Raw genomic sequence first — 124,500 nt, 5'->3', positions numbered from 1 at the left:
CGGCTGAGCACAGAAAACATTGGTCTCAGTGGCTGCAGCCTCCTAGCCGGAGGGCAGGCGCCAATCCGGAAAGCTGCAGCTGCGGTGGCACTTTGCCCTCACAGCAGCCTCCACCCTGCGGGGCCAGGACAGGTGGCCCATTTTCCATCCCCACAGATGCCAAAGGCATCCCCTGGCCAGAGCCTTTAAGTTGTCCCTGCAGATGTTGGCAGCCTCCTGGCCTGCGCTCAGCCACTCGGATGTCAGAGCAGCAGGAGGTTGTGCTCCGGAAGGGCAGAGCTGTCCTGGCTGTGCCACAGGGCCAGGAGGGGAAGCCATTTTCCAGCTGAACGAGGCTGGAGGAGGCCAGTGGGGGAACAGGCCCACACGTGGAACACATCTACCCAAAGGCCCTGGCATCCTGCACTAACATCAACATGATCCAGAGGTCAAACCACACCCGAGACCATCTGCCGTGAGCCACTGAGCAAGCCACTTCGCTTCTTGGACCGAGTTTCCTCATCTGTAAAATGGGAATGTGAGTGGGGCACAGTGGCTCCTGCCTATGACCCCAGGACTTTGAGAGGCTGAAGCAGAGGGATCACTTGAGCTCAGGAGTTTGAGACCAGCCTGAGCAACACAGTGAGATCTCATCTCTACAAAACATTTTAGAAAATTAGCCTGGCTTGGTGTGTGCCTGTGCTAACAGTGACTTGAGAGGCTGAGGGTGAGGTGGGAGGACTGTTTGCTTGAGTCCAGGAGGTTGAGGCTGCAGTGAGCCATGTTCATGTGACTGCACTCCAGGCTGGGTGACAGAACAAGACCCTGTCTCTTAAATAAATAAATAAAACAAAATTAAATAAAATGGGAATGCACCTGACACTATCTACCCTAAAGGGGGTTTAGAGGATCAAAGGAGATTTTGTGCAACATTGCTATAATCAAGCATACATTAAATTATTATTCCCTAATAAGTAACTTTGTAAAGTGCACAGACCAGAAAGGAGGATCGGGAGCAGAGAAGGTGGGAAGGAATGCAGCTACCTCTGCAGCTCCGCCTGGGATCCCAGCTGCATGGGATGTTGTTCAGGCTGCCCTGGGGTCCTCCAGTTGTGCTAGTGGAAGCCCTGGGGGTTTAGGGGGTCAACAGTGCAGGGAGCAAAGCACCCAATGGCTGAACGGCACCATTTTCCTGAAGCACTCCTGTCTCCCCTAAAAAGGAAGTGGTGCCTGACTGCCAAATTCCTATAAACGATTCAAGGTAAAGGAATAAACAAAAATACATCTGAAGTGCTCCTATCCGGCAGCCAGGAGTTGGACAAAAAGTCAGACTCAAGTGTTTATCAATATATTAAGTCACCTACCCTCCCAAGCTGAAAGGAGAATGTGTTTCAGTGGATGGTCCAAACTTCCTCAATTGTGACAGAAGACATCAAAGGACCATGGCTCCCCTGTTGGTGTGTGTTGGCATGCCCACTGCAGAGAACGTTTTGGGAACCCAGGAACCTGCATTCTTATTTCCTGGTGGTTTCAGGTCCCTGGGAGAGGCTGTGTTCCTGAGAGTGACTGCCATTAGCAAATGCATGTCTCTGTGATTCTGTGTGGCTCTCTTGTGCCCCCGACAAGATTATCCAGCATGCAGGGGAGGCCTCTGGGGTCTTGCCTCTTGCTGTAACCAACAGTGACCACTGGCACTCCTGTTGTCAAGGTTTCAAACATTTCACCACCATCGGTTCCCTTGACCTGACTATAATTTAAAAAACAGGCCAGGTGTAGTGACTCCCGGCTACAATCCCAGAGCTTTGGGAGGCCAAGGTGGGAGGATTGCTTGAAGCCAGGAGTTTCAGACCAGCTTGGGCAACATAGCAAGACCCCATCTCTACAAAAAAAGAAATTTAAAAACTAGCCAGGCATGGTGGCGCACACCTGTAGTCTCAGCTACTCAGGAAGCTGAGGCAGGAGGATTGCTTGAGCCCGGAAGATTGAGGCTGCATTGAGCTATGATTGCTCCACTGCACTCCAGCCTGGGCGACAGAGCAAGACCATGTCTCTTGAAGAAAAAGGGTAGGGAGAGGCGCAGTGGCTCACTCCTGTAATCCCAGCACTTTGAGAGAGTGAGGCAGGAGAATTGCTTGAGCTCAGGAGTTTGAGGCCCGCCTGGGCAACATAGGGAGATCCCATCTCTACAAAAAAAAAAAAAAAAAAAAAAGTCTCAGCCAGTTTAATGTCATCATCACTTCCTAAGAAGCTGATTTGATCATTTGTCAAAATCTGACATTTATAAAATCTGACTGTATAACACTTCCTTGGACAGAACTTCTGCCAGGTTTCCCTGCTGTTCTCCTGTCCCCAGAGTCTTCTCTCTGGTTCTGGGACGTCCTGGAAGCTGTCCTCAGGAGCACTGTGCCAGGAGGGGAATCTGTCCTGACTGAGCTTTTCCTGATCCAGAGAGGCTGCTTCACATGACAGTTTCACTCTAGTCTACTTATTAGGACCCAGGAAGCCTCGCTTCCATCAAACAGAACCTATGCCTCTAATTCAAGGCACAGGAGGGGCCTTCACTCCCCTAGGAATGAGAAGGACAAAGATGAAAACACGCATATGATTATGTGCTCAGCCTTCTCCTCCTCAGCTCTGGGTTCTGCTAGGCCAGGTAGTGTGCTGCAGAAGCTAGTGACATTTGTTCTCGGCCCTCAGAACAAATGTCTCAGAAGTCTAGGGAAAGGAGACAAGGAAGTACTAGAGCTGGCAGGTGGAAACACTTTCCTGGGAAGGGCCGGGTGGTGAATAGTGTAAGCTTTACAGGCCGCATGGTCTCTGTCGTAACTACACAATTGTGCCCTTGCAGTGTGAAAACAGCCAGGGACCCTATGCAATGAGTGTGGCTGTGTTCTATAAAACACATTTCATTTTATAAAAAATAAAATGTTATTTCTAGGCCAGACACAGTGGCTCATGCCTGTAATCCCAGCATTTTGGGAGGCTGAGGCAGGTGGATCACTTGAGGTCAGAAGTTGGAGACCAGCCTGGCCAACATGGTGAAACCCCATCTCTACTAAAAATGCAAAAATTAGCCAGGAGTGCTGTCGTGCGCCTGTAATCCCAGCTATGCAGGAGGCTGAGGGAGGAGAATCACTTAAACCCGGGAGGCAGAGGTTACAGTTAGCTGAGATCGTGCCACTGCACTCCAGCCTGGGTGACAGAGTGAGAGGTTATTTACAAAATCGGGTGGTGATTTGGATTTGGTCCGTAGGCTGTTGTTTGCCACCTTACACTAGAGAGGAGACACACAGGACAGAAGCAGCTCAAAGGAGAGACTGGTTGCTTTTACTGAGCAGGGGGTTAGAATGGGACAGGCTTCGTAGGACAAGCATTGCTGTGCAGACCTGAATAAGGGAAGTAGGCATTTGCCAAGCAGGCTGGGGTGAGGGGCACTGCTGGAAAGGGGGGCATAGGTGGGAGCCCAAGCCCTGCAGCATGGCATTGTGGCGGCCATGGCAGTCTCAGCCCATCAGTGTGGCTGGAGTCGGGGGAGGTGAAAGCCAGAGATTAGGCTAGACAGGGAGGTGGGGCCAGCTCTGAGAGGCACTGTGAGCCATGCTAAGGGCTTTGGTCTTATCCTCAGGGCAGGGAGAATAGGAACTAACGGAGCCTCTGGGTTTCATCGCTGTTGCAGATAGTTTACATAAACGATTAATGATCTCATTCATTCTCACGAAATTCGATGAGGTGGGTGTTACACATCCCATTTTGCAACAGCAACACTAGCTCAACGTTCACTGCTTCCCCTAAGTGGCAGAGTCCGGTCCAACCCGGATCCTCCAGGAGCTGGACCCCTGCTCTCTCCACAGTGCAGCCTCCAACGGAGCCTGAGACCCAGGACGCTTTTCCTCCCTCATCCTATTGCCAGGAACCACCCCCCTCCTCACCGCACCAGCAGGAAGGGTTCAGAGAATGCCACGATTTCCCAGAGTTGGACCCTGGAACCTGGGGTGGTACAGGGTGGGGACCTCAAGGCGTTGGCCACTCACCCTGGGAAGCTGCCTGGGGATGCAAAAGCCTGGCTCCCTTGGGGAGAAGGGAGTGGAGTGTTTGTCTGCTCTGCTCCCTTCATCCTGGCTGAGACCCACCCGGAGCCCACCCAAGGGGTTATGGCTCCGCAGCTCTGTGACTGAGGTCACCAGGCGAGAGGAATTCCAGAGATTCCTGCTGAGGCGTCAGCCCCAGCTCATCTCCTCTCTGCACCCAGTTTACTCGGTTGCTTAGTTGCAGAACATTTTGGTTCTTTTCATTCCACTCTCTGAAAGTTGGAGCCATTTGCAAGAACAGGTCCCTTTTCCTCTGTCATATGCACCAGGCATTTGGGGAATCCTCACCGAATATCTGTTGAGTTAAACCATTAATACTGAAGTGCATCATTTGTACAAATGCCTTTTATTTACTCCTTCACATTTACTCCACACCAAGCAAGACCTTCTGCCACCATTTTACAGAGATTTGTCCTTAAAGAAGTCTGGTTCAGCCAAGTGCGGTGGCTCATACCTGTAATCCAGGCATTTTGGGAGGCCGAAGTGGGTGGATCACCTGAGGTCAGGAGTGTGAGACCAGCCTGGCCAATATAGCGAAACCCTGTCTTTACTAAAAATACAAAATTAGCCAGGCATGGTGGCAGGTGCCTGTAATCCCAGCTACTCGGGAGGCTGAGGCAGGAGAATAGCTTGAGCCCAGAAGGTGGATGTTGCAGTGAGCTGAGATAGCACCACTGCACTCCAGCCTGGGTGATAGACTGAGACTCTCTCTCTCTCTCTCTCTCTCTCTCTCTCTATGTATATATATATATATATATACACACACACACACACACACACGCACACACGTATATAAAATAAAAAAAAAAAAGCAAAGAAATCTGGTTCCTTGCAACTCAAAGTGTGGACTCGGGACCAGCAGCAACTGGGAGCTTGTGAGAAATGCAGATTCCCGGGCTTCACCCCAGAACTGTTGAACTAGAAGCTTTATTACAAAAAGATCCTCCAGTGTTTCACGTGCACGTTAAGATCTGAGAAACAATGGAGACGTGACTTTGCACTTGTACCCGAAACAATCACTAACCCCAATTCCATTCCTTTGATAACTTCTAAAGTGATATTCTTTATATATTCAGAATCAAGTTACGTTCCGAGTTCAGAAAACATCATGAGCCCCTACAAATTTGTTCTTCCAAATTCTTCCCCTTGAGTGTACCTGCCCATCTCTGCTTTTGGCAACAATAATGGTTTTAAGTAGGTAAGAAGGAAGTGAGAGTAGAAAAATGTTGAAATGACACATTTGAGGGTGACAGCCGAACACCTCATCTCTGAAATTGCCACTCTGCGTAGGGTGTGCACATCCTGTGCCCTGTTAATTCATTCCTTTGCCAAGTCTTTAGCTATCTAAAGAGAAGATAAGGTGGTTTTTCCAAGGTCACACACATACCAGCAGGGATGGGGAGGGGAGAGGGACACGTAAGCCCAGAGGATGCCCTGGTTGTGCCAATGTCCCTGGAAAGACAGGAGAAACTCATGTGCCAGGCCAGTGCTCTCCCTTGCTGTGGCAGGCAGGGTTTCTACATTTCTGGCTGCAGCAGCTTCTTCTTCATGGCCACTGCCTGTGGTGGAAGGAAGAATGCCAGCTTCCATATCAGACACCTGTTTTAAATCTTAGTTCCACAATTTACCAGTAGTGTGGCCTTCAGCGAGATACATGCTCTCTGAGCCTGTTCTGACAGGGACAATATTCACTTTGCAGAATAGCTCTGATGACTAAAGAAAGCATGTCAGCTGGGCCTGCAGTGTTTAGCTTGTATTAGATGTTATTTCTCAGAGAGGTGCCCCTAGTTATCTCCCAACCACATGTTGTACACATTGCCACCTCGTTCCACAAACTTCACTGACACTCTGCTACCTGTGGGAAAATGTGCAGACTCTAGAACTCAAGGCCTCCCCGATCTGGTCCCCATCTCACCCTTCTAGCCTACTTCTATCCTACTTCTCCATTAAATGAAGGTGTGCTAACAAATCTGATTTTCTTATTTTTAATTTACATAATATTATTTCTTCTAGAAATATATAGACAAGTCCAATGGCGCAGGAATCCCCAACCTCCGGGCCATGGACTGGTACCGGTCCATGGCCTGTTAGGAACCGGGCCACATAGCAGGAGGTGAGTGGCAGGCCAGCTAGCATTGCCACCTGAGCTCTGCTTCCTGTTGGATCAGCAGCAGCATTAGATTCCCACAGGAGTGTGAGCCCTATTGTGAACTGTGCCTGCGAGGGATCTAGGTTGTGTGTGTGCTCCTTATCAGAATCTAATGCCTGATGATCTGTCACTGTCTCCCATCACCCCCAGACGGGACTGTCTAGTTGCAGGAAAACAAGTGCAGGGCTCCCACTGATTCTACACATTATGCTGAGTCGTACCATTATTTCATTATATATTACAATGTAATAATAATAGAAATAAAGTGCATAATAAATGTAATCTTCTTATATCTTCCTGAAACCATGCCCCACAACCCTGGTTCATAGAAAAATTGTCTTCTACAAAACCAGTCCCTGGTGCCAAAAAGGTTGGGGAATTCTTCAACGGACTGTTAAGAGTGCTGGTTGAGACTGGGCTCAGTAGCTCACACCTGTAATCCTTTGGGAGGCTGAGGTGGGCGGATCGCTTGAAGTCAGGAGTTCAAGACCAGCCTGGTCAAGATGGTGGAACCCCATCTCTACTAAAAATACAAAAATTAGCCGGGCATGGTGGCACATGCCTGTAGTCCCAGCTACTGGGGAGGCTGAGGCAGGAGGATCGCATGAACTTGAGAGGTAGAAGTTGCAGTGAGCAGAGATCATGTCACTGCACTTCAGCCTGGGCAACAGAGTGAAACTCCGTCTCAAAAAAAAAAAAAAAAAAAGTGCTGGTTGATTATAGGACTTAAGCCACTTAATTGATGACTTCTCTTATGCCTGCTAGGGAATTTTGGTGTTTTTCTTCATGGACAAATAATATTCCTTATTTCCAAATAGCTGTACCTCCTTTTTCTATTAAAATAATCCTAAGGTTATTATTGGTAAAAGTGTATTTAAAGTTTAACCCAAGTTCCATTTAAACAACTATGTCAAAGTGAAGTTGGCCTCTCCCACTATTAATAAATCTGCTCACTATTTTGCGACATGGATGACTTCATTCTGTTAACTGTTAATGAGTTGTTCATTTAGTTATGGGATTTTAAACTGATAAGAGTTGGGTGTATAGTTCCAGTTAATTATTTATGCTGACGATGTAACTTTTTGTCTTTGCTCACTTTTATTATTACTTTGTTATTTTCTTTTGTTGTTGTTGTTTTTTGTTTTGTTTTGTTTTGTTTTTGTTTTCTTGAGATGGAGTCTCATCCTGTCACCCAGGCCGGAGTACAGTGGCGCAATCTCAGCTCACTGCAACCTCCGCCTCCCAGGTTCAAGCAATTCTACTGCCTCAGCCTCGCGAGTAGCTGGGATTACAGGCTCATGCCACCATGCCCGGCTAACTTTTGTATTTTTAGTAGAGATGGGGTTTCACCATATTGGTCAGGCTGGTCCCGAACTCCTGACCTCAGGTGATCCCCCCACCTCGGCCTCCTAAAGTGTTGAGATTACAGGTGTGAGTCACCGCACCCGGCCTACTTTGTTATTTTCATACAGCACTGTTTCTTTTTTTCCTTTTTAAAAATTTACATCACACAGGTAGTGTGCCTACATCTTGATAAGTTTTGAGGGAAGCACATCCACCCATGAGCGTGAAAACTCAACCATCTGCTTATGAGCTACGAAAGGATTATGTAGCACTTCTTCTAGATTCCCAGTGTTGTTCATGTCAATGACTGAATACGAATATTTTGGGAAATGTTAAACACAATTTAATTAGACTTGGGAAAGGACTAGGGTGAATTCAGAGTAATCAGATGTCCCCAAAACTACCCCTAGTAAATTAGTTTCTTGGACTGAGCTATAATTTGATCATCGAAACCTTTTAGCATTCTTACCGTGTCCTGACTCATGTCCTTTAGAAGTTCCAATAAAATGCATCATATTATGAATTACAGATTTTTCACTGAGGAGAGAGAGGGGTGGTGTATGAGCACTTTATGGACCGTTTTATTAATTGTCAAATTCTCCTTTGGACTATTTAACCATGGCGACCTTCATTAACATTATAGTCTAAGCAAGTGAATGTAACCTGCTGATTTAAATTTAAAGTCTGCGCTTTTCCTAACAGTTTTTTATTTTTTTCTTTTGTGAGATGGAGTCTCACTCTGTCACTCAGGCTGGAGTGCAGTGGTGCGATCTGTGCTCGCTGCAAATTCCGCCTCCCGGGTTCAAGCAATTAACCTGCGTCAGCCTTCCAAGTAGCTGGGATTACAGGTACATGCCACCATGCCAGGCTAACTTTTGTATTTTTACTAGAGACGGGGTTTCACCATGCTGGTCAGGCTGGTCTCGAACTCCTAACCTCATGATCCGCCCGCCTTGGCCTCTCAAAGTGCTGAGATTACAGGTGTGAGCCACTGCACCTGGCCTTCCTAACAGTTTTATAACTACACTTGTACTGACTCTTCTATTCAACCAAGGCTTTGCTGATATGGTGGGTAAATAAGCTGAGGTTATAGGAGAATATCATTTCTAGAAGAGGTTCTCAGAGAGATATTAGCACCACACATTTAATGTTAAGCCATTACTTGTAGTTCTCTGGTAAAAAAATTCTTTGTCTGTATTTAGGACAAAGCATGGTGGGATACCTACTTCTCGTCAGGGTCTCGACTTATGTATTCTCTAATATTAAAATCATTTTTGTAATATCACCTACTTACAAACCTAAATGTAATAATTTATTTAGTCAAGAATTATCAACACATACTAAAACCATCAGGTGAAAGGTTATGGTAAACAGAATATTTTCATGGCACTAAATAATTATGCACAGATTCATTGTGAGTTGCAAAGAGAAAATGTAGTTTTATGATGGAGAGATCTGGCAGTCACCACTTTAATAAGGCAATCAAAATTAGCCTCACAGATAGTGGAACAACCTCACCCAATGTGCCTCCTTACGTGATGCAAAAAGTACACCCTATCATTCATGAACTCTTTCTTGTCCACAATGTTTAATATGAGTCTATTCAAGGTGATAAACGTAACTTCCAGGTCCCTGGAAGCAGAGGGGATAGAGAAAAACTTTAAAAAGCCATCAAGAGATCAATTACAAGTTGGATTAGAGACTTAAATGTTAGACCTAATACCATAAAAACCCTAGAAGAAAATCTAGGTAGTACCATTCAGGACATAGTCATGGGCAAGGACTTCATGTCTAAAACACCAAAAGCAACGGCAGCAAAAGCCAAAATTGACAAATGGGATCTCATTAAACTAAAGAGCTTCTGCACAGCAAAAGAAACTACCATCAGAGTGAACAGGCAACCTACAGAATGGGAGAAAATTTTTGCAATCTACTCATCTGACAAAGGGCTAATATCCAGAATCTACAAAGAACTCAAACAAATATACAAGAAAAAAAACAAACAACCCCATCAAAAAGTGGGCAAAGGATATGAACAGACATTTCTCAAAAGAAGACATTCATACAGCCAACAGACACATGAAAAAATGCTCATCATCACTCGCCATCAGAGAAATGCAAATCAAAACCACAATGAGATACCATCTCACACCAGTTAGAATGGCAATCATTAAAAAATCAGGAAACAACAGTTGTTGGAGAGGATGTGGAGAAATAGGAACACTTTTACACTGTTGGTGGGATTGTAAACTAGTTCAACCATTATGGAAAACAGTATGGCAATTCCTCAAGGATCTAGAACTAAATGTACCATATGACCCAGCCATCCCACTACTGGGTATATACCCAAAGGATTATAAATTATTCTACTACAAAGACACATGCACACGTATGTTTATTGCAGCACTATTCACAATAGCAAAGACTTGGAATCAACCCAAATGTCCATCTGTGACAGACTGGATTAAGAAAATGTGGCACATATACACCATGGAATACTATGCAGCCATAAAAAAGGATGAGTTTGCGTCCTTTGTAGGGACATGGATGCAGCTGGAAACCATCATTCTTAGCAAACTGTCACAAGAAGAGAAAACCAAACACCGCATGTTCTCACTCATAGGTGGGAACTGAACAATGAGATCACTTGGACTCGGGAAGGGGAACATCACACATCAGGGCCTATCATGGGGAGGGGGGAGGGGGGAGGGATTGCATTGGGAGTTATACCTGATATAAATGACGAATTGATGGGTGCTGACGAGTTGATGGGTGCAGCACACCAACATGGCACAAGTATACATATGTAACAAACCTGCACGTTATGCACATGTACCCTAGAACTTAAAGTATAATAAAAATTAAATAAAATAAAATAAAATAAAATAGAAAAAAAAAGAGATCAATTACACAAATCTAGGCAACTTCAACCTGTGTAACATTCCACAAGACAACTGTCCCAGACTTACCGCAAATTCAAGGTCAACCAGATGCAGTGGCACACACCTGTAACCCTAGCACTTTGGGAGGCCAAGGCAGGAGGGCCACTTGAAGCCGGGAGTTCAAAACCAGCCTGGGCAAAATAGTGAGACCCCGTCTCTACAAAAAAATGTTTAAAAATTAAATGGATAGGGCACGGTGGCATGTGCCTGTGGTCCCAGCTACTCAGGAGGCTGAAGTGCTCCGGAGGATTGCTTGAGCCTGGGAATTCAAAGTGCAGTGAGCTGTGATTGCACCACTGTACTCTAGCCTGGGTGGCACAGCAAGAACCTGTCTCTAAAAAAGAAGAAAAAAAAGTTAAAGTTATGGAGGGGAAAAAAAAGGGCTGGGTGTTTCAGGGCTAAGCTGAAAGAGATGATGGAAGAACACACAACTAGCGCTTGCAAACAATGAAAACTACGAAAGACATTCCTGGGATCATTTCAGAAATTGGAATATGGTTTGCATGTAGATGATCTTATGGAAATATGATTTGTTCTCATAGGTCTGATAATAGTACTGTACTTACATAGGAGATTATTCTTAGAAGATTAACACTGGAGGCTGGGAGCTGTGGCCAACACCTGTAATCCCAGCACTTTAAGAAGCCAAGGTGGGCAGATCACCCAAGGTCAAGAGTTTGAGAGCAGCCTGGCCAACATGGTAAAACCCCATCTCTACTAACAATACAAAAATTAGCCGGGGGTGGTGGCTGGTGCCTGTAATCCCAGCTACTTGGGAGGCTGAGACAGAAGAATCGCTTGAACTTAGGAGGTGGAGGTTGCAGTGAGCCGAGACTGCGCCACTGCAGTCTAGCCTGGGTGATGAGAACGAAACTCTGTCTCAAAAAAAAAAAAAGCCGGGTGAGGTGGTGGTGCCTGTAGTGCCAGGTTTTTGGGAAGCTGAGGCAGGAGCATCGCTTGAACCCAAGAAGGGGAGGTTGCAGTGAGTCAAGATCATACCACTACACTCTAGCCTGGGTCACAGAGTGAGACTCCATCTCGAAAAAAAAAAGAATATTCACACTGCAATATTTAGGGATGACCTGTCATTCATAGTAATGTCTACAGCTTATTTTCAAATGGCATAGCAAAATCTAAACATACATTTTCTATTTATCTATCTATCTATCTCTCATCTGTCTACCTAAGAGACAGGTTGAGAGAGAAAGAATGCACAAATATGATAATATGTCAGCAATTGTTTAATCTGGGTGGAAGGTGTATAGATTTTCATTGTACCATTCTTTCAACTTTTCTGTGTTGGAACCCCTCCCCTTCAAAAATAGAAAAATAATTTTAGCTTCATTTTTACTGCAGCTGGAGTTATCCATGATTTAGTTGAAACTTAACTTCACTTTGTAAATCTTAAACATACTATACATTGGTGAGTACTGGTTTAAGTGAATAGTATGAATTCAGTTACTATGCTAGAATGAAATTTACCATTCTGAGGATAGCTTAATTAAACCCTCAGGTATCACTTGATTTTTAAAAATCACTGCTGATTTCCAGGTGACACAGTCGAACAAGATATGGTGAACTGCCTTATGGTGTGCTTGCTGCCAGGGCCCTTTAGCTTTTGTTGAACGAGGGGCCCTTATGATCAGTGTGCTCATGCTCCCGTGCATAGTTCTGCTCTATGCTTCTGGGCCTATAAAAGCCCATCTGTGGGTTTCCATTGCCTGGCTCTCATATAAGCTAAGTTAACTCGGGAAGCTTTTGTGTCCTGTGTCTGTATTATTATTACTTTTTGAGGCAGAGTCTCACTCTGTTGCCCAAGCTGGAGTGCAGTGGTGTGATCTTGGCTCACTGCAACCTACGTCTCCGGGGTTCAAGTGTTTCTCTGCCTCAGCCTCCCGAGTAGCTGGGATTACAGGCACCCGCCACCACGCCTGGCTAATTTTTGTATTTTTAGTGGAGACAGGGTTTCATCATGTTAGCCAGGCTGGTCTCAAACTCTTGACCTCAAGTGATCTGCACACCTCGGCCTCCCAAAGTGCTGGGATTACAGGTCTGAGCCTCCATGCCCAGCCTGTGTTGTTATTAAAGCATAAAATCAAGTAGTTTACATAAATGTAAATCCAATTTACAAGTATTATAGGACACATTAGTAATTTAAACATTGTTTATACTTAACAATTAGCCTTCTCATATAGTGTAATAGCTATTGCTGTTGTGGATACTAACCTTCCTTTAGAGGCTTAACAAGATAATAAAAGTAATAGGGTTAGTAATTCAGGGAGGTGGGAGGATTTGTGGTAAATTAATTAGATTAATTAAATTTTATATTTATTTCTACTTTCTACTTTTTTTTTTTTTTGAGATGGAGTCTTACTCTGTCACCTAGGCTGGAGTGCAGTGGCCTCAGCCTCCCGAAATGCTGGAATTATAGGCGTGAGCCACCGCGCCTGACTACTCACAAACATTAAGTAAACAGATTGCACTTGGCAAGTTGTGATCCTATTTTTCGGTCTCCACGGCCATATCAGGATTGCAGCATCCTTCATATTTAATAAGATACCATGTGACCTGGGTGATGGCAAACTGTATCCATATGATTCGTGCACTTTTCTGTTTTTCTGCTAAGGTTTACATTAAAATAAAACAAAACAAAAGATATCCAACAGATGAAACCAGTTATGCATGACTATAGACCTATTAGTCATGAATTCATTGTCATAATGTTTTATTTAAGAGAATGAAGGTTAATTTTGGGTTGCATGATCTTGAAGAAAGACTCAGATGCTAGCTGTCTATATTTCAGCCTAGAAATTGCTTTGAACAGTGGCCCAGTGCCAAGAAGAAGGATCCCCGGCCAAGTACCTTGGGGCACATCTGTGGTCCCAGTACTTTGGGAGGCTGAGGCAGGAAGACTATTTGAGCTCAAGAGTTGTAGACCAGCCTGGGCAACATAGTGAGACTTCACCTCTACTACAAATTTTTAAAAAATTAGCTGGGTTTAGTGACACATGCCTGTAGTCCCAGCTACTCAGAAGGCTGAGGCAGGAGGATCGCTTGAGCCTAGGTGAATTGAGGTTGCAGTGAGCTATGATTGTGCCACTGCACTCCAGCCTGGGTGACAGAGTAAGACACTGTCTTAATTAATTAATTGATATATAAATTTCCTACATTCTATTATAGTGATTCCATACAATTAGAGAGCTATAAATAGTTAATTTAGACCTACCAGTAAAACAGTAATGTTTACGTAGAGGAGGAAAGATCATTTTCTATTATTCACAGTTCTTAATTGGAACTGAGAAAATAACTTCTATGTGATGAAAGTGAGCCTTTTAAATTAGCATCCCCAGGCTGTAATCCCAGCACTTTGGGAGGCCTAGGCGGGCAAATCACTTGAGCCCAGAAGTTCAAGAACCAGCGTGGCCAACATGGCAAAACTCTACCTCTAACAAATATACCAAAAATTACCTGAGCGTGGTAGCGGATGCCTGTAATCCCAGCTACTCTGGAGGCTGAGGCATGAGAATTGCTTGAACCCCACTGCATTCCAGCCTGGGCAACAGAGTGAGACTTTGTTTCAGGAAAAAAAAGAAAAGAAATTATTCAACCCCAGAGAGGCATAAAAATGAGCCAGCAATCATGTCCTGCTCCCCACTGAGCTATGTGTTCATCTATTGAAACTACTTGCTAGTGCCACAAGTAGCTATGAATTAACCTAAGAATGGTGCACTGCACACTATGACACATACCCTATACCTTATAACAATATACGGCCAATCACAAATCAGTGCTATTTCTGTAAACAATGAGAATTCTAGACAAGAAACTTTGTATCCCCCTTTTATTGCCTTTAAAAACCCACTTGTAGCCAAGACCAGATGGAGCTCCTATTCGAGGTTGCTTGAGTCTGAGTCCTCCAGGCAGCTGTCCTCACGTTGGCTCAAGTAGACTCTTTAAATTATATTTTGTGTCTCAATCGCTTCCTTTTAGGTGGACAAGATAGACCCCGTAACAAAAAACAGATTAACAAGAGAAAAAGAAGCAGATGTTTAATTACATGTGTGCCTCATGTATACATGGGTAGTACCTAAAAAATGAGTAAATCCCAGGCGTGAATCACTGCATTCAGCCACTTTTTAAATTTTAAACATACTGCACACTGGGGAGTACTTGTTTAAGTCAATGATACCATTGACTTAAATTCAGTTGCTAGGATGAAATTTACCATTCTGAGGATAGCTTAGTCAAACCCTCATGTATCATTTGATTTTTAAAAATCACTGCTGATTCCGGGGTGACATGGTCAAACAAGATGTGGTATGCCTTACGGTGTGCTTGCTGCTAAGGCCCTTTAGCTTTTGGTGAATGAGGGGATCTTATAATCAGTGTGCTGACAGCAATTACATTCTACACATTCTACTCCCCCTCTGTTGAGCTATGTATTCATCTCTTGAACCTGTTGCTATTACCACAGGTAGCTATAAATTAACACAACAATGCTATAACAGACACTATAACCCACACTCTCAGTTTAACGATGTATAGCCAATCAATAACTCATGTTGTTTTAATGTAAATTATTGGTAAACAACTCAGAAACTGCCTCTTCTCTCCCATAAAAATCCACTTGTAATTGCTGCTAAGCAGAGTACATATTCAGGGCAACTTGAATCTGTGTTCCTGGGTTGCAATCCTCAAGCGTGAGTCAAATAAACATTTTACTTGTACTAATTTTGCCACAGCTTTTTCTTTTAGGTTGACACTATAAGGCCAGGAGCCCTTTTGAGCCAGGTACCAAGTCAATTCTTCCAAAAGGCTTTATTGGTTCCTTAAAGTCCTCTTTAGTTCCCAAAAACAGTCAGGTCATATCTGATTCTGTGCATGTTCTTCCCATGTACGGCTCAGGTGAAATAATTGGTAATATCACCAGTGTTTCCAGTTGTGTTCTATTATACAGAGAACAGATTCTTATTGAACCTATGCAAAAAACTACATTGCCATGAAAATAAGACTGCTTCGTAAGAGTTCTGAATTCCAGATGGAATAGGTAGAGAGAAAAAAATAAATGTTTCAATTCTGTTTACAAACGTATAATTTACCAGATTGCTGTAAATTATAGTTAGCTTAAGAAAAAGAAAAAAAACATTTCCTTAAATCAGGAAAAACAGAACATTTAAAAAAGCAATGTTTCAAACAAAGAGTCATAAAAATTATAATCAGCCTCCTCAGTTTATTTAGTCCCAGGTAATTAATTCTTGTTTTGCTTTATCCTGGTTAGCAGTTTTAAGAACCCACCAGTTTCATTATCAGAATTCTGGACTGAGGGGCATAAGGCAGAAGAAGAGTCCAAGGCAAGTTTCAGAGCAGGAGTGAAAGTTTATTAAAAAGCTTTAAAGCAGTAATGAAAAGAAAGCACACTTGGAAGAGAGCCATGTGGACATCTTGGAGGTCAAGTGTGGGGTTTGACCTTTTCATTTTTTTATTTTTTTTATATGATGGAGTTTCGCTCTTGACCAGGGTGGAGTGCAATGGCTTGATCTCAGCTCACTGAAGCCTCCACGTCCTGAGTTCAAGAAATTCTCCTGCCTCAGCCTCCCAAGTGAGTAGCTGGGATTATGGGTGTACACCACCATACACGGCTAATTTTGTATTTTTAGTAGAGACAAGGTTTCACCATGTTGGCCAGGCTGGTCTCAAGCTTCTGACCTCAAGTGATCTGCCTGCCTTGGCCTCCCAAAGTGCTAGAATTACAGGTGTGAGCCACCGTGCCCAGCCAGGTTTGACCTTTTGATTTGGGGCTTTATATGTTGGCATACTTCCGGCATCTTGCATTCCTTTTCCGGTGGAATACCCCAAGAAGGTCATATACCAGTTAAACTCTGCCATTTTGCCTCTTAATGTGCATGCTTGAACTCACTTGCCCAACTCCTGAGATCTTATCAGGAAGATGCTGATCACCAGTTTCAGGGTTTTTTTAATCTATAGGGAGACTGCCTTTCCCTGGCAGTGGCTGGGACCAATTATTATTTTAGAGAGGCAGTGTGACAACTGCCTGATTGTAACCACCCAAGGGGTGCACCTTGTTCACCTCCTAGAGAGAGCCAATTCATCAACACAGGGGAATTGCAATAGAGAAAGACTAATTCACACAGAGCTGGCTGTGCAGGAGACTAGAGTTTTATTATTACTCAAATCAGTCTCTCCCAGTGAGAGGTGACAACATGCTAGCAGCCCTCTCTCGCTCTCTGTGCCTCCTCAGCCTCGGCGTCCATTCTGGCTGTGCTTGAGGAGCACTTCAGCCCACCACTGCACTGTGGGAGCCCCTCTCTGGGCTGGCCGAGGCCGGAGCCAGCTTCTTCTGCTTGCAAGGAGGTGTGGAGGGAGAGGCGTGGGCGAGAACTGGGGCTGTGTGCAGCACTCACGGGCCAGCCTGAGTTCTGGGTGGGCATGGGTTCGGTGGGCCCCGCACTTGGATTGGTCGGCCGGCCAGCACCACTGGCCCCTAGCAGTGAGGGGCTTAGCAGCTGGGTCAGCAACTGTGGAGGGTGCGCCAGGTCCCCCAGCACTGGTGGCCCACCCACTGGAGTTCTCGCAGGGCCTCAGCCGCCTCCCCGCAGGACAGGGCTGGGGACCTGCAGCCCACCATGCCCAAGCCTCCCCACCAGTGGGCTCCCACGCTGCCCGAACCTCCCCACCGGGCACCACCTGCTGCTCCATGTGGTGCCTGGTCCCACTGACCACCCAAGGGCTGAGGAGTGCAGGCATGTGGCACGGGACTGGCGGGCAACTCCACCCGCAACCCTGGCATGAGATCCACTAGGTGAAGCCAGCTGGGCTCCTGAGTCTAGTGGGGACTTGGAGAACATTTATGTCTAGCTCAGAGATTGTAAACGCACCAATCAGTACCCTGCGTCTAGCTCAAGGTTTGTAAATACACCAATCAGGATTCTGTATCCAGCTAATCTAGTGGGGACTTGGAAAACTTTTCTGTCTAGCACTCTGTGTCTAGCTAAAGGATTGTAAATGCACCCATCAGCATTCTGTCAAAACGGACCAATCAGCTCTCTGTAAAATGGACCAATCAGTAGGATGTGGGTGGGGCCAGATAAGGGAATAAAAGCAGGCTGCCCAAGACAGCAGCGGCAATCTGGTTGCCTCTCCTTCCATGGTGTGGAAGCTTTATTCTTTTGCTCTTTGGGTCCGCACTGCCTTTATGAGCTGTAACACTCATGGGGAAGGTCTGTAGCTTCACTCCTGAGGCCAGCAGGACTATGAACCCACCGGGAGAAATTAGCAACTCCAGACGTGCTGCCTTAAGAACTGTAACATTCACTGTGAAGGTCTGCAACTTCACTCCTGAGGCTCAGCGAGACCACGAACCCACCAGAAGGAAGAAACTCCAAACACGTCCGAACATCAGAAGGAACAACCTCCGGACACACAATCTTTAAGAACTGTAACACTCACCATGAGGGTCTGCGGCTTCATTCTTGAAGTCAATGAGACCAGGAACCCACCAATTCTGGACACACCAGAAGACGGGGAGCAGAGTTTTTAAGGACAACTTGGTGGGTGGGAGGAAGCCAGTGAGCCAGGAGAGCTGATTGGTCAGGGATGAAATCATAGGGAGTTGAAGCTGTCTTTCACTGAGTCAGTTCCTAGGTGCGGGCTGCAAGATCAGATGAGTCAGTTTATTGAACTGGGTGGTGCCAGCTGATCCATCAAGTACAGGGTCTGCAAAATATCAAGCACTGATCTTAGGAACGGTTTAGGGAGGGTCAGAATCTTGTAGCCTCCAGCTGCATGACTCCTAAACCATAATTTCTACTCTTGTGGCTAGTGTCAGTCCTACAAAGGTAATCTAGTTCCCAGGCAAGAAGCAGATCTGCTTTGGGAAAGGGCTGCTATCATCTTTGTTTTAAACTATAAGCTATAAACTGAGTTTCTTCCAAAGTTAGTTCAACCTATGCCCAGGAATGAATAAGGACAGCTTGGAGGTTAGAAGCAAGATGGAGTCGGTTAAGTTAGACCTCTTTCACTGTCTCAGTCATTTTGCAAAGGCAATTTCATGACCATCACATGATGGTCGCCTGGTGAGGTGTGAGGCCCGCTCCTGCCCTGTTCCTGCCCGACTAGCTTCCCACTGTAACAAAAATAAAACAATTAACTGTGGATGATGAAATTCTTAAAATGGTCATGATTAAGATTTTATGAGAGTTCATTATAATGTAATTGATAAGAAAATGTGATTATTTCCATGATACACATTTTAAGGCAATAATGAAATCACCTTTGCAAAATTAAGACAGGAAGATAAATCTGATGTGTCTGACTGCATTTGTCTGTAGCTGCACAGATTGGCTGTCTGTTCATTCTTGGGCATGGGCCAAGCTAACTTTGGGAGAAATTTATTTTATACTTTATTTTATTTTATTTTATTTTTTGAGACGGAGCCTCACTCCATCACCCAGGCTGGAGTGCAGTGGTGCAATCTTGGCTCACTGCAACCTCCACCTCTCAAGTTCAAGCAATTCTCATGCCTCAGCCTCCTAAGTAGCTGAGATTACGGGCGTTCACCACCTTACCCGATTAATTTTTGTACTTTCAATAGAGATGGGGTTTCACCATGTTGGCAAGGCTGGTCTCGAACTCCTGACCTCAGGTGATCTGCTTACCTTGGCCTCCCAAAGTGCTGAGATTACAGGCATGAGCAATTGTGCTGGCCTATTTTATAGTTTAAATGATGATGGTCCTTCCCCAAAACTAAACTGTTATAAAACTAGTGAAAGGCCACCAAGTTAAGAGAAAGAGAAAGGCTCGAATTTCAAATAAAATCACCTGCCGTTATTCCGGAGGTCATAAGATTTGCAACTTCTCCAATTACTCGTGGACGACAACATCACTACTCTAGAGCCTAACATTGGCTTTTTGATGTCAAAATGTTTTTCTTTTTCTTTTTGATTTTTTTTTTTTTTTTTTTTTTTTTTGAGACGGAGTCTCACTCTGTCGCCCTGGGCTGGAGTGCAGTGGCCAGATCTCAGCTCACTGCAAGCTCCGCCTCCCGGGTTCACGCCATTCTCCTGCCTCAGCCTCCTGAGTAGCTGGGACTACAGGCGCCGCCACCTCGCCCGGCTAGTTTTTTGTATTTTTAGTAGAGACGGGGTTTCACCGTGTTAGCCAGGATGGTCTCGATCTCCTGACCTCGTGATCCGCCCGTCTCGGCCTCCCAAAGTGCTGGGATTACAGGCTTGAGCCACCGCGCCCGGCCTGATTTTTTTCTTTTTACTTTAGTTACTGTGGATTCTTTTTCCTTCCTTCCTTCCTTCCTTCCTTCCTTCCTTCCTTCCTTCCTTCCTTCCTTCCTTCCTTCCTTCCTTCCTTCCTTCCTTTCTTCTTCTCTTTCTTTCCTTTCCCCTTCCTTCCCTTCCTTCCCTTCCTTCCCTTCCTTCCCTTCCTTCCCTTCCTTCCCTTCCTTCCCTTCCTTCCCTTCCTTCCCTTCCTTCCCTTCCTTCCTTCCTTCCTTCCTTCCTTCCTTCCTTCCTTCCTTCCTTCCTTCCTTCCTTCCTTCCTTCCTTCCTTTCTTTCCTTTCTTTCCTTTCTTTTCTATCTTTCCTTCTTTCTTTCTCTTTCTTTCTCTCTTTTTTGACAGAGTCTTCCTCTGTCGCCCAGGCTGGAGTGCAGTGACACAATCTCAGCTCACTGCAACCTCTGCTTTCCAGGTTCAAGCGATTCTCGTGCCTCAGTCTCCCAAGTAGCTGGGATTACAGGTGTATACCACCACACCCAGCTAATTTTTTGTATTTTTACTACAGTCAGGGTTTCTCTATGTTGACCGGGGTGGTCTCAAACTCCTGGCCTCAAGTGATCCGCCCACCTTGGTGCCCCATATTGCTGAGATTACAGGCATGAGCCACCGCACATGGCCTGATTGACCTTTTGAGATGACTTTTCAAGTTTTTGCATTTCTGACAACCAGATGGCCCCACCAACCAGTCTTGTGGCCCCCACCTAGGAACTGACTCAGCATAAGAGGACAGCTTCACTTTCCTGTGATTTCATCTCCAACCCAAACAATCAGCATTCCCCCTACTTTACCGGCCTGCCCACCAAACTATCTTTGAAAACCCGCTAACCTCCAAGCCTCTGGGGAGATTGATTTGAGTAATAACTTCATCTCCCATGTGGCATGGCCAGCCTCATGTCAATTAAACTGTCTTTACTGCAATGCCATGGTCTGAGTGACTTGATTTCGTTTGTGCGGTGGGCAGTAAGAACCCATTGGCTCAGCCTGGCCAACATGGTGAAACCCCATCTCCACTAAAAATACAAAAATTAGCTAGCCATGGTGGCGGGCGCCTGTTGAGGCAGGAGAATTGCTTGAACCAGGTAGGGGTTGGGGGGCGGAGGTTGCAGTGAGCTGAGATCACATGACTGCACTCCAGCCTGGTGACAGAGTGAGACTCCATCTCAAGAAACAACAACAAAAAAAACCCCAAAAAACTAGAATTATGACTGATAGCATTATACCGGGACATAGCATGGAACATTCATATTAATAACATATATCCATACAAAGGAAACTTTTAAAAGATTAAGCATCACTTCTCTCTCTTTCTTTTTCTTTCTTTCTTTCTTTCTTTCTTTCTTTCTTTCTTTCTTTCTTTCTTTCTTTCTTTCTTTCTTTCTTTTCTTTCTTTCTTTCTTTCTTTCTTTCTTTCTTCTTTCTCTCTTTCTCTCTTTCTCTCTCTCTTTCTTTCTTTTTATTTTTTTTAATATTTAGAGATGGGGTCTTGCCATGTTGCAAAGGCTGGTCTTGAACTCCTGGCCTCAAGCAATCCCCCCACCTTGACCTCCCAAAATGCTGGGATTCCAGGTGTGAGCCACCGTGCCTGGCTACTTCATTTTCAGTCATGCTTCCTATGTAATTTAACATATCAAATAAGCCTAATTAGTTTAATACCTCTCTGTAAAATCTCAAAGTGAGTTCTAGGTCAAAAAGACTTCATTTAGATTTTAATTTGGGAAAGTTGTCAAAACTGTCAAAACGTTTAAAATTCTTGATTAAAATAAATCACAGGGGCTGGGTGCAGTGGCTCACACCTGTAATCCCAGCACTTTGGAAGGCCGAGGCAGGTGGATCACCTGAGGCTGGGAGTTCGAGACCAGCCTGACCAACATGGAGAAACCTCGTCTCTACTAAAAATTAGCCGGGCGTGGTGACACATGCCTGTAATCCCAACTACTTCGGAGGCTGAGAAGAGAATTGCTTGAACCCAGGAGGTGGAGGTTGCGGTGAGCTGAGATTGTGCCATTGCACTCCAGCCTGGGCAAAAAGAGTGAAACTCCGTCTCTCTCTCTCACACACCCACACACAAAGAAATCACAGGTAACTGTGAAGCAATACTTAGTTATCCATATAACCAAACTGAAAAAAAATTTCAAGAGCAAATACAAAAACTAACATAGCTTTTTAAAAATATTTCAAAATTTTAATTTAAAATATTTTTAAAATTGGAGACAAGGTCTCACCATGTTGCCCAGGCTGGTCTTGAGCTCTTGAGCTCAAGCAATCCTTCCACCTCGGCCTCCCGAAGTGCTGAGATTACAGGCATTAACGACCACACCCAGCCAATGTAGTTGTTTTTTAAAAAAACACCCCAAATCTTACCTCTTTTATGAGAGAAGGCTCAGGATTTTGTTTGTTTGTTTTTTGAGATGGAGACTCACTGTTGCCCAGGATGGAGTGGAGTGGTGCAATCTCGGCTTACTGCAACCTCCGCCTCCCGGGTTCATGCAATCCTCCTGCCTTAGCCTCCCGAGTGGCTGGGATTACAGGTGCTCACCACCATGCCCAGCTAATTTTTGTATTTTTAGTAGAGATAGGGTTTCATCATGTTAGCCAGGCTGGTCTCGAACTCCTGAGCTTAGGTGATCCTGCTGCCTTGGCCTCCCAAAGTGCTGGGATTACAGGCATGAGCCACCGTGCCCGGTCTAGTCTTATGATCTCTATTTTAACATTAATACTCATCAGTTGTTGCACCTAAACTCTGAAAGGGAGGGATATAATGGGACATATCTGACCTCCCTTCCCGTAGTGCCTGGGAATTCAGTTTTTAAGGTTTTTCTAGGGTTCCCTTGGTCAAGAGGGGGCCCATTCAGTTGATGTGGGCCTTAGGATCTTATTTTTAGTTTATACCTTGCCAAACATCGAAGAAAAAATTCTGGACGGACACCCACCCCTACCAGTAAAGGCCAAGTGGGGGACTCTCTCTCTTCTCAGGTTATGATGAGGGGGATCTGCTCCTCTCTTCTGGGGGTTACAGAAGAGCCTGGTGAAGAATAAGGACTGGCCAGGTGCAATAGCTCACACCTGTAATCCTAGCATTTTGGGAGGCCAAGGCAGGAGGATTGCTTGAATGTGGAAGTTCAACACATCATCTTGGGCAACAGAGTAAGACCCCTTTTCTACTTAAATTAGCTAGGTGTGGTAGTGCATGCCTATAGTCCCAGCTACTCCAGAGGCTGAGGTGGGAGGACCACTCGAGCCCAGGAGGTCAAGGTTGCAGTTAGCTGAGATGGTACCACTGCACTTCAGTTTGGGCAACAGAGCAAGGCCCTGTCTCAAAAAAAAAAAAAAAAAAAAGAATAAGGACTTTCACCAAGACCCAGAGGTAACAAGGGGTAACAGCTCAGTATCAGTAGAGACCAAGTGGGGAGCAGTAACTAGGAATTCCAATCTCTGCCAGCCAGAGAAGTGTTTGTGGAAACCATTGTCCCTGCCTAGCAGTAAAGAGTCCCCACCCTTGAGAACCAACATTGGCTGGCTGAGTGGGGAGCATGTGAAATCATCTTTGCAGAAATTATGAGAGTGAGAGAAATCTAGCCTGGCTGGGTCCATCTTGCTTCTAGTCTTACAGGCTGGCTGTCCTCACTCATTCCTGAGTGCAAGCCAAGCTAGCCATGGGAGGAATTTAGTTTACAGTTTAACTTCAAAGCAAGGATGATAATAGCCCCTCCATAGAACTGACGCCCTCCTTGTTCAGGGACTGAAACAGCCTTTGTAAGACTAATGAAAGTCCACAAGATGAAGATGATGGGAGGGGCCTGAATTTTGCTAAGATGCAGGTGTAGTTAAATGATAACCAACCATGGTTCCTTAGGTGGCTTTCCTATAATCCTTTACTAGTTGGGAGTCATGGCGCCAGAGGTCACAAGATGTGTGACTTCCCCAATCACTTCTATAGATAACATCCCTGTTGTAGAACCTAAGATTGGTCTTTTGTGATATTTTTCAGGCTTTTTTTTTTTTTTTTTTTTTTTTTTTTTTTTTGAGATAGAGTCTCGCTCTGTCGCCCAGGCTGGAGTGTAGTGGCCAGATCTCAGCTCACTGCAAGCTCTGCCTCCCGGGTTCACGCCATTCTCCTGCCTCAGCCTCCCAAGTAGCTGGGACTACAGGCACCCGCCACCTCGCCCAGCTAGTTTTTTGTATTTTTTAGTAGAGACAGGGTTTCACCGTGTTAGCCAGGATGGTCTCGATCTCCTGACCTCGTGATCCGCCCGTCTCGGCCTCCCAAAGTGCTGGGATTATAGGCTTGAGCCACCGCGCCCGGCCTCATTTTTCAGGCTTTTTAATTCTGGGACCAACTGACTCCACCTGGACCCAAGAGTCATGACTCACCCAGTCCTGTGGCCACCACCCAGAGGCTGACTTAGCACGAGGACTCATTTTCACACCCCTGTGATTTCATCCCCTACCAATCAGCAGCACCCATTCCCTAGCCTCTGCTTGCTAAATTAGCCATAAAATTCCTAGCCTCTGAATTCTTCAGGAGACTTACTTGAGTAATAAACTCCCATCCTTCTGCTTGGCGAGCTTTGTATTAATTAAACTCTTTCTCTACTGCAACACTGCTGTCTCTGTGATTTGGTTTTGTCTGTGCAGAACACAAGAAGAATCCATCTAGTGATTACACCTGGACCTGTACCCCCATCTGGCTGTGATGAGGCTGCTCCTCCTCCTCTGTCAGAGTGGTATCAGAGGAAGCAAGCTAAAACACATGCTTTAAGTAAGATCCGGAGACTCATTGTCTAATGCCCCAAATGTCCATGGGTCAATCAAAAAACACTCATCACAGTTCCTTTGGCTGGAGGCTTCATGTCAGCAGCCACAGCCATGGGGCCTCTCCTGTGAGCCGGGGGAGACCGTCCTCAAAGCCCAACAGCATGGCCCTCATCCCCCTTCCCATCTCCTTCTTGCTCCCTTTAGCTGCCCTCCGGGCCACTGCCTCTGTCATTCCTCAGGTGGCCTAGCCCGACCTGCTTGGCTCTCCCCACCAGCCCAGCCTAATTTAACACGTTTTTAAATTGGACCTCCTTTATATTGTATTAAGAGTCAGCATCCAAAACTGACAAATTACCAATTTGAGGCCCAACAACAGTGTATTTGTTTTTCCAAAACAAATACTTTCTTTTGAATGGTTTCAAATGAGCCAACCATTTTTGTAAAAGGCGATTTTTATTTATTTATTTATTTTTGAGACAGAGTTTTGCTCTTCTCGTCGAGGCTGGAGTGCAATGGCGCAATCTTGGCTCACTGTAACCTCTGCCTCCCAGGTTCAAGCGATTCTCCCACCTCAGCCTCCCAAGTAGCTGGGATCACAGGCACCCACCACCATGTGCAGCTAATTTTTGTATTTTTAGTAGAGACAGGGCTTTGCCATGTTGGCCAGGCTGGTCTCGAACTCCTGACCTTAGGTGATCCACCCATCTCAGCCTCCCAAAGTGTTGGGATTATAGGTGTGAGCCACCGTGCCCAACTGTAAAAGGCAATTTTTTAAAACCATAAATACAAGATTTTAAACTGAATGATGACATGCTTTCCAGGAAAAACCTTTTTGAATTTCTGTTTTCCTTTATAACAAACTGATTTTTGGATTCCCAAGTCATTTGCATGTTAACAGAATACTTAAATTTGCTTGTTCTGTACATAAACTATGATACAGCCTCTAGACATAAGGAAATTTGAAAAATTAAAGATGGTTGCGCAAGATGCTTTCATAATCAAACACGTGACACCACTTGACAATTTGTTAGCCAAATACTGGTTGTTTTGTTTTGTTTTGTTTTTTTGAGGAATCACTTTGGTTTTTTTGTTCCCCCATTATTTATAACCTTCTTAGAAGTGTTCATTCTTAGCCTGTCTCTTAAGATATTTAGAAACAGCAAGTAATTGGGGCCAGGCATGGTGGCTCACACCTGTAATCCTAGCACTTTGGGAGGCCGAGGTCAGGAGATTGAGACCATCCTGGCTAACATGGTGAAACCCTGTCTCTACTAAAAATACAAAAAAATTAGCCGGGTGTGGTGGTGGGCACCTGTGGTCCCAGCTACTCGGGAGGCCGAGGCAGGAGAATGGTCTGAACCCAGGAGGCGGAGGTTGCAGTGAGCTAAGATCACACCACTGCACTCCAGCCTGGGGGACAGAGCGAGACTCTGTCTCAAAAAAAAAAAAAAAAAAAAAAAGAAACAGCAAGTAATCTATATTGCCACACACCTTGAAAACAGAATGTGGGCCAGACACTGTGGCTCATGCCTTGTAATCCCAGCACTTTGGGAGTCTGAGGTGGGTGGACCACAAGGTCAGGAGTTCGAGGCCAGCCTGGCCAATATGGTGAAACCCCATCTCTACTAAAAATACAAAAATTAGCTGGGCATGGTGGCACGCGCCTTTAGCCCCAGCTACTTGGGAGGCTGAGGGAGAAGAATTGCTTGAACCTGGGAAGCAGAGTTGCAGTGAGCCGAGATTGTACCGTTGCACTCCAGCCTGGGTAACAGAGCAAGACTCTGTCCCCGCAAAAAAAAAAAAAAAAAAAAAAAATATATATATATATATATATATATCTATATATAGATATATAGATATATCTATATCTATATCTATATATATATCTATATATATAGATAGATAGATATATATCTATATATCTATATAGATATATCTATATATATATAATGTGGTACATTTAGGACACCCACAAAATGAATTTTTTCTTATTCCAATTCAACCTTCTTTTCTGTCTGGCTGTGCTAGGAAAACAGATATTACATGATCTTTATCATTTTTGCCATTATAGTCAAATGTTAAAAGAAAAAATCAGATGCTTTTAATCTTTGTTTCCATTGTCTGTCAGGGTTGAATTAAGAAGCTACCGGTTTATTCCCAACTATTGATGCCTTTAGATACGTTGGAATCTTTTTTTTTTTCTTTTCTGTTTTTTTTTTTTTTTTTTTTTTTTTTTTTTTTTTTTTTTGCTTAGGAAGGGCCAGTTGAAAATCTGTGGCCCAGGAGGCAGAGAATGTAATACCGTTTTCTGGGGAAAAACTGGTTGGCTACTTGATGTTAATTATGGCACAGTAATAGGAAAAGGCTGTGTCTGTGTTTTTAAGCTTTCTTTATTCTGCTTTTTTGTTGCTGTAAGAGTTTTCTGAAATTTATATTTTAAACTTTTCATACACTTTACTGCTTCTAGTTTCAAAATGTGACATTCTTAATAAACAAGGACTTTTCCTTTAAAAAAACACTCATCACAGCAAGAAACAGAAAGATCTCAAACTGAATGAAAAAAGACAATCAACAGAGGCCAATGCTGAGATGTTAGAACTATCTGACAAAGATTTTAAAGCAGTCATCCTAAAAATGCTTCAATGAGCAATTACAAACCTACTGGAAACAAATGAAAAACTAGAAAGCTTCAACCCTTTGTGGTAGAATAGAGTGGAATTGATAGGGATCTATCGGTCCACCTGCTTATAAGTAGCAGTGGTAAAAGTCATGTTAATGCTGGCAGGAGAACACAAAGAGAATGGGTAGAACTGGTTAGTATGGAACTCAAGCTTCAGTTAGATGGTCGAACTAATATCAGAGGAGAGAGATCAGTTAATATGAAAAAGGGTACCCATTTAAAGTAGTGGGTGGCCTGGCGTGGTGGCTTACACCTGTAATCCCAACACTTTGGGAGGCTGAAGCAGGCGGATCACTTGAGGTCAGGAGTTTGAAGTTGGCCTGGCCAACATGGTGAAACCCCATCTCTGCTAAAAATACAAAATTTATCCAGGCATGTTGGTGCATGCCTGTAATCCCAGCTACTCAGGAGGCTGATGCATGAGAATCGCCTGAACCCAGGAGGCAGAGGTTGCAGTGAGCTGAGATTGCACCACTGCACTCCAGCCTGGGTGACAAAGCGAGACTCTGTCTCAAAAATAAATAAATAAATAATATATATATACATAAGTGAATAAATAAATAAAGTAAGCATATTACGGCATCATCCCTATGGTTGGGATAAAGATTCCTAGCATTGAAAAATAGGATTTTGAATAGAACTAGTATTGTGGGGTTTAGATGCTGTTATTAGCAGAGCTCACCTTATAGCAGTATTTTACACTAAAAGTAAATTAGAGATATTAAGGTGGATGTTGTCAAGTGGATGTATCAAGGAAGTAGGATCTCTAACCCATAATTAAGGTATAATGAGAATTCTATGTATGTGGTTGATAGATTAATTGTAGCTGAGTCCTGTAGAGGGTGGGGAGTAGTACTGGTCCACACTATCTTCCGCCACCCTGTACAGCAATGTCCTCCATTTGGCCTGGTTGCTGGTCATTGACGTCACTTGCTGCAGCATCTGCCACTGATGCCTACAGTCCTTCCACGGCCTCTGGCTTGTATAGCCAGTGTCACCTCTGCCCAGTGTCCCCTCATCCATGCTGAGAAGTTGCTGCTGGTGCTCTGAGCCTCCCCCAGTCCCTTCTGATGCTCTACAGGGAGCTGAGGGACACTGGCTCTGGCCACATCCAGTGCCATTTCCACATGATGGCTGTAGGACCAGATTTTACAGTAATGAGCAGGCCACTTGACGAAGGCCCAGATTGTAACCAAAATGCAGGGTCTATTGGTTGCTACTTGCAGAATCCAATTCACAAGTATTCACAGAATACTTCACAGAATCCAAGAGGAAGGTCTGGTATAAAGTGGCTTTTATTCCAAAGCCAGTTTAGGGGAAGAAGTACAGGTTTCCTGGCTTAAGGGTACTGCTTTGCTCTTGGAGCAGAAAGTGGGCACTTTTGAAAGGCAGGGGAGGAGGTGAGCAGGTGGGGGGTGGTCCTCATGCCAGCTTAGTATCTTACCTACTGGGCAGTTGGACTGGCATTTTCATGGGCAGAAATGGGTTGTAAAACTGGCCTAAAACTCTCCAGTGGGGGAGAGAGTTCTGTAGTGGGACTTTGGATTGTAAATCACTGTTATCTCTTGAGGCAGCCTTGTGGTGGGTGAGCGTTCTGCTCGCGTCTAAGCACAAAGTTAGATGAATTTGCCCTCTAAGAAATGTCTGATGAAGAGGCAGTAATAGGCTATTATTGCATTTCTAAAGAGCTAAAGTAGGAGGTGGGGAAAAGGTGGAAAAAGAAGAAAGAGAAAAAAATAATTAAACTATTTCTTAGAAAAATTGGGGTACCTGGTTACAGATCTGTGTTCTCAGAGCCCCAAAACATCTCTGGAGGTTTTATATCCCACCACTTTCCTGAGTTTTGGTTAGGATTCATCATAATCTCAACTATTAATTGACCTCATGGACAGTAGAAGAATAACTAGTGTAACTTCACATGAAAGTGTTGGTGCTACTGCTTATAGCACTCCATAAAGCCACTTCGGTTTGAAGTTTGGTCAGATGGTAGAATTGAGTTTAATTTAAACAAACGGTATTCACAGGAAGCCAGTTTGTAACTGGTAGTGTGTAGGGTCATGTTGTTCAGAACATTAAAATAAGGATAAACAGTCCTAGATTATGGGTTAATCATTTTAAGAGTCTATGTATTTGGACAAGCTCATTTATTGGGTCACATAATATTTGAGGTTTTGCAATTGCACATGGTCTAGAATTTTGTTCATACTGGAAAAATTAGAATATAGGTAGAAACTGGCTGAACTCAGATGATGTAGGATCATCTAGGCAGATGTGGATTAATCTACAGCTACCCCATTAGGGAATTCTAATCTAACTCCAAGCCTGTATGCCTGATTGTCCATACAAACTGCAAAACAAGTTCCTACTATCCTTAGGGTAACTGTTTCTGGAAACCAAGTTTTGGTTCTGTCAACTATATTTATGAACATGTTTCACAAAATGCATTCCTTATTTTATTTGGAAGTTTTGCCATGCTTTGAGGTCACCCACCCAAAATGAGAAAATCCAGGCCCATGTGTTTGTTGCACAGGTCAGGTAATTTTATTTGAAAGGATTAATTATTTTTAAATCCTCAGAGTCTTCCAGTCTTACTTGACACAGGGTAGTCAATTATCCTATTTGGGAGAAGAAGATCATGGAACAGAGCTCATTCCGTTTCCCCTTTAGAAAATAAGGGAAGGGGCTTCCCAGGCAGTCCCAGCACTGTGTGATTGATGGAGATGGTTAACAAACAGACACATATGGAGCTATTGGTTATATTTTGGGTAAACAGACCTGATTTAAGTATGCCACATTCCTTTTACTTCTTTTAATCTCCCTTGAGGTATTCCTGTGCTAATTAATAATAATTTGAAAAAGTAATTGAATTTTTTAAAATTTTTAGAGATGGGATCTTGCTCTGTCACCCAGGCTGGAGTGCACTGGTGCGATCACAGCTCATTGCAGCCTTGACCTCCTGGGCCTACGTGATCCTTCTGACTCAGTCTCCCAGTTAGAATTTCATTTTATATGTGAAATTGTTGGCTATCAATAGATTATCTATCTACATTGGGATGCCATCTGTAATTGGGTCAGGGTTTGGAAAGACCCAATGTCCAAACTGACCACACACAAAAGTGCTGTTTCCTAGGCCCTACCAGGCTGAACTGCACTTCAGTGCTAGCCCTTTACTCTAGTTTATGACCTATGGAAAAAGCTCTTCTGTGGCATTTGAGAGACTAGTCTGAGAGCGTGTTGTTGCCAAAATGATTTACTTTCCAAGGGCTTTTGGGCCCTTTCTTTAGAAAGTCTAGTTTGGGCCGGGCGTGGTGGCTCAAGCCTGTAATCCCAGCACTTTGGGAGGCCGAGGCAGGAGGATCACGAGGTCAGGAGATCAAGACTATCCTGGTCAACATGGTAAAACCCCATCTCTACTAAAATACAAAAAAAAAAAAAAAAAAAAAAAAAATTAGCCGGGTGTGGTGGTGCGCACCTATAGTCCCAGCTACTCAGGAGGCTGAGGCAGGGGAATCGCTTGAACCCAGGAGGTGGAGGTTGCAGTGAGCCAAGATCGTGCCACTGCACTCCAGCCTGGTGAAAGAGCAAGACTCCATCTCAAAAATTAAAATAATAATAATATTAATATTAATAATAAAAGAAATTCGAGTTTGATGATTCTTTACGTGTTGGGAATACCTCTCCCTCACATATCCAATGACACCATGAGTTTACAACTTCTGGTGTGATGGAAGCAGAAAATGGGTCAGGACACCTCACTCCCTCAGTTCTGCAAACTGATTGTGTTCACAAAGGCTCATTGACAGGCCCCAGGCCATCTGCCAGCAGCTCCCAGGGAGCCACACAGATATGTGTTGGAGAAGCCTTTGAGTGGTGGAGAATCACACAGCTAGGCAGAGAGTAATGCAGGTTCTGTCTGAACACACTTGGCATGCATTTGACAGCAAGATAAAGAAAGAGTGAAATCCTGTCTTGAGGGGCTCATCGTTTCATCATTCTGTAATCATTATCGAATCAAGTACTCTAAAGCTCAGAAAGGAAAGACAGTCCTTAGTTTACAAGACCCAAGAGCCCTTATCTGGAAAATGTACTGAAAACATAAACATTCTGGAAAGCAGTTGGGCAAGAACTATTACAATATTTGTATCTGCTTACTTTTTGAAGCAGCCATTTCACCTCTAGGAACTTCTCTGAAACTCTTGACATGTACAAGGATGTTTACTGCAGATACACGTAAAAGGATGTTTATTGCAGCACTTTTACAGTAGCCAAAATTGGAAACAACCATAAACAGGGAAATGGTTAATTAAGAAGTGATACATCAATCCAATGGAATATGATCCTGCTGTTAAAAAAAAATAAGATCTGATGCAGAGATATTTTCTTTTATGCTTTCTTTTATGTTTTGTTTTTTGTTTCGAGACAGGATCTTGCTCTGTCACCCAGGCTAGAGTGTGGTGGCACAATCACGGCTCACTGCAGCGTCAACCTCCCAGGCTCAGGCAATCCTCCCACCTCAACCTCCTGAGCAGCTGGGACTGCAGGGGCATGCCACCGCACCAGGCTAATTTTTGTAGAGACGGGGTCTCGCTATGTTGTCCAGGGTGGTCTCAAATTTCTGAGCTCAAGCAATTCACCCCCCTTGGCCTCCCAAAGTGTTGGAATTACAGGTGTGAGTCACAGTGCTCAGCCCAGATATGGTTTCAAGATATAGTACTAAGTGAAAAAAAATTGCAGAAGAGTTTATCTCTGTGAATGGCTTTATCAGAGTTTAACTTTCTATAAGATTCTCTATTGCTCTGGTTCCCTTCTCCCCAAAATACATTGTCTCGCACTTTAAAAAGTATCAAAATGGGAAAGATATGTGTAATAAAACTTCTATGTCAGGATCCAGTGAGACTTATCAGGCCCCTAGCACAGATCAGGCATCAAGCGATGCTCACTAAATCTTAGCTCTGCGATATCAGTAAACATTTATGTGCAATGATACCTTCTTGATCTTGTTGCATAAAACTACAGAATCTCAGGGAGAAGGACCAGGAGAAAACAGCTTCTTAAGCAGCTTTTCCACCCTTTGACTATCCCTACATGGCAATTTCAAGTTTTCTGTCTAAGGAAGTTGGGACTGGTTTCTTACAGCAGCAGTCCCTTACCTTTTTGGCACCAGGGACCAGTTTTGTGGGAGACAATTTTTCCACGAACCTGGGGTTGGGGTGGGAGTGAGGGGAAACGGTTTTGGGATGAAATTATTCCACCTCAGATATCAGGCATTAGTTAGAGTCCCATACGGAGCACACAACCTAGATCCCTCACATGTGCAGTTCACAATAGGGTTCCTGCTCCTAAGACAATCTGAGGCGGCCACTGATCTGACAGGAGGCAGAGCTCAGGCAGCCTAGTGGAGCTATGAGAAGAGGCCACCATCCTTCAGACCCCAGAATGGTAGATTCACTGACAACTTGCACCGTGCACCTGTAGAAGCCACAGACACGCCACAAACACTCAATGCCTGCTTGTGAAAGCAGCTGGTAGTCAGAGGGGGTGGGCTGTACCCTGCAAAGCCACAGGGGCGGAGCTGCCCAAGGCCATGCATCAGCACATTTTGGATGTGAGACATGGAGTCAAAGGATATTATTTTGGAGCTTTAAGATTTAATGACTGCCCTGCTGGATTTTGGACTTGCATGAGACCCGTGGCCCCTTGGTTTTGGCCAATTTCTCCCATTTGGAATGTGAAAATTTGCCCAATGCCTGTACCTCTGTATCTAGGAAGTAACTAACTTGCTTTTGACTTTACAGGCTCATAGGCAGAAGGGACTTGCCTAATCTCAGATGAGACTTTGGACTGAAACTTTGGGTTAATACCAGAATGAATTAAGACTCTGAGGGACTGTTGGGAAGACATGATTGGTTTTGAAATGTGAAGGGGCCATGAGATTTGGGAGGGGGCAGGGGCAGAATGATATGGTTAGGTTTTGTGTACCCATCCAAATCTCTTCTTGAATTGTAATCCTCAGGTGTTGAGGGAGAGACCAGGTGGGAGGTGATTGGATCATGGGGGCAGTTTCCCTATACTGTTCCTATGATAGTGAGGGAGTTCTCATGAGATCTGATTGTTTTATAAGTGACAGTTTCCTCTGGGCTTTTCTCTATCTTTCCTGCTGCCTTGTGAAGAAAGTGCCTGCGCCGGGCGTGGTGGCTCATAGTGTAATCCCAGCACTTTGGGAGGCTGAGGCGAGTAGATCATAAGGTCAGGACCTCGAGATCAGCCTGGCCAACATGGTGAAACTCTGTCTCTACTAAAAATACAAAAATTAGCTGGGCACAGTAATGGGCACCTATAATTCCAGCTACTCAGGAGGCTGAGGCAGGAGAATTGCTTGAACCCAGGAGGCGGAGGTTGTAGTGAGCTGAGATCTCACCACTGCACTCCAGCCTGGGTGACAGAGTGAGAGTCCGTCTAGAAAAAAAAAAATGTGCCTCCACCAGTAAGTTTCCTGAGGCCTTCCCAGCTATGTGGAACTGTGAATCAATTAAACCTCCTTCATTTATAAATTACTATCTTAGGTATATCTTACAATTTATAGCAGTGTGAAAATGGACTAATACAGGTGGTAATGCTCACTTGCCCACCACTCACCTCCTGGTGTACAGCCTGGTTCCTAACAGGCCACAGACAGGGACCTGTCTTCGGTCCAGGGTTTGGAGACCCCTCTCTTGGAGTATTGATACTACCATTTGTCATTCTGGCCATTTTTGCCAAGCAACTGTTCAGTGTATATCAATTGCTGGTGATATAGAAAGATAGATGTTTTCCAGGAAGCACTGATCTTTACCTTAAAGTCCAATGTTACTGCTCTTTTTACAGAGAGCTTTGATTTTCACAAACATTTTCCATAATGCAATTTGACTTTAATTGGGTGGGTATGCCTCTTTTAAAGAGACCGAAATAACGGGGCGCAGTGGCTCATGCCTGTAATCCCAGCGTTTTGGGAGGCCAAGGCGGGTGGATCATGAGGTCAGGAGTTCAAGACCAGCCTGGCCAACATGGTGAAACCCTGTCTCTACTGAAAATACAAAAAGTGGCCAGGTGTGGTGGCATGCATCTGTAGTCCCAGCCATTCGGGAGGCTGAAGTAGGAGAATCACTTGAATCCAGGAGGCGGAGGTTATAGTGAGCTGAGATCATGCCACTATACTCCAGTCTGGCAACAGACACTCTGCCTGAAAAGCAAACAAACAAACAAACAAACAAACAGACCCAAATATCCCCTCCAAATTTGAATCACAAAACAGATAAGCAAAGGTGCAAATTTTACAATTGCAAAAGGACTCTGCTTTACTGGAAGTTCTTTCAAGAATTCTTTTACACTGGTTCATTTGAAAAGGGATTCACTTTACAAAAATTTGACAATACAACTTTTATTCAACATTTCTTACACAGAATAGGATTTTTTCTTTTATTGGGCTGGGCATGGTAGCTCACACCTATAATCCCAGCACTTTGGGAAACCAAGACAGAAGGATCACTTGAGCCCAGGAGTTTGAGACCAGCCTGGGCAACACAGGGAGACCCCATCTCTACAAAAATATTGAAAAATTGGTCAGGCATGATGGCACATGCCTGTGGTCCCAGTTTCTTGGGAGGCCGAGATGGGAGGGTTGCATAAGCCTGGGAGGTCAAGGCTGCAGTCGGCTGTGTTAGTGCCACTGAACTCCAGCCTGGGCGACAGAGCAGGCCCCTGTTTCAAAAAAAAAAAAAAAAAAAAAAAAAAGACAAAATATCCTTATAATTTATATATGTATGTGTGTGTATATGTGTGTGTGCGTGTGTATATATATATATATATTATTTTTCTATTAACTGGGACTATCTAAGACTAACAAGACCAACAAATTACAAGACTTTTGATTGTACCAGGGGAAACCTGACGGCCTTTCTGAGTCTTAGGATGACATGAGAAACCACAAAGCTCTACTAGAAGGCCATGCATTCAAAAAGCCTCTGGAGAGAAATGCAGAGGCCAGTGCAGATCTCAGGGTTGCACTTAACGTCCCTGTGGTCAGGGACAAGTTGCTTCACTGCTCTTCCATTTCCTCATTTGCAATCATGGAAGAAGGATTGTACTCACTGAATTATTTTGAGGATTAAAGAAAACATGTATTATTCTCCAGATGTTAAGACATTATGGGATGGGCACAGTGGCTCACACCTGTCATCCTGGCATTTTGGGAGGTGGAGGTAGAAGGATCACTTGAGCTCAGGAGTTCAAGACCAGCTTGAGCAACACAGTGAGACCTCGTCTTCACTAAAAATAAATTTTAAAAAAATCCGCTGGGCGTGGTGGTGTAACTGCCCAATGAATTCTTCTTGCCCCCTGCCCAGATGGAGCCGATTTATCAAGGCAGGGGAATTGCAGTGGAGAAAGAGTTTAATTCACACAGAGCTGGCTGAATGAAAAACTGGAGTTTTTTTTTTTTTTTTTTTTTTTTTTTTTCCCTCAAATCAGTCTCCTAGAGCATTTGGGGGCTAGGGTTTTTCAAAGGTAGTTTGAGGACAGGGGTTGGGGTGACTAGGTAATGAGTGCTTGCTGCTGGTTGGTTGGGAATGCAATCACAGGGGTGTGGGAAATGGTCCTTCCCGGCACTGAGTCACTTCTGGATGGGGCCACAGGAGCAGTTGGTGGATCCACGTGGAGTCATCCATATTAGACACGCAAAAAAACCTGAAAAGACATCTCAAAAAGCCAATCATTGGTTCTACGGTAGTGATGTTATCTGCAGGAGTAATTGGAGAAGTTGTATATTTTGTGACCTTCAGAATAATGGCTGGCAATCATTTACATCTACACCCTAGGAGAATTCAGGATCCTCTATCCTCCTAGCCTGGTGCTCTCTCATTAGTATTATAAAGGCAGTTGAGTTTGGGGAAGGGCTACTATTGTTTAAACTATAAACTAAATGTCTCCCAAAGTTATCTTGGCCTAAGCCCAGGAATAATTAAGGGCAGCCAGAAGGCTAAAGACAGGGTGGGGGATGGTGGTGAGGGGGCTTGGCAAGATCAGATCTTTCCCACTGCCATCATTTTCTCACTGATATGCTTTTTGTAATGGTGGTTTCAGTGGTGTGTGTCTGTAATTCCAGCTAGGAGGCTGAGGCAGGAGGATTGCTAGAACCTGGAAGATCAAGTCTGCAGGGAGCTGTGATCACACCACTGTACTCCAGGCTGGGCTGGTTTGTCTCACAAACAAACAAACAAACAAAAAACGTATGATGAAGTTACAGTAATTAAAATGTTCCTAGAGAAACAAATGAAGAGCTGTGTGCGGTGGCTCATGCCTGTAATCCCAGTACTTTGGGAGGCCAAGGTGGGTGGATCACTTGAGGTGAGGAACTTAAGACCAGCCTGGCCAACATGGTGAAACCCCACCTCTACTGTTAGAAATACCAAAATTGTTAGAAATAGATAATCAGTGCCACGAAGAAAAGTCAGCACAGAGACAAAAGATATCTCAGCAAGGCCATCTTTACTTTCTGCAGAAAGGGTACTCAATCGCAGATGGAAAAATGACGAGAGCACCCTTGAACAAAGGAAAAGCAGACATATTTATTCCTTACGCATTTGGGTCATCCTTACTGCTGTTTTCTGCATCCATTGGTTGGAGCAGGACATCACAATCTTAAACTGACACCTGATTTGCTAATACCCTAAAACTTTCCTAAATAGGTAAGTGCAGGGAAAAACAAAGAAGTTGCTTACGAAAGGTTTAAGGAAGCAGTAACATTTCCAAATAAGGAAGGGGCATAGGCTGTGAGCTGGAACGTGCCTGTGAGCATGTCCAACAGTTACACAGGATAGGGCTTAATACAGGGTTATTAGCACAAAGCCAGGAGGCTTGAAGAAAGTTAGTCTTTAAAAGAAACTATTATTTCTAACACTTATGATTTATTCTTTAACAAGAAGGAAAACTTTGAAGAGGAAACTTTTTATTTTCTACATCTACTAAAAATACAAAAATTAGCCAGGCATGATGGCAGATACTGCTAATCCCAGCTACTACGGAGGCTAAGACAGGAGAATCACTTGAACCTGGGGCAGAGGTTGCAGTGAGCTGAGATTGCGCCACTGCACTCCAACCCGGGTGATACAGCAAGACTCCGTCTCAAAAAAAAAAGAAAAGAAAAGAAAAAAGAAACAAATGGAGAGATTGTTAGCAGTGACAAATCCATATGGGTTTGCAGCAACCACATTTCTTGCCTCCTCAGAGGAAAGAACTTATTCAAGGGGCATAATGCAGAGTGAGAGACTGAGGCAAGTTTTAGACCAGGAAGGAAAGGAAGTACACTTGGAAGAGGGCCAAGTAGGTGACTTGAGAGATCCAGGTGCACCATTTGAGCTTTGAGTTGGGGTCTTGTACATGCACCTGTTATGCCCAGACCATTTATTCCCCGAAGAAGACCGCCAGAGTCCAGAGTCAAAGCCAAGCGGCAAGGATCTTTAATGCAAGTTCGAACTTGGTCCCTCCATTCTACAACATACAAGAGGGCCCCGAATGATGCATGTGCCCGCTTTTTATAGCCCGATGCATACAGGATATGTAAGGTTACAGAGGTACAAAGGAATTCTTTTGGTTGCAGCATCACAACTGGTAATTGGTTAATATTTTAAGTTATACAATTAACAGTTTTCTATTTGTTCCCGCGCATTTAGTAAAACTACAAACGGTTGTGACCTTATCAGGGGCTCTCTAGGTGGTGTTTCTGAGATGTGTGGGGGGGAGGATGTGTTTGTGTTGGGCTCAGGAAGTTGGGACAAAATAGAGGATTGTGTTTGTACTGGGCCCAGAACTAAGATATGTGGCAGACACCGGTAATTAGAACAGAACAGAGCAGGACAGAGACTTTCACAACGTTTGTCCTTACAATGTCTGGAGTCTATAGATAGCCTAATTGGTTAGGTCCGGGGTCGATCTTTAACTAGGCTCAGGGCGCCGCCCGGGCTGTTTGCGTGTGGACTTCATTTCTGCCTTTTAGTTTTTTTTATTTGATCTCTTTCACACTGTGGCCTGCCAGCACTTAGGAGGGGCCACATGCACAGTGTGTTTACTGCAGTTGTATGCATGGTCATGTGGGGCATTCTTCCCTTACCAGTTGAACATTCCTAGAGGAAGGTCATATACCAGTTAAACTCCAGCATTTTGCCTCTTAGTGTGCATGCTTGAGCCCACTCGCCCAACTCCTGAGATCTTAATGGGAAGCTGCTGATCACCAGCTTCAGGTGTTGCTATCCATTGGGAGACTGCCTTTTCCTGGCACCAGTTGTGACCAATGACTATTTCAGCAAGATGGTCACCTGATATTCCTGGGGTGGTTGTGGTGGAGCTGGGAGGTGGTTTGGGGGAGGTGCTCTCCCGCCCTGCTCATGTCTGACAAATTACCTACTCTAACAAAATGAGTTAAACAAAATAGAGTCAAAAATAGATTAAAACAAGTGAGAATGAGGTTTATGATACAAGTGGCATTTCAATGTAGTGAGAAATAAGATACATTTTTAGGTTTTTTTTTTTTTGTCTTCTGTTTTGTTTTGTTTTTTTTTTTGAGACAGGTCTGGCTCTGTCACCCAGGCTGGAGTGCAGTTGCATGTCAAGCTCACTGCAGCCTCGACCTCCCAGGCTCAAGGAAACCTCTCACCTCAGCCTCCTAAATGATACAGGAGCTAGAAATAAATTATTTAGGCATTTAGTCAGGGTAAGAGAGTCCTTGGCAAGGTTTCCCTTTTAATAAAAAGCAGTCCCCAAATCATTTCTTTTCAAACAAAGAGCAGCCTGCAAAATAAAGCTGCAGACATAGATAAGCAAATGAATGCTGGCTGCTGCGCCAATAGGAAAAGGCTGCCTGGAGGCAAGGCATGTTCTACAGGGAGGCTCCATCTTCCCTTTTCTTTTTCCCTTCATATGCAGTAAAAAAGCAGGCAACATGGCACTGGACAGGTAGAGACCCCATCTACGTAATAAAAGATTAGGGTGGGATGGCCAGCTTCTTTTCACTGTGCAAACAGCACACTTGGTCCGACCAATCTCTTGTGCCATATGTAAATCAGACACCACCTCCTCAAGCTCCTCTATAAATCCCATGTGTTCCACCACAAAACAGGATGACCCACTCAGGAGTCCCTCTCTCTCTGCAGGAGAGACAGCTATTCTCTTTCTTTTGCCTATTAAACCTCTGCTCTTAAACTCATTCCTGCGTATGTCTGCATCCTCTATTTCCTTGGTGTAAGGCAATGAACCTCAGGTATTACCCCAGATGAGCAACACCACCTCACTAATAGCTGGGACTACAGGTGCGTGCCACCACACCCAGGTAATTTTTTAAAGTTTTGGTAAAGACCAAGTCTCACTAGGTTGATGAGGCTGGTCTTGAACTCCTGCGCTCAAGCAATCCTCCTGCCTTGGCCTCCCAATGTGCTGGGATTACAGGCATGAGCCACCGCACCCAGCCAAGACAGATTTTTAAATAAATGTCTGGAATAATAAGCTAGCCTGCTGGGGAAAAGAAATAGTGCTGAATCCCTTCCTCATTCCTCATACAAAGGGAAATTCCAAATGAATCATTACACCTTAAAAAGTACAAAGGGGTCATTCCTCTACAAACCATAAATTCTCATCCAATGGGTTTTATTTAACCCTATATATTGTGACTTACTTTCCAATCTGACCCTGGTATAATGTGACAAAGAAGAAAGTTAAAATATTTTAACCCAAAACATGTTTATTTGCCATATTTTGAAATGGCCCTGCTAAGCTGTCCTTCGTGGGGGAAAATTTGTATCTGTAAAGAATCTCTATTAACAAAGCTAGATCTTTTTTTTCCAGGCCCTCTCAATCCTGAAGAGATTAACTAAGAGTCTAGCACTTGTTAAACATCTGAATAGGAAACATCTATCATCTATTGTCTCTAACGGCAGCCACTATAAGACTTCAAAAGAACCTTGGTCTCCACAATCTTTTATTTTAACCTGAACATTTCCTTTCTATCATCGCAGGTCTTTAGACAAATTCAACCGATTTTCAACCAGAAAATATTTCAATTTACCTATAGCCTGAAAGCCCCTGCTTTCAGTTGTCTTGTCTTTCTGGACCAAACCAATGTATTTCTTAAATGTATTTCATTGATGATGAATACATTTGACATCAATCAAATGTTTGATTTGATCATCAATCAAAGAGTCTGACTCTTCATCGACACTCTGAAGTTAATATGAAGTCAAGCAGCTTCAGCTTTTGCAGCTTCATGAAAAGAGCAGATTTTGTTCTTAGTGATTCCAAGTCAGAAGGGTTGGAAAAAAATTGGAATGTTAGTTTGGAGAGTCATAATCAGATATTGGAGGAAACTAGAATTGGGGATCCAGTCCAGTTTGCAGGTAAATAACTAAACTTCAAAGACAATGAACAGAACTAGAATCTAATCACGGTTGTGTTTGAAATGCCTGTTCCCTGGTGCCGTAAAGAAATAGCATTTGAACATAAATTTAATTTACTCAGGAAGGCCATTTTTATACTTTCTGCAGAAAGGGCACACTCGCCAGCAGTTTTGCCACAAGAATACACCGAACTAAGGAGACAGAGTCATTTACAACCTGCTGCATTCACCCTACTGCTGTGCCCGGTTTCCACTGGCTGCAACAGGACCTCACATTCTGTATTCTAGCAACTTAGAACTTTTTAAAAGAGGCAAAGGCAGAGGAGAACAAATGAAGGAGGAAGTAACATGTGGAATGCTGAGAAAGGTAAAAACACCTTCAAATAAGGAAGAGGAACAGGCTATGACCAATGCTTGCTTGGACCAGTATAACCACGCCAGTGCAAATATTTAGGCTAAATTGTGGGAGCTAAGAACATAAAGTACATTGATTTCTTTATTACAGTTAGCAGATATTTAAGAATGTTAGCACAGGTCTTTGAATAAATTTTGCTTCTGAGAGAAGTTACCATTTATTCCTAATTAGATGGGGAGGAAAGTCTTTGAAGAGGAACCTCTACTTTACTTTTTACAGGTGCATGATAGTTTTTTTACTAAAACAATATTTCTCTCTTTCACTTCCATTTCTTCCAAAGATAGTCACAGTAAAGACTAATTTGCAAAATCAGTCTAGTCTCATTATACTTGCCCTGATTAAGTGCAACAAGAGTAGTGATTAATCATATAGGCTCTTGGCCACCGCCCCATCTGGGAAGTGAGGAGCGTCTCTGCCTGGCCGCCTACCGTCTGGGAAGTGAGGATCACCTCTGCCCGGCCACCCACCATCTGGGAAGTGAGGATCACCTCTGCCTGGCCGCCCACCGTCGGCAATGTGAGGAGCGCCTCTGCCCAGCTGCCAACCGTCCGGGAAGTGAGGAGTGCCTCTACCCAGCTGCCAACCGTCTGGGAAGTTAGGAGTGCCCCTGCCCGGCTGCACACCGTCTGGGAAGTGATGAGGGCCTCTGCCCAGCCGCTGCCCCATCTGGGAAGTGAGGAGCACCTCTGCCTGGCCACCACCCTGTCTGGGAAGTTAGGAGCGCCTCTGCCCGGCCAACCCGTCTGGGAAGTGATGAGGGCCTCTGCCCGGCCGCCATCCCATTTGGGATGTCAGGAGCGCCACTGCCCAGCTGCCCACCATCTGGGAAGTGAGGAGCGCCACTGCCCAGTTGCCCAACTGTCTGGGAAATAAGGAGCGCCTCTGCCCGGCCACCCCGTCTGGGAAGTGAAGTGCCCCTCTGCCCGGCTGCCCACTGCCTGGCAAGTGAGGAGCGCCTCTGCCCGGCTGCCCACCATCTGGGAAGTGAGGAGCACCTCTGCCCAGCTGCCGTCCCATCTGGAATGTGAGGAGGGCTCTGCCCAGTCGCCCCACCGTCTGGGAAGTGTGGAGCGACTCTGCCCAGCTGCCCACTGTCTGGGAAGTGAGGAGGCCTCTGCCCGACTTCCGCCCTGTCTGGGAAGTGAGGAGCATCTTTGCCCAGCTGCCCACTGTCTGGCAAGTGAGGAGCATCTCTGCCCGGCTTCCCACCGTCTGGGATATGAGGAGTACCCCTGCCCGGCCGCTGCCCCCTCTGGGATATGAGGAGTACCTCTGCCTAGCTGCTGCCCTGTCTGGCAAGTGAAGAGCACCACTGACCTGCCGCCACCATGTCTGGGAAGTGAGGAGTGCCTCTGTCTGGCTGCTGTGCAACCTTCCAAGTGTGAAGTGACAGTCTTGTGTGTGATCTTTTCTGTCTTCCCCAAGTTTGCATTTTTGACATTAAAGTTTACTTTTTAATTAAAAAAAAAAAACATATAGGCTCTTTTTAAGTCTGCTTTGCTGGAACTTTTAATAAGGAATCTCAGGTTAGACTTTCCTAGTCTCTCAAGAATACAAAGAGAACTTGTCTGGCTTGTTTCAACTTTGCCTGCAATATCCATAGACTTTGATGAATTGTTCTTTTCTTGATGTCCCCAATATACCTGAGGTCTGCCAGGAAGTGACCTTTCTTATTCATCTGTAAGGTAACCACATAAAGAAACCACATAAGCAAAGCACGAGGTTGGCTTTTTGGCTCCATAAAGCCAACCTTAGTTCCTTAAAACTGTCTGATCATATCTGATTATATGTTCATTTTCATATTTGATATTCCAGTCAACGTCTTAGCAATATAATCAAGGTTTTCAATTGTGTCCCTGTTATAAGGAGGCTAGATTCTTACTGAATTTATGAAAATAACTATATAGTGCCAAGCACGGTGGCTCACACCTGTAATCCCAGCACTTTGGGAGGCCAGCCTGGCCAACATAGTGAAACCCCATCTCTACTAAAAATACAAAAAAATTAGCCGGGCATGGTGGCAGGCACCTCCCAGGTACTCGGGAGGCTGAGGCAGGAGAATCGCTTGAACCCCAGAGGCGGAAGTTGCAGCGAGCTGAGATTGCACCATCGCACTCCAGCCTGGGCGACAAGTGTGAAACTCCATCTCAAAAAAAAAAAAAAAAAAGAAAGAAAAGAAAAAGAAAAAGAAAGTAACTATATAGTCATGAAAATAAGAATAGCTAGTAAGAGTTTCTGAATTCTACAGGGATCAGGTAGAGAAAAAAGGATAAATGTTTCAATTCTGTTTACGAAGGTATAATTTACCCAATTGCGGTAAATTTTAGTTTGCTTAAGAAAAAAGAGAAAAACCATTAAAGACCCAGAAATGTCCTAAAACAAGAAGTCCTAAGAATTATAACCATCAGTCGAGCACGGTGGCTCGTGCCTGTAATCCCAGCACTTTGGCAGGCTGAGGCAGGTGGATCACCTGAGGTGAGGAGTTTGAGACCAGCCTGGCCAACATAGTGAAACCCCGTCTCTACCAAAAATACAAAAAATTAGTTGTGGGTGGTGGCAAGCGCCTATAATCCCAGCTACTCGGGAGGCTGAGGCAGGAGAATCACTTGAACCCAAGAGGTGGAGGTGGCAGTGAGCCAAGATTGTGCCATTGCACCCCAGTCTGGGCAACAAGAGCAAAACTCCATCTCCAAAAAAAGAAAAATAATAATTTAAAAGAATTTTAATCATCATCAGGTCATCTAGTCCAATGTAATTAATTCTTGTTCTGCTTGATCTTTGGTTAGCAATTTCATGAATGAGTCAGTTTTTCCATTAGTGTTCAGGAAGTTCAGCGGTATGATCTTAAAGTCATCAGGAATGTGTACTTCTGTTTTCTCCATGAATCTCCTTAAATACAAATGCACTTTCTTGAGATTTCTGGGCCTACCAGGAAGTCACTTTTCTTACTCATTAGCACAGTCGCCATGCAAAGAAACCACATAAGCATGGTGGTTCATATTATAGTTGTTTGCAAAAGCTTTTAGGAATGCATCAAAATAAAACAATTAACTGTCTATGGATGACAAAATACTTTAAATGGCCATGGTTAAAGGATGAGAATTCATTGTAATACAATTGAGAAAAAAATTCAGTTACTTCTGTCACATACATTTTAAGATAATAACTAGAATTATAACTGACAACCTTATATCAGGACCCATCAGATCTCTAGGAACTTCACGCAATTTCTGGAATACATTATAATATAAATACATACAAATATAACATAAAGAAGGTTTAGCATCACTTCTTTTTTAACAATGCTTCCCATGTAATTTAACATACCAAATTAATTTAACAAGTTTGTTTTTATAAGAAGGAAGACAAGGTGCAGTGGCTCACGCCTATAATCTCAGCACTTTGGGAGGCAGAGGCAGGCGGATTACGAGGTCAACCAATTGAGACCATCTTGGCCAACATGGTGAAACCCCAGCTCTACTAAAAATACAAAGATTAGCTGGGTGTGGTGGTGCAGGCCTGTAGTCCCAGCTACTCGGGAGGCTGAGGCAGGAGAATCTCTTGACCCCGGGGGCGGAGGTTACAGTGAGCCAAGATTATGCCACTGCACTCCAGCCTGGCAACAGAGTGAGACTCCATCTCAAAAAAAATAAAAAAGAAGGAAGACAAGTCCTTTGTGACTTTTTAGGGGTCTTCAGGAAAATTCCAAAGTTAGTTCAAGGTCAAAGACTTCACGTAGAGTTTGATTTTGCAAAGTTGTCAAAAATGCCAAAAGATGGCTGGGTTCAGTGGCTCATGCCTATAATCCCAGCACTTTGGGAAGCCAAGGCAGGAGGATCACCTGAGCCCAGGAGTTCGAGATCAGCCTGGGCAACATAGGAGGAGACCTCATCTCTAAACTAAGTTTTTAAAGGACAATTAAAAAAAAAAAGTTAAAAGACTAAATTTTTTGACTAAATAGGATCACAGGTCACTGTAAAACATTACTCAGTTATCCATTTAACCAAAGCACTGGAAAATTTCAGAGGTAATCACAGAAAGGTATATAGATTTTGTTTTTTTTTTAACTTAGCTCTTTTAATAGAGAAGACTGAGTCTTCTTAAGTAATCAAAGATCTGATAAAGACGATATGAAACACAGGAAATTATTCTGATAAGACACATATTTTTTTCCACCTAAGCAAATTCTAGATTTCCTACACAGATTACATAGACCGTAAAGAAAACTCTTCCATAGTATTTTATCAAGAGAAGTCCAATACTCCAATAAAACTTTGTAATTTCAAGAGAGAAGATGAAACTCTAGTTTTGGATTGTACTTTTGATATTAAAGCTCATCTTTGAGATCCTTATAATAAATTGATTCAATTTCAGCCAACTTAATCACACAAGAATCTCTCTCTCTAACTTTCTAAATCTATTCAGGGTTTTTGTTTGTTTGTTTGTTTTTTGTTTTGAGACAGTCTTGCTATGTTGCCTCAACTGGTCTTAAACTCCTGGGCTCAAGCAATACTCTTGCCTTGGCCTCTTGAGTAGCTACAACTACAGGCATGTGCCACCATGCCTGGCTCCATTCAGTTTTTGTCTTTCTTTTTTTTTTTTTTTTTTTTGAGATGGAGTCTCACTCTGTCGCCCAGCCTGGATGGAGTGCAGTGGCGTGATCTCCGCTCACTGCAAGTTCCACCTCCTGGGTTCACGCCATTCTCCTGCTTCAGCTTCCCGAGTAGCTGGGACTACAGGCACCCGCCACCACTCCCAGCTAATATTTTGTATTTTTAGTAGAGACGGGGTTTCACCATTTTAGCCAGGATGGTGTCAATCTCCTGACCTCGCGATCTGCCCACCTTGGCCTCCCAAAGTGCTGGGATTACAGGTGTGAGCCACCGCGCCGGGCCTTAATTTTTGTCTTTCATTCATTCTCCTTTTTCATTCTGAAACTGCCTTTATATAAACTCTAAACATGAACCAAATTACTCTCCTTTTTTCTCAACAGAAACACATATTAATGCTTAATGCTTTTTTTCTTTTTTTTCCTGAGATGGAATCTCGCTCTGTTACCCAGGCTAGAGTGTAGTGGCACCATCTCGGCTCACTGCAAGCCTCTACCTCCCAGGTTCAAGTGAGTCTCCTTCCTCAGCCTCCTGAGTAGCTGGGACTACAAGCGCGTGCCACCACACCCAGCTAATTTTTTATTTTTAGTAGAGATGGGGTTTTACCATATTGGCCAGGTTTGTCTTGAACTCCTGACCTCAGGTGATCTGCCTGCCTCGGCCTCCCAAAGTGCTGGGATAACAGGCTTGAGCCACCGCGCCCAACTGCTTCATACTTTATCTTACAGAAATCCCATATCCTATTTTCCTTGCATACGACTTTTGTTCTTTACACTTTCCGGTTTTCACTTGAAACTAAGCAATCATTAAGAAATTAAGCAATCATTAAGAAGTTTCTAGTTTTCACTAGAAATTAAGCAATTATGAACTGTCACAGTAGCATTCTGTAGACAAGCAAATTTATGAATATACCGTTTTATAATTTTTAGAAACATATATTTTTTCATAGCAGTTTTTCTTTTTTTCTTTTTTTTTTCGAGATGGAGTTTCACTTTCGTTGCCCAGGCTGGAGTGCAATGGCGCGATTTCGGTTCACCGCAACCTCTGCCTCTCAGGTTCAAGTGATTCTCCTACCTCAGCCTCCTGAGCAGCTGGGATTACAGGCATGCACCATGTCTGGCTAATTTTGTAGTTTTAGTAGAGACAGAGTTTCTCCAGGTTGGTCAGCCTGGTCTCAAACTCCCGACCTCAGGTGATCTGCTCCCCTTGGCCTCCCAAAGTGCTGGGATTACAGGCATGAGCTACTGTGCCCAGTCTGTAGTGCCCAGCCTGTGTCCACAGTTTTTCAGTGTGGCATGGGACATGTTTACTAACACACTCAAACATCTGGAGTCTCTCGTACTAAGAAGCCAAGAGTAGACAGACATATATTCAGCAATTAATGCTTCAATGTTTTATTATATTTGGAAAATATCCAGGTATGCAGTGAATATTTATCATTTAATTTAACTTAGCAAAACCCTGAATATAAGTTACCAAAGAGATTTGGGAAACTATTTTTAGTAGACACGTTATAAACCAAAATCATTGTTAAAAGCTCATTTATATACTTTTATCCTATTTTTATAACTGCTTGACAGGTTCTTCCCGCCTGCTGCACAAACGAAGAGCACGGCATTGCAGTAAAGTAAGAGTTTAATTGGCCGGTCTCAGTGGCTCACGCCTGTAATCCTAGTGCTTTGGGAGGCCAAGGTGGGTGGATTGCCTGAGCTCAGGAGCTCGAGACCACCTGAACAACACGGCGAAACCCTGTCTCTTTGAAAATACAAAAAATTAGCCAGGCATGGTGGCAGGAGTCTGTAATCCCAGCTACTCGGGAGGCCGAGGCAGGAGAATTGCTTGAACCCCAGAGGCGGAGGTTGCAGTGAGCTGAGATTGTGCCACTGCACTCCAGCCTGGGCAACAGAGTAAGACTCCGTCTCAAAAAAAAAAAAAAAAAAAGAGAGAGAGAGAACTGGAGAGAAGATGAGAGAAGGGAGGAGAAACAGGAGCAATAGGAAGGAAGAGGTTGTCGGGGAGCCAGGGTCGGGAGATCTCAAGTTCTCCAAAGAAGCCAATAAAGTCCCGTATTTATTGGCTCAGCAAAACTGCGCCAGCCAAAGGTAGGCGACAGAGTTGGTTGAACACATAGACAGCGGGGCTTCAGGAAGGGAGTTTCAGGCGATGGAGACATTCCCATGGGAGCTGCAGGATTAGCTCGACAGAACAGAGAGGACTTAAAACGGTAACTCCTACTAGGGTCTGAATATTGGCTTCTAGTCAGGCCAACTTCTGACCATAGAGCTCCTTTAAAAAAAAAAGGCTTTTAAGGCTGGGCGTGGTGGCTCATGCCTATAATCCCAGCACTTTGGGAGGCCGAGTTGGATGGATCAGGAGGTCAGGAGTTTGAGACTGGCCTGACCAATATGGTGAAACCCCATTTTAAATCCTACTTAAAATACAAAAATTAGCTGGGCGTGGTAGCACATGTCTGTAATCCCAGCTACTCGGGAGGCTGAGGCAGGGGAATCGCTTGAACCTGGGAGGCGGAGGTTGCAGTGAGCCAAGATGCACCACTGCACTCCAGCCTGGGTGACAGAGCGAGACTCCGTCTCAAAAAAAAAAAAAAAAAAAATCTTATTATCAAATTCTCCTGGGACTAACACTAAGTATTCCTGGCAATATTGAACCCCTATTTGAATAGTTTTTCTTCTTTTTCTTTTACAGATAATGTGCACTTAGCAAATGACTGAAGACCAAAGTCATAAGCCTCTTAGGACTTAAAACCAATGAGCCTTTTATGGCTTAACCACAGAAATGAGAGGCCTCTCCAAACAGGATGCAAAGATACAGCCCTTTCCATAGACTATGGGAGCCATTCCCATAGACAGTCAAGGGAAGAAAGTCTTAGATAACACCCTTAGAGCTGGCAATGGTTGGTAGGATATGAGAAAAAGAAAAATCATTTCATCTGGCTAGATGTTATGGCCTACACCTGTAATCCCAGCACTTTGGGAGGCCGGGGCAGGTGGATCACTTGAGCTCAAGGGTTTGAGACCAGCCTGGGCAACATGGTGAGACCCCACCTCTGCAAAAAAAAAAAAAAAAAAAAAAAAACAAATATTAGCTCGATGTGCTGGTATACACCTGTAGTCCCAGTTACTCAGGAGGCTGAGATGGGAGGATTGCTTAAACCTGGGGAGGTCGAGGCTGCAGTGAGCCATGATCACGCCACAGCACTCCAGCCTGGGTGACGGTGAGACCCTATTCACCTCCCCTTCCAAGAAATTTATTTCATTTGAGGAATGCGAGCCCCTTTAAATTATGAGACCCAGAAAGGCATTTAAAATGTAATACCAGTCACGTCCCTCTCCCCCTTGAGTGAAATAATTACCTCTAGCAGCCACTTGCTATGGGGGCTCTAGACTAACTGTCACCAAGTAGCCATAAAATGCCATACACCCTGTAGTTCAACAATGTACAGCCAATCACCAATGTTATTTATAAAAATAACCAAAGTTATTTCTGTAAACCAATGAGAATTCCTGACAAACAACTTTTGTAAATCTCCCTCTCCTGATTTGTTATTTTTTTCCTTTAAAAACTTGAGCCTCTCTTTTGTTGTCTGGAGCAGTCCCCAAGGCAACTTGGAAGTGTGTCCCGGGCTGCAGTCCTCAACTTTGTGCCGATGACCTCTCTTTGAACTAGATTCTGACCATTTGATGATTTTAGGTTGACAGACACTGGTCACAGATGGGATGCAGCCCATGCTTCTCTTTCTGTCTGGTTATATTCCTGGGTGTCCCTGACCTGGTGGTTGGCTGGCTATATTCTGGGGTGTCCCTAGCCTGGCAGTTGGTAGCTAGGACAGGTAGCCTGGATAATCTGGGTGCCCCAGCAGTTGGATAGCCACGCTACGTTTTTAGGACACAAACAGGAAAGCAATAACTGTCCCTGGGAGTGAAAGGATCAATAAACAATGGTTACCCCAAACCACATTTCACCAGAGTCACTGTCCAAAAAAATTAATTCTTACAAATGATTTCTTCTGCTAATGTGAATTTGAGATAGAAGGCACAAAAGAGAAACTTGTACCTTCCTCCCTTGACTGGTACCACACAGATCCAGAAGTGCTAACTACCATGTTATTTTGCTTATCTATTTATGTATTTATTTATTTTATTTTTAATTAAAAAAAAATTTTTTTTTTTTGAGACAGAGTCTTGCTCTGTTGCCCAGGCTGGAGTACAGTGGCGCAATCTTGGCTCACTGCAAGCTCCGCCTCCCGGCTTCACGCCATTCTCCTGCCTCAGCCTCCTGAGTAACTGAGACTACAGGTGCCCACCACCACACATGGCTAATTTTTTTGAATTTTTAGTAGAGATGGGGTTTCACCTTGTTAGCCAGGATGGTCTCGATCTCCTGACCTCGTGATCCGCCTACCTTGGCCTCCCAAAGTGCTGGGATTACAGGCGTGAGCCACTGCGCCCGGCCTACTTTTTATTTTTTTGAGACAGGGTCTCATGCTCATCGCCCAGGCTGGAGTGCAGTGGTGTAATCACGGCTCACTGCAGCCTCAATTTCCTGGGCTCAAGTGATCCTCCTGCCTCACGAGTAGCTGGGACTACAGGTGCACACCACCATGCCCGGTTAATTTTTTGTATTTTTAGTAGAGACGGGGACTTGCCATGTTGACCAGGCTGATCGCAAACTCCTGGACTCAAGTGATCCACCAGCCTCGGCCTCCCGAAGTGCTGAGATTACAGGCAGGAGCCACTACGCCTGGCTAATTTTTTGTATTTTTAGTAGAGACAGGGTCTTGCCATCTTGCCCAGGGTGGTCTCAAACTCCTGGGCTCAAGTGATGCACCTACCTTGTCCTCCCAAAGTGCTGGGATTACAGGTGTGAGTCACTATGCCTGGCTAATTTTTTGTATTTTTAGTAGAGATGGGGTCTTGCCATCTTGCCCAGGCTGGTCCCAAACTCCTGGGCTAAAGTGGTCCACCTGCCTTGGCCTCCCAAAATACTGGGATTACAGGTGTGAGCCACCACAACCGGCCAACACCACATTCTTACCCATTGCCAGATTCTGTCACTTTTCCAGGGATCCCAATTGTAGAGCAGGCAGGGTGTCCCAGAGATCCCATCTGGGTCACCAAAACTGTAGGGGCAGAACAATAATTTTCTCTATATCCTTTCTGTGTTCCTGGCTGAGACCTCCTGTAACAAAATGGCAGATTAACAAGAGAAAAACAAACGGAAGTTTAACAACATGTATATTTCAAGTATTCATAGGAGATTCCCAGAGAAATGAGTAAAATCTAGAAGGGTGACTTAGAATTCGGACTTAAATACCATCTCCAGATGAAACAAAGCAAGAACGGTTTTGGGGTGGACAGTTATGGGGTGGTGTCCTGAAAAGCTTGGTAAGCAAAGCTAAGGTTTGTAGTGCAGATTTATGTTGATGTCTTCTCTAATGATTAGAGTTTCTGGTGAATTAGAGCACACTTCTCTTCCTGGTATAGGGATAGAGAAACCCTTACAAATGGAGATGCATTTTTCTGTTTGTTTTTTGAGATGGAGTTTCAATTCTGTTGCCCAGGCTAGAATGCAATGGCATGATTTTGGCTCACTGCAAACTCTGCCTCCCTGAGTTCAAGCGATTCTCCTGCCTCAGTCTCCCAAGGAGCTGGGATTACAGGCGCCTGCCTGTAATCTGGCTAATTTTTTTTATTTTTAGTAGAGATGGGATTTCACCATGTTGGCCAGGCTGGTTTCGAACTCCTGACCTAAGGTGATCCACCTGCCTTGGCCTCCCAAAGTCCTGGGATTACAAGTGTGAACCACCATGGCCAGCTGGGTTTTTTTGGTATTTAAGTATATATAGAGAATTATATTTTATTTTTAAATTAATTTTATTTTATCTTTTATAATTAATTATAAAATTTTATTTTTAATTATACATTTTTAAATTAATTAGAGATAAGGTCTTGCTGGTCTCAAACTCCTGATTTCAAGTGACCCTCCTACCTCAGCCTCCCCAGTAGCTGGGACTACAGGCACGACACCACACCCAGCTAATATTTTGATTTTTTTGTAGAGATGGGGTCTCCCTATATTGCCCAGGCTGGTCTCAAACTCCTGGGCTCAAGTGATCCTCCTGCCTGGGCTTCCCAATGTGCTGGGATTATAGGCATGGGCCGCTATGCCTGGCAAGAGACGTTTTTTGTTGTTTCTGAGACTATCAGAAAACATCAGAGAGATGGTTTCTATAGATGTAAATTTCCCTTACAAAAGGGTAGCTTTTACAATATTTAATTTAATTTAATTTTTTGAGATGAGTCTCACTCTGTCACCCAGGCTGGAGTGCAGTAGCATGATCTCAGCTCACTGCAGCCTCCGCCTCCCTAGTTCAAGTGACTCTCCTGCCTCAGCCTCCCAAGTAGCTGGGATTACAGGCACCCACCACCATGCCTGGCTAATTTTTGTATTTTTAGTAGAGACAGGGTTTCACCATGTTGGTCAGGCTGGTCTTGAACTCCTGACATCAGGTGATCCACCTGTCTCAGCCTCCCAAAGTGCTGGGACTACAGGTGTGAGCCACCATGCCTGGCCTTAAATTTTTTTTTTTTTTTTTTTTTTTTTTTGAGATGGAGTTTTACTCTTGTCACCCAAGCTGGAGTGCAATGGCGCCATCTCTGTTTACTGCAACCTCTGCCTCCCGGGTTCAAGTGATTCTCCTGCCTCAGCCTCCCGAATAGCTGGGATTATAGGCACCCGCCACAATGCCCAGGCAAAAGGGTCATTTTTACTCTGCTTTCAGAGCTGCTTCTTCAGTTGCTGTTTCTCAGAATAATCCATATGCACAAAAGGCCTATCTTGGATGGCATATTCCAGTCTCCTACAGTGATCTGGCCTCCCAGATAGTCACCAGCAGACTCCTGCAGAAAGGAAAAGTTGGGACAAGCAGGTAGGAGGGCCAGGCACTAATGACAAGGGGAAGTGCAGAGAGAGGCAGTGAGCCCAGGAGGGACTGGGGTCTGTAGCTGAGTTGCAACACAGCCCAGGGTTTGGTTAAAGTTCCCATCTCCACTGCCTAGTGACCCTTTCCACCATGCTCCCTCCAAACCAGCTTCTTTTTTTTCTTCTGTTCTCTCTTCCTCATTCTCTCTTTTTTTTTTTTTTTTTTTTTTTTTTGAGACAGAGTCTTGCTCTGTCCCCCAGGCTGAAGTGCAGTGGTGTGATCCTGGCTCACTGCAAGCTCCACTTCCCAGACTCATGCCATTCTTCTGCCTCAGCCTCCCAAGCAGCTGGGACTACAGGCACCTGCCACCACGACCAGCTAATTTTTTGTATTTTTAGTAGAGACGTGGTTTCACCTTGTTAGCCAGGATGGTCTCGATCTCCTGACCTTGCGATCTGCCTGCCTTGGCCTCCCAAAGTGTTGGGATTACAGGCGTGAGCCACTGCGCCTAGCCTCTCTTCCTCTTTCTTGGCACAGGCTCTGCAGTCTCAGTGATGAGCGGTCCTTTCGCACCATAGCCCAGCCAGCCTCGTGTTGTTCTGGGGTCACTAAGCCTGGATTAACCCAGTTGGGTCAGTCATTTGGTCACCTCTGGCCTCTGATTCCTCAGACAGGAGAAATCCAGCCCAACCCAGCAGTCTGCCCACACCTTAGAAATTCTCTAGAAAGGATATTAAGAAATTCTTACATCAAAAAGCTCAATAACTCTTGTACCAACCTAATAAATCAAAATTGGCCTTTATCCTGACCTGGCAGGGGAGATGCCATGCTCACGAAGGTGGTTCTCCCAGAGTGAGGCTTATCCATTGCACTCCAGATGTGCTGACCCCTGCCACTTCCCCAAATGTAGATCTTTTTATTTATTTATTTTTTTGAGACAGAGTCTTGCTCTGTCACCCAGGCTCAAGTGCAGTGGCACGATCTTGGCTCACTATAGCCTCTGTCTCCCAAGTTCAAGTGATTCTGCTGCCTCAGCCTCTTGAGTAGTTGTGATTACAGGCACCCGCCACCATGCCTGGCTAATTTTTGTATTTTTAGTAGAGACAAGGTTTTGCCATGTTACCCAGGCTGGTCTCAAACTCCTGGGCTCAATTGATCCACTTGCCTTGGCCTCCCAAAGTGCTGGGATTACAGGTGTGAGCCACAGTACCCAGGCCAAATGTGGAGTCTTGGCCCTATATTTGGTGGTAGTGGAGAACGACCTTCACGCTAAAAAGTAAACAAATGGAATTGAACCAAGCAGGGTGGCTCCCACCTGAAATTCCAGCACGTTGGGAGGCCAAGGCAGGAGGACTGCTTGAGCCCAGGAGTTCCAGATCAGCCTGGGCAACATAGTGAGACCCTGTCTTTTTTTTTTTTTTTTTTTTTTTTTTTACTTTAAGTTCTAGGGTACATGTGCATAACGTGCAGGTTTGTTACATATGTATACTTGTGCCCTGTTGGTGTGCTGCACCCATCAACTCGTCAGCACCCATCAATTCATCATTTATATCATGTATAACTCCCCAATGCAATCCCTACCCCCTCCCCCTCCCCAAGATAGGCCCCAGTGTGTGATGTTCCCCTTCCCGAGTCCAAGTGATCTCATTGTTCAGTTCCCACCTATGAGTGAGAACATGTGGTGTTTGGTTTTCTCTTCTTGTGATAGTTTGCTAAGAATGATGGTTTCCAGCTGCATCCATGTCCCTACAAAGGACGCAAACTCATCCTTTTTTATGGCTGCATAGTATTCCATGGTGTATATGTGCCATATTTTCTTAATCCAGTCTGTCACAGATGGACATTTGGGTTGATTCCAAGTCTTTGCTATTGTGAATAGTGCCGCAATAAACATACGTGTGTATGTGTCTTTGTAGTAGAATAATTTATAATCCTTTGGGTATATACCCAGTAGTGGGATGGCTGGGTCATATGGTACATCTAGTTCTAGATCCTTGAGGAATTGCCATACTGTTTTCCATAATGGTTGAACTAGTTTACAATCCCACCAACAGTGTAAAAGTGTTTCTGTTTCTCCACATCCTCTCCAGCACCTGTTGTTTCCTGATTTTTTAATGATTGCCATTCTAACTGGTGTGAGATGGTATCTCATTGTGGTTTTGATTTGCATTTCTCTGATGGCGAGTGATGATGAGCATTTTTTCATGTGTCTGTTGGCTGTATGAATGTCTTCTTTTGAGAAATGTCTGTTCATATCCTTTGCCCACTTTTTGATGGGGTTGTTTGTTTTTTTCTTGTATATTTGTTTGAGTTCTTTGTAGATTCTGGATATTAGCCCTTTGTCAGATGAGTAGATTGCAAAAATTTTCTCCCATTCTGTAGGTTGCCTGTTCACTCTGATGGTAGTTTCTTTTGCTGTGCAGAAGCTCTTTAGTTTAATGAGATCCCATTTGTCAATTTTGGCTTTTGCTGCCGTTGCTTTTGGTGTTTTAGACATGAAGTCCTTGCCCATGACTATGTCCTGAATGGTACTACCTAGATTTTCTTCTAGGGTTTTTATGGTATTAGGTCTAACATTTAAGTCTCTAATCCATCTTGAATTAATCTTCGTATACGGAGTAAGGAAAGGATCCAGTTTCAGCTTTCTACTTATGGCTAGCCAATTTTCCCAGCACCATTTATTAAATAGGGAATCCTTTCCCCATTTCTTGTTTCTCTCAGGTTTGTCAAAGATCAGATGGCTGTAGATGTGTGGTATTATTTCTGAGGACTCTGTTCTGTTCCATTGGTCTATGCTCTGTTTTGGTACCAGTACCATGCTGTTTTGGTTACTGTAGCCTTGTAGTATAGTTTGAAGTCAGGTAGCGTGACGCCTCCAGCTTTGTCCTTTTGACTTAGGATTGTCTTGGCAATGCGGGCTCTTTTTTGGTTCCATATGAACTTTAAAGCAGTTTTTTCCAATTCTGTGAAGAAACTCATTGGTAGCTTGATGGGGATGGCATTGAATCTATAAATAACCTTGGGCAGTATGGCCATTTTCATGATATTGATTCTTCCTATCCATGAGCATGATATGTTCTTCCATTTGTTTGTGTCCTCTTTGATTTCACTGAGCAGTGGTTTGTAGTTCTCCTTGAAGAGGTCCTTTACATCCCTTGTAAGTTGGATTCCTAGGTATTTTATTCTCTTTGAAGCAATTGTGAATGGAAGTTCATTCCTGATTTGGCTCTCTGCTTGTCTGTTACTGGTGTATAAGAATGCTTGTGATTTTTGCACATTAATTTTGTATCCTGAGACTTTGCTGAAGTTGCTTATCAGCTTAAGGAGATTTTGGGCTGAGACGATGGGGTTTTCTAAATATACAATCATGTCATCTGCAAACAGGGACAATTTGACTTCTTCTTTTCCTAACTGAATACCCTTGATTTCTTTCTCTTGCCTGATTGCCCTAGCCAGAACTTCCAACACTATGTTGAATAGGAGTGGTGAGAGAGGGCATCCCTGTCTTGTACCAGTTTTCAAAGGGAATTTTTCCAGTTTTTGCCCATTCAGTATGATATTAGCTGTGGGCTTGTCATAAATAGCTCTTATTATTTTGAGGTACATTCCATCAATACCGAATTTATTGAGCGTTTTTAGCATGAAGGGCTGTTGAATTTTGTCAAAAGCCTTTTCTGCATCTATTGAGATAATCATGTGGTTCTTGACTTTGGTTCTGTTTATATGCTGGATTATGTTTATTGATTTGCGAATGTTGAATCAGCCTTGCATCCCAGGGATGAAGCCCACTTGATCATGGTGGATAAGCTTTTTGATGTGCTGCTGAATCCGGTTTGCCAGTATTTTATTGAGGATTTTTGCATCGATGTTCATCAGGGATATTGGTCTAAAATTCTCTTTTTTTGTTGTGTCTCTGCCAGGCTTTGGTATCAGGATGATGTTGGCCTCATAAAATGAGTTAGGGAGGATTCCCTCTTTTTCAATTGATTGGAATAGTTTCAGAAGGAATGGTACCAGCTCCTCCTTGTACCTCTGGTAGAATTCAGCTGTGAATCCATCTGGTCCTGGACTTTTTTTGGTGGGTAGGCTATTAATTGTTGCCTCAATTTCAGAGCCTGCTATTGGTCTATTCAGGGATTCAACTTCTTCCTGGTTTAGTCTTGGGAGAGTGTAAGTGTCCAGGAAATTATCCATTTCTTCTAGATTTTCTAGTTGATTTGCGTAGAGGTGTTTATAGTATTCTCTGATGGTAGTTTGTACGAGAAATACGTGACAAATGCACAAGCTTCAGTAACCGACTCGATCAACTGGAAGAAAGAGTATCAGCGATTGAGGATCAAATGAATGAAATGAAGCGAGAAGAGAAACCAAAAGAAAAAAGAAGAAAAAGAAATGAACAAAGCCTGCAAGAAGTATGGGATTATGTAAAAAGACCAAATCTACGTCTGCTTGGGGTGCCTGAAAGTGAGGGGGAAAATGGAACCAAGTTGGAAAACACTCTTCAGGATATCATCCAGGAGAACTTCCCCAACCTAGTAGGGCAGGCCAACATTCAAATTCAGGAAATACAGAGAATGCCACAAAGATACTCCTCGAGAAGAGCAACTCCAAGACACATAATTGCCAGATTCACCAAAGTTGAAATGAAGGAAAAAATCTTAAGGACAGCCAGAGAGAAAGGTCGGGTTACCCACAAAGGGAAGCCCATCAGACTAACAGCAGATCTCTCGGCAGAAACTCTACAAGCCAGAAGAGAGTGGGGGCCAATATTCAACGTTCTTAAAGAAAAGAATTTTAAACCCAGAATTTCATATCCAGCCAAACTAAGTTTCATAAGTGAAGGAGAAATAAAATCCTTTACAGATAAGCAAATGCTTAGAGATTTTGTCACCACCAGGCCTGCCTTACAAGAGACCCTGAAGGAAGCCCTAAACATGGAAAGGAACAACCGGTACCAGCCATCGCAAAAACATGCCAAAATGTAAAGACCATCGAGGCTAGGAAGAAACTGCATCAACTAATGAGCAAAATAACCAGTTAATATCATAATGGTAGGATCAAGCTCACACATAACAATATTAACCTTAAATGTAAATGGACTAAATGCTCCAATTAAAAGACACAGACTGGCAAACTGGATAAAGAGTCAAGACCCATCAGTCCGCTGTATTCAGGAGACCCATCTCACATGCAGAGACATACATAGGCTCAAAATAAAGGGATGGAGGAAGATCTACCAAGCAAATGGAAACAAAAAAAGGCAGGGGTTGCAATCCTAGTCTCTGATAAAACAGACTTTAAACCATCAAAGATCAAAAGAGACAAAGAAGGCCATTACATAATGGTAAAGGGATCAATTCAACAGGAAGAGCTAACTATCCTAAATATATATGCACCCAATACAGGAGCACCCAGATTCATAAAGCAAGTCCTTAGAGACTTACAAAGAGACTTAGACTCCCATCCAATAATAATGGGAGACTTCAACACTCCACTGTCAACATTAGACAGATCAACGAGTCAGAAAGTTAACAAGGATATCCAGGAATTGAACTCATCTCTGCACCAAGCGGACCTAATAGACATCTATAGAACTCTCCACCCCAAATCAACAGAATATACATTCTTCTCAGCACCACATCGCACTTATTCCAAAATTGACCACATAATTGGAAGTAAAGCACTCCTCAGCAAATGTAAAAGAACAGAAATTATAACAAACTGTCTCTCAGACCACAGTGCAATCAAACTAGAACTCAGGACTAAGAAACTCAATCAAAACCGCTCAACTACATGGAAACTGAATAACCTGCTCCTGAATGACTACTGGGTACATAATGAAATGAAGGCAGAAATAAAGATGTTCTTTGAAACCAATGAGAACAAAGATACAACATACCAGAATCTCTGGGACACATTTAAAGCAGTGTGTAGAGGGAAATTTATAGCACTAAATGCCCACAAGAGAAAGCAGGAAAGATCTAAAATTGACACTCTAACATCACAATTAAAAGAACTAGAGAGGCAAGAGCAAACACATTCAAAAGCTAGCAGAAGGCAAGAAATAACTAAGATCAGAGCAGAACTGAAGGAGATAGAGACACAAAAAACCCTCCAAAAAATCAATGAATCCAGGAGTTGGTTTTTTGAAAAGATCAACAAAATTGACAGACCGCTAGCAAGACTAATAAAGAAGAAAAGAGAGAGGAATCAAATAGATGCAATAAAAAATGATAAAGGGGATATCACCACCGACCCCACAGAGAGACCCTGTCTTTTAAAAAGTAGAGCAAATTAGCTGGGAGTGGTGGTGCACACCTGTGGTCCCCGCTGCTGGGGAGGCTGAGGTGGGAGCATCACTTGAACCCAGGACTTCAAGGCTGCATGAGCTATGATCATGCCACTGCACTCCAAGATGGATGACAGAGTAGGACCTAGACTCCAAAAAAATAGGCAAAGGCAGTTAAGAGTTTGGCAAAAGTAGAAGGTCAGAGGCAGAGATGACTAAAAAACATCCAACTGCCTCAACCACCAGTGCACACTGCCACCTCTGACACCAAGGTCCCGGGCAGAGGGGAGAGGTGAAAGGATAGGGGCCTTGCACTGCAAGGGGAGTGGGGAAGATGTGGAGCTTGGAGCCCATTTCATTTTTTAAAAATTATTTTTTGAGACAGAGTTTCACTCTTGTTGCCTAGCCTGGAGTGCAATGGCCTGATCTTGGCTCACCACAACCTCTGCCTCCTGAGTTCAAGTGAGTCTCCTTCCTCAGCCTCCTGAGTAGCTGGGATTACAGGCATGTGCCACTATGCCCGGCAAATTTTCTATTTTTAGTAGAGCCGGGCTTTCTTCATGTTGGTCAGGCTGGTCTCAAACTCCTGACCTCATGTGATCTGCCTGCCTTGGCCTCCCAAAGTGCTGGGATTACAGGCATGAGCTATACCATGCCTGGCCCTTTTTTTTCTTGTTTGAGATGGACTTTTGCTCTGTCACCCAGGCTGGAATGCAGTGGCACAATCAGTACACTGCAACCTCTGCCTCCCGGGTTCAAGTAATTCTCCTGCCTCAGCCTCCCAAGTAGCTGGGATTACAGGCACCCACCACCACGCCTGGCTAATTTTTTTGTATTTTTTAATGTAGAGACGGGGTTTCACCATGTTGCCTAGGCTGGTCTCAAACTCCTGACCTCAGGTGATCTGCCAGTCTCGGCCTCCCAAAGTACTGGGATTATAGGCATGAGCCACCGCGCCCAGCCAGAGCCCATTTCACTTGAATCACAGAACAAGACTATCAGCCAACTTTTCGGTTACCACATTAAAAAAGTAACACATTAATAACTAATATTCAAAGGGGGCTTCACAAGCATCAGGCTCTGCACTTTTATGTATATTATCTCCATGAGGAGTAGGTTTTATTCACCCCTACTTCATGGAAGAGAAAACTGAGGCTCCGTGAGGGTCAATAAACCACCTGAGTTCACAAAGCCAAGAAAAGACAGAGCCAGGATTGGAACTCACATCTCTCAAGCTCCAAAGACAATGCATAGCCCAAGGCTAAAGAGTGCTGTTTCACTCTTAGTATTGGCCAGTCTTTGTATTGGCCATTTCTCTCATTCATTTTGTAAAATTTTTATTGAGTACCTATGATGTACCAGGTGCTGGGAATGGAGCAGTGAACAATGTCTTTGATCCCATGGGTCAAAAGTAGGCACTCAGAACCAAGGTAAGCCGAAAAGCATACCTGTTGGTTTCTTAGACATCTACATCCAGCCCATATCCTTTGTCTCGGCTACCACGGCCTGAGGTGGCAGCTGCCCTTTCATGACTTTTTCCTCTTTAGTTTGAATTTACTGGAATAAACACATGTGTGTATAAAAGCAAATGGAGCTCAAAAAGTGATTTCCTCCTCCAAGCTCTCTTTTCTCCAGAGAGGGTGACTCAGAGCCCCAAATCCTTGCCTTTTCTTGTTTCTACCTAAGTTTGAGGCACAACAGCCTGGCTGGCCCTGCTCCTCTCAGTTTCTTGATTGGCCCAAGTCCAGTCACAGAGACAGCAGCTGGCCAATTTCCTTCCCTTCCTCTTCTGCAGCCAGCTCTTCATGGAGCCCAAAGGGTCTGCAGCAAGGTTCATTCTCACCCTCGTCTCCACCAGCCCACCCTCATCTCCCACCAAGGTCCCCAGAACAAAGGCAGACTTCTTCACATCCTCTGACTAAACTAGTTTCTCCAACTTTTCTGGCAGAGGAGTTTTTGTTTGTTGAAGAAGCAAGTCCTGACCTGCAGAGTCCTTTCTCTGCAGGGCTGGGATAAAACAAAATCAGATGGGTCAAGAAAGAGTTGCTGAAATCGTTGAACCAGAGCTGACTGTGGGGGTTGGGGTGCTGGGGAAATCCTCCCCATCCTCTGTGGTCTGCCTTACGGCCTCTTATCTTTCAAGCTGTCTTCTCCTTCTATGATTCAGCTCCAGGTTGTGCAGAAAACAATTATTTCTTCACTCGGAGGAGCTCAGTGTTGCTGCGCTTCATTGCCATCAGGTGAGAGAGCAGAGTTTGATCAGTGGATGACATAAAAGACTGAGTAAGAAGACAGTTATCTTTGACTTACTCTGGGAACAAGATTTCATTTTAAATTTAACAGTGCTCAGAAACCTTATCCTTATCACTAGCACTGTCAGAAGCATTTGAACCAGAGCAACTCCATCTTGAATAGGAGCTGGGTAAAATGAGGCTGAGACCCACTGGGCTGCATTCCCAGATGGTTAAGGCATTCTAAGTCACAGAATGAGATAGGAGGTCAGCACAAGATATAGGTCATAAAGACCCTGCAGATAAAACAGGTTTCAGTAAAGAAGCCGGCTCTAACCCACCAAAACCAAGATGGCCACGAGAGTGACCTCTGGTTGTCCTCACTGTTATACTCCCACCAGCGCCATGACAGTTTACAAATGCCATGGTAACGTTAGGAAGTTACCCTATATGGTCTAAAAAAGGGAGGCATGAATAATTCACCCCCTGTTTAGCATATCATCAAGAAATAAACATAAAAATGGGCAACCAGCAGCCCTCCGGGGCTGCTCTGTCTGCGGAGTAGTCGTTCTGTTATTCCTTTACTTTCTTAATAAACTTGCTTTCACTTTACTGACTCACTCTGAATTCTTTCTTGCACGAGATCCAAGAACCCTCTCTTGGGGTCTGGATCAGGACCCCTTTCCTATAACGGTACTGTACTGTGGTACTAATTACTGCAGAACAAATTCGTGTGTGATTTTATATTGCCTGGCCTTTGTCTGTCCTTACTTGATGGCTCTCTGTGGGTCTTAAAAACCCAATAAGATTCTAAGTGCTTCTGACGAGATCTCATTCCATTGCTTGGATCCCCTGGGTCAGTAATGCCCTGGGCTAAGCTAGGCACTCTGGCTGGTCAGTATTTCTTGATTTCCCTATAGCACAGCTAAATAGTACAGTCAGCCTCAAAGCAGGAAGAAAAAGGGATCTTTTTCTGCTGAATCTGAAAATATCTTTTGTAAACAGTCTGCTCATGTCTCCAGAGCAGGACAGAAACCAGATGCAGGCAGAGATATCTAAACATGTCTTATCTGGATAGAAAATTGAGCTTAAGATAATAAATATCTTGGAATATGATAAAACCCAGAGGCCCCTTCCTGGGCCATGATTAACTGAAGAAAAAAAAAGTCTAGTAATACGTGACCTTATCAGAGAGATTTATGTTCAGTTGAAAGCCAAGTTATTTTGAGCTGAGCAAAATGAGGATTCAAATTACAGGAGTGCAGAGTAAACTTTTGGCATATTAGCGGATGTCTCGGTAAGTTTCTCAGGGACAGTGTTTTTCAGAGATGACAGGATTAAGGAGAGAACCTTTTTATGACATTGTACTGGAAATAGACTCTCCACATTGCCCAGCACATACAGATGCTGAATAATATTTTTTTCTTTTTTTTTTTTTTGAGACAGAGTTTCCCTCATCGCCCAGGCTAGAGTGCAATGGCACGATCTCAGCTCACAGTAACCTCTGCTTTCTGGGTTCAAGCGATTCTCCTACCTCAGCCTCCCAAGTAGCTTGGATTATAGGCACGCACCAGCACGCCCAGCTAATTTTTTTTTTTTGTATTTTTAGTAGAGATGGGGTTTCACCATGTCAGCCAGGAAGGTCTTGATCTCTTGACCTCATGATCCACCCACCTCGGCCTCCCAAAGTGCTGGCATTGCAGGCGTAAGCCACTGTGCCCGGCCTAATTTTTGTATTTTTAGTAGAGACAGGGTTTCACTATGTTGGCCAGGCTAGTCTTGAACTCATGACCTCAGGTGATCTGCCTGCCTCGGCCTCCCAAAATGCTGGGATTACAGGGGTAAGTCACCGCACCCGGCCTAATTTTTTTTTTTTTTTTTTTCCCCGAGATGGAGTCTCGCTCTGTTGCCCATGCTATAGCGCACTGGTGCGATCTCCACTTACAGCAACGTCCAACTCCTGGGTTCAAGCAATTCTTCTGCCTCAGTCTCCCAAGTAGCTGGGATTACGGGCACTTGCCACCACGCCCAGCTAATTTTTGTATTTTTCATAGAGATGGGGTTTCACCATGTTGGCCAGGCTGATCTCAAATTCCTGACTTCAAGTGATCTGCCTAGCTCAGCCTCCCAAAGTGCTGGGATTACAGGCATGAGCCACCTCACCTGGCCAATAAATATTTTATTTAAAAAATTTACTTATTAAGCAAACGCTTATATTGCATTTAGACAATGCAGGCACTATTCTACTTGTGTTACAACTATTTACTCATGTTCCTGTTGCTTCCAGCCTTGAGGCTGAGCTTGCCATTTAGCTGGGAGTAATCAAGAAATGCCAGGTCAGGAGCAGTGGCTCACACCTGTAATCCCTGCACTTTGGGAGGCCAAGGTGGGATGATTGCTTTGAGGCCAGGAGTTTGAGCCAACTCTGAGCAACATAGTGAGACCTCGTCTCAACAAAATAAAATTTAAAAATTAGCTGGTCATGGTGGCGTGTGCCTGTAATCCCAGATAGTGGGGAGGCTGAGGTGGGAGGACCCCTTGAACCCAGGACGTCAAGGCTGCAGTGAGCATCCTGCCACTACACTCCAAAGTGGGCGATAGAGAGAGGCCCTGTCAAGAAAGAAAAAACAAAGAAAAGGAAAGGAAAGGAAGAAAGAAAGGAAAGAAAAGAAAGAAATCGAGCAGCCGGGAAGGGAAGGGGAGGGGAGGGGAAGGGAAGAGAGGGGAGGGGAGGGGAAGGGAGGAAAGGAAAGGAAAGAAGAAAGGAAGGAGAAAGAAAGAGAAAGAGAAAAGAAAGAAAAGGAGAAAGGAAGGAAGGAAGGAGAAAGAAAGAGAAAGAGAAAGAAAGAGAGAAAGGAAGGAAGGAAAGGTAAGGGAAGGAAAGAAAAGAAAGAAACTAAGTAGCCAGGAAGGGAAGAGAAGGGAAGGGGAGGGGAGGGGAGGGGGGAGGAGGAAGGCAGGCAGGCATGCATGCAGGAAAGAAGGAAAAAAGAGAACAAGAAAGAAAGAAAAAGAGAAAGGAGAGGAGAGAAGAGGGGAGGGGAGGAAAGGGAAAGGAAAGGAAGAAAGGAAGAAAGGAGAAAGAGAGGGAGGGGGGAGAAAGAAGGGAAGGGAAGGGAAGGGAAGGGAAGGGGAAGGGGAAGGGGAAGGGAGAAAGAAACTAAGTAGCCTGGAAGGGAGGGGAGGGGATGGGAGGGAGGGGAGGGGAAAGGAAGGAAGGAAGGAAGGAAGGAAGGAAGGAAGGAAGGAAGGAAGGAAGGAAGGAAGGAAGGAAAAGGAAAGGAGAGAGAGAAAGAAAAAGAAGAAGAGGAGAGGGGAGGGGAGGAGAGGGGAGGGGAGGAGAGGGGAGGGGAGGGGAGGAGAGGGGAGGGGAGGGGAGGGGAGGGGAGGGGGAGGGAAAAGAAACAGAGCAGCCAGCCTGCCTAGCACAGCCCTGGACACCACTGACCCCTATGTTTGGGTTGAGATCTGTCCCTGAGTTAACTTCAACTCCAGGGCTGTCAGGCACTGCTGCTATCAATACCTCATTTGTCCCTCACAACAACTCTGGGGTGGCCTCCTTTCTATGACTTTCTATGAGCCCGCCTGTCCCTCTGCTATTACAGTGAAGCAGATGAAACTGCTGATCTTTGTCACTGATGTTTTGGCTGTTTTCAATTTCCAAAAATGACAATTAAATGCAATTCAACCTAACACTGCCTAAATTTTAAAAGAGGAAATAGATGCTCAGAGTGTTTAACAAACCAGCCCCAGTGCCTCAGAGGTAGTCAACAGCAGTATCTGAATTCAAAATCCAGTTTGCCTCCCTCTGAACTTCTTAACATGCTACTTTTAACCACCCATTAAGAACCCGGGAACCAGTTGCTAGGGTTTGAGTATCAGTTCATCTACATGGCAGCCCTGTGCCTCGGAAATAATAATAATGCAGACCAGGTGCGGTGGCTCACACCTGTAATTCCAACACTTTGGGAGGTCCAGGCGGCTGGATCCCTTGAGCCCAGGAGTTCGAGACTAGCCTGGGCAACTCAGTGAGTGAGACCTCCACCACCAGGTATGGCGGCCGCGCACCTGTAGTCAGGAGAATCATTTGAGCCCAAGAGTTGGAGGCTGCAGTGAGCTGTGATCACACCACTGCACTCCAGCCTGGGTGACAGAGCGAAATAATAATAATAATGATGATGATGATGATGATGATGCAGTATTGTCCAATTTACAGGGTTGCCCTGAGGATTGAGTAAGGAAATCTAAGTTCAGAGATTTAGAACAGAGCCCTGCACTGTGTAAGCACTCTATAGATGTGAGCTATTATTATCATCTTCAGGTTCCTTTGGTAGTTTTTTCCTGCTTGAATAAAATATAGCAACACACACACACCTCCTTTGTCCACTAATATAATCCCACAAAACGGAGGAACTCAGCAGTGAGGACATTCTGACTCCAAGCAGGAAGGAGATGAACGATGAACCTTAGGCTGTGCGCCTCGCGGTTTCCTCCTGTCACCGGGGGTGGGGCTGCAGTCTGGCTTCACACTTCCAGGTCTTTTCTTGTTTTTAAGGGGGCGGGGGCTGTCACCTCTGCGGAGTCAGCTGTGATTGATCCTTCTCCACACCCAGCCAAGCACCCCCCACAGGGGAGCGCCCGCAGTAGGGCGGGCGGCAAGGGCAGTTCTAGCCAACAGTCCCTAAATCATCCCAGCAGGGGCGCGGGAAATTCCACCGAGGTGAAAGCCTAGGCGGCCGGGTGAGGAAATCCCCATGCCCGGCCCCAGAAACCGCTCCAGGTGGAAGTCACTTGTCTAAAGAGAACAGGGCGTAACAGGGGTCATTTCAGGGCTGTTCTTTTAAATCGGTGAGCACGGTCTACTTTCCCTCAGTTTATTCTAGAGGCCACACGCCACCCCCGCCCCCGGGAAGTTGCCCGGTTGCGGGTCCCGGGACAGGCCCACCTGGCCCGCGGCGCTCGCAGCATCCGGACCTGGTCAGCCTCGCGCCCCTCGCGGCCACTTTAAGAGCGGCCGCGGCCCACGTGCTCAGTGATGTCAGAGCAGGAAGTGTTTGAGGAAGTCGCGCCGCGCTGCCCGCGTTAAGATTCCCACATTTTAATGTTTTCAGAGGGTTATCAGAGCCCCGGGTTCGGCCGCCCCAGCCCCGCCTCCCCCGCCCCGGGGAGCCCTCCCCCTGCCCCGCGTCCCTGCCGACAGGTGAGTCCCACTCGCGGTTGCGGCCCGGGTGCCACCTGCAGGCCCCGCCGCTCCGCTGCCTGCAAGGCCCAGAAGAGCCCTCTGTGCCGCTGGAAAGTCGCAGCTTGCGGACTGGGGAGCGTTTCACTCGTGCGGATTGGAGTTCGGGAAGCCGGGAGAAACAGCCCTGGCTGGGGTGGCTTCTTGGGGGTGGGTGGTTTTGAGGGAAACCTGCGATTTATGGGAACATTGTAAAGAAACACGTGACCGAGGGGACGCTCAGAAGTAGGTTCTGTCCCTGCCACTTCGGGCAGAAGGCGGGCAGGCCCGGGCGCCCCTGGTGGAGTCAGCTGGGGATCCCCTCGCTGGGGCAAGGGCGTGGACATCGCCTCCCTCGGTGACTTTCTTCCCTGCCTGATGCCACAGCAACCGGATGGGGGAGGGTGAGAGGGACAAAAGTTTGCCACAAAGTTTGGACAAACCAAACACATTGGTTTCTTTACAAAGTAAAAAACCAGTTGTATTTTTCTTCTCTCCCATTCAAGAGCAGTGGTATCTCTTGCCTTCTCCATCCCGTTGAGCTCCATTTTTTTTCTTAATCCTAACTTTTTTTCCCCATCCCAAATTGCTTACAGAGTTAGCACGACATCAGTATGAGCTGGTCACCTTCCCTGACAACCCAGACATGTGGGGCCTGGGAAATGAAAGAGCGCCTTGGGACAGGGGGATTTGGAAATGTCATCCGATGGCACAATCAGGTAGGCCCTCTGTGCAGCTTGGGGAGGGGCGGGAAGCCAGGCTCCCTCTTCACTGCCTTCACTTTCTCTGATCCTACTGGGCCAAGGGCTCACCTTTGGCTTTGGTCATCTTGGGACAGTGAATAGGGGACTGGGAAGAGGGCTTCAGGACTTCTGAGCTGACTCCAGGTTAGTGGTCTCCAAGCTTTATTGACTATGTCACCTAAATAAACAGTAAAAAAAAAGTTAAGCTCTTAGTCTGTATTATATATATATGGTTACAGTAGAATATCATGTACTAATATATACTGATATATGTTATAAAACATACAGAAATAGGAAAATTTAAAGGATGAAGCTAATTAAATAGTTTAAAATATTTTAATTCCTTGATGCCAGGAGTTCAAGAGCAGCCTGGGCAACATAGCAAGACCTCGTCTCTACAAAAAAGTTTTAAAAATTAGGCAGCCAGCTGGGCGTGGTGGCTTACACCTGTAATCTCAGCACTTTGGGAGGCTGAGGCAGGCGGATCACGTGGTCAGGAGATCGAGACCATCTTGGCTAACACCATGAAACCCCATCTCTACTAAAAATACAAAGAATTAGCCAGGCTTGGTGGAACGTGCCTGTAGTCCTAGCTACTTAGGAGGCTGAGGCAGGAGAATCACTTGAACCCAGGAGGCGGAGGTTGCAGTTAGCGGAGATTGCGCTGCTGCACTCCAGCCTGGGCAACAGATTGAGACTCCGTCTCAAAAAAAAAAAGAAAATTAGGCAGCCATGGTGCGTACCTGTAGTCCCACTACATTGGAGGCTGATGTGGGAAGATTTCTTGCCCAGGAGTTTGAGGCTGTAGTGAGCTATGTATGATTGTGCCACTGCACTCTAGCCTGGGTGACAGAGGGAGACCTTGTTTCAAAACCATTTTTTAGAAATTATTTAAAATGTCGGGTGCATTGGCTCATGCCTGTAATCCCAGCACTTTGGGAGGCCGAGGAGGGAGGATCACTTGAGGTCAGGAGTTTGAGGCAAGCCTGGCCAACATGGTGAAACCTCATCTCTACTAAAAATACAAAATTAGCTGCTGTGGTGGTACGTGCCTGTAACTTCAGCTACTCAGGAGGCTGAGGCAGGAGAATCGCTTGAACCCAGGAGGCGGAGGTTTCAGTGAGCTGAGACAGTGTCACTGCATTCCAGCCTGGGCTACAAAATGAGACCCTGTCTCAAAAAAAAAAAAAAGTATTTATAATATTTGCTAATTATGATGTCTTCCCAGTATTGCTTGCAATACTGCACGGTACAAAATAAGCAGATCCACATGAAAGTGAGAATTATTTTAATTTTGTGGAGATGGGGTCTTGCTATGTTGCCCAGGCTTGTCTCGAAATCGCGTCCTCAGGCAGCCTTCCTGCCTTTGCCTCCCAAAATGTTGGGATTACAGGCCTGAGCCATGGGACATGGCCTCAGCTGAGGTTTTTTTTTTTTTTTTTTTTTTTGTAGTGATGGTGGTCTCTCAATGTCCAGGCTAGTCTAGAACTCCTGGCCTCAACTGATCTTCCTGCCTTGGCCTCTCAAAGTGCTAGGATTACAGCCATGAGTCATTGAACCTGGCCTGTTTTTATTTTTAATTGACACATAATAATTGTACATATTTATGGGGGATAGTGTGATATTTTGATACATAATGTGTAATGATGAAATCAGGGTAATTGGCATATTTATCACTTGAAACACTTATCCTTTTTGTTGGAAACAGTCAAAATTATTTCTTCTGGCTATTTTGAAATATACAATAATTTTTTTTTTTTTTCCCGGAGATGGAGTCTAGCACTGTTGCCCAGGCTGGAGTGCAGTGGTGCGATCTTGGCTCACTGCAACCTCCGCCTCTCGAGTTCAAGTGATTCTCCTGCCTCAGCCTCCTGAGTACCTGGAATTACAGGTGTGCACCACCACGCCCGGCTAATTTTTGTATTTTTAGTAGAAATGGGGTTTCACCATGTTGGCCGGGCTGGTCTTGAACTCCTGACCTCAGGTGTTCTGCCCACCTCAGCCGCCCAAAGTGCTTGGATTACAAGCGTGAGCCACTGCGTCCAGCCTGAAATGTATAATAAAGTTTTATTCACTGTAGTCACCCTGTTGTTCTATAGAATACTATAACTTATTCTACCTGACTGTAATTTTATACCCATTAACCAGTCTCTCCCTATTCCCCTCCACACCCCACCCCCAACACCCTCACCCTTTCCTGCCTCTGGTGACCACTGTTCTACTTTCTACTTCTATGAGATCAGTTTTTTTGTTGTTGTTGTTGTGTTTTTGAGATGGAGTTTTGCTCTTGTCATCCAGGCTGGAGTGCAATGGCGCGATCTTGGCTCACTGCAACCTCTGCCTCCCAGGTTCAAGCGATTCTCCTGCCTCAGACTCCCGAGTAGCTGAGATTACAGGTGCCTGCCACCACACCTGGCTAATTTTTGTATTTTTAGTAGAGATGGGGTTTCACCATGTTGGCCAGGCTGGTCTTGAACTCCTGAACTTAGGTGATCCCCCCGCCTCAGCCTCCCGAAGTATTGGGATTACAGGTGTGAACCACCGAGCCTGGCTGAGATCAGTTTTTTTTTTTTTTTTTTTGAGATGGAGTCTCGCTCTGTTGCCCAAGCTGAGGTGCAGTGGCACAATCTCGGCTCACTGCAACCGGTGTATCCTGGGTTCAAGTGATTCTCCAGTTTCAGCCTCCCACGTAGCTGGGATTACAGCCGTGCACCACCACACCTGGCTAATTTTTGTATTTTTAGTAGAGATAGGGTTTCACCATGTTGGCCAGGCTGGTCTCGAACTCCTGACTTCAGGCGATCTGCCTGCCTCGGCCTCCCAAAGTGCTGGGATTACAGGCATGAGGCACCATGCCTGGCCTTTTTTTTTTTTTTTTTAATTTTTAATTTCTTTGGAGATAGGGTCTCAATCTGTCATCCAGGCTGAGAGCAGTGGTGCCATCATGGGTCACTGCAGCCTTGACCTCCTGGGCTCAAATGATCCTTCTGCCTCAACCTCCTGAGTAGCTGGGACTGCAGGTATGTATCACCATGCCCGGCTAATTTTTTGGTTTTTTGTAGATAGGAGGTCTCTGTTGCCCAGGCTGGTCTCGAATTCCTGGACACAAGTGATCCTCCCACCTCAGCCTCTCAAAGTGCTGGTGAACCCAGGTGTCAGCCTACTGATTTTAACCAACTGAGATCTGTTTTTTATTAGCTCCCACGGATAAGTGAGAACATGTGGTATTTACCTCTCTGGGCCTGGCTTAATTCCCTTAATGTAATGACCTCCAGGCTCATCCATGTTGCCACAGATGACAGGACTTCATTCTTTTTTATGGCTGAATAAGAGAGTCCATTGTGTCTATGTACCACATTTTCTTTATTCATTTGTTCATTGATGGACATTTAGGTTGATTTCATATTTTGGCCATTGTGAATAGTGCTGCAGTAAACATGAGGGTGCCAATATCTCTTTGATAAACTGATTTCCTTTCCTTTGGATAGATACCCAGTAGTGGGATTGCTGGATCATATGGTAATTCTGTTTATAGTTTTTCTTTTTTTTTTTTGAGACGGAGGCTGGTCTCAGGCTCTGTCACCCAGGCTGGAGTGCAGTGACATGATCTCGGCTCACTGCAACCTCCGCCTCCTGGGTTCAAGCAGTTCTCCTGCTTCAGCCTCCAAGTAGCTGGGATTATAGGTGTGTGCCACCACACCTGGCTAATTTTTATGTTTTTAGTAGAGACAGGGTTTTGCCATTTTGGCCAGGCTGGTCTTGAACTCCTGACCTCAGGTGATCTGCCTGCCTCAGCCTCTCAACCTGTTGAAACTACAGACGTGAGCCACTGCGCTAGCCTTATTTGTAGTTTTTCAAGAAATCTCCATACTATTTTCCATAATGGCTGTGCTAATTTACATTCCCACCAATAGTGTATAGAGTTTCCCTTTCTCCACATCCTTGCCTTCATTTGTTCTTTTTTGTCTTTCTGATAATAGCCATTTTAACTGTGGTGAGATGACATCTCATTGTGGTTTTGATTTGCATTTGTCTGATGATTAGTGATATTGAACATTTTATCATATACTTGTTGACCATCTGTAAGTCTTTGAGAAATTCCTCTTCAAATCATTTGCCCATTTTAAAAATTGGATGATTTATTATTTTGCTGTTGAGTTGTTTGAGTTCCTTGCATATTCTTGATATTAATCCCTTGTTGGATGGATAGTTTGCAAACAATTTCTCCTATTTCATAGGTTGTCTCCACAGGTTCCATAGGTTTACTCTGTTTTTTCTTTTGCTGTGCAGAAGCTTTTTAGTTTGATGTAATCTCATTTGTCTACTTTTGCCTCTGTTAACTGTGCTTATCCATAAAATCTTTTCCCAGACCCTGAAGCACTTCCCATGTTTTCTTTTTTCTTTTTTTTTTTTTTTTGAGTCTCACTCTCAGCTGAGACAGGTGTGATCTCGGGTCACTGCAGCCTCCATCTCCTGAGTTCAAGCGATTCTCCTGTCTCAGCCTCCTGAGTAGCTGGGATTACAGGCAGTGCCATCATGCCTGGCTAATTTTTTTTTTTTTTTTTTGAGACGGAGTCTTGCTCTATCACCCAGGCTGGAGTGCGGTAGCGTGATCTTGGCTCATTGCAAGCTCCATCTCCCGGGATCATGCCATTCTCCTGCCGCAGCCTCCCGAGTAGCTGGGACTATAGGTGCCTGCCACCATGCCCGGCTACTTTTTTGTGTATTTTTGGTAGAGATGGGGTTTCACTGTGTTAGCCAGGATGGTCTCGATCTCGTGACCTAGCGATTTGCCCACCTCGGCCTCCCAAAGTGCTAGGATTACAGGCATAAGCCACCGCACCCGGCTACACCCAGCTAATTTTTCTTTTTTGTGTGTGTGACGGAGTCACAAACTGTTGCCCAGGCTGGAGTGCGTTGGCACGATCTTGGCTCACTGCAACCTCCGCCTCCCGGGTTCAAGCGATTTTCCTGCTTCAGCTTCCCAAGTAGTTGGGATTACAGGCACCTGCCACCATGCCTGGCTAGTTTTGATATTTTTAGTAGACACGGGGTTTCACCATGCTGTCCAGGCTGGTCTTGAACTCCCAACCTCAGGCGATCCACCCGCCTCAGCCTCCCAAAATGCTGGAATTACAGGCATGAGCCACTGTGTCCAGCCTAGTTTTTGTATTTTTAGTAGAGACGGGGTTTCACCATGTTGGCCATGCTGTTCTCAAACTCTTGACCTCAAGTGATCTGTCCATGTTGGCCTCCCAAAGTGTTGGGATTACAGGCATGAGCCACTAACAGGCGCCTGGCCTGTTATTTACTTTTAAAAAGCCAAAAGCCAGCTTCCTCCTCCTGCCGGCTGAACCCCATGCAGTCTGTCTGCACCTGCCTCTCTGTCATTCCTCCCCGTGGCTGCCCCTGGTTCGGGTGCTGAGCCCTCTCGTCGGACAGGCCTCCCTCTCCTCCACGTTCATCCAGGATGAACTCTAGGCTACCTCCTCCACAAACCTGTTTGGGATGACTTTGTTCTGTGGGAACTGGTTCTCCCAGTGAGTTCCTCCAGGCCGGCTCCTGTGCCGCCCTTCCCGTCTGATGAGAGTAAGTATCGTCAGGACCCTGCATTCCTGCTCAGCCAGGGTTGGATCTGGCCTTGGAGTTCCTTCAGTTCTCCTGTAGCAAGTGCCTGACGTTGTATATGTGCTAGGTGCCCCAAATCATCCACTCTGCCAGTCCACAAATATTTATCTAATGTCTATTATGTGTACAGTGGTGATTAAAGCGCATCTTTGGAGAAGGGAAAGAGCCATTAGTCAACTAATTATAAATGTAAGCTCCTAAGTATTATAAAGTGTGAGTTGGGAGAAGGACCCAGTGCACTGAGACCTTCCGTTGGAGTGGGATCAGTCAGTGTCAGAGGAGGTTCCCCAAGGAAGTGGCACTTGAACTGAGGTCTTAGTAGAAGTCAGCTTGGCAGAGAAGGTGGGAGGAGAGTTCCAGGCCAAGGGAGAGGCTCCTGAGGGCCCCTGTGGAGGGCAGGTGTGGCAAGTGGGCAGGACCGAATGCCAGTGTGGCCCGAAGGGAGGATGGGGTACAAGTGCCTGGGTGGCTGAGGGTGGACTGTGTGAGTCAGACCCTGTGGTATTTTTTGGGCAGTTTCAGCTGAAGAGGTTTTGTTTTTATGGAGGAGCTGTGGAACGATGTTAGAGGGAGGTGCTGTGCCCATGGGAACAGATTGGGAGGGCCCAAGCAGTGGGCGGTGTGTTAGGAAAAAATCAGCTCTGGGAAGAAATGCCCTGATCCATAGTGCGCAGCAGTTCTTATGGGGTAGCTACTCCCACCAGGGCTGACTTCAAGCCACCAGCAGTTTAACAGCCCGCTCCGGCCAGATTCCTGAATAGTTAACAACCAGCTCTCGGTGGCTGCTACTACAGTGTCACTGGCACCGTCCCAGTGATGCAGGCAGACCAGGTCTGAATGTTTTGGAGTCATCCAGGTGAGAGATGGGGAGGGGTGGGCAGACTTAAACGATATTTAGAACTGGTGCAGTGGCTTATGCCTGTAATCCCAGCACTTTGGGAGCAGAGGCAGTCGGATCACCTGAGGTTGGGAGTTCGAGACCAGCCTGACCAACATAGAGAAACCCTGTCTCTACTAAAAATACAAAATTAGCCAGGCATGGTGGCGCATGCCTGTAATACCAGCTACTCAGGAGGCTGAGGCAGGAGAATTGCTTGAACCCAGGAGGCGGAGGTTGCAGTGAGCCGAGATCGTGCTACTACACTCCAGCCTGGGCAACAAGAGCGAAACTCTGTCTAAGAAAAAAAAAAAAAGAGAGAGAACTATATTTAAGGGGTGGAATCAACAGGGCTTAGTGGTGGAGTAGAGGTGGAGGGGAGCAGGAGGAGCGTAGTACCTGCAGGTCCTCAGTGGATGCCTACCCGTGAGCGGCCCAGGCCAGGAAGCTCTCTACCTTCCTTCCCCATGGGTTCTCCCTAAGTTTGGGAAATCTCTAGGCCTGCTTTGGGTGCTAAGGAGAGGTCTTTGGTCATTGTCCAAGTTCAGAAGGTGAGCGTTTGTGTTCTCTGTTGTGGACCCCTCTGTTCACAGCCTCTTAAAAGAAGCAGCTGGGCTATGGTGGTGTTGGTTCCTAACTCTCATGGTTTTACTCCACATAACAAGTGTGCACTTTCCTGACACTCCATGCACTGTATCTTGTCTGCAGAAGAGGGAATGTTTTAGTTATCACAATAGAAATTACATGAAAAAGCCCCTAAGCATGGGTATCCTCAGTCAGAGAAGTGGCCTGATAATCAGAGGCATCATTTACTGAGAACCTGCTATGCGCCAGCATCAAACTACATATTTATGTGCTTTCTCTCCAGCCCTCACATCTCTAAAAGGAAGTACTGTTGTCTTTGTTCCCATTTTGTAGTTGAGGAGACTGAAGCACAGTCTCTGTGACTCACCCACAGAGGCTGAGCTTGCAAGCAAAGAGGCTAGGATTGGAACCTGCGTCTGTTCAGAACCCAACCTCATGTTTTTCCATTGTGCCTGTGGCCTCTCCATGGTGGGGACTCGGGGTGGGGCCTCGGTGTTCCTTAGGCTTTCCTTGTTCCCTACAGTCTGAACCTCTTTGAAGCAGGAAGGGGAAAACATTTCTTTATTGGTTTTTTGTTGTTTGTTTTTTGAGACAGGGTCTCCCTCTGTCACCCAGACTGGAGTGCAGTGGCTCAATCAGGGCTCACTGCAGCCTTGAACTCCTAGGCTCAAGGAGTCCTCCCACTTTGGCCTCCTGAGTAGCTGGGACTACAGGCATGAGACCCCATGCCTGGCTAATTTTTTTTATTTTTGTAGAGATGAGGTCTTTCTATGTTGCCCAGGCTGGTCTCGAACTCCTGGGCTCAAGCAGTCCTCCTGCCTTGGCCTCCCAAAGTGCTGGGATTTCAGGCATGAGCCACTGTGCTTGGTTGAAAAACACTTCTTTGGAGAACAAAACACTTATAAGTCTTCCTTGTTAGACAAAGGACCCCACACTGAGTGTTTCCCAGGGAGGGAGGGCAGTTAACAAGCAAGCCCCACCAACCTGCTTCCCCTGTTCTTGTGGTTCTCCTGCCATGCGTGGGCCTCACCATTCCACACTGTGTTGAAACTCGCTAAGACCTCCAGCTCAGGGTCAGCACAAACCACTTCCCAGTACGGTTTAGACAGGCTGACATTTTCAGTGAGACCTCGGTTAAATACTAAAGGAAGAGGAGGAGGAGGTAACCAAGTGCCCCCACGTGGCAACATGGTTTGGGATTAGGGGTGGGAACACAAGACTCAGTCACACAGACCTGGGTTCAGATCCTGGCTCTGTCAGCATCTTGGCTGTGGGTCCCCACTTTTCTCATGGATGATGGGGATTCTCCAATATTGATCCCTCATTGCTGGGTCCCCAATATGGCTGGGCAGGAGGTAGGTCAGCTGCCTTCTGGAAGCGACCCGGAGTACCTTGCGATATCGTCATGTTCTGTGTGCACTTGGCTGTGAGGAGGGCAAGGAAGTGCTGCCTGGAGCCCTGCGGGATGCTTGTTGGGGTGGAGGAGGCAGTGTGTGCACTGGATGTTAGAAGGCAGAATGTTAACAATCCCTTCTGTGAAGCAGCATGGACCTAAACTCGTCCCTTCACGGGACAAGACAAAGCTCACCCCAGCTTATCTCTGTGCTTGGAAGCCTTAAAGCCTCTGCTCCATTCAGTCACTTCTCTAGGGATTTATAGAGCCTGGGCCCAAGCTCTGTCGGGGATAGCAGGAAAAAAGGGGCCCTGCTCTTCGTGTGCTTACTCTCTGATCACAGTGATCCAGGGAGCATTTAGGAACACATTAAGTGAGTCTAAATCTAAGCACCCAACTGCATGGATAACAATGGCTACTGTTTCTCCAGGGCAGCATATGGCAGCCGAGCTGGGTTCCCTGTCCGCATGATCTCTCCTGAATGCTGGGGAAGGGAGGCTTCTTGGGGTGAATGGAGCTTTAGCAGGATCTGGAAAGGAGGTAGACTTTCGAGGGCCTCACAGGAAAACAGAGGCCGACTCAAGTGGGCAGAGCAGCATCTCCACAGGGCCAGAAAAGGAAGTGAGGCTATGGTCGTTTATTCCTGGCTCCCTGTGTTCAGATGCTGTGTTTCATTTTAGCTGACATCCCTGGAGCGGATGGAGCCATCCCCATCTTATGGATAAGGACCCAGGGCTTATACCATGGGCTCCTATCACACCTTTACCATGTGATGGGGGAGGGAGTTACACCTGGACCTGCTTGTCTCCGGAGCCCGAGCGCCTAGCTCCCATGGGTGAGGCGGGAGGCCACTGTGCCCAGTGGGGGTCTGCACTATAGGGAGTAGGGTGAAGAAGTTATGGCCCTCATAGCGTAGACCAGGCAATGCTGGGGCCCAGGGTGTGTCCAGTCGACTACCTGCTGAGTCGGGTGAAATTGCAGCTGGATCCCGGACCTTTTGTCTTCCAGCTGTGGGTCCTCCTGCCCAGTCTCTCTGCCCCTAGCCTTGTGCCTCCTTTCTGAAGCACTCATCTCAGGGGGTGGGGTCTGAGAAGGAGGAGGCGGTTGTTACTAATTGTCCCCGTGTCCACAGTGGCCTGGTTGGATGCTTGCCATGATAACAGGACACTGGGCTTTCTGTGCTAAGGGTCTAAACGTAGCTTTTGGCCTCTGTGAATTTCCCCTGAGTCATTGAAAGAGGTGAACTTCAGGAAGCTGGGCCAGCCCCTTTTGTTTCTTCTGTGACTGGTCTTCAGCTCGCATCTGCCAGGCACCTTTTGGTCTGAGGATGTGCTTCCCCTCCGCCTTTTTTACACCTTATGACACACATGCTTATACACAAGTTTTATGTTTTCATGCATGAAAGGCAAGGAATTGCAAACTCTGAGGACCTTCATAATCACTACATTCAATCTGGACATACAGGGGAACTTTTCTCCCTTTTCTCAAAATACAGACCAGTTTTCTGTTGTTGTTTTGTGTGTGTTTATTTTTCAAGACAGGGTCTCACTCCAGTAGCCCAGGCTGGAGTGCAGCAGCGCAATCACAGCTCAATGCAGGTCTCACTGTATTGTCCAGCCTTGACTTCCCAGGCTCAGGAGATTCTCCCACCTTGGCCTCCCAAGTAGCTGGAACTACAGGCATCTACGACTATGCCTGGCTAGTTTTTAAAAATATTTTTAGTAGAGACAGAGTCTTGCCATGTTGCCCAGGCTGGTCTCAACCCCCCTGGCTCTAGTGATCTACCTGCCTTGGTCTCCCAAAGTGCTGGGATTATAGGCATGAGCCACCACGCCCGGCCACAAAGCAGTTTTGAGTTTTGTCCTTCACGAGGAGTTCATGTACCAGATGTTGGGTACTGACATGGCTCAGGCCTAGTCTGGGTTTCCACAGAACTAAGCTAAGACTCAGTAGATTCCAGGAAAAATAAAGTAAGCCATCCTTCTTACCTTACATCTGTTCGAATTCCACTGCTAGCGAAGAACAAACACCCCGGGGTTTCAGAACCGGTGTTCGTAGCCTGCTTCTGTGCTGTTTTAATTGAATTTCGCTTTCTAGAGCAGGTATGTTTTTAATAACAAAGTAATTCTGTTTGCATTTCTGTTTCAAATGAAACATTACTCATGGAAAAACTGGGAATATTTCAGAATACTTCCTAGAGGCAGATGAAGGCCACTGTGTTAGGAAAAGTTTAAGTGTGTCTGTATCTACAGCAGACCTTCCTAGGCCCAGGAAGTTAGGATTTCGCCTCAACTCTAGGGCGAAGCTGAGCTGTCTGTGAGTAGAAAGTTAGTTTTGGTCTCTATGCCCAGATATTTAAAGACTTGTTCAGTGTTCACATTGCTGAGTTCAGTCTTTTTAGTTTGCATTTGGATATTTAAGACCAATTTCAAGTCTTCAGTATCAAAATCTCTTCCTGATTCTGGGTTGGGCCAAGTGATAGCTGTGTATCAAGTCCAGTGTTTGTGTTGGGCAAAAGACTGCAATTTTCCAATTTGTAGCTAGACAGATTACCTAAAATCACTTAATAAACTGAGTCATCTAATCTACTTTTTGAATCTGATTATCTGTCCTGTTTCATTTGTGGTAGGTAGAATAATCCCCCCCAACCCCACCAAGAAATCTGCATCCTAATCTCTGAACCTATGACTGGGTGGGGCAGCATGGCAAAAGGAAATTAAGGTTACAGATGAAATTAGGTTTCCTAATCAGCTGACCTGAGATGGGGAGATTGACCTGGCTTCCCTGGGGGTCCCAGTGTAATCCCAAGGGTTCTTAAATGTGGGAGAGGGAGGTAGCAGAGCCAGTGTCAGCTGATGCATGTGAGGAAAATGGCGGGCCATGGCTGACGCCAGGATGGACTAAGGGGCCACAAGCTGAAGAAAGTGGCGCTTCTAGAAGATGCAGAGGGAAAAGCAGGGAAGCAGACTCTCCCCTAGAGCCTCTGGATGGAGCACAGCCCCACCAACATCCTAGCTCTGGCAGACGCACGTCAGGCTTCAGCAGATAGAACTGCAAGGAAATAAGGTGTATTATTTTAAGCCACCAAGTTTGTGGTAATTTGTTACGGCAGCAATAGAAAACAAGTGCACTCTTCTGTGTATTGAAGTTAAGTTGCTGCAGATTTTTTGGTATCTTGGTTTAGTCTCAGTCATTCTGAGGTAGCGAACCATGAGTTACAGTCTCTTTTAGTCTCTTTGGCTAAACCATTGCTTGGAATACTGTCCATGGAAATGTTGCAGGGTGGATGGAGGTGGATAGATGCTCTTGGCAACGGCAACTCACACTGCAGCGGGGCCATCAGTCTCTGTTTGTGGAACCCTGTGTTCCCCACGTCTAAGCTCCTCTGCAAACTCCGCCTAACTGGAGGCAAGTGTCTGTAGCAGTGTCTCAGTGCTGCTATCACAGAGTAACTGAGAATGCGTAATTTATAACAATTTTATTTCTTATAGTCCTAGAGGCTAGGAATTCCAAGATCAAGGCAGGGTGAAGGCGAAAGGGCAAGATACAAAAAGGGCCAAACTTGTCCTTTTATAACCATCAGTCCCACCTGGGGTACAGAGCCATCAAGTTTGTATCTTCATAAACTGAGAAAACAGAAATTGGCCTAACAGGGCCTCTAGGACATCCTTCAAGTGAGCCACAGTAGAGTCTGGTACAGTTCTGAAATCTCCTACTGTTGGGTACCCTGTGCCACACTGCAGACGCGGCTCTTGCCCAGGTGTGTGTGCGGGTTGGGAGTTTTGTGCTGTAGGTACACAGGAGGTGCAGGATGTTGGTGCAGGTCAGCTTGTTTAGCGGTGGCAGGATTGGCTCTCAAGCTGGGGCTCTGGGAGCTGCTACCCGGGGCAGCTGCTGCCCCGCAGTTGTCCTGGAGACCCCCCATGGCCAAAAGAGGTGACAGTGGTGCAGTGGTGACTCCCTTGTGGCAGCTGGAGTGCCTGAGGCCAGAGCTGCTCTCCCTGCTGCTTGTGCCACAGCCTCAGGGCCTGCCTGTCTCCGGCGTCCCCACTCATGCACCAGGGAGAAGAGGGGAGGCCGCCAGGAGCCAGTGGCTCAGTTCATGATTCGCCAGGTGCAGGAGCCACTGTTGAGGATGCTGCTGGTTACCTGGGTAGAGGTTAAAGCCCATGAAGATGGACAAGTCTATAATTTGACAAAGAGAAGAGAAAACAGCCCATTACTCTGCAGAAAGTAACTCTTTGGCATGTGCACTGAAGGAAGTAGCTGTTACAGGAGTATAGTGGAGGGCGAGACCCTCTTGAGCTGGGCAGACCATGGTGCCCATGCACCTGTACTGGCAAGTGTAGAGGAGCAGGGCCAAGCGCCAGGGTGGGTGGTGCCATCTGGCTGCAGTGTCATGGGAGAGTGGCTGGAAATGCAGGTGGGAGCCAATCTCTGCAGGATTTTAAACAGGAGTACTCAGATGACCTGGGTTCCCTGCTCTGCGGGGTTACCAATACCTGCTAGAGGCTTGTTTTCAAGCCTTGAAGTATGGGTGTCAGTATTCCCATTTTACAGAAGAAACTGAGTCAGACCAAGTGGTTTGCCCAAGGCCACATAGCTAGTAAGTGGCACAGTTAGAATGTGAACTAGCCAGTGTTTCATCTGCTATATTATGCTACATTATGCTTGCATTCTGAAAGGACACAACTCACATGGAGCAATGAAGACGCTCAACGTGGTGTTCACTATTAGGTTGAACCACATGCAGGTGCTATTTTTGTAGGTCAATGTGGTCAATTAGCAGTGTCCCATGGGTCAGCCTAATACAGCAGCAGCCAGGTTCGGACAGAGAAACCTCTCTTGGCAGGAATGGTCAGCAGAGGTTTCATGGTGGGGCTGGGAATGGAGCAGGGCCTTGAAGCCTCTGTAGTCTCTGGATGGATAGAAGTGAGGTGGGAGAGGCTGGGTGCGGTGGCTCACGTCTGTAATCCCAGCACATTGAGAGGGGGAGGCAGGCAGATCACTTGAGGTCAGGAGTTCAAGACCTGCCTCACCAACATGATGAAACTTGTGTCTACTAAAAATACAAAAATTTGCCAGGCATGGTTGCGCATGCCTATAATCCCAGCTACTCAGGAGGCTGAGGCACAAGAAATCACTTGAACACGGGAAGTGGAGGTTGCAGTGAGCTGAGATTGTGCCAGTGTACTTCAGCTTGGGCGACAGAGCAAGGCTCTATCTCAAAAAAAAGAAAAAGAAATGAGGCTGGAGCGGTTGGGTGAGAGGTGGGGTGGTAAGGAGACAGCCCGAAGGGCAGGTGCTACGTGGCTGTCGATCGGTGTGTACATGTGACCTCGGAGCGCCAGGAGGTGATTGCAGGTGACGCCTAAGGACTGGAGATCCCTCCCACGCAGCAGACAGGGTGGGATTTGGCCTGCAGCTCGCTCTGCTGGTCCCCACTGTGCTGTTTCTGTAGGAAACAGGTGAGCAGATTGCCATCAAGCAGTGCCGGCAGGAGCTCAGCCCCCGGAACCGAGAGCGGTGGTGCCTGGAGATCCAGATCATGAGAAGGTGAGGGCCTCGCGCACCCCAAGGGAAAGCTGGAGCAGCAGCCCCTGGTGTGTCTAGAAAGGAGAGTCTTGCTGGGCGCGGTGGCTCACGCCTGTAATCCCAGCACTTTGGGAGGCTGAGGCAGGTGGATCACGAGGTCAGGAGATTGAGACCATCCTGGCTAACACAATGAAACCCCATCTCTACTAAAAATACCAAAAATTAGCCAGGCTTGGTAGCGGGTGCCTGTAGTCTCAGCTAATTGGGATGCTGAGGCAGGAGAATGACGTGAACCTGGGAGGCAGAGCTTGCAGTGAGCCAGGATCGCGCCACTGCACTCCAGCCTGGGCGACAGAGCAAGACTCCGTCTAATTTAAAAAAAAAAAAAAAAAAAGAAGAGAGTCTTAAATCTCTGCCCCTCCATTAGGACGCCAGCCCGACAGTCTCCATGGTGACTCTGCTGCTTCTAAAGACGCCAGAGGAAGAGCAGCTAAAGTCCACACTGGGCCTTGTCAGGGACTTTTCATCAGTTTCATTATATTAAATAAGTTAACACAGTTATCACAGTGACTTTTCCTTTGTCAGCAAAAACAAAAGCCTTCTTTCTTCCTGTATTTCCAGTTCCAAGGTGGTACGTGACCGTTCTCTGCTGTCATGCTGCCGCTGACATTTATTCCTCTAGCGTGGAGACTGGGCTGTACATCTGCCTGGTGGCTGCTGACCCCCTAGCTAGTGAGGTGGGCTCTGAAAGAGCCAGCGAGGAGGACACCAAGCAGGGGCTCCTCTGCCAGCCTCTTAAAAAGAGGAAGTGCCATTTGGTTACATCATAGTTCCATCTGGTTACATGAGTTCCTTCTCAGATCCCTCTCTGTGTGTCCACCTTGGGGTGATGTGTGTGGGTGAATCAACCTGCCGAAAAATAAACAGAGAAAAGAAAAAAAATACGAAAACAAAAAGAGCAGGCACCACCTTGTTTGCCTGCTTGCATGTGTGATACATCCCCCCCATGTGGAGGGCATGAGATTGGAAGGTCCTCAAAGGAGCAGTTTGGCAGCACGATGAGGACTTGGGATGTAGCACGCACAGAAAATGGAAGTTACACGCAGTGCGCCCTCAGGGTCTGAGTTCTGGTGCTGCGGGTGGGGCTGGGTGCATGCCACTGACCGGGGCATTGCAGTTGGCCACCCATCCTGGGCTCTGTCTTCCTCTGTTTCGAAGCCCTGGGTTATCCTGGGCCTTTGTTGCTGAGACCTGATGGGGGTGGTAGGGATGGGTCTGGGCAGGAGTCTGGCTCTACTCTCATTGGTTTTCCTCCTTCCTAGGCTGACCCACCCCAATGTGGTGGCTGCCCGAGATGTCCCTGAGGGGATGCAGAACTTGGCGCCCAATGACTTGCCCCTGCTGGCCATGGAGTATTGCCAAGGAGGAGATCTCCGGAAGGTGAGGCTCCCGCGGCTGCCAGGCATACAGCCTGTCTGGGCAGGTGGGACACCAGGAAGGGGGATGGGGAGACCTTTCACTTCTGTCATCATCAGGAAGCTTGGGGAACCCCAGCAACTCCAGCAGGGCTGCTTTGCCTCTCAGATCCTCTGTTCCCTGTCCACCTGGGGCTGGTGTGTGTGTGTAAGCCAAAGGCACTTCCGAGAACACCAGGGAAGAGGGAAGGGCGTGCTGCACACTCTGCTGGGATTACTCCAATGACAAGGAAAACTCATCACAGGTCTGGGCGTGGGGAAGGACTGGGCAAGTTCCAAAACACATGCTTCCTCCCTGGGCGTGTTAAGGCCACATTAGGCCTTTGGTGCCAGCGCCACTGCTCTCCTTATTAGGAGGGATCTTATTCCAGAGATGGGATAGCACCACACACGGGGGCAGGGAGCATAGCAGAGAGGGAGTGGGATTCATGATCAGAGAGCTGGGCCAGGACTGCAGACCTGCTCCAACCCATCCAACCCACCCAACCCACCTGACCCACTTGGACTCATCTGTGGGGCTCTGCTCTCCACCTTCTCACCACACCACCTCCTCTTCCCTAGAATGTTCACTTCTGGTGGGTAGACGGCAGCCCCTTCTGGTTTCAGGGGCAGTTGGGTGCCCTCCTCCCCATTGTTCCCTGTGACAGTACCACACAGCCTGCTAGTACATGTTACCTCATTCGATTTCCAACAGCTTACACATGAGTGCACAGGTATGGTTCCCACATCACGGGTAGATATCACGGCCCAGAGAGGTTGGGCCTCACACAACTGTAGCAGCAGAGCCTGGGTCCCAGTCCACACAGACCTAGCCACAGGCCACCTCTCCATCTCTAAGACTGAATAGGGCCATATAACATTATGATAACTGGAAGCTCTGAACAAAATAATTTTTTTTTTTTGAGACAGAGTCTCACTCTATTGCCCAGGCTGGAGTGTAGTGGCATGATCTCGACTCACTGCAGCCTCTGCCTTCTAGGTCCAAGTGATTCTCCTGCCTCAGTCTCCCGAGTAGCTGGGATTATAGGTGCCCACCCCCATGCCTGGCTAACTTTTGTATTTTTGGTAGAGGCAGGGTTTTGCCACATAAGCCAGGCTGGTCTCGAACTCCTGACCTCAAATGATCACCCACCTCAGCCTCCCAAGGTGCTGGGATTACAGGTGTGAGCCACTGTGCCCAGCCAAAAAAAATTTTATTTTAATTGAAAAGGAGGTCAGTTACTCTGCGAGTGCACCTCTTTACTTTGGAAGGGTCACAATAGTGAGGGTGGGAGCCCAGGCGTTTATTCCCTTTCAGTGGCCATTCCCAGACACACTTCAGGTGCTACTCTTACTGTTCCTCCAGGCCCTTGTGCCTCTTAAAAAAAAAAAAAAAAAAAAAAAAAAAAAAAAAAAAAAAAAAAAAAAAACACCTTTCCACTTTGGGAAGCTGAGACAGGAGGATAGCTTGAGGCCAGGAGTTTGGGACCAGCCTGGACAACATACTAAGGCCCTATCTCCTCAAAAAATAAAAAATGAAAAATTAGCCAGGTGTGGTAGTGTGCACTTGTAGTCCCCACTATTTTGGAGGCAGGACTGGGAGGATGGCTTGAGCCTGGGAGGTTGAGGCTACAGTGAGCTATGATTGTGCCACTGCATGCCAGCCTAGGCGACAGAGCAAGACTTAGTCTCAAGAAAAAAGATAATCCTGTCTCAGAAGAAATAGACAGATAAATAAAATAAAAGGAAACTTTCTGTGGGGCTTGGCCTGCCAGAGTGGCTCTCCCTGGAGATAGGCATGTCCTGGGAGTGGCACTCACAGCAGGATATGAACACAGCCCTTGGCATGACCCACAGTGAGAGATGGGGGAACTCGACAGCACTTTGATTTTTTCCTTATTTTTCTAACCTTTGACAGTCACCCATTACTGACTGCAGCTGTGTAGAGATAAAGCCATGTTGCAGTCAAGTGGAGACTTCTCAGAGGGCAGCCAGGAAGTAGGTGGGATGTGGCCAGATTACAGAGGGCTCTGAAGTGAGGCAGAGGCTTTTAGACTTGGTCTTTTAGGTGGCAAAGAGCCAATGAGCCAGGGAAGAAGAGATGGAAAGTTTAACATGACTGACCTGGCGTGGGTTGCAGGATGATTGAGGGGGAGACAGGAACAACTCGCATCCTAAGGAACCCCTGTCCTTGCTGTCACCCAGTGGGGTTAGGGGAGGACACTGTTGCCCAGTGTCTTGTTATCTGTTGTTTCTTTTTTTCCCTCTAAAAAGTTCAAATCTATAATACAACCATGGGCAAGGAGAGGCAGGCTTGGCCAGCACATGGGGACATGTAAGAGTCGATGTTAAAAGTCTACATGCTAGGTACGTGAACAGACTCTTGAGGGTTTATGAACATGATGTGAGTTCCTGACAGTGAGACTCAGCTGGGAAGCTCCTCTCTCTGCCTTCTTCGGAGGCCAGCTCCCAGCAGCACACGGAGCCTCTTGACAGTCGAGGGGGCCAGGAAGGCAGGGGATTAAGGGCCTGGGCTTGAGTTTCAGATTGACCTGGCGCCGCATTCCAGCACTGCCCTCTTACAGCTGTGTGAGCTGACAGGTATTTGACCGTGTAACCTCAGTTTCCTCCTCCAACATGGGGATTCCACCCGTACTTACTCAGTGGTGGTGGTTAGCATTAAATGAGATCACGCAGGGAAGGCTTTGCCGAGCTAGTCCGTGCAGAGCTCTTCCAGCCCCTGGCACGTAGTCAGTGCTCAGTAACCATTCCCTACTGTTACCATCACCTACGTGGCTAGGAGATGGCAGGGCAGTGGTCGGAGGGTGGTTTCCAGTGATGCCCTCCCAGCCTGGCCCATCTCTAGGACTCTCAGGCACAGAGAATTCCTATTTCCTGTGCTTAGACTTCGTCCTGCCTTGCTCAGAACTGCAGCAGCCAGTGAGAATCAAACTTTCCTCGCCCCAGGGGCCCCTTGCTGTGAGGATGTGAGAGCCCTGGGGTGGTCAGGACTGCTTCGTCCTCCTCTTCTTCCTCCTCCTCCTCCGGCCAATCCCTGCTAGTCCTGCTGCCCTAGCTTCCTCAAAAGCAAGTCCCCTAAAGACCAGGGCCCAGGGTCAGCACTTCCATCACATGGGCTGGTAAGAGACACGTGTGGATTTCCGGTGGTTTGTGACCACCAGCTCTGATGCCGCTTCTCACTTTCTTGACAGTACCTGAACCAGTTTGAGAATTGCTGTGGTCTGCGGGAAGGTGCCATCCTCACCTTGCTGAGTGACATTGGTAAATCCCAGCCCCAGAAGTCAGGCCATGTCCTTCAGGGAGAGTGTGGTGCCCCATGAGTCCCTGCGGAGCACTGCAGGCAGACACTTCAATCCTTTGGTCTCTGTGGAGGGGTAATGGGAGCCCGGGGAGGGGAGACCGTGGTGGAGTAGGGAGGTCAAAAAGGAGTTAGCCAGACAGACGCTGAACTCAAATAGGTTTCCCTTCCTTCCTGATTAATTCATCAGGTGAATTATGATGTGTAGGGAATAACAGATTTCCTTTCCCATTATAAAGCTCCCCTCCCTCCTTTCCTGGAATGGCCAGCACTGGAATAGGTTGTCATTCGAATGAGTTTTGTCCCTTGGCAGTGAATTTTTCCACTCCCACGTTGGTAGTTCTTTGCCAACAAGAGGCGTAGGAAAAACTGTCCTTGTTTAATCCCATGGGTACTGTTGGCATCCCCAAATGAGGGCATCTGCGGCACCCTCTGAGAAGGCCAAGTTGGCCATTCATTGAGAAGAGTGACCTCAGCCTGCAGAGGCCAATGGAGCCTCCTAGACCCTGGCGCCCACTCAGTAGGGGCCTGAGGGCTGGGCGCTGAAGGTCAGCACCTGGCCCCAGCCTGGGGAGACAGATGTCACAAGGGAGAGGGACTTGCTCAGGGTTTTTTGTTTTTTTAAAAAATAATCTCCAAGATTGTGGTGCAAGTTGATAGTTAGGGTCTAAGGTTTAGAGTTATCGATAATTTATCTTTGACTCTTTGCCCCCAGCTTTGGAGAATGATGCCATTTTCATGCTTCCCCTACCTCAACCTTTCAAAGCTGTATATATTTTTTCTTTTTGTTTGCTCAAGCTTTTTTTGGAAAATTGTCAAATATATAAAAAAGTTAAAAGAGTACTACAGCGAAACTCACATACCATTCCCCTCAGTTCACCGGATGTTAACATTCTCCCTCATTTGTAAAGCTGGGTTCTCTAAGCCAGGGCCTGGAAGGGTTGATGGTGCAACACTTTGTCTTGCTAGTGTGGATCTGGTCTCTTCCTGACTGCTGCTTTTGACAGAGGAGAAGCAAGAAGAAAAGGAAGGGGAAAAGTCAAGCAATGACATATTTAAGGTTAAGATCCAAATAGTCTGACATAGAAAATTCCCATCTCACTCTATGCTATGTCTTCGTTCCTTTGGGTGGATTTCACATGGAGGATAAGTTGACATTACACCAGTTTTATTTGACTCGAGTGAGCACCCAGTGCTGGCCCAAGGGAACCCCTGTGCATGGCCTGCATGAATCTTGTCTGTCTTCCTAGAGCATAATCCATTAGTTAGAAATTCCACTTGTTTTCTTGACTGCCTGACCCAAGGCTCACCCAACCATGTTTTGCTTGGAGGCTTACTCGATTGTATTTTTTACATCAGTGGCCAGATTCTTCATTTGTTCTCTGTCGAACTGGGTTGAAGGCAGGTTAGCAGGTTGGGGAATATTCTCTTGCTTTTCATGGGTGACTTTTATTTTGTTTCTCTTTGGTTAGAGCTTTGTCAAGTTATTATTATTATTATTTTTTTGATGTTTTTCTCTCAGATATTTTTCTTTCACTCCTTAGGCTATTGATGACTTTAGCAAGTAGTTATTATGAAAGTCTTTTTTTTTTTTTTTTTTTTTTTTTTTGAGATGGTGGCTCACTCTGTTGCCCAGGCTGGAGTGCAGTAGGCGACCTTGGCTCACTGCAACCTCTGCCTCCCAAATCCAAGTGATTCTCCTCTGCGAGCCTCCTGAGTAGCTGGGATTACAGGTGCGTGCCACCACACCTGGCTAATTGTTGTATTTTTAGTAGAGACAGGGTTTCACCATGTTGGCCAGGATGGTCTCGAACTCTTGACCTCAAGTGATCCACCCATCTCAGCCTCCCAAAGTGCTGGGATTATAGGCATAAGCCACCATGCCCTGCCAAAAGTCTTTAAATTATTGGCACAAGTGCAGGGTGCGGTGGCTCATGCCTGCAATCCCAGCACTTTGTGGGGCTGAGGCGGGTGGATCACAAGGTCAGGAGTTCAAGACCAGTCTGGCCAAGATGGTGAAACCCCATCTCTACTAAAAACACAAAAATTAGCTGGGCGTGGTGACGGGCGCCTGTAATTCCAGCTACTTGGGAGGCTGAGGCAGAGAATTGCTTGAACCAAGGAGGCGGAGAGGTTGCAGTAAGCTGAGATCGAGCCATTGCACTCCAGTCTGGTGACAGAGTGAGACTCCGTCTTGGAAAAAAAATATATATATATATATTGGCACAAGTGCACATAACTCTCAGCTTCCTTACATGGTTGTTTATTCTGCAGGTGCTTTGCTGCTGATATTCACAGAACCTCTCTGGTTATATATTCTTTTGGTCTGAGTCTACTTTGAATTCAGTTACCATTGACTTGTGTGGTAGCTTTTATATTATTGTATTCAAATTGTGTATGTCTATGTATTTAAGTTACACATAAATTAGAATAATGAAAACAGGTGGGTTCTTAAGTGCTTGTGTGCTACAAGTCTCCTACAGATAGATAGGTAGATGAATATTAAATTCTGTAGGTTGCTGATTCTCTGTCTTCTCTGTGACCCTGAGTTGGAAATAATTCGACTTTGAAGTACTAACTAGTACACTACAGTTAAACTTCTTAAGGGCACAAACTTCAGTCACTGCTGTATCTCCAGCATCTAGAATAGCAGTATATCAGCTTCTCTATAAATATTTGTCAAATGAGGGCCGAGTGCGGTGGCTCATGCCTGTAATCTCAGCACTTTGGGAGGTGGAAGCAGGCTGATCGCCTGAGGTCAGGAGTTTGAGACCAGCCTGACCAACATGGAGAAACCCTGTCTCTACTAAAAATACTAAATTAGGCTGGATGCGGTGGCTCACACCTGTAATCCCAGCACTTTGGGAGGCCAAGGTGGGCGGATCATGAGGTCAGTTTGAGGCCAGCCTGGCCAACATGGTGAAACCCTGTCTCTACTAAAAGTACGAAAAACAAAAACAAAAACTAAATTAGCCAGGTGTGGTGGTGCATGCCTGTGATCCCAGCCACTTGTTGGGGGCTGAGGCAGGAGAATCACTTGAACCTGGGAGGTGGAGGTTGCAGTGAGCCAAGATGGCTCCATTGCACTCCAGCCTGGGCAATAAGAGTAAAGCTCCATCTCAAAAAAAAAAAAAAAAAAATTTGTCAAATGAATGAAATAAGTCCTAAAGGAAATTAAAATAAGTAAGGACCTAGTTTATTTTTTTATTATTATTATTTAAATCAGATGTCCACACATCATGAACAGCTCCAGGTCCAATACTAGCTCCTCTGCGTATTAGCAGTGTGACTATGGGCACGTTACTTACACCCTTTTATTAGCGGTAAAATGGGAGTGTTACTTACCTTGTTAGAATTGTTGTGGAATAAAATGAGGTAATACAAATAAAGCTTCTAGCACAGTGCTCTGTTTCTGCAGAATATGCAGTCAGCAAGTGTTAGTTCCTTGCTCATTTCCTTCCCACTCTGGATTTTGATTTTTGGCCTCCCCATTTTGGAAACCCTCAGTGCCTTCTTTAGGGCATGATCTGAGGCTGGATCCAGGGAACCACATGGGTGGGTGCCTTCTGAGACTCCCATCCTGGAAGAGGCCGGCCTTCCTCAGACCCATTCCCGTCTCCACCACCTTTTGGGTGCAGTACAGCCCCGGTTTTGTGGTTGAGGCTGCTGATGAGCTCGTATTTTAATTTTATCCCTGTTTCTGATTTGTGTACCAAATCCATTAAATTTCTTTTTGCAAGGATCTGGTGACTGAGCCAGAGTTCATCTAACATAGCTCTTTTGTATTTTGGAGCATTTCCTGAGCATATTTTGTTCCAGTTTGTTCCAAGTGCTGGCCCCACATTTCCTTTGTTGGAGTTGCCAGTGCTGTTCTCTGCCAGGTTGACTTAAGATAAGTGGCAGAGCCACACCCTTGACCCCTGGGTCCAGGATTCATTTCCTGCTCTTCTGGATTAAACTGTTGGCCCCTACTCTCTTCTGTGCCACTAACCTCCCAGAGACACCTGCTCAGAACAGTGTCAAGATAATAGACATGGATAGGATTTTTCCACTGAATTTCAAATTGCCCAAGAAGATGCTGCAGAGTGCCTATGAGAAATGAGCAGATGGCCAGGCGCGGTGGCTCATGCCTAGAATCCCAGTACTGTGGGAGGCCGAGGCAGGTGGATAACCTGAGGTCAAGAGTTTGAGACCAGCCTGGCCAACATGGTGAAACCCCATCTCTACTAAAAATACAAAAATTAGCTGGGTGTGGTGGTGTGTGCCTGTAGTTCCAGCTACTCAGGAGACTGAGGCAGGAGAATCACTTGAACTTGGGAGGCAGAGGTTGCAGTGAGCCGGGATCATGCCATTGTACTCCAGCCTGGACAACAAGAGCGAGACCTTGTCTCAAAAAAAAAGAGGAACTGAGCAGCTGCCTGGCAGGCACAGAGGTGAGCCCCCTGCGTCCTGGCCAGGACTCTTCTGCCAGACCATCACTCCATGCTGATAGGAGACCCGGGACCTATGTGGAGCAGCTGGAAATGATGTGGACTGCCACATAATGTGACCCTAAAATAGCTCAAGGAAGTTATATGTGCGTGGACTCTATTTAAACAGTCTTGCTCATTATCCTTTGGAAAACATTGGCATGTGTTTTCTTTTGGCAACAGAGGCACCAAATTCTGAGCACTCGAGATTGTGGGGCAGGCTGTAGCACTCTCTCCTGCCTGGTGGGGTGTGACTCTGCTGGGCCCGCCTGGGCCTTACCAGATCTTAGATTGGAATCAGCCTTCCTGGATTTTGCAGGTGGCCAGTCTGCTGTGGTGACACCATCCTGTGCCCCAAGCCTTCGGGAACCCACCCCTCTGTTGCTGTCCCTGCTTCCTTCTCTGAGCCCCACCTCTGTTCCTGCTGGAGCTGCTCCTAGCAGGTGTCCAGGACTTCAGTGTTAAAGAGCAGAGGGTTTCAGAGAAAACACTTGGCTTTGGGGAAGATAACTCCATTCCGGGAACTGCACATCAGGTGCACCGTCTAGCACTGTGGATCTTCTGACTGGTTCTGTTGAATGCATCCGTCTGACTGAAGTGTGGATTATAACAAAAGATGATGACCTGACCACAGATCATTTGCACAGAAAGCTTATTGGAAAGCATAAGTAACCAGGTTAATAAATACAGTAACAGTGAGAGAGAAGACAGCCGGCCCTCAGTCATGGCTCCTCCACTTTACAGCTCTAGAGCCTTGAGCGAGGCACGGAATGTTGTGGCCACAGCGTCCCCTACTTTAGGATGAGGGGTTTGGACCTCTGAGTGCTCTCTAGGGTCCCATCTCCCTCTAACAACTCCATTTCACTGTCCAGGAATCTGGCTTTCGGAATGGTGACCCCGGGACATCTCTGACATCCCCTAACTGGTGGCCTAACTGCTTCCCACAGGCTCTGTGTCTCATCTCCACTGCCTGCCCCTGTGTTGGCCTGTCCATCCTTCCCTCCCTGCCCCTGCGCCAGCTGGCCGCTGCTCCTTGACTTTCTGTTTGCCTGGCTGTTCTCGTGGCCTGTTTCTCACCATATTGTTCCCAGAATCTGGAATTCAACCCTGAACTCATCCTAAAGTCATATCCACATCTGCTGGGTCTTTCTTCCAAAGTCACTTCCAGTAGAAGCCCTGGTCGTCGTCTTCAGCCAGGTCCCTCCTGCCATCCTGTCTCTTGTGTCACGGTGCCATTTTCTGCCTGCTGCCCAGGACCGAGTGTCCGTGTCGAACCTGGTCCCTCAGAGTCAGCCCCTGCTCCTGCTCATAGCCTTGCATTACGGAGGCTGCAGACCACTGCTTCCACTGATTCAATATCAGAGCAAATCCCTGCAGTGACCTCCTCCCTGGCCTCCTTAACCCTGTGTGCTAATCTACTCTTCTGTCTTGGAAGGGCACTTCCATCACAGTCTGCTCTTAGATAAAGGCCCAGCCCCTTCACTGTGCCTTTCTCCCACCCATGGCAGCCAGCCCTGGGCATGACCCATGGGACCTACCCATCAACCTGTGTGTGACCCTTGGAACCCACCTGTCAGCCTCCGGGTGTGACCCTCGGAACCCACCTGCCAGCCTCCAGGTGTGACCCTCGGAACCCACTTGCCAACCTCTGTGTATGACCCGCGGAACCCACCTGCCAGCCTCTGTGTGTGACCCACAGAACCCACCCGCCAGCTTCTAGGCATGATCCTCGGAACCCACCTGCCAACCTTTGCATGTGACCCACGGAACCCACTCGCCAGCCTCTGTGTGTGATTCCAAACCCACCTGTCAGCCCTTTGCTGGCCTCGCACGCGTTGCCCCTTGTGGAAGCTGTTCTCGCACCTCGCAGAGACCCTGAACTTGCCCGTTCTTTGCACACAGCTGCAGACCTGCCCCTCTGTGGGGACTGCCTGGCCTGGGGCCACGGGGATTCTCCTGTGGGTCCTTCTGCTGGTGTCACCTCATTTGCTCCTTTGACACTTGGCATTGCCATTACTGCTCTGTGATTTCTGTCTGTGCCTTGGCAGTGAGGGCTGACCTCTGGGTTTGGGGACCCAGTTGTCCAGACTGTGCAGGAAGTTAGGAAAAGGCTTTGATTCAGTGACAGCATTTCCCATTGTGTGTAGATAGTGGACACTTGATAGAGCCTTGTTGAATGAATTAGTGAAGTTGTCACACTTTCTTCTCAGCACCCAGCATTACTGCCTTGCTGCCTCACTGATTAATCAAAGGCTATTTTAGCCAAGTAACCTAGTTAGCCAGACTCAGTCTCTCTCCATGTGTCCACAGCTGGCCTTCCAGTCTGTTTTGTTTGGGAAGCCCAGTGACATTGAAGTGGCTGGCACAGTAGGACCCAGGCAGGCGGTTTTACCGAGGGAACGGACATACCGTTGCCTTTCTTACTTAGTGGTGACTTGGATTATCAGCCAGTGACAGCCATCTTTTTACCCTTCTAACCTCTATCTCAGCCTTTTGGACCATTTATCTTTCCACCTGTTCTCTATGGAATGTAGCTCAAACAAAAATGTTCTGAAGGGAACTTAGTCATCCCTCTAAACTTGTGATAAATAGAGATTCATGGACCCACTCTTATAAAACTACTTTTTCCTTGGAAGTCTAACTGCCCTTATCTGTTCCCCAGTTTGTGGTTTGTCATCTGAAAAAAATACATAGGGCTGTTATTTGGAGCTGTGATTCATCAATAAGACCCACAGGATTGTCATGTTCTTCAGTTGTGTGTTTGTGCCTTCCTCATGAGCTAGGGAAAGGCTGGGGTGACCACTGGGGCACGGCTTCTGAGGAGGGTGAGAGAAGGAGGCTGTTATCTTTCTATGGCAAGTCCGCCACGTGGACCCGCTCTGTGGAAATGCACTGTGTCATTTATCTTAGTTTTTGTGTTTTTCCTGCATACACTGTACTATGTCGTTTATTTTAGTTTTTGCGTTTTTCTAGAGGCAGGGTCTTGCTGTGTTGTCCAGGCTAGAGTGCAGTGGCATGATCATGTTTCACTGCAGCCTTGAACTCCTGGGCTCCAGTGACCGACCCTCTCACCTCAGCCTCCCACGTAGCTGGGATGAAGGCGGGCACCACCAGGCCTGGCTAATTAAAAAAATTTTTTGTAGAGACAGGGTCTTGCTATATTGCCCAGGCTGGTCTCAAACTCTTGGCCTCAAGGGATCCTCCTACCTCGACCTCCAAAAGTGCTGGGATTACAGGCATGAGCCACCACGCCTGGCCTCACTGTGTAGTTGTGAATAGCTTAACAGTTTGCAATGTGGTGCTTCTCACAGCTCTTCTCTGTAATGGGAACATGAGAAATAACCTGGTACACTTTTATTCTTTGTGGTGTGGCTTTCAATTTTTATAAACATGTCTTATTGCTATTGCCAGGCATTTAGATTTTTAATAAACTTCCAGATACAACAGTATTTTTCTTTATCTCAATATCTCATTTTCCATTGAATTTAAACAAAGTTAGATTCTCTGGGCTTGAGACAATTTTGATTCATTTCACTTCAGCTCTGAAGTACTGTTTTGTAAAATGTAGCACAGTGATACTGAACCAAGCGTTTTGAAAGTTTATTCTCTGCAGGGTACATTTAAGAGGACTTGCCTATCAGAATTTTTACATTTCAGTCCCAGAAACTTTGTGTAACAATACCTGTTGGATTCTTTAAATCTGGACTTTATTAAGTTGACAGAGGTATTTGAGAATAGATGACCACCCCGAAATGAGGAATAAAGTTTGTTTTATACAGTTGTTTAAGCATAAAAATAGACAGATATTAATAGTAGTCAGAGTATTCAGTTACCAACCTCCTGCCCCTCCTCACTGAAGATCTGGTGACAACTCTAATCCGTGTGGCATAGAGAGTGGTGCCTTCGGTCTGATCTGAATGCTCCTCCTTTACACTGGGGGGTCCTGGGGACATCTCACCTGCTTCTGCCCTGGGTTTTGCCTTGAGATGTTATGCCTCCAGCTCTGGGGGCCTTGTCTTAGTCTGGGCTTGTGTACTTGCACAAATTACAGTATCTTAACTTCCATACATTCTGCTTTGGAAAAAACGAACCTACACTTTTATGTATTATATCCTGATACACTTCAGCAGCCTGACATATACCAACACAGGTCTTTTATGAACCTATCAGTTAACAGACACTTTGAGTTATCGCATGGCCTTGCTCTCTGCCAGCCAGTAGTTCATATTCAATAGCAGTGCCATCCCCGTCACAAGGCTGTGTTAGTGCAGCTATTTTTTATACTTCATTTACTTCATTATGCTTTGCTTTGATTTTAAATAAAAACTAGTAAAACAAAAATAGAAGTGATGATAAGAAGCATTGATCTTTAAACATTAACACAATTGAGAACAAGATGAAATAAAATTTTTTAGGCCCGTGGAAAGCAGCGAGTCTTTCACCTCATCTGGATATTAATTGGACCTAAGCTAATCTACTCTGTCACTTAGGAAGGAGATGAAAAATAAGGAACAGTATGAAATGTTGGAACCACATGGTCGAAGCCTGGACTTAAAAGAGCAGATGTAAGGAGAGATCTGGCACCACAGATTGAGCATCCCTAATCCCGAAGTCCAAAATCTAAAGGGCTGTAAAATCTGAAGGTTTTTGAACACTGACATGATGCCAAAAGTAGAAAGTTCCACACTTAAGTACATAACACAAACTTTGTTCCATGCACAAAATTATTAAAACTGTTGTATAAAATTACCATCAGACTATAAAATCATTTATAAAAATTCAGTTGTTTCATATAAGGTATATATAAAACAAATGAATTTTGTGTTTAAGCTTGGGTTCATTAGGAATATGCCAGTATTCCAAAATCAAAAAAAAAAAAAAAAAAAAAAAACCGAAAAACTTCTGATCCCAAGGATTTTGGATAAGAGATACTCACCATATATAGCTTAATGTTCTGAGCTGGAGCTCCTTTAATAAGGTGGAAGTTAGTTGTTCAGCTCTCAGTTTGACTCTTAAATATGTTTCCAGGAAATGTTCAGCTTAGAGCGTTTGCAGAGCGTGTTTGCTCATTCAGTTTCTGTGGAAGGCTTTTCCGCTGCCCTGCACAGAGGTCCATGCCCATGACAGCAGACAGGATTGCTGCCTGGGCCTCAAGGGTCTTCCCTTCCCTGGTTTGCTGTGAGAGAGAGAGAGAGAGAGAGAGGGGGGGCGGGGGAGAGAGAGAGAGAGAGAGGGAGAGAGAGAGAATGAATGAGAATGGTGGTGGCAGCGGCAGCATAGAGAGGGCTCATTGTTAAACCTCTCAGTATTAGTGGTTTTGTCTTTTTAAGTTTTAAACAAGAAACAGATCATACCATTAACTATCCCTCTGAGTCAGAACATACAAACCCAAGACTTGCCTGTTCTAATGTGGCACTACCATAATTTGTTCTACCATTTCCTAATGACTTTCTGTTTGTTTCTAATGATTTCATTCAAGATATGCAGTAAGTATCCTTGGGCTACCAGTGAAATGAAGCAACTTTTCATATAATTGTCACCATTTGTATCTCTTCTTCTGTGCGTTCTCACCACTTGACATTCTTTGCCCATTTTTCTTTCTTTTTTTTTTTTTAGATGGAGTCTTACTCTGTCACCCAGGCTGGAGTGCAGTGGCCATGATCTTGGCTCACTGCAACCTCTGCCTCCTGGGTTCAAGCAATTCTCTTGCCTCAGCCTCCCGAGTAGCTGGGATTACAGGGGCCCGCCACCACACCCAGCTCATTTTTTTGTATTTTTAGTAGATACAGGGTCTCACCATGTTGGCCAAGCTGGTCTTGAACACCTGACCTCAGGTGATTCACTCGCCTTGGCCTCCCAAAGTGTTGGGATTACGGGCATGAGCCACCGCACCCAGCCCCATTTTTCTTCCGAGTTGCTCTCTTACTGATTTGTAAGTGCTTTTTATCTATTAGGTATCTTTACTCTTTGGCATATGCGTTGTGGATATTGTTTCTCCACCTCTCTTGTCTTCTGGCTTTGCTTATAATATCTTTTACATAAACTTTGAAAACCTTTTAATGTTATTTGCACTGTTTTATTTATACCATATGGCTTTCCTGCATACACTGCTCTTTTTGCTACATGTATCCCATGGTGTTTTAGAGTTTTTGTTGCTAATGTAAATGGGATATTTTTTCTTTTCCACTGCAACTGGATATAGCTAACATAGAGAAAAGCTATAGACTTGTTGGTTTCCAGACAACTGGCTAAATTTTTTCTGGTGTTTAGTCTGTTGAGCTCTCTAGGCTACAGTCATAGCATCTCCAAATAAAAGTAATTTTATCTCATTTCAATAGTATTTATTTCATTTCTTTCTTTTATAGTGCAGTGAGCTAGGATGTCTGTCAAAGTTATTCACCCTCTCTTGAGAGTAAAATCATGTCCTTCTTGCTGTCTGAGCTGCAGGCTGCTCCTTCCTTGTGTGACATCATCATGTTGCCTCCTCACAGCAGAAGCTCTTGGTATCAAATGCCTCCGTAGCCAGTGTTGTGCAGTCTGCTTTCTTCCAACTAGATTCTGAGCTCTTTAAAGTTGGGGATCACGCCTCTTATTTTATATCCTTCATAGAACCTCCCAGAGAACTGGGCACATAGTAAATCTGTGTTGGGCTGTCTGTATGTGTGGGAGGTGTCCCTGTTCTCCTCTTCTGCCTCCCTGCTGCTTCCTGGAAGCCGGTTCTGACCTCTTGGGACTGTCAATCATATGACCATAGGATTCTGTCCCCAAGGGCCCTTCTTCCTTGCTTACCCTATAGAATTTAGATTTTTGAGCCCCTAGACCAAAGATGCTTCCCTTCTCAAAACTTTATTGGCATCAGCATCACCTGGAGAGTTTGTTAACACAGATGGTGGGGTCATCCCCTGAGACTCGAATCCAGAGGTCTCAGGTGGGGCCCGAGAATTTCACATTTTGAACAAGCATGTTTGCTGCTGGTCCAGGTAGTATAGTTTAAGAAGCACTGCTCTAGGCTGCAGTTGGTGACCTCATGGATGCAAGGCAAAGAGTGCTTTGCTCAAGTAAGCTGGATTCCGATGGAAGTTTAAGCCTCATGTAGCAGGGCCCCTGCCCTCCACCCTGAGGTGTTGCGCTACAAGTCAGAGTATGTTTCAGGGGCACGCAGCATTTATCTTTTGCAGGAGAGGCAATTCTGTCATGAAAAGCATTTTTTAGGCTTAAGAAAAACTCACTCCCCACACCGCCTTCCTCAGCCTCTGCACTTAGATACCTTCATGAAAACAGAATCATCCATCGGGATCTAAAGCCAGAAAACATCGTCCTGCAGCAAGGAGAACAGAGGGTGAGTGACGCTCCTGGGACTTGGAAAGCCTCAGGTGGGTGCGCCGGGAAGTGGCCTGGGAGGAAAGGAGCACACTCTGCATATTTGTGTGTATTTGCATTTCCTTGCCTGTGCTTTGATTCTCTGGGAATGCTGTTTGATTTGAAACAAAATTCAGCAAAAAAGTTGTTGTAGATTGAGGCAGGTTTGAATGGATTACATTGTTAGTCGCTCAAGTTGCAGGAATCTGATAAGGAAAATAATGTTTGCCTTCCTACCTCCACCCCTAGCCTCTGGGACTAGCGCTTCTTGGAAATCAACTTGTTTTCCATCTGCCTTAAGAGCCTCGCCTCTCAATGCTAAATGGAAACCAGTGATCAGTTGGTTGTGTATGTGGCTGGGAAGAGGTACTGGGACTGGCATCTGCTGCCGAGCCTGGTCCAGCCTATAGTTTCCCCAGAGCTCTTTGTGGCCTCCTCAGTGGCTACCTGGCTCGGACATGGTGTTGACTGCCCCGCGAGCTTGACCTTGCGGTTTTTACCCACTCTATGTGTTTAGCTGGGGTGGTGAGCACAGGCTCAGCTGAGTGGAATGCCGTGACTGAGTTCTTAGATCACCTAATCCCTTCCCATACAGCTGCCCTCAGCATCTAGGCCTGGTCTGTGACTACCACAGGGCTCGCCCTTGTTCCAGTTCACACTCACTCCTGTCAGTGGTGCTCAGATTTGAGAACTGAGGGTATTTACTGAGAAGAGGCTGGTGCGGTCCTTCCTGTTTCAAGTCTGGGTTTAGCCATCTTGAGGGCTGGTGCCTGTTCTGTTCATTCAGCTTCCCTCTGATGATGCGTGGCAGAGTGTGGGAGGACACGTGCCTAGCATTTTTACAATATGCCTTTTCTTTTGCCTTGAATCTACCATGTCGAGGACATTCTTTTGTGTATCTGGCAGCTCCTTGGGAGTTTGGGATCTAATAGTACCTGGGAATTCAGAAATACCTCTGCTCTAACACCAGGCAGTCAGATTCCTTGTAGAAGGACATTGTGTTCTTGTAACCCTCAGATTTCTCCTTCCTTTTGTTTTAGTTAATACACAAAATTATTGACCTAGGATATGCCAAGGAGCTGGATCAGGGCAGTCTTTGCACATCATTCGTGGGGACCCTGCAGTACCTGGTAAGAAGTGGGCCTTGCCTGTTTGCCTGTCGGCTCCTCCCTGCTTCTGCATTTGTGGGGCTCCTCTCCCACCTTACTCCCAGCACCTGAGTCCCACCTGCTCTCTGAATGTTTTGGAGATGCATAAGGTCACACTCATAACCTGGTCGGGTCAGCATTTTTTGCCACCAGATGCCCTGTGAAGGGATGTGGTCATCTTCTCTGACGTCCGGAGGGCTCTGCTTATGTACCTTGCACCATCTCCTAGCCTCTCTGTGCTTCAGCGTCTTCTCTGAAAGGAAAGGGTTTTAAACAGATCCATGCTGGTCTCGAGTGGTCCTCCCACCTCAGCCTCCTGAGCAGCTAAGACTACAGGCAGGAGCCACTAAGTCTGGCTGAGACCACAGTTTCTATGAGGTATCTCAGGGGCCACTGAGGAGGGGTCAGAGCTCTGAGCTCCCCACTCTTTGTTTACATTATTTGGTCTGAATATTAGGTTTCTGTTTGAGTCACTAATTCAAGAATATTGTGTCAGGCACTGTGCTCAGGGCTGGTGGCGCAATGGGGAAAAAAGAGAAGCCCTTTTCTGCCTTCAGACCTTAGAGTTTAGGAGGAAAGCAGGCATTACTGTGATGCTTATGCAGATAACTAAGAAATTACAGTTGCGGTGAATGTTACAAAGCAAGAGTGCAGGGTGTTGTGAAATTATGTATTGGGTGGCCTCAGCCTGGTCTGGGACTTGAAGGGTGAGGAGGTGAAAAGGGCTGGAGGTGGGGGACAGGAGGGGGAATTCCATGCAAAGGGATCACACACAGGAAGACCTGAAGGTGTGGCTGAAACCGAGCACAAAAGGAAAAGAGAGTCTTGAGTTGAAGCTGAGAGCGAGGTAGGGCACAGATTATGAAGGGCCTTAAGGGCTGGGCTAAAGTTCTAGACTTTATCTTAAAACCTCTGCAGAGATTGATAGGTTTTAAGTGGGAGAAAGAGCAACTCTTTGGAAAGCCCACTCCTGATACTGTGTAGAGAAGGAATCACACCAAACAGGAGTGAATAGCGGGCGAGGTAGGGGCAGTGAAGAGGCATAGGGCAGTTAGATTCCAGGAGAGCTTAGCACAGCTGCCCAGCAAGACCTGTCTTAGGTTGCTTGCTGATGGCAGTAGCCTCCACAATTGGGATTGACTTAAGGAGTCTGCAGCTTTCAGAGCAGGACTCGCAGGGGACTGTGATTCAGGTGCCTGTGTTCATATGATGTGTGATTCGGTAGGTCCTTCTGGAGTCCTCCTCAGCTCAGCAGCAGTTGAGCAAGGGGGACCCCATGCTCTAACCAGGAGCTGAGTCAAGTCATGTACTTACATGAGCTAAAACATCTGTCCTTAACCAGACATAGAAGTTGACCTACCCATCCCGGAATGTCTTCTCTTGGTTTGGTCTTCTAGGCCCTTCCTTAAGCTTCACATTTCCAACCAGACCATGCACCACCCTGTCTCTGTGCTTTTGCTTGCCCTGGTCCTTTCTGTCTCCACCCACCTGCTGAGCCCAGTCTGCACCCCCAGCACGCCTATGCTGTGTTCCCTTCCTCGGTCGCCCCAGCTCTCTGCCTTAGCAGCAGCCATGCATCACATTTTCCCTGCCTGTTTCTAAATATCCTGGCCTTTTCTGCAACCACATGGTACCTGGTTCAGGGGTTCAGCCAGCACTTAAAGTGTGTATTTGGTGTGGACACCCTGGCATCATTTTCCTTTACCATTTGTAGCCTCTCTTCCCATGTCTACACAGCGCCCACGACTGCATCCTGCCTTAAGCTGATTTTCAATAAGTGCCTGAAATGCTGCAACCCTCTTTTTTTTTCCTTTTTTCTTTCTTTTTTTCTCTCTTTCTTTCTTTCTTCCTTTCTTTCTTTCTTTTTTTTTTTTTTTTTTTTTGATGGGGGCTCACTCTGTTGCCCAGGCTGGAGTGCAGTGGCACGGTCTCGGCTCACTGGAACCTCCACTTCCCAGGTTCAAGCAATTCTTGTGCCTCAGCCTCCTGAGTAGCGGGGACTAAAGGTGCATGCCACCATGCCCAGCTAATTTTTGTATTTTTAGTAGAGATGGGGTTTCACCATGTTGGCCAGGCTGATCTCAAACTCCCGACCTCAAGTAATCTGCCTGGCTTGGCCTCCCAAAGTGCTGGAATTACAGGTGTGAGCCACTGCGCCTGGCCTGCAACTCTCATTTTTAAAGGGGAGAAGTTAAAGCCCGGTGAGGGTTGTGTGATGTACTCTGGCCCTGAATCTTTAGCCCCTCCATCAGGACTTACTGGAGTGAGTGGGGCATAGAAAGGTCTTAGAAATGGTAGCATGACATACCCGCTAAACATGCCTGGAGTGCCCTCCTCGCCCTGCATGCATGTGCCAGTGCCCCCTGGGATGGAGCCAGGAAAGCCTGGGGTGAAAGCAGTTGGCTGGCCGCCCCCTCCTGCCGTGGTCCCCCATGAGAGGAGCAGCTCAGGTGTGCCCCCTCGTGTCGCTGCAGGCCCCAGAGCTGCTGGAGCAGCAGAAGTACACGGTGACTGTCGACTACTGGAGCTTTGGCACCCTGGCCTTCGAGTGCATCACGGGCTTCCGGCCCTTCCTCCCCAACTGGCAGCCTGTGCAGTGGTGAGTGGGGCCGGGGCACCTGGATGGAGGAGGGAGCCCGTCTGCTCTTTTCTCTTCACATACCCTGTTTCCCTGGCGCCCCATCACCGGGCCTGGGAGATCTGTGTTGTGTCTCTTCCGAGAGGAAGGCCTGTCAGGATCTAGCACGAGTAGGGGGACGGTCTGTGCTCCAAGGACCTGTTAATAGATACAGAGTAGCTGTTAAGTGTTCATGTGGATTCTGAGCCTTCACATCTTTGAATACAATGCTGTGTCAATGTCATCTGCTCTGGATTCAGAAGTAAGACTATTGTGCGAATATGTGCACTTACACTGAGAATGCTGTGTGTTAGTAAACAGAAATAAAACACATGTATGCATGACAAGTCAGGAGGAAATATGTGGAAAATTGTTGACAAATTTTACTACAACCTCAATATAAATTTTTGTTTTAAAGTGTAAGAACATGACCAGGTACAGTAATCCCAGCACTTTGGGAGGCCGAAGCAGGTGGATCACTTGAGACCAGGAGTTCCAGACCAGCCTGGCCAACATGGCAAAACCCCATCTCTACTAAAAACCCTAGCTGGGTGTGGTGGCTGGCGTCTGTAATCCCAGCTACTCGAAAGGTTGAGGTGGGAGAATTGCTTAAACCCAGGAGGCAGAGGTCGCACCACTGCACTCCAGCCTGGCCAACAGAGTGAGACTCTGTCTCAAAACAAACAAAGATTAAAAAAAAAAAAACTGAGCATAAAGCATAAGAATGTAGCTGAAATTGTGAACTTAATAAATTACACAAAAATTTTTCTAATAAATTAAAGGATACAATGAAGATTTGTAGAATTACTCTATATTATTTAGCTTTTGTTTTACTGATTAAAGAAATAATGCATTGTTCAGGATGTTTATGTAAAAATTAATTATTACCACCAAAAATGGTATGTGAGGTAATGCATATGGTAATTAGCTCAATATAGCCATTCCACAATGTGTACATCATGTTGTACATGATAAATATAGACCATTTTTATTTGTCAGTTTAAATAAAGAACTGGGGGCAGAAAAGAAGAGAAAAAAGTTAATTTTACTGAAAGGCATAATTTAAAAATGAATATTCCCCAAATCAGTTAGATTTCATTTAGGATTTTTCCTTGAGAGGCCACACACTAGTTTAAATGATGCTATTGCTGCTCAAAATTTACTTATCTCAAGTTTTAATTTTTTTGGAACCATAGTAAGTTCATGCGGCTCAAATTTCCAGAATAAGGGAGTATGCAGTGAAAAGTCATACCAGCCTCCCAGGCACTCATTTCCCTCCCCACAGGCACCTGCTATCTTCCAAGAACGTTTTCATATCTTCCAGGATTTTCGTATCTTCCAGGGATGTTTGCTACGTGTTCCAGTAAATTGGCATATGTTTGTTTATTTGTACATTGGTATTTCCCCTCTTTTTTACCCTAATGGTAGCATTATCTGAACACAGTCCTGCACATGCTTTCAAGCTTTTCACACCATGAGAATTTCTTTTTGAGTCAATTTATCTGCAACACAAAAAATTATTCTTTTGAACTTAAATAGTACTGCACAGTTTAATTACCCCTTAATTTTTGCCAGATTAACTTAGCTTCATTTTTGTGTTTTGGAAAATATGGAAACAGTAAAAAAGCAGGAATCAACTGTCATCCCATAATTGGAAAACAATCACTATGAACAGTTTTGTGTCTCCAGGCTCTTCAGTGTTATATTTTTGTACTTTTTAAACAAACAAAAATAGGTTACTATAATATCCTCATACAACCTGCCTTTCAAACTAGATGTCGAAAATGCTTTATGTTTTTCTGTATTATTTGTAATGTCTGTTATTTCATCAGATGGCTGTGCTGTGGTTCATTTAACTTATCCCCATTGTTGGAAGCACGTTGATAATTTTTATTTCTTAAAATAACACTAAGAATAACATCCTTGTAGGGAAATTCTTGCACACAGTTGTTTCCCTAGGATAATACCTAGAAAGGGAAATAACAGATTAAAGACTTTGCACGTTGTAAAGGTTTTTGATACATGTTAGTTAGCAAACTGCTCACCAGGAAGGTCATATAAATACACGTCTCCACCTGGAGTTAGGACACTGCCCCTTTCACCACATCCTTGCCAACGCTGGCTATTGTCACCTTCTGGAAGTAATGAAAATAAAACATGAATGTTTTCAGAGGACAAGTGTGTACATCATGAGAATATTTATTTATAAGAATAAAGTGGGCCACGCATGGTGGCTCACACCTGTAATCCCAACAGTTTGGGAGGCCGAGGCAGGTGGATCACCTGAGGTCAGAAGTTTGAGACCAGCCTGGCCAACATGATGAAACCCCATCTCTACTAAAAATACAAAAATTAACTGGGCGTGGTGGCACACGCCTATAATCCCAGCTACTTGGGAGGCTGAAACAGGAGAATTGCTAGAACCTAGGAGGCGGGGATTGTGGTGAGCCACGATCGCACTGCTGCACTCTAGTCTGGGCAACAGAGCAAGACTCCGTGGTCTTACCAAAAAAAAAAAAAAAAAAGAAAAAAGAAAGAAAGAAAGAAAGAAAAAAAAGAATAAAGTGTATCCTTTGAAATCAATTCCAGAAAAGTGGTCTTAGGTGATGGCAGTCTATTCAATTCCATGTTTACCTCCCAGTGAAGGAGGTCCCTGCCCTGAGTTTGGAGAAATGGCAAAGTTTGCCCCACTGTGGTGACTTATTTTAAAACAGGCATTGCTTCTTTAGCTACATAAGTTCTGGAATATTGAGGAATTTGTTCATTAATTTATAGTCACACTTTATAGTGTATGCATTATAAAAATTGCTTTAAATTACATGTACATCTATAGTGTTTTTTTTGTTTTTGTTTTTGAGACAGAATCTCACTCTGTTGCCCAGGCTGGAGTGTAGTGGCATGATCTGGGCTCACTGCACATCTATAGTGGTTTTAACTAAAGGAATTATTACATTTCTTCTGGTCACTTGTTGAGCATTTCTCTTATTTATGACAAGATGAGTTAAAATCCATTAGAACTAGAAGAGCAGGTGCTTTTTGAAAATACATTCCTAATGGCCCAGCATCCTCATAGGAAATCTGTTGTCTGCAGAGCCATCTTCCTAGAGCTTCCCTCATCAGTGCTGGAGGGCCAGGTGGCCAGTTTCAAGTAGATTTTTCTGAAACCCAATAAGGAGCTGTTTTGTGGACTAATCTAGTTTTTAATGCTTTGGGCAACTTTTAAAAAATTTCACTGTCTTATCTCAGATGGCAGGTAAATAGTGATTTCCACACAAATGCAATTTGGGCTTTACAATTCTATTATAAAGCCACTTTAAAATACATTTTAGGACAAGCCCAAGCAATAAGCATCTTATTTTGGGTCCTTTTTAAATTTCCCATCAACAACTTAAGTTTTCTAGCAGAGGCTTATTCCACACTTAGATAATTAGAAAGTCTTGGAGCCCCTGACTTACAGCTGTCAGTTTCAGCTCAAGCAGTAAAGCACCAGCCTCTGCAATGCTCTGGCTCTTCTAGCTTTCCAGTGTGCTCCTGATAGGCTGGTTCACCACTTGCCAATGAAAATTGTTTGGAGCAAAGCATTTTTTATTTGAATTTCCCAGATGTTTTGAGAATAGTTGGACATTCAGACAGAATAGAAAGAACACCAGACATTGGGTTTGAGCCCCTGATTCTGCTACTCTGTTGCGTGACCTTGGACAAATCATTTGATTATCATTTCCTTTGGTCCAAATTGGGGGACTAAAAATAATGTCTGCCACATGGGCCTGTCATAGCATTAAGTGAATAAATGATCTGTGTCAGAATACTTGGTTATCTATGAAGTATTATTCAAATTACTCTTCTTATTACCAAGATTTGAAGCCAGTTGCATGTAGATTATTTTTATTGGCCAGGCACTGTGGCTTACCCCTATAATCCTAGCACTCTGGGAGGCCAAAGTGGGTGGATTGCTTGAGTCCAGGAGTTTCAGACTAGCCTAGGCAACATGGCGAAACCCCATCTCTACAAAAAATACAGAAATTAACTGGGTGTGGTGGCGCACACCTGTAGTCCCAGCTACTTAGGAGGCTGAGGAGGGATGATTGCTTGAGCCTACCAGGTTGAGGCTGCAGTAAGCTGTGATTGTGCCACTGCATTCCAGCCTGGGTGACAGAAAAAAAATTATTTTTACCTTCAAATACTACTTCAGATACCCCAAGAAGTTGCCTAAGTTGGGAAATGTATAAGTTCATTTATCCTTAGAAACAGTATTTAGCTGTGTACATTTAGAGGGAAGTATCTATGTGTGTGCGTAGGTTTTGCATATTTTATGTAAATGTTGTGTACATAGTGTAATCTAGGTTTGGAAGTCCCAGTTTTAACCTCTGTCAAAACACAAGAGTGTGTAGTAGATGAAACAGAAGACAGAGCAAATGAGAAGGAAAAACCAAGGATGAGATAAGGAGGCAGTAGTACTGTCTGCAGAACTCTGGGCACAAGATGGTCAGTGACTCTGCTAAAGGTTGCTTTTCAAAAACTCATTCAGGCAGTCCTGACCAGTCTTAAACTCTCAAAGAATCCGCCTGACTCAATGTGAATGAACTGACTGTTATTCCAAAAGATTGGGGCTATAAATCTCCTGTATAGTTGTAAACTGATATTATAAATGTAAAGTGGCTCTTGAGTGCTGTCATAGGGATGTGTATAACTGTATATTTCATTGACATCCCAGTCAACAATTGACTGCATAGATGAGAGTGGTCTCATGAGATCATAATACTGTATTTTTGCTGTACCTTTTCTGGGTTTAGATATGTTTAGATACACGAATATTTATCATTGTGTTACCCTGGCCTACAGTATTCAGTACTGGAGCATGCTGTACAGGTTTGTAGCCTAGGAGCAATAGGATGTCCTATATAGCCTAGGTGTGTAGTAGGCTAAAACATCTAGGTTTGTGTTAGGTTCACACAAGGACTAAATCACCTAATGATGAATTTCTTAGAATGTGTCCCTGTCATAGCAACGTGTGACTGCACCTAACAAGATTCATATTTGCAGGCATTCGAAAGTCCGGCAGAAGAGTGAGGTGGATATTGTTGTCAGCGAAGACTTGAATGGAACAGTGAAGTTTTCAAGCTCTTTACCCTACCCCAATAATCTTAACAGGTAAGGCACAGCAGCATTACACGAATACATATTTTTCTTCCCTTTTTTAGAAATACAAGTCTGGACTGGGCGCGGTGGCTCATGCTTGTAATCCTAACACTTTGGGAGGCCGAGGTGGGTGGATCACCTGAGGTCAGGAGTTCAAGACCAGCCTGGCCAACATGGTGAAACCCCATCTCTACTAAAAATGTGAAAATTAGGAGTGGTGGCACACACCTGTAATCCCAGCCACTCAGGAGGCTGAGGCAGGAGAATCGCTTGAACCCAGGAGGCAAAGGTTGCAGTGAGCTGAGATTGCGCCATTGCACTCCAGCCTGGGTGACAGAGTGAGACTCCATCTCAAAAAAAAAAAAAAAAAAGAAATTCAAGTCTGAAGTGACATCTGATAACTTTTAAACAGGTTATCAGGATATCGTCCTGTGAGTAAGCAATTGACATAGTCCTTCTTAATGTTAAATCTAGAATGGGTTTCCTTCTCTCATCTCCCTAGAAGTCATCTCTTTCCTAAGTTCACATAACAATTTATCTGTACCTCTTATTACCCTTAATAGCCTCTACCTTGTATCACATTTGGTTTTACATGGGGTTTGTCTCTGATTCAACAGCAGTCCTTTTAAGGGCAGGGAATTATACCTTATTTCTCTTTCCACCCCTCATGTGGCCCAATTCTGTGTCACAGTCAACAAATAAACCTTTGTCATTTGAATGGCATTACAATCCAGTCTCAGAGCCAGAATCTAAACAATTAATAATATTGTGTAATTGTACAGAATTGGCTAACAGTGCAAAAGAAAGCTACGAGGCAGTCACACATAATTGAGTGGCATGGGATTACCATATTTAAAGGGTGGAAGAGAAGATTGGATGGACTAGTGCTATAAGGAATGACGTGGGATAAGCTAGAACTTTTTGGAAGGGTCTAGACAGATGTGCAGGACGTGAACAGATGAGAAAGGAGGAAGGAAATTCTAAGGGGAAAGATTAAAGTGAGCAAGGCACGTTTGGGAGGTGGTGGGTAGCTGTGTTGGCCTCAGGAAAGGGTTTGAGTGCTCACAGGAGGCAGGCTCTGCAGGGCCAGGGGAAGGAGCTTGGAGTTTGTCATGTGAACCACTACATCTGGCAGCATGGGATCTAGATTCTGTAGGGGTCACCTGAGCTAGGATGTGCCTATAAAGTGTATTTTAAAAACCTCATGGGTCATTCTTTTTCTTTCTTTCTTTTTTTTTTGGAGACAGTCTCCCTCTGTCACCCAGGCTAGGGTGCAGTGTGGCACAATCTCGGCTCACTGCAACCTTTGCCTCCCAGGTTCAACTGATTCTCCTGCCTCAGCCTCCTGAGTAGCTGGGATTACAGGCGCGCACCACCATGCCCGGCTGATTTTTGTATTTTTAGTCGAGACAGGGTTTCACCATGTTGGCCAGGCTGGTCTCAAACTCCTGACCTCAAGTGATCCACCCGCCTTGGCCTCCCAAAGTGCTAGGATTACAGGCATGAGCCACTGTGCCTGGCCCTCATGGGTCATTCTTATGCAGCCATTTAGGGGTCAGGAATCTCTGATTTCAGGGTATTTTAGAATTCAGGAGAGAGGTGTGAACACCTGAATAATTGATTGGAAATGTTTATACTGTTTCTGATAAACCCATTTTCATTTTCAATCACCATCTGTTGGCTGCCATCTGTGCATATACTGGGAGACACACACTGTAGCCCAACATTGGCTGGAAGTGTCTCCTCACACACTCTGCTCCTCTCCACAGCGTCCTGGCTGAGCGACTGGAGAAGTGGCTGCAACTGATGCTGATGTGGCACCCCCGACAGAGGGGCACAGATCCCACGTATGGGCCCAATGGCTGCTTCAAGGCCCTGGATGACATCTTAAACTTAAAGGTGAGCATGGAGCCAAGTTAGCCCTGAGGCAAAAGCTGGGGTCTCCAGCGGAACATGCACTTCTTAGGACAGAGCAGGGGATGGGGCCAGCTGACCTAGTGAGAAAATTTAGGCTCCTGCATCAGTCTTTCTGCATAAGTAAAGAAAGGACAGTTGTGCTATTTGACATTGGCTATGAGGTCATAGCCACAGACAGGATCAGGAAAGACGAAAATATGCAAAACGTGGCACCTGACCTCCCTCCCTCAAGCCAGGCCGTTGCTTTGTGTGGTTGGGAAATGTTGGGAGTAGCAGAGAGAGGACCTAGGCAAATAGATGGCCATCTCCTTGAAGAAATTGGTTTTCCAGTAACATCTGGGTTGTGTTGCAGCTGGTTCATATCTTGAACATGGTCACAGGCACCATCCACACCTACCCTGTGACAGAGGACGAGAGTCTGCAGAGCTTGAAGGCCAGAATCCAGCAGGACACGGGCATCCCAGAGGAGGACCAGGAGCTGCTGCAGGAAGCGGGCCTGGCATTGATCCCCGATAAACCTGCCACTCAGTGTATTTCAGATGGCAAGGTGAGCCCTGGCTTCGTACACACCACCCTGTTTTCCTTGGCTGTGCCTCCTGGGAAACTCAACACACCTTCAGATTCCAATTCTGCTTTGTCATGTAGTCTGTTTATCACACAGTGTGGATACCTGCCTGGTGTTTAAGTTGGAGTATGGTGTCCTCTGTGTGGCCTGATAGGAAACACAAATCTCCTTGCTGGACTTGTTACTTCCAGACCCTCCAAGACCGTTCTCTTGCCTTTATTGCAAAAAATGATGCAGTAGCACTGGAATCTCTCAAGTTGCCAACTTGGCCCTCTTCCAAGTATACTAAAAAAAAAAAAAAAAAAGATGCTGCACTGTCTTGAGTCAACTGAAACTATTTATGATGGCCTCTCTGTACAGAACCGTGAAACTATTTATGATGGCCTCTGTGTTAGGCACCTGTGTTAACTATAGCTGTGTAAGACATGGCCTCTGCTCAAAAAGAGCTTCTCAGCTGACTTGTGGAGATAAAGTTATCATATGAGAAATAATCATTGCATAGGGAAGTATATAGTGAATTTCCGAACTTCACAGGGATGACAGTAAAATAGAATGTAATAAGTTTGTAAATAAGGAGTGTGTTCCAACAGTAAGTGTAGGCTGGAAACATTGGGAGAAAGACTTCATGTATGCTTCGCACTTGCTGGCTGAAAATGATGCTCTTGCCAAACAGTGGGGAAAGCTCTGGAACCTCTTCATTATTAGTTAGAAAAGAGAAGATTGGATCCACAAGATTCATTTTGTTCTTGTCCCTTTGCAGTTAAATGAGGGCCGCACATTGGACATGGATCTTGTTTTTCTCTTTGACAACAGTAAAATCACCTATGAGACTCAGATCTCCCCACGGCCCCAACCTGAAAGTGTCAGCTGTATCCGTAAGAATTTGTTTTGTTTTGTTTTTCTAAATAATCAGTTATAATATGTGGGACAAGGCAGGGGAGGGAGACTGGACTAAGGAAGGGAGAGCCACATGAAGGAAATTAGTATTGCCAGTCCTCAGGGCAGTCTTCCTTATTTAGGACATGCAAGGAGTAGCCAGGCAAGAGAGAGTACAGGAAACCATTAGTGAATTTCAACCTCCTAAGCTGGGCATGGTGGCTCACGCCTGTAATCCCAGGACTTTGGCAGGCTGAGGCAGGAGGATCGCTTGAGCCCAGGAGTTCAAGAGCAGTCTGGGTAATATAGTAAGATCTCATCTCTACAAAAAATTTAGAAATTAGCCAGATGTGGTGGTGCATGCCTGTAGTCCAGCTATTCAGGAGGCTAAGGCAGAAGGATCACTTGAGCCTGAGAATTCAAGGCTGCAGTGAGTCATGATCACTCCCACTTTGTGCCAGCATGGGTGACAAGAGTGAGACCTTCTCTCTTAAAAAAAAAAAAAATTTCTATTGAAAATGTATGGCCCTATATACATATGTGTCCAAATGGTTCATAAAGTGTTTCTTCAAATCAACAGCTACTTATTGACCACTGGTGCATGCTGTTGGTACAAATACATGTATGTGACAGTAACCAGGCATAACACCCTCCAAAGTTACATGATCCTATAGTAGGTATAAAACGTGAAAGTGCCAGCAGTGTTGAAGGCAGGATGTGGTTAATTGTAGGAGAGTTATTGTGGTTATTTTTTGACAATTGCTTCTGTCTTTGTCTCCAGTTCAAGAGCCCAAGAGGAACCTCGCCTTCTTCCAGCTGAGGAAGGTGTGGGGCCAGGTCTGGCACAGCATCCAGACCCTGAAGGAGGATTGCAACCGGCTGCAGCAGGGACAGCGAGCCGCCATGTAGCGTGCCAGGCTTTTTTTTTTAAACTTAATTTATTTAAAATTGCTTGGTGGCTTTGGCCACAGGGAGGTGGCTGAGGCAGGGGCCCAGAAGCAATGTTAATGAGCAACAAAAGGGAGACATTGGTTTGGACAGACGGAAGCAGTTGGGTGGGCTGGACTGAGGCAGGCCCCTTTAGACCTGATGAGGTGAGTGTGGTTGGCCCAGGGCCAGGAGTATGGAACTGAAGCTGGGCTGGCCGAGCTGTGGATGGGTTGGGAACCCAGAGGAGCTCACTGCCATGTGGATTAGCAAAACTCCTCTGACTGTGCTTCTGGGGACTTATGGACTCTTTCCCCAGTGTAACTCGTTTGCCAGCATCATTGGCCTTTTGTGTCTTCCTTTGCCTGATGCCAAGTTTGGTGCAGAACCTCAGGCGTTGCTGAGGGCGAGGAAATTGTCCTTGGGTTATAAGTGGCTGCTATAATAATAGTGATGATGATGATAATTATAGCAGAGACCTCCCTTGAAATTTAAGGGGGTTTTGTTATTGTACAGGAAATGGAATTTGGATCCCAGAGATGCTCCTAGACTCTGTTCCTTGTGGTCCCTGCAGGATGAATCTCCTCCGGAACAACAGCTGCCTCTCCAAGATGAAGAATTCCATGGCTTCCATGTCTCAGCAGCTCAAGGCCAAGTTGGATTTCTTCAAAACCAGCATCCAGATTGACCTGGAGAAGTACAGCGAGCAAACTGAGTTTGGGATCAGTGAGTGTGCACTTTGCAATGAGTTTAAAGACACCATTTTTTTTTCTTTTTCTAAGGTTTCTTTTGTCCTATTATGATTGAGTTGCTTATTTCTGTTTCAGTTTTGTGGTGTTTTTATTTTGTTTTGTTTTGTTTTTCCTTCTCAATTTTTTTTCAGCATCAGATAAACTGCTGCTGGCCTGGAGGGAAATGGAGCAGGCCGTGGAGCTCTGTGGGCGGGTAGGAGACTCATTTGGGGTTTCTGAACTTACCGAGGGGGTGAGGTTTTGCTCCCAATTTTCACTTTCTCATCAAACACTGGGTCGATCTCTGTCAAAAATCAGGTGTTCCTTACCATGCTTTGAACTTGACTGGACCAGCTGGAAAGAGGCTAAGAGTAGCCAGTAAAGGGAGCCCCTCTGTGGCCAGATGCAAGAGTTGTGTGAATGGATGGAGATGGTCCAGATTTAAATAAGAAGCGTTAGGTTCCCTTGGGGAAAAGGCAAGACCATTTCCTGTTAGGAAGGGCATTGGATGGATGATCAACACTGCCTCTTGTTGAAGGTTTTTGACTAATTTTGTTGGGACGCTAAATCCATAGGAAGTAAAAGGTCCAGGCAGAAAGTCTCAGGACAACGTGAATCAGATGTCACCAAAAAACGCTAATTATGAAGGCAAAGGAAATACATGTGACTAAATGAACCTCACACGAACTGAAGATTGAAGTCAGGCTCTGGGGATTTTTCCTGGACGAATCCTCTGTTTTCCCCTGTGTGCTTGGGCAAAGATCTTCCCCTGTGTCTTAGTATTGCTTTTTATCAATCAGTACTGATGGGGTGTATGTGTGTTTCATGTTGAATATTAACCATAGAAGGGGTGAGTGCTCCTCCCCATCTTGGGACTCATAATCTATGAAATAAAGCAATCTGGGCCTCCCTGCCCAGTAGCATCGGGATAGACAGATGAAGAGAAGAGAAAGTAATGTGCCTTGGGCATCTTCTGTGTGCCAGGCACCATGCCAGAGGCTTTAAGTACTTCATTTTACTTCACTCCTCAAATAGCCCTGTTAGAAGCCTATGTTATGCAAAAGGAAACCGCAGCTGGGGGTAAGTAACTTGCCGAGGGGTCACATAGCTAGAAAGTGGTGGACCCTAGATGCAAGTGCAGCCATTCTGACCCCACAGTCCACATTCCTTTGAGCCAGTCCATTGAGAGTCCTCAGGCAATGTGCAGGGTCCACGGGTCTTGCTCCTCCGCAGATCTTGCATCTCAGCATGCTCCTACCACATCAGTTGACATTAGCACAGCTTTTCCATTAGGAGAATGAAGTGAAACTCCTGGTAGAACGGATGATGGCTCTACAGACGGACATCGTGGACTTGCAGAGGAGCCCCATGGGCCGGAAGCAGGGGGGAACGTTGGACGACCTGTGAGTACTGACTGGGGGGCCCCTCTATGCCTAACACATACAGATAACCCTGGAGCTTCGGTGTGTGTGTCCAGGGCACCCTCAGTGGCTGTGTGGGACCATTCTCTAGAGCATGCTCCCCTGTGGGGTCACCTCCAGCAAATCATCACTTGAGCCTCAGTTTCCAAATCTGTTCAGTGGCAAGAAAAACAGTCTTACCTCATGAAGTTGTAAGGATGAATTCAGATAACGCATTTGAGATGGAGGCCATAATCTGTAAGGGCTGTAAAATGCAAGCAGCCTCTACCCCTGTATCAGACTCCCCTGATTTGTCTCACCCACCCTGACCCAGGCATAGCTCAGAACAGAAAGTAAGATAGAGAAGGAAGAACCTGACAAGGTGGAATTCGGACCTGGAAACCGTTCCTTTGAGTCTTTGTCAGGTATTTGGCATTGACTCCAGGAGGGGAGGAGGGGTCTAGGCAGATCACTCCTACCTGAAGGAGATCACATGTGCTCCTGGCGTGCAGATGGAGGGAACCGGGCAGGCCGGGTCAGCCTCTTGAGGGCTGTGTCACCGTGAGCTCAGCAGTGTTCCCTGATTATCTCACTAGGATTCTTAGGACAGGAGCTCCAAATGTCAGAACTTTGATTCTGTCTTTTCTCTAATCAGCCCTTTATTCTCCTCCAGTTCTTTTATTTATATTTGTATTATTTAAGAGACAGGGTCTTGCCCTGTTGCCCAGGCAGGAGTGCAGTGGCACAATCATAGCTCACTGCAGCCTCGACCTCCCAGGCTCACGCAGTCCTCCCACCTCAGCCTCCCAAGTAACTGGAACTACAGGCGCATGCCACCATGCTCAGCTAATTCAAATATATATATATATATTTTTGGCTGGGCACAGTGGCTCACACCTGTAATCTCTGCACTTTGGGAGGCCAAGGTAAGAAGATTGCTTGTGAGCCCAGAAGTTCGAGATCAGCCTGGGCAATGTGGTGAAACTCTGTCTCTACCAAAAAAATATAAAAATTAGCCATATTTGACCTCAAATCTAGACAGAACTTCTTTGCATATTTTAGAGAGGAGCAAGCAAGGGAGCTGTACAGGAGACTAAGGGAAAAGCCTCGAGGTAAGTGGGGTTCTGTATCTGCCTTGGGCTTCTCCTTATTTCATTTATGGGGCATCACTACTCTCTGCTGGCTTCCTTGAGGAACTATGCTACCCTCCCCTCTCCAGACCAGCGAACTGAGGGTGACAGTCAGGAAATGGTACGGCTGCTGCTTCAGGCAATTCAGAGCTTCGAGAAGAAAGTGCGAGTGATCTATACACAGCTCAGGTATGAGCCCCGACCTTCCTACTCTGGAGGAAGGACTGGGAGATGCAGGCTGGGTAGTGAGGTCACCTTCCTCCCTCCTCTCTGATTCACTGGACCTCATGAAGAGACTTTCTGCAGCTGCTGACTGGATGCACAGCTGCCATGGGTTCCGTTTTCTCCAGCCCAAATGCCATTAGAGTTTGTCATGTTTATTCTTTGCAGTAAAACTGTGGTTTGCAAGCAGAAGGCACTGGAACTGTTGCCCAAGGTGGAAGAGGTGGTGAGCTTAATGAATGAGGATGAGAAGACTGTTGTCCGGCTGCAGGAGAAGCGGCAGAAGGAGCTCTGGAATCTCCTGAAGATTGCTTGTGTGAGTGAGTGCTGTGGCCCCAGGCCCTTGGCCCATCAGCCTCCTGTGCCTTTCTACCTCTGTGTACTGCCGCCATCCCACACGGGATGCCACAGAGCCACCAGCAGTCCACTTGGCTGCTGCTCAGGTTTCACTTAGCTGTTATTTGACTTGGTGTGAGCAGGGAGGTCAGAGGAAGGGCCTGTGCTAATCATTTTCATTCATCTGTGTATTACTTTCCAATGGCTACTGTAAAGATTAGCACAAACTGAGGGGCTAAAACAACAGAAATTTGGGCTAGGCAAGGTGACTCATGCCTGTAACCCCAGCAATTTGGGGAGGCCAAAGTGGGAGGATTGCTTGAGCCCAGGAGTTCAAGGCTGCAGTGAGCTGTGATTATGCCACTGCCCTCCAACCTGGGCAATAGAGCTGTCTCTACTAAAAACAAAAACAAATGTGTTATCTGAGCTCTAGAGCCCAGAAGTCCCGTGTGAGCAGGGTTGAGCTCCCTCTGAGGGCTCTTGGGGAGGGACCGTCCTTGCTTCTTCCAGCTCCCGGTGGCTCCAGGTGTTCTTTGGTGTGTGACTCCAGTCTCTGTTTCTGTCTTCCTGTGACCCCTGTGTCCCTTATCTGGGTGACTCTTACAAGAACACTTGTCATTGGATTTGGGAACCACCCAAATAGCCCAGAGTGATGTCATCTCAGGATCTCTAAAGATGTTTTCTCCAAGTACTATCACACTCACATGCTCCAGGAGTTGGGATGTGGGTATATCCTTTTTAGGGCCACCAATTCAGCCCACCATCATGCACAGCAGTGCAACTTGGTTGACCATCATCTGCATCTATGCTGCCCTCAGTGCCATAAGCCAGGCTTTCTGTGCACACCATCTTAACGTAGCTGTGAGTCCACAGAATGCCACACGGTGGGTAAATGGAAAACAAAACAGCCAAGAACTAAGACGGGCAGACCTGGCTGTGTTGTGGGAGCCAGAGCTGCTGGGAGTGCAAGCCCCATTGTGAAAGGCTGCAGAGAAGGTGACATGAATGGAAGACTGATTTAGGCATCAGTTGCCTTTAAGAGCAAAGGGAAGGAGAGAGGGAGATCGTTGCTCATGGTGGAAGCAGGATGTGGTGCATTAGGAGATTCTCTTGTCAAAGGCAGAGGGGACAATCCACACACAGTGCAGAGAACAGAGGGGCTGGGGTCACGTGCCAGAGCACTGGGCATGCCTTGGGAGTGGGAGTGACACATCCTCCTGTAAGAAGAGAGGAAAGGGAGAAAGCAGGATGACAAGGTAGAGAGGATCTGAAGAGGAGAGGGAGGTGCAGGTGTGCACAGGTGATAGCATGATGTGCCGTCTATATCCATTGAGCATTTATTGAGTGCTAACTGTATGCCCAGCAAGACACACAGGTGAGAAGGCATGGCATCTGTTCCAAGGAGGGCCTGATCCTTTGAGGGGCACAGACAAAGGCATGAGTGAGAGCCGTTCAGGGCAGGAAGGGCTAGGAAGCAGCTCCAGGAGGCCTGAGCTGCAGTTTCCATGCACAGGGGGAGCTCCAGTTTGTCTTAGAGGAGAGGGAGCAACAAGAAGGTTCACAAGGAGCTGTTCCAGCTGAAGAGTGAGGATGTTCCAAGACAGAGGCCTTGCTTTATCAAAGGCAGAGAGCCTGGGGAGTCAGTGTGTTCCGAGTGGGGACAGGCTGGTGTATGTGGGGAAGGTTACGATGGAGGATGAAGCTGCTGAGGTAGGCAAGCGTGAGCTTACGCGGGCCACGCTTTGTTTTCTTTTTTTTTTTCGAGACAAAGTCTTGCTCTGTTTCCCATGCTGAAGTGCAGCTGTGCAATCTCAGTTCACTGCAACCTCCACCTCTCAGATTCAAGTGATTCTCCTGCCTCAGCCTCCCAAGTAGCTGGGACTATAGGCTCATCCCACCACACCTGGCTAATTTTTGTATTTTTAGTAGAGATGGGGTTTCACCGTGTTGGCCAGGCTGGTCTCGAACTCCTGGCCTCAAGAGATCCACCTGCCTTGGCCTCCCAAACTGCTGGGATTAATGGTGTGAGCTACTGCGCCTGGCCCATGTCCATTTTCAAAGCACACAGGACACATCACAGTATCTGTCTTTTCCCTTGATATTAAAGGAATTGAGTGTGGGGACATGATCACATCTGGGATTTGGGGAAGTCCCTCTCCAGGCCCTTGGCCAACCTCAGTACTGAGAAGGGTCCCTCAGCGGGGCTGGAGTTGAGCAGCACAGGACGGGGCGGGGCAGGAGCTGGGGCAGGGCCTGGCTGGGAGGGAGCCAGGCAGCGCAGGAGCCATCCCCTGCCGCACTTTCGGTCAAGGGCAGAAGCACAGGAGGTCAATGCTGGGCCTCTCCCAGGCACAGTCAGCAGGGAAGGTGCAGCAGGAGGACCAGGAATGGAGGCTTGGGCGCTTGCATGTCTCCTTGACTTGTGGGCCTTGAGGTTTCGCTGGAGGGAAGGATGTGGAGCCAGGAGGGTTCCATGGCCTGAGAGACACTTGAGGGGATGAAGGACTGCAGGCCGCAGTGAGTGCCAGGAGCGGGGGTTGGGGGACTACACAGGTGGGTTGGGGAGCATGCAGGGCAGAGATCAGTGGAGGGGTGACCTGAAGGTTGGCCAGCGGTCGTGGGCTGTGAGCTGAGGAGGCTCAGGCAGCTGGAACAGGAGCCCCTGCTTGACCTTTTGGGCTGGGAGGAGCAGTGGCTGCAGCCCCTTCGGAGTCAGGGCATCCTGGTTTCTTCTCAGCCAGGTCATAGAGGATGTGAGCCACAGGAACTCCCATAGCCTTTGTGTGTGTGTCTGTCTTCTACCTGGAAAAGAATAAAAATACTTCGCTGTTCTTTTCTTGTAAAAGTTCCTTAAGGGGCCGGACGCAATGGATCATGAATCCTAGAACTTTGGGAGGCTGAGGCAGATCACCGGAGGTCAGGAGTTTGAGACCAGCCTGGTCAATATGGTTGAAACACTGTCTCTACTAAAAATACAAAAATTAGCTGGGTGTAGTGGCACATGCCTGTAGTCCCAGCTACTTGGGAAGCTGAGGCAGGAGAATTGCTTGAACCCAGGAGGTGGAGGTTACAGTGAGCCAAGATCGCTCATTGCACTCCACCTGGGTGAGACAGCGAGACTCTCAATCATTATCAATCAATCAAGCAATAAAGCCGATTAAAAAAAAAAAACTGCAATAAATGTAGGCCCCCAGGTCTCCTTAAATTTAGAATCCTTTCCTCAAAAGTCCCCCTGTTGATACAGAAACACTTTTGAAGCCAGATGTGAAGCACCAGCTGCCCCCCAGGTGGGGGTGCCGACTGGTAGGCTGTAGGGTTAGCTCTGGCATCTGGCAGTCAGTTGTCTCCTGAGAAAATACTGTGGCGTGAATGCAAAATGTGATTCGTCACTTGGCTCCTAATTTCTTTTGATTTTGTCCCCTAGAGCAAGGTCCGTGGTCCTGTCAGTGGAAGCCCGGATAGCATGAATGCCTCTCGACTTAGCCAGCCTGGGCAGCTGATGTCTCAGCCCTCCACGGCCTCCAACAGCTTACCCGAGCCAGCCAAGAAGAGGTAGGTCCGCCTTAGCAGTGCCAAGTGTGACCGTCGAGGGCACGTCAGGAGATTGGGGATGGAGGCGTTTGTCACTGGCAAATGTCTGTCCAATGATATCACTACCTCTCTGGATATTTGTTGCATCTGCTAGGTCCTGTGGGGACAAAAGTTACATGTTTTGCTCTCATAGTCCCTTGAAACTTACTAACTAGTTTCTTTGTCCAAGGCTTGGATGACTAACTGCTTAATGAGAACATTGGAAATGCTGGTTGGGCACATGCTGCTACCTTTTATCCATAGGAAGCCACATTCCCTTCAGGGAGGCCCACTTCATCTCCCCTGAGCCATCTGCCCCCACTCACCCTACCACTACCTTGAGTTACCGAGTCACCACCCTCCTTCCGGTGCCATTGACCTTCACGTTCTTCCCATCCTCTGCCTCCTCTTGCCTGAACCATGGCGGCAGAGGTCGGGGCAGGGCTTTCTGCCTCCTGCCTCCTGCCTTTCTGCTGCCAAGCCCTGTGTGGTTGAATTAATCTTCCCAAAATACCACTCTGACCAAGGTATTCCTTAGTCAGTCATGAATAACAGCTTCCCCCTCCGTTATAGATGCTCAGGTCTGAGCTTTCTTCAAGTCTCATCTGGGCCAGCAGCACAGCATCAAATTCTGAGGTCCTGCCAGAGACCTCACTTGGGAGCTCAGGGTTGGGGCCCAGCAGTCTGTGTCTAGCAGCCCTCCGCCCATTCTCCAGCACACTGCAGGCCACCTCTGTTCCCACAGTCGTCTCTTCCTGTGGTTTGTTTTGTTTGACACTTTCTGTGTGCAGGGCTCTATGGGTTTCTGCAGGAACTAATCTCTAGGCATGGGAAACACTGATGATTGTCTGGGGCAGGGGAGGAGGATGGGAGTGACTGATAATGCAAGATTTCTTCTGAGGATGAAGAAAACATTCTGAAACTAGACATGGTGATGGTTGCACAACTCTGTAAATACGTGAAAACCCTTGAATTGTACACTTTAAATGGGTGAGCTTTATGGTATGTAAATTATATCCCAATACAGTCTGCTTTGAAGAATCTTGTTCTTGTCCTTGGGGACTTTGTAGCCTATTTTAATATTTATGTGACCTTGGGTACTTAATTTTCTCTCGGCTGTATGGCACATTCTTATAATCCTAACACTTTGGGAGGCCGAGGCAGGAGGTTTGCAGGAGTTTGAGGCAAGCCTGGGCAACATAGTGAGACTGTTTCTCTTTTTTTTTTTTTTGAGACGGAGTTTCACTCTTGTTGCCCAGGCTGGAGTGCAATGGCGCGATCTCAGCTCACCTCAAACTCAGCCTCCTGGGTTCACGCAATTCTCCTGCCTCAGCCTCCCGAGTAGCTGGGATTACAGGCATGAGCCACCAGGCCTTGCTAAATTTGTGTTTTTATTAGAGACAGGGTTTCTCCAGCCTGTTGGTCTGGCTGGTCTCAAACTCCCAACCTCAGGTGATCCGTCCGCCTCAGTCTCCCAAAGTGCTGGGATTATAGGCGTGAGCCACCGCATCCGGCCCTTTTTTTGTTGTTAAATAAAAAGTACTTCCCCAACCTCTCATGAGCTCCTATAGTAGCTAGGCCAGGAGCCTCTTCCATTCCCTTCTAGGGTAGGCACTGAGCCTTTAGCCTAGCTAGAGGCCCCATAGCTGAGGTTTGGCAAAAATGTACTCTGAGCTCCTGCCATCAGATTGTCACATTTTGCAGAGTGAGAGGAGTTCCGGGGCACCGTCTTCCCTTATGTGGCTTATTCCCTTCAATGATGTCCTCAAAACTCTAGAAAGGTAGACCTGGGTATATAGGATGTCTCTTGTCTCCCCACAGCATAGAGCTGAGGTTAGAAAAAGATGTTTTATTACATGCTGCTCTTTCTCAATGTGGCCCAGTCCTCAGAGGAAACATGGGTTTCTTATTATAGAAAAGAGAGAGATCAGATTAGATGAAACCAAATCCCAGAACTGCTTTTCAACAGATTCCAAGGAACTATGGAACCCTGATAAATTGGTTGGCCTTTTTTTTTTTTTTTTTTTTTTTTGTCTACTTCAGAAATTGGAAAACAGGTGATTTGGAGAATATCTTTAGATTTGGGCAGTTTGAGAATTAAATTCAGCTATCTAGTAAGTCAGAAAGCAGAAAGAGCTCTTTTTACTTCTGACTTTTTAATGAGATCTGTTTGCCTTTTTGGCAGTAATGCTCATCTTGCATAACAAGATGAAAGTATTAGTCAATGGGTTGGTGTTTTAAGACACTCAGGATCAAAATAATTGTTACTTCATTTAAAAAGTATTATCAAATCTCTTTAGCATATTTTAAAATAGCAGTGTTAGCTCTGATAACTAATAATGACCGCTTTCTAATAATTTGATCATTTTCTTTAGTGAAGAACTGGTGGCCGAAGCACATAACCTGTGTACCCTGCTAGAAAATGCCATACAGGACACCGTGAGGGAGCAAGACCAGAGTTTCACGGTAACAGCCTGTGTGAGCCCCCTGCGATTCCATGTCCTTTCATTCTATAGCAAAAGAGAAAAGAAAATGGAAACGCAATCTGGCATTATCCCCAACCTCAGTGTTTGTTTGTTTGTTTATGACAGGGTCTTTCCCTGTCACCCAGGCTGGAGTGCAGTGGCATGATCTTGGCTCACTGCAACCTCCGCTTCCCGGGTTCAAGTGATTCTCATGCCTCAGCCTCCTGAGTAGCTGGGACTACAGGCATGCGTCACCACACCCAGCTGATTTTTTCAGTGTATATTTATAATTTTCCAGTACACATTTTTTATTATTCATAATAATAGTGATAACTAACAATTATTGAAGGCTTACAACTACGTATATGGATTATCTTATTTAATCCTTGCAACACTTAATTCCTATGATGAGGAGGAAGGTAGCATTGTTCCCAGAAGTCTGTCCCCACCTGCACCGTTGGTACTACTGCTGAGGATTTGTGTGTTGAGTGCTGGGCTGGGAGCAGGAACCAGCCATGGCCTTGTCCTCAGGGCCTTGGAGCTTAGCAGTAGGTATTACTAGTTATGAGAACACTAGTCAAGATATAGGTACATTAAGACAAATCTTTATTGTTGAGAGAATCCTGCATCATTTGCTTAGATCTTTACATGGTCTTTACCTGCTAATCACTTGCTAACCTCCCCTAACTTTAAGCTTTTCGGAAGAATTGCAGGGGGTACCACTGTGAATTGCAGCCTTTGCTGATGTAGTCGCGTGTCCTCCTCCAGTCTGTGGGCATTCTGTATTTCTTGCTGCTCTCTTCCTCCTGGCACGATAATGTTTTGATCAGTTCATTGCTTACTTGCACGTCTGTGGGAGGAAGAGGAAGTCTCCTCAGGCCGAGTCATGTGGTGAGGCTGGAAATCCATAGCTGAGATGAGCTACCCACAGTGAGCACGAGAGTGAGTGCTGTGAGCCACAGTGGTACTGACATCGCCTTTCTAATTCCCACAGTCACAGAATCTCAAGGACTCTGAGCCAATCCAAAGAAAAGATCCTGTACAGTTTGAATATGTAACTTAGCTCAAGAGTGCCCTGTAGTCACCAAACTTATTAATAAAAGGGTTTGGCTTTTTAATTTGTATTTGTTTAATTAATTAATTTATTTTATGCAGCCTGGGTCTTGCTATGTTGCCCAGGCTGGTCTTGAACTCCTGGCCTCAAGCAATCCACTCGCCTCTGCCTCCCAAAGTGCTGAGACCACAGGCATGAGCCACCATACCTAGTCAATAAAGGGGTTTCAATATATTTCTTTTTATTTTTGTTTGTTGTTGTTTTTTTTTGAGATGGAGTCTCGCTCTTTTGCCGAGGCTGGAATGCAATGGTATGATCTCAGCTCACTGCAACCCCTGCCTCCCAGGTTCAAGTGATTCTTCTGCCTCAGCCTCCTGAGTAGCTGGGACTATAGGAGCTTGCCACCACGCCAGGCTAATTTTTGTATTTTTAGTAGAAACAGGGTTTCACCATTTTGGCCAGGCTGGTCTCGAACTCCTGACGTCATGATCTGCCCACCTTGGCCTCCCAAAGTGTTGGGATTACACGCATGAGCCACTGCGCCCGGCCGGGTTTCAGTATATTTCTAAATTGTCCTGATTGCCTCCTGAAGAGGAACAATAACCTGAAATGTGTTGGTGGCTGTTGTATTTTTAACATGTCTGTTGACTTTCAGGCCCTAGACTGGAGCTGGTTACAGACGGAAGAAGAAGAGCACAACTGCCTGGAGCAGGCCTCCTGATGTGGGGGAACTTGACCCCCTGACATGGGGCTGTCCATAGCAGGCCTTATGCGGTGGGGGGACTCGACCCCCTGACATGTGGCTGCCTGGAGCAGGCCTCTTGACGTGGGACTGCCTGGCTGCGGCTCTCACATGGCAGTTCCTGCTGCACTGATGGCCCAGCAGTCTCTGGTATCCAGATGGAGCTCTCACTTCAGCAGCTGTGACTTTCACCCAGGACCCAGGGCGCAGCCTTCCGCAGGCACTGCCGGCGTCTTGTCTGCACACTGGAGGTCCTCCATTACAGAGGCCCAGCGCACGATGCCGGCCCCACGAGCGTTCAGGGCTACAGCCACAGCAGCTCCTTCCTCTGCCTTGAGAAAAGTGCTTGGAGTACGGTTTGCCACACACGTGACTGGACAGTGTCCAATTCAAATCTTTCAGGGCAGAGTCGGAGCAGTGCTTGGTGCCAGCCTGTCCTCTCCTGCTCTCCAATGGCCCTGCTCCCTGTCCTCTCTCACTTTACAGCTTGTGTTTCTTCTGGATTCAGCTTCTTTTAAACAGACAGTTTAATTATAGTTGTGGCCTGGCCCCATCCTCACTTCCTCTTATTATTTCACTGCTGCTAAAATTGTATTTTTACCTACTGCTTTGGTGGTTGTCCTCTTTTCGGCAAAGTTGGAGTGAGTGCCAAGCTCTCCATCTGTGGTCCTTTCAGCCACAGAGAGACTCACCGTAGTAAGGGTGGGAGAGCAGCTGCCTTATTCTGAGTCCCAAAGATTACTTGGGGGTGATTGTCACAGAGGAGGGACAGAAAGGATATCTGCTGACCACTGGCCTGCCCATGCCATGCCCACGTCTCCGTTCCTGCTCAAGAATGTGTGCATGTGGCAGTGCTGGGCTGGGGAGTCCCTGTCTCTCACAGCATCTAGCAGTATTAAATGGATTCATTTTAAAAATAGCTTCTATATTTTGTGACATGTCTCAAACACTCATACTGGGTTCCACAATCCACTGTTAGAATACTGATGGTTAGGGTTTCTGAACTAAATAATGTATAGTGCCTGGATCATTACTAGTGCCATAACCCTGCTTCTTCAACATTTCACGGAACTTCTCTTTTATATAAAGGCAAGAGCATAAAATGAGTTCAGATGATCACAAACAGGTGAGTTTTTTTGGAGACAAAAGTTGGAGTAGGAGACTTTCACAAGTGGTTTCCATGGAGATAGAATGAAGCGTTCTTTGGTCAAGTAAGTTTAGGGAATGATTAATGTTTTACTTGCTTTATGGAGATTCACACTATGCACTGGGAAAGTGTCTGAAAAGACTTAAAATAAAGAAACCTGCTTAACTTTGTATAAAAACACTGTTTACCAATGTCATTTGGCTATAGAAACATTTTCTCCTGCTGATTGTGTGTGTGAAACATGTATTAACATTCCAATGAACTAGCATTTAATAAAGCATGATTTTGGAAACCTGGTAAATGACAGTGGGAAATAACACCCAAAAGGCAAGGATGGGGTCAGACTGGGGAGGGAAAGGATGTTGGGCTAAAGACTGTAAGCTTATGTTACAGGCAACTGAGCCACTGAAGAATTTGGACCAGGAAAATGCCAACCAAAGCAGTCATTTTAAAAGTTTATGGCTGTTCAGTTACAGGACAAGTTGTGAAAAGAAAGAAAGAAAAATGGAAAAAAAAAAAAGTTTATGGCTGGAACAGTATAACTGATTAAAAAGTGAAAATCCAGGCCAGGCGCGGTGGCTTACGCCTGTATTTCCAATACTTTGGGAGGCTGAGGCAGGCAGATCACCTGAGGTCGGGCGTTCGAGACCAGCCTGACCAACATGGAGAAACCCTGTCTCTACTAAAAATACAAAATTAGCCAGGTGTGGTGGGGCACACCTGTAATCCCAGCTACTCGGGAGGCTGAGGCAGGAGAATCGCTTGAACCTGGGAGGCAGAGGTTG

At 45.9% G+C, this 124,500-nt stretch overlaps 1 protein-coding gene, 1 long non-coding RNA gene, 1 other non-coding gene and 1 pseudogene across 7 annotated transcripts; 2 read left to right on the top strand and 2 right to left on the bottom strand.

Annotated features, from left to right (window-relative positions):
- Nucleotides 1–7,720: 7,720 nt before the first annotated feature.
- LOC115899839 lies at nt 7,721–7,822 on the bottom strand. Its single transcript, XR_004059437.1, has one exon. It is a non-coding gene; the product is annotated as a small nucleolar RNA U13 (small nucleolar RNA).
- Nucleotides 7,823–42,581: 34,759 nt separating this feature from the next.
- On the bottom strand, nt 42,582–66,138 carry LOC115899592. 2 transcript variants are annotated; one of them, XR_004059242.1, is made up of 4 exons: nt 66,095–66,136; nt 65,615–65,944; nt 50,742–50,885; nt 42,582–42,754 (listed from the first exon to the last, which is right to left on the bottom strand). It is a non-coding gene; the product is annotated as an uncharacterized LOC115899592 (long non-coding RNA). The 2 variants fall into 2 exon arrangements; XR_004059241.1 differs by having other exon boundaries at nt 65,615–66,138.
- Nucleotides 53,431–53,583, top strand: LOC115899847 (annotated as a pseudogene).
- Nucleotides 66,139–66,181: 43 nt separating the features above from the next.
- IKBKB (inhibitor of nuclear factor kappa B kinase subunit beta) lies at nt 66,182–124,007 on the top strand. Of its 4 annotated transcripts, XM_010368039.2 has the most exons (22): nt 66,182–66,349; nt 66,964–67,086; nt 81,055–81,149; nt 82,451–82,568; nt 85,795–85,864; nt 97,621–97,709; nt 98,770–98,859; nt 101,352–101,476; nt 106,538–106,645; nt 108,403–108,532; nt 108,903–109,097; nt 109,876–109,990; nt 110,773–110,896; nt 111,493–111,644; nt 111,802–111,863; nt 112,943–113,052; nt 114,112–114,161; nt 114,269–114,368; nt 114,570–114,717; nt 118,162–118,289; nt 120,683–120,773; nt 122,482–124,007. In XM_010368039.2, the coding sequence occupies exons 2-22, from the start codon at nt 66,982–66,984 to the stop codon at nt 122,545–122,547; spliced, it is 2,271 nt and encodes a 756-aa protein (XP_010366341.1). In that variant the 5' UTR covers nt 66,182–66,349; nt 66,964–66,981; the 3' UTR covers nt 122,548–124,007. The 4 variants fall into 4 exon arrangements, with proteins under 4 accessions (XP_010366341.1, XP_030793289.1, XP_030793287.1 ...); XM_030937429.1 differs by lacking the exon at nt 81,055–81,149; XM_030937427.1 differs by lacking the exon at nt 122,482–124,007 and having other exon boundaries at nt 66,187–66,349; nt 120,683–122,049.
- The last annotated feature ends 493 nt before the right edge of the window (nt 124,008–124,500 follow it).

The sequence above is a fragment of the Rhinopithecus roxellana genome, chromosome 9 (assembly GCF_007565055.1).
Source record: "Rhinopithecus roxellana isolate Shanxi Qingling chromosome 9, ASM756505v1, whole genome shotgun sequence".
In the NCBI taxonomy this organism is placed as follows: domain Eukaryota; kingdom Metazoa; phylum Chordata; class Mammalia; order Primates; family Cercopithecidae; genus Rhinopithecus; species Rhinopithecus roxellana.
Note: the sequence above shows the minus strand (reverse complement) of the source record. Positions and strands in the feature narration are given on the sequence as shown.

Bases quoted from the DNA above. Each gene is read 5' to 3' on its own strand.
- IKBKB (XM_030937427.1), top strand. From the start codon at position 66,982: ATGAGCTGGTCACCTTCCCTGACAACCCAGACATGTGGGGCCTGGGAA. The intron at 106,646-108,402 runs GTAAGGCACAGC...TCCTCTCCACAG, and splicing joins TACCCCAATAATCTTAACAG to CGTCCTGGCTGAGCGACTGG. The intron at 111,645-111,801 runs GTGAGTGTGCAC...ATTTTTTTTCAG, and splicing joins GCAAACTGAGTTTGGGATCA to CATCAGATAAACTGCTGCTG.